A 144,179-nucleotide genomic window follows, 5' to 3' on the forward strand; every position below is an offset into this window, starting at 1 on the left:
CCATTACAGAGCCTGTGTGTGTATAGTTTAAGATAAAAGGCTCCTCCTATCTGTGGGCAGAGGGTGTGTACTCCAGATCAGCACGCACGCCATCGTCAAGTGGATATTTACCCTCTGGCACGGTTCCCTAGCGTTTTTCTCACAATGGCATGTGACGTGGTTTCTGTGCCTTCGTGCTTGCTGAGCATGTCCCAACAGTGGCCGGTGCCACACTTTGATCCGTGCTCAAGCAAATTTTCACATTCGTATATGCCATTTTTCCTCTCGGTTTCAGACACTGACCAGAGCTGTGTCTAATATTGTCATACAGAAAAGCTGATACAGTGACAGGTTTGATATTTTATGAAGCCAAGTGTAATAGTATTGCTGGCAGTAGCCACTGTGACATTATAATTTAGGTAACACCCTCATTATAGCTTAATGGAGCTGTAAGAGTGACATAATACTACAGAGACCCTAAACTTCACTGGAAAATCCCCCTGACGCAGTCTTTCTTTGACCCAGAGTTGAGTTTCTTCGTCCTCGGCACCTGCTGATTGCCTTCGCTGGCTTTCTCCTGGACTTCACATCTTCACATCCTCACTCTTTCACTCCAAATATCCCTGTCTGCTTTCACATACTTTTGCCGCTTGTCACTATGTAGTTAGTGGATTGTTTTACTACCCAGACTTAGCAGTCCAATCTTAAATTGCACTTTAAGAAAAAGAAACAAATTCAACAGCTGAACATTTCTATGAAGGTGCAACCTAACCCGACTGCTACATCTTTTTGCATAGCTGTCAGTTACAGCAGCTTGGCTCGGGGAACCGGCACTACAGCAACACCAACCATGATGATGATGCCGGTGAAGACGACATGACGGTAGTAGATAATGGCAGGAGTCATGGAATACTACTCTATGGCATGTAGCGGCTGCTTACGCTCTTATGAGAATGAGTCACAGGGAGGGGAGGGTCCTTCCTCCCTCTGCAGCTTTGTGGTTTGGTATTTAAGTAGTGAGGAGAAAAAAAACTGGTTTGACAGACGGTTACACAATCAGGATTCTTCTGTTATGGAACGAGGGAAAGTAATTGTTGATGTGCTGGTGAGAGGCAACCGTGCACATGCCTGTGCTGTAAATGCGAGGACAAACAAGGCGACGTGCAAGTATTGTTTAAAGGAGAAAAATAAAAAGACAAAAAAGTCAGTGTGGTATTTGAAACAGATCACATTTTTTATTACATCCTCCGTCCTCCACTTTACCTTAAGGGAGCCAAACTGGAACCTAAAAATGACTTTGGTGGGAACATTTAGGACAAATATGTCTTGGCATAATGTAACCTGCATGTGTGAGCAACTAAATACATTTCGGTGTCACTGTATATGCAGAGTAGTTTGGTGTAAGAAAATAGTGAAGTCTGCAACTTGATGTTTAGAGTAAACATCTTGGGGTAAATCTTTACTGCTTGCTTTTATTTTTTCAAACAATTCGAACCCTAGACTTTGTTTAAAATCACCATTGTCAAAAGCATTGTCTGTCTTGACCCATAATGCTTCTTTTAAGCAGTGCTACTGGCAAGGATTGGTCATTTGAAGGAGGCTGCCTATTCCCAGATTGGAGCAAATAACTTGATATGTATAATTCGATTATTACTTTGGATGGTTCTGAGCCCAAGCTATGTTTAAAATCCTTTGGGGGAGTACTGAAGCCTCTGACTGGTCTGTTTGCCTGCATAGAGTAGCAGCACACACCCTTTGAATCAGGTTGCATGTGCCAGCTTTCATTGACAATTGGGTTAAAATTGCATGTAGTGCATGGACTGTGCATGTAGACTCCACTTTATTTACAATTTGTCAGCTTAGATAACATTAAACAACAACACAAGGCTTGCAGATGGATTCTTTTCCCCAATTTTTCATAATAAAATGTGAGGGTCACACTTTAAGTTATGGGATTTGCCTAAGAAAAAAAGGCAAAAATACTGGAGAAACCATGGACGGACAGGAGTGTTGGCAGGTATAACACAAATGAAGTGAAGACCTCTTTGACATGCAGTACCATTCGGGAGACAATGTTATTCATTAAACAACTCTATTACAATACTCTAAAAACTAGAACGCAGCAGAGGCTTCAATTTCAGCGCCTCCATTAAGAGCAGAAGAGTCGTGGCAGATGCTGATTGGCTGCGTCTAACTGAAAACCTCTCCCTTGAAGCAGCCATTCCTCTTATGCAACCCTATTCACCCCCTATGGACACATTATGAAGGGGAAAATAGGGGAAAAGCCAAAGCGTTTTTTATACCAGGATGTAAACATCCATTTTAATGTTGTAAAGCTAGACATTTTAATATAGGAGTCTTTTTTGGGCTAGCTTACTTTTCTAGCCAGCCTCAGGTGGCCACTAGAGAAACTTTCCAACTTTTTTTGGTGCTGTATTGGCTTCTTTTTTAACTCCCCAGAGTCTGATGCTTGAGTGAAACCACATATCGCATATAAATGTGGATTTAGCCTTAATGATACACAGTGGATGACTGGCCCTGCCTAAGGTTCTGTCAGGGGGGTTTTCCTGTTGAAATGGGATTTTCCTTCCCTCTGTCACTACGTGCTTGCTCATAGGGCATTGCATAATTGTTGGGGTCTCTTTAATTTAAAGAAATACCTTCAAAAAGTAAGAAATTAGCTATTTATACAACCTATCCAAATCCGTTTTGGAGGGCCTTTCCCCAGCAATCTCTTCCAGCACATTTGAGGGTGCACTGAGGAATTCCCAAGCCAGCAAGAGGTATAATCTCTCCATCATGTCCCAGGTCTGACTCTGGACCTCCTCCCAGTAGGACATGCCAGAAGTATCTTAGCTGCTTCTATTCAATGTGGAGGAAAAGTGGCTCCCTGTATCTGTGACCTCGATCTTTTGGTCACTACCCAGAGCTCATGGTCATATGTGATTGTGAATATGTTAATACAATAATACCTTTAATTAACAAATAGATTGTAACCAAAATACATCTCAAAATCTGTATACCTGCATATGAAATGCTGACTCACATCATTGCGTAACATTTTTCTCAGATGAAGTTCTGCCCACTTGTCACCTGACCTGTGTAAACTTTTTGACCCCCTAAAAAATGTTTCACTTCAACAGCTACTGAAAGTCAAACACAGCCAGAGGGACTGAATGGTGACTGCTGTGTTTACTGCTGTGTTTCCTACACAGGATTCACTTTTGCCAGTTATATTTAAGCTATTTTTAAAGTTTATTTGTAATTTATCTTTATCAAGAGCATCCATGACCAATGAACAGACTCTGAACATCTGTCTCTTGGTCACTCTGTTATTATATTAGAAGACATGGACACTCCACATGGAGTGTCCATGTCTTGACATGGAGCTCCATGGAGCTCCACCACAACCAGAACCTCCAGTGTGAGCTCTGAGGTCACAGATGCCTCAGAGTGGGATGAGATGCTCGCCAGTCATGCAGCTACCCCAGGGACCACACCTCTGCCACAGTGATACTCCACCAATCCAAGTCTAGTGTGTCAACTTGAGATCAGACTCCCAGGACCTCTGCCCCTGAGTGCCAACTGGTCTACAAAGCACCGAACGCCTACAGTCCTTTCAGTGAGGGAGTCACTGGAAGGGCGGGCCCATTTAGCGCTTTCAGGCCATGCCTGAACTGGAACGATGGGCTAAGGACCCAGCCACGGGCTGGTCTCCTGCAAGCACCCCCCTCTGCCCTATCCTGGGCATTGTCCCTTGGTTTTCTTAAGCAATTAGACACTGAAACCAACAGTTTTATTTATATTAGGCTGTAAAAATGTTTATATCTGCTATACAGTTGGCATTTTAACATGGGAGTCTATAGGGATTGATCCACTTTTGGAGCCAGCCTGAGCTGGCCAACCAATGAACATTTAGCTTTTGGCACATGGACCTTGGCTTCATTTTTCAGCCCTGGAGGTTGCCACTTCACCGAAACTGATGGTGTAATCATTTTAAGTCCATACAGTTGTCTTCTTTAAGGATTGTTTTCAGACACACACAACCACATGTAGAAACAGAAAATGAGGATAGTCATAGCTCCTGGCTAACTCTGAGCATAAGAACACCACCGTTTAGTCTCAGTGACCTCTCCGTCACAACAGGTACACAAACTGCTGATTGTTCCTGTCTTCACGTCATTCTGCAGACTGTGGAGCCAGCTCATGCACTTATTTGCTCTAGTCAGGAAGGAGTCCCTAACCTATTTAATAGGAAAATACACAGGTGCACTTTAAATAGCAGCATGACTTTCGTGCAGTATGTGAATGTGGCGAAACAGGTGCTGAAGCCTCCAAGGCAAACAAAAGTTGTATTTTTCCTAAAGCACACAGAGTCGAGGTGTGTGAAAGTGTGTGAAGGAATATGCTTACATGGCGTTTGCATGCTCACGTCATACTGGCTTTTTGTTAAGTTCCTTAATGTTGACAGCACAGACCCTGCATCAATTTTTCCCTGCTACAGATGTAACTAGCTCATGTCTGCCATGTATGTGAGCAGGCATACATACTGTATCTTGGCATAATGGAATAAGTCCACACGCTCTCACACCATCAACAAGCTGGAGAGCTTCCACTCTGACTGTAAGGGCTATAAACCAGTGCAGGGGCAACAAGGTCACGTAGCTTGAAAAAACCACAGAGTGAGTCTCCCAGTCCTCTTAAAGAGGTCGGTGACTGTATTGTTGGAAAAGCATTTAAGGTAAATTGTGCTAAAGTACTAAAGAACTAAATATGTTCAAGGAAAGACATCTGAACTGTAATACATATGCACTGTATACAGTAGCTGAAAAATATGTTTGAAAAATGACAACTGATTATCTGCCTTCCATTTGTGCTCAAAGCAGACCAAGAAAGAAAACTGGCTTAAAGCACAGTAAATAAATAATACCATTAAGTGTAAGTTGTTTTGCTGTAGTGAAATCTCTTTAGCTCTTTCTCAGTGTGCACCCCTAACAGTGTTCTTGTACGAGCAGCTGACGCTAATGGGATCAGTGCTTTATCTTATAAGTTCCATCAGTTCCAGTGGTTTAATGAGTGCTTTTTGCAGTGTTTCCTATACAGTAATGAACACTGATGTGGATTTTTTTTTCTAATCCATCTTTCTTATTAAACATCAATAAAATCTGTGCGCAAAAAATACTGTTCAGAGTGACAAAATGGCCAAACTTTAATGAGTGCCATGCTTTTGTCATCTTTATGGCCATTTATGTGGAAGGTTCTGCCAGGGAAACCCTAATTTAATTCTTAAGGACGTCTCAGTGTTTTTTCTTCTTCTATTTGCTCACAGTGCCATATAGTCTCCATGCTGTGTCATAAATGTCATTAGCAGCTGGTGAATTTACTTTAATGCCTTCTAAGTGCACAATTGATCGCAGTTGGTATAAAATCACAAAGCCTCTGATGTCTTTTCAAAAATGTCTGCAAATGAAAGTGCTTTGCTAATGTGGCAAATTTCCCATTTTGGTTCTAAAGAAATTCATGTGAACCTACTAATTTAGTGCACTTCTAACATCCAGTTTTCTCTTCAGACTCATTAAATCCATGTGTCTAATGAACAGCCTATGCAATAGTTCTCTCTCTTCCTCTCTAACAGTGCATGCACATGTATACTTTTACTTTGGGCTCAAAGAAGAACTTTGACAGTTTGACATTTGGAGAAATGCACTTATTTTCTGTTGTGCTGAAAAGACTGACACCACCCCTGAGACTGTCTAACAAATAGACAGCGGAAACCAGAGGAACCAGTTAGCTTAGCAAAACAGAATGAAATCATGAGAAAAGAGTTAGCCTCAGTGCAGATGCATAAAGTACAGTGCAAAAATCTGGAGCCACCCCACATTTTGTTATATATTTATATTTTCTTTTATAAAGTGGTGTTCTCCAGGCTCCCCTAAGGTTTTCCAATTGTTTCTATAGACACTGGCTGTGTTTTTGTTCATTTCTAATCCAGTCCTTGTACCTGACCATTTTCAGAGAAAAGGCACCTAATATGAGGAATGAACCAGTCTACACATGACAGTCACCTTAGCAAGGAACCAGTTTTAAATTGTGTCTTTAGGCACTTTGTTACCATCAGCCTGTTGCACAACATCACATATTTGCACTTCCTTGGTTGAATCTACAAAAAATGTCAAAAATAATATAGTTTGGCAGGCATGCAACAGAATTTAAACACCAACGAGGTTATTCCAAAAGAGCTACTAGGCAACCTGGCATATCTCGGTATGCTGTGCAGTGTATCATTAAAAAACTGGACAAGTGGAGAACAAAAGAAGAAGTGGGAGGCCTAAAACTATCTACAGCATATAAAAAAATTACAGAAAGTCATAATCTTAAGGAATTGGGGGGGGGGGGAGTCCAGCAAAGACCTGACGCAGGACCTGAGAGGTTCATCTGGCTCTTCAGTTGATCCATCTACTGTTCCTTTAAGAGTGGCTTCTTGACAGCCAACCTTCCACTTATGCCAGTTCTGACGAGGCTTTGGCAAACAAGGAGAAAACACTGATGCACATAAATTACTGCAAAATAACAACTGGACTGTGTTATGGAGTGATGAATCCAAATTTAGAATTTCTGGTTCAAATCCAATCTCAGCATGACAATGATCCCAGACACACTGTCAATGCAGTAAAAACATACCTGGATAGAAAAATACAGAGTTGAACACCATCAGTCATGGATTGGCCTCCCCAGAACTTAGACATTATCAAAGCAGTTCAGGATTGTCTTCACAGAGAAGGAAAAAAAAGGCACCAATCCAAAATAGAGATTTAAATGTCTTTTAAGAAACCTGAAGAACTATTCCTGCAGAATACTAAATTATTTTAAGAAGGTTTGCTTCACCTAGTTACCATTTTCCTAGTGAAATATAAAGAAATTAGGGGTAGCTCGAGAATTTTCAACAGTACATCCCCCCAAGTTTGTTGTGAGACATCAAGGGGACCATCTACATGTATACTGGAAAAACAAATGCACTGTAATAATGCATTAAGAGCTGGTCTTTATATAATGTTCCCAGACTTTCAAAAAAATAATACAGTGCTTTCTGATAGACTGCAATCTCCTGAACACACCCTCCGAGCAAACTTGAAAGTAGCAGGCTAAGAGCGAGCTACATGTTTATGGTTCCCTCAGTAGTCTGTTTGTGTGTCCACCACTAAAGTTAACACATTAACATATTATACCTGGTTTATCCTACAACCAGGTCAGCATATAGCCATAAATTAGTCATAACATCATATTTAGAGATGCTGGTACATTTATTTCACAGAGCCAGGCTAGATGATTCTTGGCTTTTCCAATTTAGAGAGTTAAGCTAAGCTAATGGCTATAGGAGCTATAGCTCCAGCTATATTTACCATATGGTTATGTGATTGGTATCTAACTGTTGGCAAGAAAACAAAATGTCAGACTATTCCCTCAAGGGGATTCATTAGTCTATCCTGGCTGTTCCAACAAGAAAATCTGATGTAAAATCAGAGGATTTTAAGATGAAAAGACAGTACTTTCGCCATTTACCCTGCCATAGCGTCTTTATGATAAATGGCATAGTATCAAATTCCTACAATCAGTACAAATAGGTCAGTTTTACGACATTTTATTTCATAGTTAAGTATTTCATTGAGCCAGAGTAGCCCTGTAAGTGTAAGAGAAAGAGAAAGCCAGCGAGAGAGAGTAGAGTTGGGGAGGGGGGCTTTAAGTTCATGAGCTGGTGGCCCATCTGGTTTGAGTTACAGAAACCCCCCTTCTCAATTAGAGGCAGCATGATGTCAATAAAACGTCAGACTGGAGAAGCCATCACTTAAATTGTGCCTGTCAAGTTTTGTTCTTTCTTCAGCATTCCAGCCGGGCCGATGGGTCTGAAATGATTTGTAGTTTGATTAAGGTTACCACAATGTGCCATTTCTGATTTGATTTGGGTGCTTGCCTCACAAAAGTTGCCACAAAAGTTGTTTGCCTGTTACTGGAGATGCATGCACAGAGCAAAGTGAGGAAGGAAGGTGGCTTCCCCAGTCAACGTGCTTTTTGAGCAAGAAATCAGCTTTTGCTTTTAACTTTTAATTAGTTTTCCAACTCTAATTTTTCCATGTCTCTGCTCTTCACAACAGTTGTCTTTTTTCCAACTGTTACAGAGTTCTGCCCTGCACCTCTTAGATTTATGCTTGAATATTAAACCATGGGGAGGTTTGGAGACGCAGTCGTGACATTTATGTTTCTCCTCTCTTATTGCACATAAAATTTATTAGGAGTTCCCTGGTTTTTCAATGGGGCTTTCCCACCAAGACAGTTTTCTCTCTTCTACAAACCATGGATCATCCAGCAGTATGTACGTGCTGATATTTTGGATTATTAGTGTCATTTTAATTCTCAGAACGTTACTCACTTGCAGGTATGTTTCCAGCACGACAATCTGAAAAACCTGAAAAACAGCAATACACAAAAGGGGTCAAACATTCCCAACCACTCCCAGTGGGAAAACTTGGTGCACAAGGAACCCAGGAGCCTGCTACCCTCAAATCTGAAAACAATTATCATATGAATTTCAGGACTTTATAACACTAGAGAGTAAACCTGTAGCCAAAGGTGTTCATCCAGTCTGGAGATCATCAGGATGTGATGTGTTGGCAGTTTAGCAGTTTTACATGTAAAGCTTGTGCATTCAAATATTTAGCCCTCAACCACTCTTGAATTTAATCCACATCATAAAAGCTTTAAAATTCCAAGTGCAATAGCATGCAAGCTCTAAGCCGTGTAAATCACAAACTTTTGGCCCCATTTCTATGTCGCTGAACCGCTGAGCGTCTATCACATTGCATCTTAGATTCCTGTAAGCCTCACAAACATAAAGATTTAATCAAGCGATGTAAAAATATGACAGGTCTGGTTTAACAGCACTGCATCAAGAGGATCGACGACCTGTTAGCTGCCTTTGAGTCAATGCCAGTGTTCTTCTTAAGCATTTGAAAAGTGCTTGTGATTGGCATATTAGCTGCGCAGGGTCTGATGCACTCATACAGTGAAACAGAAAACTTTAATACTCATATGGAACCTCTCTAACATTGTAAAGATCCTGGTTTACTCACTGAACTGTACACTTAGCTTTTATGGTACAAGCATGACTGAAATTCCTCGTGTTAAATTAGACTGTTTTGTATAGCTCATGTTCCCCTGGCCTGTACTTTAAAAATCATAGTTACAGGTTGGACAAAATAAAGAGAACCTTTTCAGAAAGATGCATGGCTACAGATGTGTACAGATGTGTGTTTCTGGTTATGAAACAATGCATCAATGTCTTTGTAAACATGCTATAGTTTGTGCTCTATAGTTTGTGCTCGTGCACTGAAGACTTGGCCACTCTGGCTTGGTTAACTAACTGCATCCTGTTGTCTACATGCTGTGGACAATGTGTGTGCCTAGCCACAAACAGTGTGTGTGTGTCTGCCTATTTTTTTTTTTATAGACTTTGCCTTGTTTATGCAGACAACTCAACCCAAGAGTGACCCTCAGCAATGCAAAATGACCATCATGTGACTATTTAACAATTTTTTGACTATTCTATTAATCCTAAACCATATACGCACGATTTAACTTGATGCCATTTCAAAAATCATAGTGACACTAACAGTATTAAAAACATTGTATTTAAGTCTGATATTAAATGGATTCAAGGAACCTACAGCACTGTGCAGAACTTTTGAGTCACCCTTCATTTCTTTAGATTTTGCTTCCAAGGAGCCAGACTTTTTAAAGTGCTCTTGAGCAATAGTTGTCCAGGCTTTCTGAAAGCCTTTCAAAGTTTTTCTTTGAACACTGGCTGCTCTCTCACTCATCTTCATTCCACTCCATGTCGTCTGGCAATTTTCAGAGGAATGGGTTTTTTATTTGTTTGTTTGTTTGTTGAACCACTTAAAACCGACCGGTCTAACAGAAGGGATGAACCAGTGTATTTTAGGCACTTTGTTGTTCTAAAAACTCACAGTTGAATGTGTGATAACACATTTTGACAGAAATAAAATTGTGTTTTTCCACCAAAAAGGTGATTCCCAAAGAGCCAGTGGCTGAAAACCTTGCATATCTGAGCATGGCGTCCAGTACGTCCATATAAAAAAAAAAAAAAAAGAGGAACATGTACAAGTGAAGGAAAAAAGAAAAAGTGGCAGGCCTAGAATTTTTAAAAAGGACCCAAGAGATGCATCTGGCCCAGTTGATCCAGCTACTGTTCAGTGAAGCCTCATCAAAAATGGTCTTGATCGGTGCTCGAAAAGAAGACATTCTTAAGGAAGGGGAAAAAAAACCTTAAGAGAATCCAAAATTGGACAAAAACTGCCCTGAAAGTCAGTAGCAACAGGTCTCATGAAAAATATAAAATTTTTGGTTCAAATCAACATTGGAGTGTATGGAGGAAGTCAGGAGTACAGAGAGGTTCAACAGTGAGTGTTCACAGCCATCTGTGAAACAGAATGGAGGCTCTGCCAAGGTTTGGATCTGCATTTCAGCCAGTGGTGGTGGGGAGCTTGTCAAAACTGATGGAGTTATAAACACAGAAAAGTACCACTATCAGATTTTAATGTGAAAAGTATCAGATTAGAAACAGCTTCATTTTTTTTATGCATGACAGTGATGTTGATGACAATGCAGTAAGCATACCTGGATGGAAAAACACACGTTGGAACACTATAAGTCATGGATTAACCTCCCCACAGCCTGAACATCAACATTACAACATCCAACAGTATGGGATTGTCGTGACAAAGAATGTAACAAAAGGTCAAAGGAGCTTGCAAAGAAAAGCGTCTGGACTTCTTTAAGTTGCTTGAAGACGTTTCACCTCTCATCCGAGAAGCTTCTTCAGTTCTAAGGTCAAATGGTGGAGAGTCCCAGATATAAACCTAGTGGGAGTGACCCCCCACAGAGGGACAAAAGGACCCCCTGATGATCCTCTAATCACCTGAGCCAAGGTGGGAAACTGCGTGGGTCCCAATCAACCAGAGTTTCGGGTGAGTTCATTGTGAAACCTGGCCCTACCTTATCATGCGAATTCCTGAGGTCAGATGACCCAGGATGTGAGTGGGCGTTAAGGCGTCTGGGAAGGGATCTCAAAGCTGGATTATAGATGGCAGAGAGTTGGTGTCGTAAACCCCCGCCTCTATTCAAAGATGGTCGCTCACAGTGGACATAGATGGCTTCTTTCACTCCTCTTTCAAACCATCTGTCCTCTCTGTCCAAAATGTGATCATTGGCATCCTCGAAAGAGTGTCAAGCAACTTAAAGAAGTCCAGACGCTTTTCTTTGCAAGCTCCTTTGACTACGATGACCTGGATGACTGAGAACCTTCACAGACAATGTAACAAAAGGCAGCCAGCAGCCAAAATAGAGCTGTGAATGTCCTTCAGGAAGCCCGGAAAACTATTCCCTACGTCTATTTAAAGAAATGACAAGAAGGCTTGTCTGAGAGGTGAGGCTATTCTGAAGAATAAAGGTGGTCACACCAAATATTGACTTTTCCCATTTTCCGAGCAAAAACTGAAGAAATTAAGCGTCTCTTGACTTTGTGCAGTACTGTACTTCCAAACAAAATGCCTTCATTTGCACTTTATATAATTACAGTACTCAAGGATGTCATTCATTTCTAAACGAAAATCCCTATTTTCCTGCCATTCACAAAGTTTATTGGAAGCTATGCAAACACCTTTAGGGGCTTTAAACTTTAAACAGAGTCAAATGTACACAGATTGGCCAGATCATTGAGTCACTAAGCAAACCTAAGATAACTGGCTTAAAAACAAGAAAGAAAGCCAAGCAAGCATGGGCAGATATTTGAGTTAGTCCTCATGCTCAACTGATGTTAATCCCAAACAAGCTAAATCGTTGTTATAGTTGGAAAATGTTCCCACTTGAAAGGACCTGCTTGAAGGACACTCCCATTAACGATCGGAAGCAAAAAGTGATGTCTAAACTGAAACTATGTGGGTGCTCAACAGAAAGGTTCACAGTAAAACCCTGTATTGGCCTACATTTCATGCTGGACAAATATTAAACTGTATTATATCGAGTGACTGGAAAATTAAAAACCAAACATAAGGCCCAGGGGCCAGAATCGGCCTGGCAAAGACTCAAATCCGGCCCACTGGGTGGCCTTGGAAAATGTGAAGGAGAACATCAATTTTGGACTTTTAACTGTATTTTCATAATTTTCCAGCTTTTCCTGAGATAAAGATCTCCCCTCATGGTCATTCATTTTAGGTCAAAGTAATTAATATATAGATTTCTGTAATTTCACGCATTTAATTCTTACAATTTAAGCCTAGACAATTTTCTTTCCAGCCCACATAATATCCAAGTGGGTTGTATATGCCTGCAACGTAAAATTAGTTTTAAGCAGAAACCCAAAGATCACCTACAGGTCACATGACCAATCTTGTCAGTGTTTGAAAGAAAGCCTTATGAGTCTGTCTTTTACTGGCTCACTAACTCACAAATATCCTGCAGTCAACCTGACTACAATCTAGACTCAGGTAGTTTCTGGCTGGTCACAGTTACAGCAGTCCCATTTATGTCTCACTGGCCATACTTGATCAGGGAAGCTGTTTTTAAATCTCAAAGAATGAGCAGATAAGAGAACAGATGTGTGCAGGGAGGGAAGTGAACTTAAGTGTGTGTTTCCTACATGGGAAATGTTCACCACAGGCAAAATGTTTGTAACATCATGCCACTAATTATATGTATTTACATTAAATTAAGGCAGACATATTTTATATTATCATCTAATTAACTGAGCCCCATTTGGATGAGACACAATATAAATCTGACAAACATCACCGGCTGTAATGTGAGGTTGGTAATGATTTCAGATTCCAGATTGAGACTCGAAGCGGTCCAAGTTCTCCATATGTCAACAAGGTGAGCTCATGGTAAGTCCCTGATTCTCCCATGTCAAACACAGAAACACATTCTCTCCAGCTCTGGCAGCCCAGTCCCAGGCCTTTTCTTTTTAGAGGCTTCTAATCCTGGTGGGTCCCTGGCCTGACGTCACACGGCCCTCTCCCCACCCCTCTGTCTGCTGATGTGCTGTACCCACGCTCTCATTTCCTTTGCAGCTCACGAACACCAATCACTGCCCCGGTCCTTTTGACTTCTTACGTCTGAGCATCTGATTAAAACAGACTGCCTCATCCGACGCCTCATTTGGCCAGCTGAGGCGTTTAAACCTTACAGAAAGGAGGCGCTGAGCGCTGATTCTGTGGGCTGGTGTGAGTACAAAGTAGCCAACCAGGCTCCCTCTCCTTCCCTCACTCGCCCTTCCCCACTCCTGTTGCATGTTCAGCTTCTTAGGCTTGATCACGTGACCAGGAAGTGTGGCTCTCTTCCATTTCCCCTCCTGAAGGAAAGAAAATATTTAAAAGGGGGCTGGCGCTAGGCTCTGTTACGTGGGCCTGGTTAAAAATAACTTAGATATTTAAGGCTGGAATCCCAGGGCAGGCAAAGGCTGGACAGCTTGCCGCCCGACAGGAGCTCTCGCCTCCCTCTCACTCTGTTTCTTGCTAACTTCTTCCTAACAGTGCTCCGTCGTCTGAAGCCATTTCGCCTTACCCACGATCAACACCCTGCACCTCAGAAACATTTTCCTACAACCAGTGGATGCTCAGGTCTACATTATTAAATGTTATGAAAATTCAGTTGGTGCTTCTCAGCCCAGCCGCAACTTTGTTTGGCTACTGAGGTTTGGCCGGAAACGTCCAAACAAAGCAGCCGGACAAACCCAGACTTCATCCATTTGCATACCATGACAGAACTGTAAACCAACAACTATCCATCAACTATCAAAAATTTTCACCACTGCAGTGATTTACATACAAGGCCACAGCACCACATGTGATATACTGTTGATCTAAAATAAGTACTGAACTGGACACCAAATCTAAATCCTTCAATAATTTGATTTAGCTTTAGATGATTAGAAAATGAATGCAACTCATCAGATCTGCCCCTAACCTAAGGTTATTTGAAAGAAGCACATCCAGTGAAAAGATGCTATATTGCATATTATTATAATATTTTAAACTGTAAACATATATTTTAATTTGGGAACAACTATTTGAAACAATGTTAACACCCATAAACTAATATATTAAGTACATTACATAATAATAATATTACTCACATAATATTTCAGTCAAATAACTAATAACAATTAGCCAGCTAGCAGAATAGCAATGCCTCAATTCCTTTTTCAGCTACAACTGCATAAAATTAACTGAAAATGTTTACGGTAATTTATTATTGTCCTTTCTTTCAGGTCTTTTCCACATTTGGGTTTTGGGCTGTAGGTCAGCAATTTAAATATAATCATTAGTGACATTTTTCTGTAAACCTGAAATGCTCAAAGAGCAGTTTGGGATTTTTGAACAGATGCTGTTGTCAAATAGTGCGCTGTAAGGGTAAGTTTAGCTGCGAATGTTACAAACATTTGCTGCTTTTGTGCCGCTTTTTTTCTTTTGTGCAGCACCAGTGAAGGAATTGAGACTCGTAGCTGTCTGAGTGCTACAAACCACAGCGATAGGGGAAATAATTTGATTACAGCCACAGTCAGTACCTCGTTGCTCGTGCTGTTCGAAAGCAAATAATCAGAAAGTCATCTGAACTTGAGTTCCTCTCTGGCTTTGCACTGGCTTTGCAAAACAAAAAGTTCCTACATATATAATTGTATTAAACCTAATGCGAGGTGGAGTAGTGGGGAAAGTACAGCGCTGAGATTCAACAAAGCTTGACTCAGCTTTCAAGAATTAGGGAAAGAATGAAAGCTATTTTTTAATTACTGAACAGCATCTGGAAGAGAGTACAGCAAACCTCAATATCTGGAGTTATGATCCGCTGATACTCATATGCACTTGGGCGCTTTCCAGGAGGGGGAACTTGACTGAGGGACACCAGTGGAAACAATGCCAGAAAAGCTCAAATTCTCCAGTGATAGGCAGTTAAGCGTTTTGTTATTCAGTGTTCACAAGTGTGTTGTTAGACTATAAAATACGTTTTTTTTATTTGAATAGCCACAGATTATGTCAGCAAACATTTTAGAAACAAAACCAAAAAAAAACCCCTCTCAGCACAGCCAACAACAACACCCCCGTTCTTCTTCAGGTAGGCATCATAGCACTCACACTTTATCCATGTTGATAAGCAGAAACAATACCAGGACACTTGTTGAAGTTAATCAGAGGGAAATATTACACCGTACAGATACTAAACAGTTATGCTTGCTCATACAAAAACATTACCTCAGTCTCACCACCTCCGATTCTTATGTCATCAATGCCTTGCAAAAAAAAAAAGTCTAAAACTGGGTATTGCAGATTTGTCTTTCATATTCTCAGCCGATACTGTGAGTGTTACATTAACATGTTCTATACAAGCGTCTGGTGTGAGTTACTAAATCACCACGACTTCATTGTGTCAGAAAAAGAACACAGCCTACAGTGGTGTCACCTTCTCCTCCTTTATCTCTTTCCTCTGTTCCTCCTCTGCCTGTCATTATTGCAAAAGCAACTCAGTTGTCAAAGCCAGGCCTTTGTTTTCAGGATCACTTTCACCACCATTATCTTCCATCATAAAGAATATGGCTATATTCACACAGGTTCCTTTATCTTCCTACCTGCTGTAGGAAGCAGGTCTTGAAGAACAAAAGATGTAGTGCAAACGTTGTTGGTGTGAAGCCATCACTTCCCACCGCACATTTACAGGCGTTAAAAGACAACGCAGGTTCGGATTTTAAGTCTCATAGTATTAGTATATCAAATTATTGCAGTGAGCTAACCAACAGGATACACTTGCTATTTACCAAAGAATATTTACATTTTAGTCTGCAATTTTCCCACGAGACTTGTTTGCCAGCCCAAGCGCTGTGCATTTGTGCAATTTCAAACGGTGAATGAAGATATTCACTGAGATGTGTCCTGTTGAAATGACGGCACATTTGTTGACATGCCTAACAGACAAGATCCTGATGCAGCAGGATCAGCAGCGAGCGCTTTGTTTGCTCTTGCATTGAACTCTTGATTCAATGTGTCTAATTATGCTGGATAGAGAGGTCTGTGTTAGTTCTCCTGTTCTGTGCAAACACTGCTGAGCCCAGTTCAAACGCAGCTCAAATGAGAAGTGTACTTTAATGCTTGCAGGAAAGGTTAAGTTTACAGTGCTGTTTATAGTTTTTCATGTGTTTTTTTTTATGGGTTAAAAGTGACAGCAAGATAATTATTATGTGTCGTTTCTTGAAGAAACGTAGTAAAATGTTAAAAGGGATTTAATTCTAGTTGCCTATATTTCAAGCACACCACATAGCATTTGTTTCAGAATGATAACATATTTTGTATATTGAAGGCCCATTTAAGGATAAGCATTGCACGTTACCTTTGGCTTTGGTGTGTAGCATGGCTAGCTCTCAGAATTTTGGCCATGCATAAACTGCAGTGTGTTTGCAATACAGTGTAAACATTCTAAATAATTATTAAAAATATTGTCCTAACATAATCATATTATTTTATAAATAATAAAATGATACATTTTGCAGAGCAGTGGGAACATTTGTTGCATGAAGGCTGGCCATAGACTGTATATAAAAGACAGGCATAGTCACCGTGGTCTCATTGATTTGTGGAGTGCCATTTTTTAAGTTTTTTTTGTTTGGTTCTTTGATGTAAACCAGACGTCATAATTTAGAAAGGGAACTGAACATACCAGATGCTCATATAGTAGTGATCTGTCAGTGTCAGCCACGCCCTAAGGCAGGTCACATGTACGTCACAGTTCACACTGATTCACGTCAGGCTTCAGTGCTCTCTCTTCGCAATCATTTTGAGTTGGGCAGTGTCACGTGGATCTATTTCTTTGTTCTTCATGAATAAAAAACAGAACAAAACGTACTTTTATATAGTGCTTAGACAGTCATTAGCCACCCAGTCAAATCAGTTTAATCAAATGCTCCAGCCAATGAAATCATGAAAAATATTCCTGAGAGAGTGAGATGGTTGCAGGTCAGAATGAAATTTAAAAGAAGATGGCTGTTACTTAGCTTTTTATATACAGTGTCGTGTGTAACATGTTACAAAGTAACGTCTTACATGTTTCAGTAACACAGTAGTGTAACGTGTCACTGTAGTAATTCAGTAACTACACTACATTTAATACTATGTCGTTACTTGTGTTGCAAGTGTTCTTTAGACATCTGTGTGCTGGGCGAAAAAAAACACATCCTGCACAATCCTGCTAGAAGATTATAGCTATAGGTTTATATTACTGGTGATAATATGACAGAGCATTTCTGGTCATTTGATCTCTTAATAAATTAGTAATGCAAGAAGTAGTGCAACAAATTACTTTCTCAATTTAGAAATCAAGTAATATATTTCATTACTTAATACATTATCTTTTCTTGAGTAACAACTCAGATGCTGGTTATGTATGAAAAAGCTTTGTAACAGCTAGATGGTCTCATGGTAACTGCTAATTAAAGATATGTTAACTTGATTTGTGAGTGATTGATGGTTGGTGCTCCAAAAATTCCTCTTGAAGACACGTCGATAAGTAACAGGAGTATATCCTACCCATGGCATACTGTCTTTTCATCTATTTTAACTTAGACTAATTTATCTTAAACTATAATTTACAAATAATTTACAAAAATGAAACCTGAGTTGGATTAAATACGATGTTTCACTAAGGATTAAGACCATGCACTGAATAAGAAGGTGTCTACTGAGATTATAAATCAGGTGAGCAAGATAAAATCTGACATATTTTTTAAAAACAGAAGAGTCGCCTGCAGGACTTTGGAAAGACAGCAGGGTGCAACATTGGATTTACTTGCTTCCAGCATTTCCGTCATTTATATACAGGCTGTGTGAAGCAACTCAGTACTCAGTATGTCCAGGACTAGATAGTGTTTTCACTGCCTTACAGGTCTGTCCGAAAGCAAAGTATTCAACCCTCAGTATTGTCTGTGATTTATTTTTTGTGTTCAATAAAGCACTTTTTAATTATGTTTTTAAAGTGCTATACAAATGAAGGTTTGCATTATTAATTATTATTATTTCACAAACTATAAAGCCATCATGCATTATTCTGAAGATGAAAAAAACGACCACAAAGTTGATTAATTTGGAAGAAAAGCACTCAGCATAATATTTGCTTTAATTGCGTGACACAAATTAGATATTTAATGGGGGATATGAAACGACTCCCTATGCGGTCCTTTACACAGAGCTCCCTATTTCACAGTGAGTGGGGAGTAGTGAGTGGCCGAATGATTTCCAACACAGGGTCCTTGTCCCGGCTCGTGATGTAACATAGATAAACATAATGTTTACCCACAATAATTTGCATATTTACCTGTCATGGGATAGGCCACCGCTTTTGGCACTACTCTGTGCCACTAAATAACAAATCCACAATTACGACGGGAAACAAACGCAGCAATGACAAACACAAATAGAGTTGTTGTTATTGGATAAATACGCCAAAAGCAGAGGTACCTGGTGTTTTTACAACTCAGGGTTAGCTAATGAAACTAGGCCCTAATATCACCTGCTCACGTCAGGTGACTCTCCAGTCGTTATTAACGAAAGTCTCAGGTATTCCCATGTCAGCCGTGTGCAGAATTTAGAACAACGCGGTTCTTCAACCACATTTCGCACGACTAACAAAAAGTAAGGAGAGTCACGGTTGCTATGAATACAAACAAACTTCTCTCTCCAATCTTTCGCTCTGCTTGCCTCTCCCTCCAGTCCCCTCCCCTCCTCCCCCTTCCGCTAATGTTTTGTTGCCGGGGCGACAGAGGCGGTTCCCTTCGCTCCAGTGATTTAAGACGAATACCTCTCACGCGCTTCCCTCAGTTCAGACTGCCGGTCCCTGCATGGCAACAGGAGCAAGGGATTCCCCCCCTGCCCCGTCGCCCCAGTCTATCTTCCCGTTTAGCATCGTTTCAGCTTTAAAAATGCAGCAGCCCGGCAGCTTTTAACCCGTTCGCGGTGGCATGTCCTGGAACCAAAGTGTAATGCGCGACGCGGAGCAGAAACTTTAAAATCCGGGGGATATTCAAAGCAGTGCAGCCGCATCCTCAGAAGAATCTTTTCAAACGGGACTCCGCATATATATACATTTATATATATGTGTGTATATATAAACTCTAAGCGATGAGGTGTGGACCTGACAAACTTTTAATGACAACATCTGACTGACTAACATCTCCTTGTTGGACTACAACAGCCTGCGCTCGCCCCAGGGATCAGCCCGCGAGGATTTACGTTATTTTTCTGTTTAAATTTCAGGCAGCCTCCAAATGACGTCGAGATGGCATTAGGTGGAACCCTTCTGCCCTCCATATCCACCTTTGCCAGCGGCCCCACTATCAAGAGTAAATCTATAGGAAACGCCAATTTAGTGAGTATCCTGTGGTCACTTCATATTATGCGCGCATGCCAAAAAAATAGCACTGTGTGGGGTAAAAAACAAAAATAAAAAAAGCATCAAAGAATTGGGTGCAGTGTATTTCTAGCGTGTTTGTTTTTCCAATGTGTCTCTCCCATGTTGTTACACTACAGCCAGGGCTTGACACCACGCTCCAATGGGGCGTGCACCAGTTTACACAGGCTGCTTTAGCGTGGAGACAGTGAGACATGCACGGGAAGCGCACATGGGCTACTGTATTGCTCCGTGGAGAGCATCCAGCTCGATTAGCTTTCCAATTAAATGCAGTTCAAATTCAAAATATTGAAAGGAAGATTATTCTGAGTCTGATCATTAAAAAAAGGGCCCACTCTTTATTCACCAGATATACCTGTGCCTCTTCTCGTGCTTTCAGCTACAAATCAGTATTCTTGGGAAGTGCTTACAGCCAAGGACACTTTCTGCACCACACTCAGCTCTGTAGCTAAGCTGTCATAATAATCAGTCTCCATACTGCAGATCCAGGTTCCCTTCACTCTAAATTACCCTGTTTTAGGGCTGTTTTCAAGCAGGACAGACAGGATAAAACCCTAGTGTGATTTTCTCGACTCTGTGCCTGTAAAAACAGCAACATGACACAAATGATCAAATTGTGCCAGCACACTCATAATTGCCTCTATAACTTTCCCGTAGAGATGGAAGGAGGAGTTGTCCCATCTTAAGAGATCCAGCGTGCCAGACGAAAGCAGCTGCCCCGACCCAGACCATCCCACTGCCACCAGCATGTCCAAGAAAGACACAGAGCTGGACCTGGACTTAGACTATGACTTTATTTTGTCCAACTCTATTCTGCAGCAGCAACAACTGCAGCAGCAACAGCAGGAGGATGCCATGGCATGCACCTCTGCCCAGGGACTGTCTCCTTCCCCTGGGTCTTTCACCTCATCTTACCCTCTCCCTTCCCCTCAGGGAACTGCCAGCGAGCTGCTCTACACCATTCCAGACATCAACGATGTTTCGCCCTCTGGAGGCTTCGTGGCCGAGCTCATGAGACCCGAGCTGGATCCGGCTTACCTCCAACCCACAAGCCTCCATGGGAAGTTTGTAGTCAAGACAACAATGGACATGGGAGATTACAACCAAAGCATGAATGTTAGCAAGGCCTGTGTTAACGCTGTGTCAGACCCGACTCCCTCACGTGCCTCGACGACCTTCGCGTGCCACAGGATAAAGCAGGAAAACCCCAGTAATTGCACCATCTCACAACCCATGGACCTACACCTGGCTGGAGTAAACTCCCATGGACGAGGAAGCCAGCAGCAGCAGCGTCCCAGCCACTTGGATCTTGGGTTCCATGGCAGAGGGCGCTCCATGACAAACAGCAGGTTATCCTCATCCTCTTCCCTCTCCCCGGACCACCCCTTGAGCCGGGAACACCAGGTGTTGGGCCATTCCCACTCTCAGATCCCTCTTCCTCCCCAGGGATACCACCATAGTTCGCCACCGGGATACACGTCCTACGCCCAGACATCATCCATGCAGTACCAAGGTTAGAGAGCATTTATTATAATAGAGAGTTCTTAAAACTGTGTTTTCTTAAAATCTGTCTAAGAACACAACTTATACAGAGTCAATGGTTTTAAACGAGCCATTGGTTCAAAGTATTGCACTTAAAAGGATCTTGTCCTCGTAAAACTCTTTAAAAGTCTAGCCCGCATACAGAATTTGAATTTCTATAGAATCTGTGTTGTTTGTTACTTTAAAACATTAAAACGAACCACTTCTCTGTTGTGGTGGGTTTTTTTTAATTAATTGTGGCACTGTGCAGTGTTTTGCAGAGAAGTATTAAAGCTTTTAGAATAGCAGCTTTATTTTGCACAAGCCTTTTATATGATTTAAGAGAGGCTGATGTTTTCTGAGTCCCTTCAAAGTTCGAGACAGAAGATACATTCTTTTTAAACAAATATTGAATTTTTATGCCTCTGTTATATCGGCTATAAGCCTACCCCACTGTTCAGTGACCTCTGATATAGTTATAAGTTTTCTCTGCTCATGTGGAGTATGATTAGGGACCATGATAACAGTTATTGTCACCTCTGTTTTTTGACTCCACAGAACCCCTCATGATATCTACTGGTGACTGCATGCCGGAGGAGCCAAAGCCTAAACGTGGTCGACGGTCCTGGCCGAGGAAGAGAGTGGCGACACACACGTGTGACTTTGTCGGCTGCGGGAAGACATACACAAAGAGCTCGCACCTTAAAGCGCACCATCGTACACACACAGGTATGCAGATGGGTGTTTGACGCTTCTGGCGTCCGCTTACACTAGTGTTAGCTTTTAGCCTTAGCACGCTCTCATTAAGCTTATTCTCTTATTTTCGTGATAGTTTCCTTGTTGAACATCACTTGCTCATTATGGACAAACATGTTTGAATAGGGGCTGGAAGGGTGGGGGCTGGGAGGGGGACTTGTTTAGCAGGTGCAGTAAAACAGGTTGATACTGATCCCTTTTCAAATACAAACCCCAGGCCGGATGGTTTGGCCTTTACACACTAGCTGCAGGACAGGATGGACCTCTTTTTCTCCTGAATGTGGGGAAGGCTGGGCCATTTTTAACCTCAGGGCCAGTGCTAACCGCTCTGTATGTATTGTGTTTCCATCAAAGGGGAGAAGCCTTACCACTGCGACTGGGAGGGCTGTGGCTGGAAGTTTGCGCGTTCGGATGAGCTCACCCGCCACTACAGGAAACACACAGGCCACCGGCCGTTCCAGTGCCAGAAATGCGACCGGGCGTTTTCAAGGTCAGATCACCTAGCTCTCCACATGAAGAGACACTTATGAGACTTGGATGGTCGGTGGATGAAGGCTCCAGTGGGCGGGGAAGGGGACATATATGTACGTTAGCAGAACCCTGAACAAACCTGTGACCTACAGTTTTTTTTTTCTTTTAAACCACGATTTGCCTTCAAACTGGCGTCAAGCAACAAGACAAGCTGTGGTGTTCATGGCAAGAAACAAAGATGAAAGAGCGCTGGATCTTTAAGAGCCAAGAATTTCTCTCAAGACTGATCCCGTGCTCGCACGTTGTGCAGGTGACTCGACAAGACCTCTCAGCCAGGGTTGTAAACTTTTTTATGAAAGGGACCAAACTGGAATTTGTGTTATTTAACCGACAAAACTTGGAGGACCAGGTGCCAACTGTTTTTTTGGGGGGTTTTTCGAACTGGAAGTGTATTTTTGTCAGGGAAACCAGGAGCAACAGAAAAAACATCTCCAGAGGCCTTTACCAGCAACATGTCTTCATAGGCCCTGTAAACGACACACTGTACAATTAAATACATATATATTTATATACACATTTCACCTGCAATGCCATTGATTTCAGGTACAATGTTAATTTATACAGAATGGTGCTCAGTGACTCTGAAGGGTTTTTTTGTAATAAAAGGTACCAAAGATTATACAAAAAGGGTGAAATGAAAAAGTGCCATATGGTTTTTGTGTTTCTTGGAAACCTCTCTTCCGCAATCTGACTTAAATCAGGTAAACACTTCATTTTTTTTAAAGGTGATGGCAATCTTCAATGCACTGCAGCTGCAAAGTGCAATAATTTATATGAGACGCTTGTATTTTTGTATTGAATGAATAACTCTGAACAAATATTTGTTTGTTTATAGCCAAAATATGTAATATAATCTTGAACTTTGTACATTTGTAAATAATAATTCTTTGTTATTGTTTTGTATTTTACATTATAATAAAATGTATTTGGTATAAGAAGAAAAATCTTTATGACCTTTATGCCATTTCATTGACAACCTTTGATATCTAAAGACATGAACAGTTGGCAGGATGAAAGACATTAGTCCTATAAAAAAAAGTTTTACAGTAGGTTGAAGATTACTGCACTGACCTCTGTGGTAATGGTGAGATCACTCCAGGCGACCTAACACAATGTTGCCGTTAAAAAAGGTTTTCCAAAGAAAATTCACTCCTACAATGTCGCACTTCCATGGAGTTCTCTTTCCACCAGTCAGGCGGATGAATTGGGAGGACAACTGAGTTGGTGGCTGACGTTCAAGGGTGACACCAAATCTGACACCGATGTGCACAATAGGAGTACAAGCACTCAGATATGCTGCGGTGAGATAGATGACCTGAGACTTACAGCACTGAAAAGAGCTCAGTAGAAAGGTGATGTTGCTGAGCCGTTAAGGCTCTATACCTATACTGTGCAGGCCTCACAGTGTGACCTCGTAGAGATTTGGACTATAATAACCGTACTTATTTTTATGTATGTCAAATAAGTTTAAAATACAGATGGTGATCATTTTTAGATATTTAAATAGCCCTTCATTTTGACAGGGGATGTCAAAATGTAATAAATCTACCACTGTATCTAACACTGGGTTTGCAACAGCTGTGTTATTTATCACTAAGTATTTGGATTTGTAGCGTGATGACATTATAGCACCTTGCAAAGAATTTTATTAAATTTATCAAGAAAGAAAAAAGTAATTTACATCCTGATAAGAAAGAAAAGGGTAAAAACATAAGAACCCATGTATGAGTATTTACTTGTGTATTTAGATGTTGACACATTTGCTGTATAGTTACATTTATTAAAGTGGCACTTGGCAGGTGGGTGAAGCCTGACATCAGATGTTGTGGTGAAGCAACGATAATAACAAAAACCCATAGAGACTCACCTTAAATTAAATCCTGAGTGAATTTATACTGTGGCCTCCATTGGATTTGTTTTCTTTGAGGATTACGTGATCGCCTGAGTGGTGCTGCTGTGTCTCTGAGGTTTACTGCTCTTTGAGAGTGTACAGCCTTTGAATAATACAAAATTTTTATTATAATTTTTTAACAATATGAATTTATAAGATGATTCAAAACATCACATACTGATTACAGGGAAAAAGCATCCTATAGTTAGGACATTACAGCATTCTTTAGAGACTTAAGTACCACAGCACAGGGATGACAAGGGGAAAAGAAGGATGTGGACCATGCAGGTAGCATTGCTTTCCATTTGTTGTGAGTAGTAGCCCCCAGTCACACATCTTCAGGCTTGGAAGTTGGAAATATATTGTGGTCTATGTTGCCCCCTATAGGTTTATTTGGTTCAAGCACAGCACGATCCCTTCAGAATCTCCCTTTTAATTAAGAATTACACTTCTTAAACCAGACGGCTATAATTGCAGGTGTCATTTGTAGTGCTTGTTGCTACAGAAAGAATATGCTAATTTTCAATGTCTTTTAATTCAGCATTTTAATGACTAAAGTGTCAGACGGATTGTGGATTTCTTGTGTATGTGTGTTTATTTATTTTTTTACATATAGGTGTAAAAGTGAGTATACACATTTATTAACAGCAAAAAAAAAAAAAAAAAAAAAAAAAAGCACTGTATTACTTCTCCCAAAGCCTTGACCCTCTTTATACAGTGCTCTGAAAAATCATCTCCTCCAAATGTGGTACAACTGGTTTTCAGGCGTTTTCCTACACCAGGCCTGGCAAGTTTGGGAACATTAACATTTTCACATTAATAAATGAAAAACTGGATTTTGTATTTATTCAAGTTACCTCTAATATTACATTTGTTTGATTATTTGAAAATAAAAAAAATAAATCAGGAAGAAGGCTAATACTTCTCCATAGCACCACACATGTTAAAATGCATGCATATCTATCCATCTATGCGTATTGCAGATTCACCAGTTTAGTGTACCCTACTGGGACAGGCTCCAGATCCACCTCCGAAACACAACACTAACTCAGATAAGCAGTTAATCGTGGTGTTTTTTCATGCTGAAAAACAAAGATGAATAAAAAAAATAAATACAAACAAAACTCCACGTTGCTTGTGTTGAACACTTTAATTTTTCAAATCTCCATTTTAAGTCAACTCCAAAAATCAAATAAGAGTGCATGAATACTGTCAGAACCTTTCAGATGAACCCAGAACTCATCTCACATAACAGAAAAAAAACTTAACATAAAACATACTGGTCTTAAGTATAACAAATAATAAACAGATTATTTCTGATGCAAAATTATTGTAATTTAATTTTTACTTCATTTTTAACCAATAACAAACAAAATCCTCCCCTCGTACAGCAGCCACCAGCTGATAAAGATCCAGTGTTACAAAGAAAGTAGAACGTGGAAGTGGTGAATAAAATAGTTTTTTTGGAAACTAAAAGGCTTATTGTGCACATTTATCAAAAAAAAATCTGCAATCAAAACATAGAGAAAGTGGTATGAAGATGACTTGTTTAATCCTCATCAAAGTTCTGTTGTAAAAGGAAGTTGGCAGCCAAGTTCTCATTCTTCTCACAAGCAAAGTAGGCTTGTATAACAAGTCCCTCTGGAAATCCTAAGGCTTTTAGCTGGAATCAGAGAGTCATAGCTTAAAGTTAGTCAATCAATACGTTAATACATACTCCCCAGTCAGTAATATCCCTTCATTTGACATTTTGTTGAGTAAATGTTGCACAAATGTGACATGTAAGGGAAACTGGTTCACATAGATAGTCCACCATGTTTGGTAAAGGAGCCTTGAGCTTTGCAATTATGGAAAATGTGTCATGTGTCATCCATGTGTCGTTCTCCTCACCCTCTCAATGGCCTCCTTCTCCTGTGGTGTGACCTGGATATAGTTCATTTGATTTCCGCCGCCGCCGCCACCTCCACCTCCTCCTCCTCCTCCTCCTCCTGCTCCACTGCTGCCACCTCCTGGCACTGGCTCTGGGACGGGTTCATTTAACATCTGAATGAACTGCTCTTGGTGGCTGCTGATCTCCTAGTGTGGTAGATAAAAAGAAGACTCCATAGCAATGGAAACTCTCTACTGCAGAAATAAATAATACATTAAAAATAAAGACTACAAACGATAATTTTATAATTAGAAAAAAATAGGTGATTAGGTATAGTAGTTTCCTAGAGTCACAAGACTCGCAAACACCAAGGGTCTAAAGGTTTATTTGCACAAAGCAGCTGGAATCTCATGAATTTGCTGTGCAGTCACACAACTCAACACAACATGAAGCCAGAAAGTTTCACTTCTAAAATAAACAAATTAAAAAAAAATACATATTTTCTGACTTAAAGTCAATTTGTCTGCGCTCCCCTTATAAGTAGTCTCCTCATGGCAGCACTCCACTACTTCCAGCGCTTTTGCTACTACAGCCCGTGTCACAGTTTAGGTGGTTTGAGTTTAATGTTCTTCCTCAGACACCCCTTTATGCTACAGGCTACAGCAGAGCTGTATGTTTATAGTTTATAGTTAGAGACAAATTCATGCCGTAAACTCTTTGTTGCATTCTTAACTCGATGAACTGACTCAGACCTTGGTCATCCATGGTGAAGTGGTGCAAGTAATCAGATTTGGAGTCCTAGGACGCGTACTAAAAACAGAAACTACTCTGGAAACGGTCCAGAGGTGCCTAAGGAGACAACCTGGAAGGGGAGACAATCACTCTACAATTTGCTCTCAATGTAGAGCAATTTTGATATAATTTTTTTTCTAATCTTATGGTTAAACTTGTTAATATGCCAAGTTAGGAATGAACTGATCTGATATATGGACAGTATATCAGACTATTCCCCACTTGAAAAGCCAGATTAGATATGCTCACAACAGGCTGAAGCAATTCTTCATTTCTGTGTTCCTTGCCAACTGTGAGTCAGCAGCAGTGTAACAGTTGCTGGCAGGAGTGATACTGGCAGCACCGGAAACGTGCTCGTCATCTCCGAGCATGATGTGAGGAGAGCCTTCAAGAGAGTGAACACCAGGAAAGCAGCAGGACCAGACCCCCAGGTCGTATCCTCAGAGACTGCGCATACCAGCTAGCTCCTGTGTTCACTGAGATATTCAACATCTCTTTATCTCAGTGGGTGATCCCCACATGCTTCAAAGAGTCCATCATTGTTCCTGGCCCAAAGAAACCCCACCCTGCTTCTCTCAATGACTATCGCCCTGTAGCCCTCACCTCAGTAGTGATGAAGTGCTTTGAACGCCTGGTCAGAGACTTCATCATTTCTTCACTACCAGACACACTGGACCCACTACAGTTCGCTTACCGTCCAAATCGTTCCACAGACGATGCCATCTCTCATCTCCTCCACACATCACTCACTCACTTGGACACTAGAAGGGGGAATTATGTTAAAATGCTCTTCATAGACTACAGCTCTGCATTTAATACCATAATTCCCTCCACACTCACCACCAAGCTGGAGCATCTGGGACTCAGGTCATTTATGTGTCAGTGGATCTCCAACTTCCTAACTGGTAGACCACAGGCAGTAAGGATGGGCGGACATGTCTCAGCCTCCACCACTCTCAGCACTGGAGCCCCCCAGGGGTGTGTTCTGAGCCCCCCAGGGGTGTGTTCTGAGCCCCCTGCTGTACTCTCTGTACACATATGACTGTGTGGCCACTACCAGCTCCACCACCATCATCAAGTTTGCTTACGACACCGTCGTGGTGGGCCTGATCTCTGATAACAACGAGACGGCCTACGTGAAGGAGATTAGGAATCTGGAGAACTGGTGCCAGAGGAACAACCTCCTAAACGTCAGTAAGACAAAGGAGCTGATAGTGGACTTCAGCACTAAGCAGGAGAGGAACTACCAGACCCCCGTCATCAACGAGTGCCCAGTGGAGAGAGTGGACAGCTTCAAATACCTCGGAGTTCACATCACGCAGGACCTGTCATGGTCCTGTCACATCAACACCATGGTGAAAAAGGCCCGTCAGCGTCTCTACCACCTCAGACGCTTGAGAGACTTCCAACTGCCCTCCAAGGTGCTCAGGAACTTTTACTCCTGCACCATAGAGAGCATCCTGACGGGAAACATCTTAACCTGGTTCGGGAACAGCACCATGCAGGACAGACGAGCTCTACAGAGGGTTGTGCGGTCAGCTGAGCGCACCATCCGCTCCGAGCTCCCTGACCTGCACTCAATCTACAGCAGGCAGTGCTGGACCAAGGCCAGGAAGATCGTGAAGGACCTCAGCCATCCCAACAACAGACTGTTCTCTCTGTTGAGGTTAGGAAAGCGATTCCGCTCCCTGAAGACCAACACAGAGAGACTGAGGAGGAGCTTCTTCCCGCAGGCGATACGGTCTCTCAATCACACCACCACACAGTACTGACCCACACATATGGTTCTTACACACACACTGAACATTCTGGACATTGTTTTCACTTCATCACTTAAAGCATATTTGCACTGCACAAGACATAATGTGGAGTGCACAACTCTGGTCACTATATTCTTCATTTCCAGTTAATACTTGTACAGCTGCTGTTATTGTGTGTGTGTGTGTGTGTGTATGTATGTATGTATTTTTTTATTTTTTTATATTACTTCATACATTCTTATATAGTTCTATACTGTGTATTTTGTTGTACAGTTGTTTCATTTTTAACCTTAATTTATATTTTATTCTTTCCTAGTTAAATTTACCCTTTTTAATTTTTCATATTTATTTCCTATCTTATTCATAGCCTTTTCCTTTTTTTTTTTTTTTCCCCCCTTTAGGTCACGAGCAGTTGTCTAAGCATTTCACTGCATATCGTACTGTGTATGACTGTGTACGTGACAAATAAAATTTGAATTTTGAATTTGAGTGCTAACAGCATAGCAGAAGCTAACAGCAAAGTGTGAGCAGTTTGAGCAGAGGTATTTCACATCTGCCATAACTGAAAATCTCCAGTCATGGTGCTTTTCAAATTCCCATTATGTAAGCTTGAGGACTCATCTTCTTCAACTTATACGATTTCGGTTTCACGGTAAAGATGTGCACTTGTGATAGTGATTCCCAACTAGCTAAAAGAAAGCAATGCAAATACATACATTTGAACTGAGCAACGCAAAAAAAAATGTTAAAAATACCACTTCACTAAATTAGAATTATTTCATTAAATTATTTGTTGTAACGCTTAAATTCAGTCTGATGCTTCCTCAAATATAAAAGAGTGATTCTCTGAGCCCCTCCTTCAGAGTAAGGGATATAGCTTATCAACTTAACACTGATATCAGGCCTTCCAAAGGGAAGGTATATTCTATCCAAACTGGAAAAACAGTTAATCTTGCATTGAGTAAGTAGAAGTATGAACTGGTCAAGTGACCTGTTAAGTGAAATGTGACTTTTTAACCCCTTAATTATATTAAATAAGAATTATGTTAAAAGCCTTTACTACATCCATGTTTCCAACAACATTTTTATTTTTTGACACATAAGGCTCTGTCCTGTCACCTGCAGCAGCTCTGGATTTTCCCTGCCGATCTCTTGCAGCAGGGCGGGAAGAAGGGCTGCGTTCTGCTGGATCAGCTGTCGCATCACCTGGAATTGGGGCTGATTTCTTAGGAAGTTCAGTGGATTGCCTACAAGTATGAGTCACACAGCGCAGGCAAAAAATTGAAAGAAAAAAGACACAAAGACAAGGGGGGAAAAAAAAAAAAAAAAAAAAAAAAAAAAAAGAGCCACAGGAAGAAGAACAAAGAAAAACATTTTTTCATTGAAGCTGCAGAACAATATAAGGCCATTTACCTCCCCCAGCACTTGGTGAAGACCTAGTATTGGCAGGAGCACTAGCATTGCCTGCAGGTACAGCTGGAGCTCCACTCGCTGGAGGCGCCGCTGCATCACGACCTGATGCATTACCCTGATTTCTGCTTGGGATACCCTGTGGGGAAAATTGATGACATACACCTGTTTGTTTGCTATGACACAGTTACTGAATATACAATACTCTGTTAAAAATTTCACTGCTCTTACTGTGAGGAGGTATTCCATAGCTCTGTCGGGGTTGTTAAAGCTTGCTCTCAGAGCAGCCACCACCTGCTCCCTCTCGTAACCCATGAGCATCATCTCATTCACCATGGCATCATATGAAGAGCCTGTCACTGTACGGATACAAACACAAAGACGGAATATTTCGTTATTACAAACTGAAAGTCAAGTTTTGCTTTCCGACATTTAGTACGTCATCAGCCACTTCTAGAAGAATGTAGTAAACTTAGGAACTTCTGCTCAATGGTGCAACATTGTAATGACCCAATATCTGCATATATGTTCGGTTTCAACAGGGACATGGGCTGTGCGATATAGAGATGGACCGATCCGATATTACGTATCGGTATCGGTCCGATACTGACCTAAATTACTGGATCGGATATCGGAGAAAAATAAAAAATGTAATCCGATCCATTAAATATCACGAAAGCACCTCACAAAACTTGCAACACGCTGTAACTCGCGTCAGAACGTTAGCACGTCGGAGCAGTATGCATCACGTGATAGAGCGGCTGTGGCATGCGGGACCTGTCGGTGGTCTGGATAGCATTTGGAGCTTCGCTAGCAACCCGGCATTTCATCTCCGACAAAGTTATCCCGAGAGAAGTAAAGCAAGTTTGTAAGTCCATCTCTGAATGTTTGCAAAGCATTCCTGCGTTAAGCTTAACAAGCGACTGCCTCTTCTTGCTGCTACTTCAATCATGAAACTGCTTAATGATCAGCTGATCGGCTTTTCTGTCGCGAGTCCGTGTCTCTAGTTTGCTTTTGGCCCACTTTGCACCAGAAAGAGGAAACCAGCGGCTGAGCAACAGCAGCACGTTTAAGCTTGATAAGCTGTTGTTAGAATTTATTTAATATTACTTTCTACACCAGGATCTTTTTCTACGTAGCTGACGCTGGTAACTGTGCAGGGGCGGATCTAGCAAAGTTTAGCCAGGGGGGCCGATAGGGCATTAACAGGGAAAAGGGGGCACAAAGACATACTTTTCTTTCTTATTCTCATTTAAAATGTCTAGCTTTTAATAAATAATTATCTGACACCCAAAGTTTTAATTTGATGCAAAATGTATAGAAGTCCATTATTGTATATAGTAACTGTTAAGTCTAATATACCCTAGTAAGGTATAGTACTTTTTCCTTTGGGAAGGTACCATCTGTGCAGTCTGCAATTTTGTTGAAGAAAGATGTTGAATCTATTTAATATTTCTTGAAAAATAATTGATTTCTGTGCATTTTTTTTCACACTGCATCAAATTAAGGTTGATTACGTCGATTAAGCATCATGAGGTGGAGCGTGAGGGGTGGTTCCCTATTTTTTATTTATTTATTTTTGTTGTTGCTGGGAGTTGGAACCCTATTAGTTAGGTTGCTTAATATTTATGCTAAGTACTCTTTAAAATACCAGAATAGGGAGGATGGTGTAGGTTTAAGTTTATTAGATTGATCAGTATTGCTGAACTATGAAATATTTTTTTTTGCATACAGGTATAACAGAATAGCTTTAGTGTAGTTGTTGTTTTAAACTTGAGTATGAACTTATACAAAATGCAGCAAGATATTTAAAAAACAGTTTTGTTGATTAAAAAACATTATATCGGATTCATATCGGTATCGGCAGATATCCAAATTTATGATATCGGTATCGGACATAAAAAAGTGGTATCGTGCCATCTCTAGTGCGATATGACCAAAATCTCATATCCTGATATAAGACATCTATCGATAACGATATTAAAAAATAAAAAATAAAAAAAAAATAAAAAATTAACATTTTAAATTCTGTGAATCTCGGGCAGCTCGACTTGCGTGAAGTGTTTCCAGCTGCGCGTCATGTAGCTGGAGTCGAGTGTTTTAACAGATGCATGAAACGATACATTTTTAGACATAAGTTGTAACAGCCGCTATTTTCTTTGTGAATATTTATTGCACGGCGTGCTGCGGGGAAAAGCCCGTTCCAACGTTTGAGTCTAGGGTTTATTTTTTAGCACCTGGCGGCTCTTTTTTGCTTCTCATCCGTAAACACTGCATACTCTTTCATGTGAATTAGTTTATTTTGAAAAGTCTCAACAGTATCTTGAACTTTATTGTGAAAGCTTTATGTGGAAAATAAAAAAGCGGACACGCGATGGTTTTACCGTTGTTGTTGCTAACGACAACGCATAAAAACAGGCGCTTGTCCGTCCGTAGTGTGGTTATATTAAATATAAGAGAAAGAGAAAACTTTAAGAAATTAATATAGCCACTACAGTGACCATCAAAACGATGAAAAATTATTGCCGTAAATGGTTTATTTTGTGACACCACGAAACAAACGATAGCGTAAAAGGAAATGATAGACGTTTTTATACAGTCATCCGATATATATTGTTATATCAAACAGCCCTACTTTAGCCATTATAAAATCTTTCCCCTCAAATACAACAACAAGAAAAAATAGAAATCCAACAACAATAGAACGCAATAGAATACTAAACCTCACAAAAACAAGCTTACCTAGATTTGAAACTGCTTCACTGATTAAGTTTGTTGAATCTCCAGAGCGTCTGTAACAGAAGGAGACCTTGGATTAGGTCTAAAAGTCGTTTCTCAAAGCCACACACTGAACAGTTAAAGAGAAGCATCAGCCCGTCTTTACCCGACAGAAGTGGAAGATGCTTCAGTTGTTGAAGGCTGGCTCTCCTCTGGTTTGTCGTCTGTAGAAGATTGCTCTGCTGGTTTGTCTGAAGTGGATGATGAATCAGACTGTGCAGCTGGAGCTGTAGTGCTGGGAGCAGGCACTGCTGTTGAACGCTGTGAGGCAGCGGGGGCTTTTTTAGGCTGCAAAACAAATTTGTAGTTTTTTTTTTTCCTCTTTTAGTTGTAATCAAAATGGTAAATTTGGGCTGTATTTTACTTAAGGCTGCTCTCTGCTGGATCAGCTGTCGCATCACATGGAATTTGGGACTGATTCCTTAGGAAGCTCAGTGGGCTGCTATGGGTCAGACAGTGTGAGCAACAAAAAGACAGCCTCAGGAAATATCCAGCCAAAGACAAGGATTTGCTCACTGAACAATTGCTTGGATATAAAAAGTTCTAAGGTTGTAGCCGATTATGTGACTATGTGAATCCTTAGAAGGCCCAAAACTTCACTATTGATGTAGGTATTTGGGACAGCCCTCATTTTTTAATACCATAAACCTATAGCTTCTAGATACATAAGCAACAATTTTGGCACTGCAGTCGCTCCTCTCTCATAATCAGCATTTTACCTCATGGATCTTAAACTTGGAACTACACCATTCTCCAAAGTATAAAACTGTAAAAGCACCTGCTCATACCCAAAACAACAACATGTTTTAAATACACAAAGACATTGCCTTCATTTTCTGTGGCTTACAACTCCGCCTCAAACATGAATCAGAGCCCAAGTAATTGTGCTACTTTTACATTACTCATCATTAGGAGAAACTGATTTTCATTACCTTTGTTGGGCCTACTTTTGCTCTGGACTGTGCAATCTATTTCAGTTGTGGCGGCTGTATTCCTCAGGACTCCAGTGTGAAGTTTGTGAAGTGATGTAGAAGAGGGGGTTCTGATATTTTGGGCAATATTTGGCTTCTTATTATCAGTATTTTTTCTAGACTACTCTGCACTGCTGAGCAAATAAGATTAGAGGCCTACAGACACACAGTGTAAACTGCACATTCTCTGCGAAACAGGGAGCACAGGAGTGGAGAGAGAAAGAGTACAGTAGCTCACATGAAAGTGCAGATAAAAGACCCAATTAACAAATTAAAACTTTTTGTTTTTGTTTTATGTTTTTCTGCACTTTATTTTTTAATCTATTTTAAGTTTGGTTGGAGAGTTTACAAACTTATTGAAGGCTACAATCAGCCTATTTCTTATAGACACATTTTCACAGGCAGGGGACCATTGTGTAGCACAATAGAGTTAAAAAACAAACAAACAAAAAACACCCCCCCCCCCAAAAAAGAAAATAAAATAAAATTTTAAAAAATTTAAAAAAAAAAAAAATCGTAAAAAGTAATTCTTGTACGTTTTGAGGATAATCCCTGCTTGGAACAACTAATTTTCCATGCAGTGGAATAGACAGCAGAGCTAAACAGTGACCTTCTATCCATACTGTACTGATCATGCTGTGAGCACTCGTTCCTGTGCAGAAGAGGATATTTAATAGCAGACAAGTGGTTGGAAATGCCGAATCATAGTCGAGTATGAGCTTGTACTCATAATATGCAAGGACATGGCGTTCTACAGAAACATCACAAGATGTGCTTGACAAAGAACACCTGCAATTTACTAAAACTATTCCTAATTCCCAAACCTTTGTCACCATGACGACCACAAAGTTCTTCTCGTCGATTTTGTATTCTTTGAGCGGTGAGTCATCACTGAGGATTTTTCCTGTAACACAAAAAAAAAAAGTCAAAACTTCAGGGCATTCCCTCCCTTAACCTCAACAACAGATAATATCAAACTATGTCAGTAAACAGATGAATCATCTGAATTTATCACCACAACTTGTTCTTCATGATATGATTTGCTACACGGCTTTTGTTTTGTACTTTATGTATGTCGGAGAATTTTTTAGCAGGTCAAGCAAAACCCTGAGGTCTAAATGGCAATACAGTATTGTTATATAGACAAAGCTTCTAAAGTACAATGAGCCCCCGATGGTTTTCAAAAACACAAAAGCTCAGCTGTGTCACTTAAGTTTGAGGGAGACAAAAATCTATATTTTTAATGCAGCTTTTCCCTCTATTGCACTTTTTGAAATATAGACACTAGCAAAAATTATTTAAACAAAGGAAAATTAGCATTTGTGGTGACTTCAATTGCAACAGGTTCCCTGAATATACTTGATTAAGGACTGAGTCACATAGCCCTAGAGCCTAGTCAGCCCAACAAAGGGTTGGCCAGTAACCCTGGAAACCCTTTGAAGGCTAGGAAAAAAATATGTATTCATTCACTGGTTGACGAGCGGTTGTTGGAGGTTGCTGACTGCACCCTCATTATTCTTTTGTTTGCTAGCCGACTATCATGGTCGCCAAAAGCTCACATGGAAGATACCAAGTTGTCCGCAAACACTCGATTGTGCAACGCAAGTTAGAAACAGAACATTCACCTTCAAAGTAAAAGCAGTGCTTTATTGCAACTCCAACGTGTTTCAAAAGACACAACCTTTAGTTTGAAGATGAATGTTTTGTTTACAGTTCGCACAGCTTCTTTAACACACAGCTTGTACATCAAGTGTATTTGCAGACAAGTTGTTGTCTTCCATATTAACTACAAGCAAACGCAGCAGTCTGCTAAGACATGACTGATGTAAAGACCAGGTTACAGATGTGTTCACGCACACTGGAGATGTGTGAGTTAATCCTATTATAGTATTTACAAGCCCATTTGAAGGTTGTCTAGAGGACTTGATTTCACATGAGTAGTTGCCTGGGGGTCTACGTATAGCGGAAGTACAGGCCCTCTACGACTCAATTCAAAATGCCAACATTGATGCTAAGGGCAATTTCCCTCCACGAGTTGTTGCACGTGTGACCGTCTTTGCATTATTTCAAAGGGGAATTGTACAGATGTGGGTACCATGGATGGATAAATTGGTTCTTAACAAAATGGATAAATTTAGTGTTCATTCTGCCCTGGTCGCCTTGCGATGCTGTGATTGCCCAACTGTTTTTGACGATTTGCTAATCACCAGACACAGTCAGGCATGTAGACATCCGCACAGACCCTCAACTCTCACTCACAGTGTGACAATGAAACGTCATGAGGACCTGAGCGAACCCTGAGACTATAATCAACGCTTTAGTGTCTAAAGTTCAAAGGTTTTCAGGGCAGCACTGAATACCTTTTTGTGACCAATTCCATATAGCCACTACTAGTAACTTCCTGCAACCACTTGACAGCTGGTCAGGGAATGCACATTTTCCCTAGCAACAGGGGATAACCAGTGGGTCGCTGACAGCAGGTTGCTAACTGGTCATTAGGGCTGTGTGACTACAGCCAATAATACCAATAATGGTTTAAAAGCATACATACAAAAAGCAACAAAAATTGGGACAACTTCAGTCAGTTCAATGGCTCTGCAATGGTCGTCTTTCATTGAACTGTAAACCTAAAAAAAGCCCTAGCCTACAACTCAAAAATACAAATAAAAAAATCAGCTCCTGCATATATAGCAACACTACTGAGACCTTATAACAGCTGTCAACCTCTTCGATAATCTGATCAGGGTCTTTTAACAGTTCCCCGCCCTCATTTTAAATCTCAAGGTGATCATACTTTTGAGGCTGTAGCTCCTAAATTCTGGACCAGTGTAGTTTAAACGACTGTTAGTGTTTTCTTAAATGTTCACTCATGTTTCATTATGCGTTTATTGGAGTTGTGTGTATGTAGGACTGAATGTAAGCCAATGTTGGCATGTTTGACGCTTTTCTTTAATGTGTGATTTTATCCAAACTTTGAAGCACTTTGTAACTGTGTGCTTAAAAAGGGCTAAAAGAATAAAGTAATTTTTAAAAAAATTAATATTTCCTTGAAGAAAGAAAGAAGTTAAGAAGATACAAGAGCATATAACATACCAGCATAAATCAGTTTCTGTCCGGCAACTGAAAAGATTTCCTTCCCCTTTTCCTGCTCAATCCTCTCTTTCAATGTCCTCACCTGTGAAATAAACATATGCATTTTTACTTCATATTTTCATCCCTTACCAACAAAACCATTAAGATGTTTTACTGGCACCATTTTGTCCAGCCCTGCAACGCTAACAGGAGTAAAAGTCCAAAGTGTGACCCAACTGTGTCAGCTGTGTCATCGGTGATTATGCAAAACCATACATTTAAAAGCAGTGCAACTATAATCTGGCGACTAATATGCATACAAGCACGTCGAAAGTAAAAGTAAAGTGTCTGCACTAAAGTTAATCATATTAGAATGAGATGTAATGAGATGTGCTGTAGCCAGCCGGCCTTCAGTAGCCGACGGTTAAAGCTAACGCTAGCTCAAAGATTTATATCTTTGCCCAAAGACAAAAGGGAGTTTATACAAGCTTAATAACAAGTACAACATGTTTTAATTACTTTAAATAACACTACTTTCTCTAAATGGCACCAATGTTTTCTTGTTTTACCTTAACCCAAATGTTCCAATTACAATAAGTTTTACAAGCTAACATAAAAAGACTGAGAAACACTAAAATGGTAAGGTTCAAGCTAACCTGTCAACCCCACCCCGCCCCCCGTAACACTCACATTTGGAGCCTTAAGTGGGCTACGGCTAAATGCTGAAAACAAAAACAATTTCCTGATTGGTTTTTAAAAATAATGCGCATCTGCATTAAGCCGAACTTCTAATGCACGTCAGACGCATCCAAAAAGAATCTTACGTTATAACCCAGACTTGCCTATAAAACGCCAAAACTGGAAATGGTCAAAACAAATCATGTCGATTTCAGGACATACTCAACTCCCATTCCACTCCCCTGTCACAAAATGCATGATTATTAACTCTCACCGTCTCCTCTTCATCGATGTCGATTTTGAAAGTCTGCTGCTGTAAGGTCTTCAAAGTTATTAGCATTTTGTCGGTGGAGTTTTATTATTCCTGCGTCCGGTTTAAACGCTTTAAATCCAACTTGCACGAGTCTTTACTGTTTTCGTTAAATCATCGTAAACTGTCAGCCGCCATGACGTATCGCTTTTCTTCTTCTATGCTAAATACTTGACGGACAGCGCTCCTGCTGGATTGCTTCGGTACTGCAGTAAATTGAGCATTGGTCACAATGCTCAGGTGTGCTCGTTGATGAGTTTTCCAACACGCTTGATTCCAATGAAGTATTACAATGCAGAAACACTGCGAGCTGATTAACTGAAGGCACACAAGTATAATCGGCAAAATGACGCAGAAAAACTTAAGTAAGCCAAGAGTCTTGTGGATTATAATTTCAATAACATGCAAAAACATATTTTATAAGCTGATGTTTCATGGCTATTTATAATACCTGCAAATCCAGCATTAACTGGAGATGAATGTGAATTAACAGAAAACAGAAATTCTCCAGTACAGTTAAGCACATTACTTAAGAACATTTTTACTGCTCATCATTCATTTTGTTTCATGTGATGCATAAGGGCATACACATAAAAAGCCACTCCCCCAGCTACTAGTCCCCAGGTGAGCTTGCAAACTTTCCTTTCTTTTCTACTCATTTATTTGTAATACAGTACAGGGTAAGGTACTGCGCAAAAGTCCAGAGTCACCTGTCATTAGTTTATATTTTGCTTCGAAAGAGCCAGACTTTCTTGTACTTTTTCAAAGTGGTCTTGAGCAGGTCTTGGCTTTCTGAAGGTCATTTAAAGTTTTTCTTTGGACAATGGCTGCTTTTTCACTCATGTTCAGTCCTTTTACGTGACCATTTTCAGGGAAATGTTTGCTTGTTTGTTTCTTGAACCACTTAACTTACGTATGACTCACTAACCACAATAAAACACTTAACTCGAGCGATGAACACAATGTCTTTCTACACATAACAGACATCTTGGCAAATTGTATTAAATTGTATCTTTAGGCACTTTATTACTAGCAGCCTGTCACAAAAGCACATCATTTGTTCCCATTTCTTTAGTTGAATCTACAAAAAATGCCAAAGATAACACAGTTTGAAAGGCATGAAATAATATTTCTGTACCAATGAGATGAGTCCCAAAGATCTATGAGCTGAAAACTTGGCATATCTCAGCATGCTGTGCACTGTGTCCTTAAAGATTTTGATGAAACTAGACAAGTGGAGGAAGAAAAAACAAACATACCCCCCCCCACACACACACACATCAGCAGATGAACAGTATCTGAAAGTCATGTTCCTAAGAAATAGGAAGTAAAAATCATAGGTCTGACACAGGTCTGATAGCTGTTGATCCATCTACTGCTCACTGAAGCCTCATCAGGAAAGAGGGAGAAAAGACTGGACCGAACTGAAAATCAGCTGCAACAGAATATAGGAGAGAGTATCTACAACCATCTGTCAAAATTGATGAATTGAATGTGAACACAGATAAGCACCACCAGATTTTGATCCACTGTGCAATACCATCTGGAAAGCATTCATTCAGCAGGCTTCATTTTTCAGCATGACTATGATCAAAGAAGAGCTTTGAGTGTCCTTCAAGAAGCCGGGAGAGCGATTCCTGAAGGCTACTTCAAGAAAGCCTGCCTAAGTTCTGGCTTTGTTGAAGAAAGAGGCAGTCATACCAAATATTGACTTTCAAGGTTTTATTTTACAAACTCAGTTTTCGTCTCATATACTTTACTGCTGGTTATGTCTGCATATGTTTCAATAAATTGCTGCATTTATTTCCCATTTTCCTTGTAAAATATGAATATAAATGAGGGATAGTTCAATAGACACAAAAACAATTTTCAGTGCAATAGTGTTAACAGCTCTTTTTTCATGGTATGCATTTTGCCTTGTCAACACAGGACAAACACATGAAATTAAAATAGTAACAAACTAAGTAACCAAGTAAGCCATTATAACAAGTCAAAAAGGCCTATATCTTCAATTTAATCCTTCAAAGGTCATTGTAGCCTGTTGCATACACTCGTATTCTACAGTACTAACCTCTTCAAATTAGATGCAAATTGTTTTCAAAGCAGGGACAGCATCATCTGAGCAGATGCGAAGGCTTGCAGTATGTAACCACTGACATGCAATGCATTACTTGAATGTTTTTGCTGCTTGTTCATTACATTTGTCTCAAGACTGACGTTTTAGGAAAAACTCTCTCTCCTTAGTAAACATGAGCTGGCAGTTTATTCCGTTATCAACCTTTCAACAATCCCAGGTCCTTCTGGCATGCATAGAGGAATTTCAATATCACCCATCCAGCACTCAGCATTCAGAGGTTTTATTGGCTTCTATCGTCCAGCTGCCCAGCCCTGACTTTAAACAGGACTGTTGAGTGCAAAGATGATATGCTGGAGGCCGATGGGGTCTCTTCCCCAGGTCATTTCGCCCTTATTCTTATATCGCTCCCTCTTACCTGCAATGACTGTTTGTATGACTCTGTCTGTCCTTATCTACCACTCCTCTCAACTGCCTTTGTCCTTCTGCCTTCCTTGTATCCTGCCTTCCCCTCCTCTTTCTCTCCACTCAATCCTCTCCCTCTATCATCCAGTTATTACGACGGGGGCAGTGCCCTCGCCTGCCTTGGCCCGAGCGCTCATCAGGCATTCCTTATGTTGCTCCACTCAGCAGCGGCCGCACGAGAAACAATAGTGTCCTCCTTTCCCCTCTCCCACTGTGGCTGTGACTCTTGCTCCTGTCTCCAGGGGTCGTCAGTCTGCCGTCAGCCCCCCTCTGAAGTGAAGAGCCACAGAGATTACAGTCTGATCCCTGGTGACTTCAAGATATTTTTAAGAGATGATGTTAGACATGTGAAATCAAGACGTTGCAGGCAGGAGAGGAAATGCGGCAAAATAAAGGCTTTCTAGAGGAAGACAGCGATAATGGAGTAGTCAGAGTGGTGCCTCTTGGTCCAGCGTAATGGTGAGAAAATGAGGAGCTCGTGGAACATGAAAGCGTAGCTAAATGTACCTTTGGTGTCGGTGACTTGTGACATCCAGAGCTGCAGCATTTCATGCATGTGCAATAAACAGACACAAGGACTCACACAAGTACACAACAGACACAACTGGTATTTGCAGGAATCTGTGGTTTTGGTCAGCGGAGCTGTTGGAGGGTGTGGAGTGGTGTAGAGAGAGAGAGAGAGCGAGAGAGCGAGAGCGAGAGCGAGAGAGAGAGAGAGAGAGAGAAGGGTGGAACACAGACTGAAGGCCACTGAGATGCCTTCTCAGCCCAAAGCTATTTCCTGTGAAAAAGGTGTAGGCACTGTTATTGGCTGGTACTGGGGAGATGTGTTACACTGGAAATCCAAAACATTGCTGAGTACATTGCTCTAAAGTTAAGTGCCAACCATTAAAGTTTTACAAAGTACAGAATATAACTGGAATCATAATTCACCAGATGTGTGAACAAAGAATCCAAACACAGTCTTCCATCTGAGCAAGTGAAATGTCTACTGCTGGTGGTTTCCGGATCTGGGTGGTGGCTGGTACCGTCAGATAAAGCCAACACGCAGTGTAAGCTAAAATGCACACAGTGATGATGCTGACATAGCCACTGCATTTTTTAAACAATCTTCACTATTTCAGTGCAGCATGTACTGTAGTTGTGCCAAGTTTTGCTAATTATCCCTAAGCACACAGCCGGGGCTGATGGCAGCATGCAGCCTATTACAATAAATCCTGTGCAAAAAATAAAATAAGGAGGAAAAGAATGCTCTGACTAGATCAGCAACACCAAAAAGGGCTGGAAAAGCACAGGAGACAAGTGAAGTGGGATGATCGCAGAATTCTTTCTTTGGTTAACTAAAAAGACTTCATGAAACCAAGATGGACATGCCCTTGAATGATGGGAAGAGGAAAAGTATGGAGGAAGAGTGAAATGCTTATGATCCAAAGCATATTACATTATCTGTCAAACATGTTGGAGGCAATATTGTGGCATAGGCACTCTGGCAGCCAACAAAAGTGGGTCACTCGTGTTTACTAATGATGTGAAAGCTGATAGAAACAGCAAGATGAACTCTGAAGTGTACAGGGCTAGGCTCTGCTAGGTTCAAATGAATGCTGCAAAACTGATCAGACAACACTTCACAGTGTAAGTGAAGGATGACCCAAGGCAAGCTGCAAAAGCAACCCGAGAGTTTCCCAAGGCAAAGAAATGGGATATTCTTCAATGGCTGAGTCAGTCACCTGATCTCAACCCAACAGAGCAGCTTTTTAGTTTCTGGAGACAACGATTGCAGGATGTCCCACATACAAGCAGCAACTTCAGGGATTTTGGTGTCCATAGGTTCTAGAATTCAGGCAGGTTGAGAATCCTTAGACTGCAAAGGATTCTCAACCAAGTAATAAATATTCAGATTGTTTTTGGAGCTTTTTGTTTTTTCCAATTACTTTTGAGCATCTGAAAATGGGGGACTGTATAAATGATAATAACAGTTAATGAAAAACCTTCGTAAAACCTTCCCATGAATTAAAGCTGAAGGTCTGCACTTCAGTCACTTTAACACCTTTAAATCAAAATAGTTGAAGGAGACTGTATTAGGGAAACAAAATTTTCTTTGTAGTTCCTTTGGATTCACTTAATCCCTATTGTCCATTTGCATACTTACTTTAAACTTTAATAAAGAAAGCACAATTCTCTGATTTAAATAGCTCCAAAAAACATCAAACATATCAAGTCAAATGTACAAAACTAATAAAGTTGTTTTTAGTTCAAGTTCCACAGCTCTGTATTTTAACTAAACCTTTGTGCTAAGCAAGGAAAATTGGAAAAAATAGAAAAAACCCAACAATTAACTGTTATCTGATAACTTTATTATCAAGTTAAAAAAAGACAATGAATTACAATATTTACAGAATATCCAGAGATAAATGGAATAAAATTGTAAACAATCATTCTAGGCAACATCACAACCCACCATCAGGTAATCAGATTTATATGGGGAAAGGCAAGAAGGAGAGATTCTAGTGTCAAACTATGGAGACAACAGTCTGAAAGGAGAAATGCATTGGAAACAAACTAAACATATATACAAGTATCCAGTGTGTTGTCAGCAGGGGCGTAACTTTGGGTAAACTGGGAACATTACAGTCTAGAGACTGCACACAGTGAGGGATTCATAGTCCTTCTCTATTAAAATGATCACAGAACAACAAACAATTTTGGGTCGACAGCTTCATCACCCACATTGTCCCAGATTATCATCTGGTTTAACCCTGGGATTTCAAGCTGGGTAACAAGCTGCCTTACAAAGCTTATTTCTACAACAACTATTTTCAAAGAGTTTTGCTTTCAAGAAAAAAAGGATACAAGCTGGTTCAGTAAAACAGAAAAAAAAGGGCTTTGAGATTCAGCACCAACTCAACTGGTTTGAGGGTATTAGAAGGACCGGGGAGTCCGACTCTCAGAGTGCCACCTATGGTACTGTTGAGTGGGTAGGTGCTGGAAGGGTACACTTGGAGAACATGAGCTGGTGCCCCTACTTGCCATGGACAGAAGATAACGGTGTGTCAGATTTGGGCTTGGACAAGAATAAGTTAATCTTAGAGCAGGTCAAGAGGCTCACTAGGAACTGGAATCCAGATGTTGATGATGGTCAAGCCCAGAAATAGAACAGTTTAGGTAAATGCTCCCAAAGCAAACTATTCTTTACTTGTCTCTTCCTCAACAGTAAAAGCCCTGGCCATCAATCAGTAGAGAATTGCATTAATTTCCTTTATGTTTACTATTGTACAACCACACTGTGCTTCCTATCTGCTCATTCCCATTACGATACAAAATAGGGATGCATTTCCATTGGAACCAGACATTGCACAACAGGATAATAATGTTCGATTGGGGACTCAAAGCCCCCCAAGGGTTAGCTATGATCTTTAGATTTATTTTTTTCCCTTTAAAAAAAAAAAAAAAAAAAAAAAAAAGAGTCAACATTAAAGAAAAAAAAGGGTTAAGTTATCCTTTCTGAAACACCACAGTTCAAAACACTTAACGAGTAGTTTTGTTGTCTATACATGGCTGCAAACATGTACTTCGTCCAAGTTCAACCCATAGAACAAGTCTATGGTTCAAACCCAGATTTGCCATTTCCATCAACAGTTCAATGCTTATGAAAGCCGATTCCAGCAGCAAACACATCAGGCGTGGTAAATATTTTGGTACCAAGAACACATTGCTTTATTACGTGTTCCTCTTAACATTGGAGTTATTAGCCATTCTTTTTTCCCCTCTCCAGACTGTTTAATTGTTCTTGCTGGTCTTATTGGAGTTGGATGCAAATTTGACTTCATTGCTATTCACTTCTCATAAGGCTTATGGGCATTCAAGCAGCAGCTTCCAACAAATACAATCTCTGCCTTTTGTCAATATTAACAATTATATAACAGCTTTGTCTAACAAGAAGCACACAAATGCAGACTATGACAGGTGCGTCAAAACAGAAAAAAAAAATTCCAGAGGTCTTTAAGATCAGGGAATTTGAGACCTTTAAAAACAGTGAATCTTTAACATTGTCTCATATTTTTCCTATAGATTTTTCCTATACACGTAGAAACAAATGTTTTCAGAGCTTCCTGCTCAGGTTACACTTGTCTTTTCATTGTATTTTTTTAAAACTGGGCCGGAGACTATAGCAAAACAGGGCCATTCCCTTAGCCTCAGCCATGTGTTTCTGAAGAGACATTTCAAAGCCTATGTTTGAATGCTCAACGCAAGCACATACAAATACAGTAGAGCAACCTTTCCATAATCTAATCAACAGAGGTGACAGTGAAAGGTCCAGACATTTTTCAAAGAAACAAAGAAGGCTGCAAACATACTCAGTTTAGCCCGGGATATCATTTGTGGTGCGAAAACATGAAACAAACACTCAAAAATAATCAAAAGCAGCTTTTCCTTCTATATACACACCATCCTCCTTATCGAACTCTCAATAATGTGAGCATAACTAATTAAATCCCATGTGCTTACAGTGGATCGGGGAGGTCAAAAGAAATAAAATGCACTATATAGTTGAGTGACTAAAACTATATCTGGCGGATTAGATTAGAATAGGTTTTTTTTGGTAATCTGGTTACGCTAAAAGTCTCAATATCTTTGCGCTACATGATAAATCACATTTTACTTTTCTGGTACTTGCTCTGTGCAATTACAATAAAGATAAATTTAACTCGATCTGATCTGATCTTAATTATTGCCAATAAGGCACACATTGGAATAGATTCATATAGAGCAAATTCTTGCGGAAAAACACACAACTTTAACTTGAAATTTTAGAGGGACGTTTGGTGTTTTCCTTATTACTGTTAAAGCAATCAAAAGCCATATAGCGGCCGTAAGGGGAGCTGCATTTTAAGGCACTTGTGCACTGGTTTTGAAACACAGCTGTGGTGGGTTGACACTTGGCGTGGTCCGATCCCCCGTGCACAGTGTAATCCAGTGAACCAGACCACTCCAATACGGTTAGAACCTCCTGATCTCGGCGGAGGCGTGGACTCTTACTCCTCCGCAGAGGACGAGGAGAGAGCGGGATTTCAGGCACACTTGATTACACATTTTGCATTGAAAAGACAAGTGTAATCTTTGTCTCTCAGAAAAGTTGCCATTGATCGTAAAACTGGTAGTTGCAATCCAGGCTAATCCTTAACGGACACAGGTAAGGTCATGACACATTAAACAAATCACTAGGTCAATCCATGTTAAAGTCACTTCCACCTCACAATCAGCCTTTTTTGGTATAATAACTTCAGTATATTCAATGAAGCAATGCAAAATCGTGGTGAATGACAAATGGAGTGGTACTTATACATTGCTTTTCTTTTTTACCTTCATGCTATGGAAATCAATTTAAGTAATAATGATAACTTTATTCTTCTGTAAAGATCCTTCTGTCCCTTACAGGTTATGGGGGTTCAAAAAGGCTAGAATATGAAATAGAAAGTGGCAATAGCAACCATCGTGTACTTGGGGAGGCTGTAACTCGGAAGAATTTCAAAGTATGAAGGTAAAATGTTCCACGGTTTCATTTAATATTCTAAAATTATTGGACCAAAAAAACAATAAATCAGCTGGCTGTGGAGAGGCGTTGTGGGATCTGCTGAGGGCAAAGGAAAACCCGGACTACACTCAACATAATATCTTACAGGAGATTAAAGCCGATCCCATTATTTCTATGATTTTCACAGTGAATTTCTGGACAATAAAAAAAAACCCCCAAAAAAACAAAAGGAGTAGAAGTAAAATGCAAAGGGTGCCACAGGCCAAAGATTTATACATAGTATAATACTAAAGGGACCAAAAATTATAGCAATTCCGATCAAACGTTGGGGCAATTTGCAGAGGGAGAGAACAAGATTTGTGATTTTACTCAAATACATAAGGTGCCACTATTTCTCCAAAAATACTTCCACACACTTCACTAAAAAAAAAAAAAAAAACAAACCTCTGAAATTTTGATAAAATATAAGAAAAGCTTGGTCTACAGTGGGTCACAGCTGTAAATGCTTTCACGCCTTTTTGTTTTAGGTAAAATTTCAGTACCACTGTGTTGAATCAGCAGGGGAGGAGTGTGAAAGGTGCTTCAAATAATAAAATGCTAAAATTTAGTTTCTCGTTTTGGACAACATTCTCTATAAATAGTGGAGTTTATCTAGGTGGGAACTTTTACTGTGGATTTGACCAGAATGTCAGCAATAAAGAGTTCTGTTCACTATTGGTTACCAATATATTAAAATCTGTCCTAGGGGACCGCCCATTTAAAGAGCTTAGCCGTTTTATGCAGCACAACCTAATACTTATATATGTAACATCTAAAATCTAATAATGCACCAACTCATAAAAACTCTTTTTTTTTGTTTCGACCTTTTGTTTCCTTTGACATCTTATTTACTGATCCCACTACTCGGCGCTGATCCTACCCAATCTTATCACTTCCTAGCACAGCATCTCAAGAGGCCACAATCGCTTCAGCTGAACTGTTGATCCTTTTTGGTGTCAAGCTTTTCTTTGTCTTCCACATACTGGCTTTGACTTGCCAAAGATAGATCAGTGGGGTTCCCGTCCTCTTTTCTGTTGCTGGACAGGTCCAGTCTTGTGTCTGCAAACACAGAGGAGCTGGTGGAAGATGAAGCTGAGGCCTCTATTGCTGAAGTGGTGCTGGTGTCCAGTCGACTGTTGTTAACCATCCTAAAGCCAGAGGAACAATGCACAGAAAAACATCAATGAGTGTGTGAGTTTGCAAAAAATACAGCAATTAAACAAAGTGGTGTGCACCGACAATGACACTAGCAGCAAAAGTGGTAACATATCTCAGTTACACTACAGTCATATTATGGAAAACAGTAGTTTGAGACTGTGGCACAACCAAAATTATTGCGACTGTTTGCAAGGAACTTTGAAATGACTCAAAAGACAAGGCCCCCGTTTGTGACCACTTGCAGTCAGTTGTTGTATTTATAACAATTTTAGTGCATCTAGGTGGTGGTAAACATTCAGACTCCAGCCAGAACACCATAGATTTGACAGATTTGATAATAGAAAATTCAGAGATTCCTCTGCAAATGAGTCTTGATTCCAGTAAGGAAATCCTAGGAAGTTGATTCTGTTCATCTGGAGCCAGAGATTGGTTTTTGATCAGTTATTATACAAATTGTCATGACCATTGAACAATGACCATGTGTCTGATTCACAGAGAGTTGGGGAACGGTCATGAAACTGATCTTGTGGCTCAGTGTTAAGCAGTGGTGCTGGTTTCAGTCGTTATGCAAAAGTACTGTTTGTAAGTTTGGAGAAACTTGCAGTCAACTGAGACTGAAGATGTCACTTGGATAAGTAATGAAAATTTTCTCCCACTGAAAACACTCTATATGAACAGAATTGGCTTCTTGCATTTAGTTACATTCAGACTTTAGCCAGATCCTCAGATTTAATTCAGATATAGCTTCACAAATAGTGACATAGTTGCTGCAAGAAAGCAATTTAACTGCAGACTGAAATAGGTACTAAGCAACGTTTGTCATACAGTATATGAATATTGGCAAACAGTTCATGAGTTGAATTCTGTGCAGATGAACTCAGATTGATTGCAATTTGTAGGCAATATTTCTGCATTCATAAGTTAGATGGCAATTATTTGCAAACAAGACAGGTTGCCTCCCATCCCATCGGTGCAACTGCCTTGAAATCGAAAGTCAGTCTCCACAAACGCATGCAACTGCTCTCCAAGAACAAAAACAATTCAAAGCAATTGCTGGGCAGCTACAGATGTAAGATGAAGAGCTCCAGCAGAACACAGGGAGAGGCAGCCATTTGCTGAGACAGGTTTGGGTTGACCTTAAGTAACATTAACGCTTGAATGCAAACATCTTTGAAAAGGATGCACCTGGTGCTTTACCAAAGTCACGTTTCTCCACAGCTGCACACCAAAGACAAAATATGGAAAAACCTCATTTTCATCAATTCATGTCAACCATGTCAACAAACATCTTAACTCTCGAATGATTTGTCAACTTTTTCCTTAGGTTTTGTATCAGCACAACCTTTCATCAGTTGAACTGAATGCAGATTTTTTTTGTACATAAATGACAGCAGAGAAATGGCTAAAAAGGGCCACAGAGGGCATTTAAAAGTAGGCTGGAAGAGCTGACTGGGTAGGGAAAGTATGCAGGCTCACACACAAAGAGACAGTTACGAAGAAGAGAGAGAGGAAAAAAAAAAATAGACTTACATGCCATGTCGAAGGACATGTCGTTCCCATTCGAGGCTGTTTGTGAAGCAGCGGCCGCAGAACTCGCATGGAATACGCTTCTCTGCACTGCTTGGCCCAGAGCTGTTGCTGCTGCTGTTGCTGATGGGAGATGCAAGGACTTCTGGGAAATAGAGTTTCAGAATACAGCAAATTCACACATGTTTAAAAACAAGCCTCCACATCCCCATACCTACAGATTGATCAGATTTTTTTCCATACTTAATGTACTTTTTGCAGACATACCAATATAGTTAAGTACAGCAAAATAGAAGCTAAAATGATAAAATAAGAAAATCAGCTCAGAATGACAATCTGGTTTCTGAAAGCTGGACTACAAATAAAGAACATAAACATGAATAATTGACAAAGAGATAAATGTTATGGAATTGAGATAAATCATACTTCCAGAATATTGTTGCATGTCCTACTTATGGGCATATTTACTGAGATCAAAGAGCGACACCGGAGATAATGTATAGCACAAACATAGGTCAGCTATACTTCACATAATCCCTTGCACTGTGGTCCCCAGTAATCTTCGTCAAAGAGTCTATTCCGCTTTTATAGTCTAGTTTGTTTGTTTTTTAAAGTCATAATATAGAGTTTTGGATTTGACAGGCCAGTCGTAAAATAACAGTTTTTTGGATATGACGTTACCTTGAGGGGCAGGCTTCCCTTCCCCCACTTCCTGGACTTCCTCTTCGTCCTCCTCATCCTCCACTTCTTCTACTTCTTCCACCTCATCGTCTTCGTCTTTGACGTTTTCCTCCATCTCTTCATCGTCCATCTCTGTCTGGCCCTCCACCATGTTCTCAATGATTTCCATTCCCACATCATTATCGTCATTCTCCTCCTCCGCTTCCTCCTCTTCCTCCTCCAGAGCCACTTTTCCATCTGACACCATCTCCATAGTTTCTCTCTCCTCCTCCTCCTCCTCAGCACTGCTGCCTTGATCCTTTATCATGTCCAGCTGGTCCAGGTTGACCCGGCCCATCAGTTCAAAGTTGCGGATTACCTAATCGGACACAGGAGATGTGTGTTTTTCAGGTTAGTGTGGTGTTCGTCAGCCAGGGTTTATTTCAAGGAGCTCCCCCTGCTTGCTCCCCAAAATCAGAGTTGAAACTTTCCAGGCTTTGACAACATCAGAATGTGCATGTTTGGCCTTCTTTGTTTGTTTGATTTTAAGCAGGAAAATGAAAACCTGTTAGAAATTCCAGATCTGGGTTGAGACCACAAAGCTAACTGTTTCTGCTTGGATTTGGTTTTTGATGCAATTTTTCCTCCAGCAGCTATGTTTCTCTGACCTATATTCATTCACTGTAACACAAGTCCACATCCTGCCTGTATGGGATACGACAGTCATGGTGAAAGCGGTATATTTTTAGCACAAGCACAGAAATTCCTGGTATCAGTCAAAGTGAGTTTTGGTGGTTATTTATAGACCAAAGTGCTCAAACAACTGAAATGTCTGGTTTTTGTAAGACCTTAGCAGGTGAACGCCTGTCTTTTTTTAAACAGTCGTAGCTTTTGCTGAACGCTCTACTTCTCAGTCAAAGTCCCGTCTGATTCGCAAGAATTATGCAAGGAGATTTTTGTATCTCTAGTTGACAAACTCAGATAATCTAAAATAGAACATTTAACAAAGGAAGGAAACTTGTTCCAATATCTCATTCATCTTGTCATCTATTATCTCACACTTTCTGAGTAATTTCCTCCTCCCATACTCCCTGAAGACACGGAACAGCAACCCTCCAAACCTCAACTCACATCATCCTTTAGCATGAATAAGCTTTAGCCTGCTGCCTCACCCAGGAAGAAACCTGATCTGTCATGCTTCCTTCTAACAGTCTGAAAGTTTTTCAGAACAACCATTAATCTGAAACAGGAAAAAACAAAACAAAGATGATCTGAAATAGCTCTGAATTCATATAAATTCATAGAAAAACTCAAAACTGACTTTTTATATATAGGTTAAACACACAACAACCAGTGAAGAGGCAGGGGAAAAAAGGTCGTACTGACCTCTTCCATTGTAAATAAAACTATCGCAAACGTCAACCCCAAAAAAGTATTTATAGGCGTCTGATAAAAAGAGCATCGCACGGTTTAATCAAAGAGATATGATTATAAATTATATGTGAAAATCATGGCTCTGAAGCAAGCAAATTGTTTTTCAACTAAAAGCTGGGTTTGACTTTATCCCAACAAGCACTGGGTGAAATCTCAGGTAAAGGTTGAAAAAGAACTTAAGAGGGTGCCCTTTAAAGCTCTTTCCACCTACCATCGCACATCATCTCATCATCTTATCCCTATTAAGAGAGAGTAACAGATGAACTCTTTTTCCTCTCCTGGGCTGATTTGTAAGAATATATTGAAACTGTAGCAATATGACACCTACACAATGTATCAATGCACTGCCCTTCTTTAGTTTTGTTACACCTTGATAGATAAAGGGAGACTTTGAAATGGAGCCTATTGATAATATGAGAGCATCTACATATTTTTATTCGAATTGCAGACACTCCAATCCTCTAGTTTATGACCAACTAAGGTTTCATGTAAAAATAAATGAATAAAATCGCAGGCGTAACAAATGTCAGCAGAATCACTGAGGCAGTTTTTTTCTACCTTAAAATGAGCAGATTTTAATGTCAAACCCAGAGCAGCCTCTTTACAAATTTTACCCCATGCTGAGCTACTATTTGGAAAAATGTGGCTCTTTTGATCTGAAGGTCAACTTGCTAACAACGTGTCAACAATGCTATATAGAGCTATTTAAACCTGTGTGCAAATATAGGCATAAAGGTAAAGATCTATGGGGATTCTAAATATGACGTAACCTTGACCTCTGACCTCTTCTCGAGGTCAAACTTTCATAAAATGCATTTTTTATTTTTAAAATTGTGCTTATTGCCTTTACTTGTATTGGCAACATTACAAACAAAGGCAATGTATTGGCAATGACACTGGCATTTCATTTTACATTTCCGCCTTTCTTTCAATATGACCCTAAAATACGGTACATATATAGATACCATTTTTAGAAAGAGAAGGAGCTGCCTAGTTGGTTAGAAATATATACTGTAGCATAATATTATGTAATAAGCTCAATTTATTCATGCCCAGTTATTTACAAATCAATACTTATTACCATTACCTACTCCTACACGTGTTTGTGTAATCAAAGTAAACGTCTGTCAAGTTGCCCTTTTCTGATTTTTACTGCACTACAAACGTCTTAACGTACATTTAAAAAGAACAAAGAAAACAGAATGAGTATATAAAAAATACAACAGTACTCCCTTAAAAGTAAATACTGCCTTGAGCGAGCTGCCTTGGTGGTAGTTTGTGCTCTCGAGAGTGCTTCTTGTTACTTAAAAGTACGTTTGTAAATGTTTTACAAATTACTCGTGCTTTGAAAAAAGAAAAAGACAAAGCAATGCAGTATTTTGCTCATTTCCTCCCTTTAGGAGGTACAGTACTTTTATGCAACACTGCCTGGGGTCCAGAAAACTGCCAACTGTACAGTGTTCCCCTGATCTGTTGCTTTATTGTACTGTAAGTACCATTTCCACTGGATTTTGGTGCGTTAACGTGAAACTCCTTTTCTTGCCAAATAACAATCTGTATTTTAAATGCTTAATGTGTTTTTTAAATGCTTAATTTCTTTAAATGTAATGCTAATATTTAAAAAAATGAATGTGTGTTTGTGTGTAATGTTTTTATAATACTAGATTTTCCGTCTTTACACATTGAGAGCGAGTAAGACTATTCAGTGTTTCAGTGATGAACATCTCACGTTACACCAAGTGAGAAGAGCAATAATTAAATACAAACATGTTTATTAAGACACTCTTACAGTGAAAAGCAAGACTCTCTCGTCTGCCAAACGACACCACGATTCAGAACTACTAGTTTGAATTTACTTGAACACCACACCATTATACGTGAACTCCAACCGACCTTGTGCTCAAGGCGTAGATGGTCCTCTAGCTGGATCCGTCTATTGGTGTCATAATAGCAGAGCTGGCACTGGTAGGGCTTGATCTCAGCGTGCTTTTGCAGGTGCAGCTGCAGGGCCTGGTCACTGGAGCATGTGAAGGTGCATTTGTGACAACGGAAAACCAGGCCCTGAAGGTGACGCGACAGCTTGGAGCGGCTGACCTCCAATGGAGCCACGCGCTCCTCTGGTGGAGTGAGAGGAGAGAGTGACGGGGAGAAAGTAAGGAGGAAATACAGGTAGTGGATGGTAAAAGCTTTCTATCATAAAAAGTACCCGAACACTATAAATGCAGTCGCACTTTCTTTGCTTGCTTTTGTTATCTGTCACTTTAAACGCTTTCATTTACAGAAAGTGATGCTTTAACTATTGAAAAACAAGAAAAACGCTCCACATAACATGTAAAGACCGTTGGTATCGCTTGTGTTACCGTTACTTTTACTGGTGTGTCTTTATTCCTCGTGATAAAAATACATGAAAAACATTCTTGTCAGGAGAAATTTAAATGTTTGCCTTGTCCATCAAGCCGAGCTCAGCTGCAGTTCCGGCAGATCAGCTGACCACAGTGCTAGCCCACATCAGCTGACGGCTCAGATGAGAAACCTCTATGTATCAGATTGGCAAATCTGACATGGGGCGTGTTTATTTAAGCCGCTTTAGCCTGCCTACAATTCGCTGTGGCTGCAACCCACCTCCACACCAGCTCCTTTCATGTTGGGTCTCTCATCAGTGTCATATCTACAGACGCTAACGCCTGCTCTCCCCTGCACGGGGGATCTGTGCTGTCCTACTCCACAGCCGAGGCATACCGCCAAGTATAAATTACAGCAGATGGAAATAACAATCTTCCTTTGACTGTAGTAGTCCTGACTCAAATATCATTTAACCGTCTCCCTCATGTTGAACACTGCAAATGCCAGCACAGGCAGTATGACGCCGACTTTGAATCTAATGGCGTTTGCTGTAAAAGGAATGTTTTGACATTTTAGAAAATGCACTGTTTTTCGGTCTTGCCGGCAGTTATATAAGATGATTGATATCTCTGATGGCTCATGTCTGTTTACTGCACAGAAAGAACAAGAGCTAAAGAACAACTCAAGAGCTAGCAAACATTCGCCAAACTGGCCGCAGCGCCGACACCAAAGGTCTTCAGATCTCACCACAACACACGCCTTTCCTTTTGTAGCTGGTTTCACTCCTAAATGGTAAGTGCTAGAAAAAAAACCAATATTCACGCGGACTGACCCTTTGACCCTGAGGTTAATTCTACCACCTGAGCCACAGCATTGAAAACCAGTCTCCCACAGCATGACCCACCAATAAAGTTGACTTGTAAAAAAACAGAAAAACATGCTATGTGGCCGGTTCCATTTTGAAGGCAGCGTACCTCTGTGCAGAACAATGTGGTCGATCATGTTGCTCTTGCGTTTGGTGTGGTAGAGGCAGAGAGGGCAGCGCAGGTCTTTAGCGAGGTCCTCTGGCATGTTGTTGTAGTGACCCGCCTCTACGTGCATGGTGAAGGTATTCCTGAGGCAGATTAAAAGACAGACAGACCCTGTAAGGTTTTCATATTTGATCCGAGAGTTTTTGTGAATTAAGACGAAAGTGAGATTTTTGTTTTCCTGAAAAAGCTGAATACATTGTAGAATATGTTTTTAAGCAGTAAACTGCACAAAAGCACCAACTGTGGCAAAAAATGATGGAAATTAAAACTCATATATGCAAATATTTAATTTCTTTAAAAAAAAAAATAGTCAGAAACTTCAGTAAACACTCCAGTTTCCAAAAAAAAGTGAATTTTCAGGCAATTATTTGACGGTTCAGACTTCATGAAGTTAAATGAGCACCTGCAAATGTGCCAATACTAAGTGCAATGTGTGCACATCTTTCTACGTTTCTCTGTTAAATTTTGTTTTTCACTTACTTGTAGCAGGTGAAAAAGGAACAGTCTTTGCACTTGAAGAGCTTCTTGCCACCGTGACGGTCCCTGTAGTGACGCCGTAGACTCTGCATGTATCCGGAGCTGAACTCACAGAACTCGCACGTGAGGATATTCTCAGGACGATTGTCGGCCACCGTTGAGCCACCAGGTGTCGAGCTGGAAGACATTTGACTGCGGGAGGCCAGCTGGTAATGACTGAGCTGCTGACGAACATCCACTGGCTCCAGGTATGACGGATCTGAGGGAGAGGCGGAGGCGTTTAGACAACCTCAGGGTTTAATAAAAGGTGATGCAGTGTATGCGGACATGGGGAAAATGTAACGTCTGGCAAGTAAGATCGCTTTTTACACTGACGTTTTATCTTTAGATGTTCTATGTTTTACCATAGGACAGGATTTGTATACAAGGTGGCAGGACTTGATTATTTTCTTCCCTCACCAAGTAACCCCTCCAACCACAACTCATCATCATCATCATCATCATCATCAGTCACCGACTGACTCCAGCGCACGGTGAAGTTGTCGAGCTGATGAATTTTTTTGCACAGCAGGGTGGAGTTTAACCTACTTTATCTACTTGGATCAATTGATCTCCCAGTTTTGTTCAGTTTATGTAAGAAGTCTGATTACATTTCATTAACATTTAATTTTTTTTAGAGTAAACATTACACCAGGGAATTTATTATGAGCGCCATAACTAACACTGGGAAAAGCTTCGATTTGCTCTCGACAGACCCTCAGTTATTTGCAGCACAGATTCCACAAATGCTGGAAACTTTCCTTTGAGATTCTCCTCCACGCCGACATGATTGCTTCGCATAATTTCCGCAGATTTGTCAGCTGCATGCTATGAACCACACTTTATGCCACATCCCAAAGGTGTTAGACTCGGATCTGGTGACTGGGGGGGTGTCACCGAGGAGCACGGTTGTGTCATTTTAATGAAACCAGTGTGCAATCTTTTACTTACTTACTTACTTACTATGCTTAAATGTCGCTATTAGAGGGTTAACTGTATCATAAAGGGATGTGTGAGGTCAGCGACGGTCCTCCGATAGGCTGTAGCATTCAAACAATATCCGACTGCCATCGAGGTGCTCAGTAGTGAACTCTAAGAGACTGTGTAAAAATCTCATGAGATCAGCAGCTTCGAAAACACAGCCCGTCTGGAACTGACAATTATGCCACTAACACAAGCTTCTAACGTGTATCAGCAAGATTGTGCTACTACACTGCTGGAAAATAAGTGTCTGTTTAGATACACATACGAAAAGGTACGTGGTCCTAATAAAGTCTTCAGTAAGTGGATAGAAAGAATACATAACGTTGAATAAAAGGGCCATATATGATTCATGCCTCTGTAAAGAAGAGGTGTTCAGATGTGCTTACACCAAATGTCCCTCACACCCCCACCGAAGTGTAAATGTGACTGTTGTCATTTTGTACCCTGCCTCTTTCCCTCCTCTATAATATCATCGAGCCGGCTCATATTCTCGTCCTAGTTTGAGCCTCCAACACATCAATAAATAAACTACAGTGACACTAACAGAGTATCTCTCCGTGCGAAAAATACCTCATTCAGCACTAAGAGTAGGCGAAAGCAAGCAGGGAATGGGGAAAAAAAAAAAAAACTCAACAACTTTTCTTTGAAACTTTGCTGTTACAAAATTCTTGAGATCCATTTTTTGACTTAGGCAGAGGAGACGGAAGAGCTCTATTAAATTAAACAGCGCCACGCTTGATTAATTCCTGTAATATCTTCTCCGCGATGTGGAGGAGGTATGGAGATGAGACGGAAGATGAAGAGCAGATTCTGTAGTTAGGTGGGGACGTCGCTTCTTAAATTGTTCATTAAGGGCTAAAACTATTTATTGTACTGCATTAGAGATGGAATACCTGTGTGGGAAAGTTAAGGGAAAGGAGGAGAAAACTTTACGATAGCGGCTGTCTACACTAACTGCCAAGCTGTCGGCCTCAAATTGGAAAAACTAACACGGAAGTCATAAAGGAGTTACCTGCAAGCTAACACACATTGTAAGTACAGCTGAAACCTTTAGAAACTCACTCACTTTGCAGGTATTTGGTCATAAACTAAAGCACAGGAAAAATTTAACCTAATCCTTTGCTTTATAGAGTTCCTAAAGCTATTAATTATACATCCTGCGGGGATGATGAGCGTGTATAGCAGTTTAGTAGTCACCGAGATATGGTGTGGATCAAACTAATACGCCTGCTCTGCCATTTTGCTAAAAGCGATGATGAGGCTGGATTTCAAAGACCTTTTGGTTTTATTTTCATAATTCTGCCAGGTACAACTGTTAAGAGGAATTTTCCAAGAAATTCAAGTAAACATTGCCGCTAATAACGGGCGATCAAATGGAAATCTTTTTCAAGACACCCTGCCAACAAGACAAACTCCCTCTGTTTGAATTTCAGACATTCAGCTGAAGGTAGCTAGTTTGGCTCAGTAAAGAGACATTCAATATGTCAGCCCTGCTCTCTCAATGCTTCATTTGTCTTGGTGGGGCACAGCTGACAGTGGTGGATGGTGCATTGAGGAATGCTGCCCCGCTTCAGCTCCAGGGAAGATTCCACAGCTCCAGCAGCAAGGTGACAGCTGCTGCCAAGAACAGTCTGCAAGCTAAAGCAGCCGCTGCAAAGCCACTATAACACCTCAAACATGGGATTACATCAAGGGGTTTACTTCTACACCAGCCTAGAGTCACGGCGCGTCCCCGTCTGAACATATTCTGTGGAAAAACAGTGTCTTACGTAGTCAAATCTAAACAGCCACAGTACTACATTAAAGCATTTCTCCAACATGAATGCATGACTCACGAATACCAGACTCACTTCTACAGATGGCTATGCTTGTTAGGCATCCCCGCTTAATTTTATTAACACTATTCCCCCTCAATGTGACGGCACTTTCCTGCCTGCATATCCAAGCATACATTGAGAATGTCTGATACTTCGGGGATGGGAGGATCGTGACATTCAAGTGACTGAAATGTGTGTTTCGACAGACGTGATTGGGTGTGAGAGGTTGTTTCCCAATGATACCCCATATAGACACCTGAGATTACCCTGGCAACCAGTTATACAGTTAAATGCATACACCCTCAGTGACAGCTACTTCATGCTGACTCCTATTTGACTATAAAAAAAAAAAAAACATTACACATGAGCTCCTGCAGTTTTCTATATAACTTCTTTGCAGTGAATTTCATTAAATGTAAGATTCAAAGCTGGAAAATGCTGTAGTCGACTGTGGTGAGCCAGGAGCATGCTGCTTACCAGCACCTATAAATCTCACTAGATAAAATATTATAATTTGTTCCTTTTACCCAGAGACAAACCGAAGAAAACAATGCTTAATGAAGATTACGCATGATCTCATACCATCAGGTGCTATGGGAGTCTGTTCTGGATTACTGGCCGGTCGGGGGGGCCTGAGGGTGGCATGCGCAGCCTGGTTGGCTGCTCGGAGTTTGGGAAGGGTCAAGACTTCACCGTGGTCTCTCAGAGAGTGCTCCTTCAGCTGGCTGATGGTCATAGAAGTGAAGGGGCAGGACAAGCACTTGTATGTGTGCTGCTCACCTGGAAGAATATTGAGGATCATGAGGCGTTGGACTTGATTTTTACATCAACACAGAAGTATTATACATACCAGGCTTGCAAAGACCTGCACATGGTTCTAGATAGCTAATTAGGGAGCATTTGTTAATGAAAGCGGTGATGATAAACACATCCCCGACCACAAACAAAGCCCTTTGAGGAAATCTGGAGCAAATGTAATAACCTATTGGCAACAGGGCTCCTCCTGCGTTACAGCGTTTATTAAAGCTTCTTAAACTTCAAGCAAAAATGCTGAAGCTGGTCCCATATTTTAGACTTAGAAGAAATTTGATTTGATTGCTATTTGAAAGTTTGAATTTGCACCTGAACGAAGAGCTCATAAAAACTGTAATCCTTGGTTCATTAAAAAGCGTTCAGCGCAGGTTAGTGAGCCAACAAAAAGAGTACTTCATAAAATACAAAAGGTTACAATGAGGTTATCACAGCTTATCTCTCATTTACAAATTGAAGCCCAATACAGTGACCCATTTTATTATTTTATGCTCTATTATAGCATCTAACTGCACACTGGTGCACGCTTTACTTTATAATTTTTGGTTTTGATGTTCTGAATGTTCCCATGGGGATTTCCAGCCTTGTATTTCCTGCTTCTGTTAAATGTATTTGCTTAACATCTTAAAAGGAAGCAGCATCCTGATCCAAATCTAACTCTAACACTGGCTTGCCACACAGCACTGAACTATTTCTAGTAAGAATATCTTCAATATAAATTCCTGGTAGCTTCAATACAAAAGCAGTGTGAATGGAAACATTCAATGCTGATTGTTTTCACAATTCCACTTATTGAATGTAACTAAACATTGGTTTGCCTCAAAGATCTAGAGCGGGGAAGTCAGACTTTGATCTTAACCAGTGAACCTGCTCTTTCTGTCAGTGTAAAGAGGTTTAACTACACTTGCAGCCATAACAAATTAAAGGAATCTTTGGGCTTAAACTGTAAGAAATAAATTGTAAACTATGGACCCACTGTAAAATTTCTGACCTTTACAGATCAGATTGACTTATTACAAACTGAAAAAAAGTTAAATCAGTATACATCCATCCATTCGCGTCCGCTGGAGCCTATCCCAGCTGTCATAGGGCGAGAGGCGGTGTACACCCTGGACAGGTCGCCAGTCTGTCGCAGGGCTAACACACAGAGACAGACAACCATTCGCACTCACATTCACACCTATGGGCAATTTGGATTAACCAATTAACCTATCCCCACTAAGTGCATGTCTTTGGACTGTGGGAGGAAGCCGGAGTACCCGGAGAGAACCCACGCAAACACGGGGAGAACATGCAAACTCCACACAGAAAGACCCCGGCCTGATGGTGGAATCGGTATACATTTTTTGATTATTTTGGTGTAGTGTGAATGCATGTGGTGGAGGTCTTTATCATTAGGAAAACCTATAAAAGATATGAAAATACATTTCACATTTTCCAGAGCCTCACAGGATTGGAGTCTTTGCTGGACAGATTCTGGCCCCCGAGCCTTATATTTGACATCCCGGATATAGCACATCTTAGCGATTTTTCTTCAAAGTATTATTCAAATCCTCCGTAGGACTAGCTTATCTGCCTCACCAGTTTCAAGGTTGCTTCATTTTGCTTGTGTTTTGATAGCTCAGGTGGAGATTTTCCACATTTGCATTAACATGAATTCAAATTGCTGTCTGCTGTCTGGCTCCTTCGACAACAAAAATAATCTCATTATGCCACAACGGCCAGTAAACCTTCACTTTTGTAGCATGCTAGGTTCCCCAATGAAGAAAATGTTAATAATAGAATTAAATTAATACATAATATTAAAAATACAAATGCTCACTTGGCCTTTAAGTGTTAAAATAGGAATTCAAACTAAATCCCTGGATTTAGTGAATGGTTAAAATGCTGCTAAGGCTAACCCACTAGTTGAGTTGTGCTCGATAATCACACAGAACATCTTTTTGGAGAAGATAAACAGGAAGTTGGTAGGTATATGGGTCTAGGAATAGCTTGTTAGTCAGAGATACAGCTGTATGTGACAATGTTCTGTGTCTGCTTGTGTTATTTTTTATTTACCTGTGTGTGCCTTATGCAGGTGGCTCTTCAAGCGGCTCACGTAGGCAGATTTAAAGGGGCAGAGCTTACACCTGAAGGGCTTGTGGTGCCCGTGGTGAGACTGCACATGTCGGTCCAGACTGGCAATGAAACAAAATTTTAAAAAAGAAGTTAAAAACAACAACAACAGCAAAACACAGAAGGGAGGATATGAGATAAGAGGATAAAATGAGAAAAATGGATGAAATGAGGACAAGAGAGAGAGACGGTGACAAGACGGGAGTACGAGAAAGAAAGAGAAAGCAGCTCTACAGCATCCACTTTGATGATTTCAACAGCGGGGTTTTTTCCCTTCTTCTTTTCAGCGGCGTCTAAAGCGCTCGATTCTGTTTACCTCGCAAACAACAGCCACACATTTCCAATGACTACAGAACAAGGAGCCGTGGGGTGAACTCATCTACCCACAATCCCCTGGTGGGAATGAGTGTGTGAGTGCCTGTGGGGACGGTAGCTGTGTTTTTAATGCCAGCCTCCTAGGTGGCATGGGAATGCGGCTTCTTTCTGGGTCAGGGCACATACAGTACAGAGGGATTACACCTGGGAGCTCAGAGGAGATGAGGACTCTCTCTTTCCCCTCTCGCTCTGTGTCTCTGTGATGGATAAAACAAATCACGCTACCAAAAAAAATAAAAAAAAATGTCTGCCTCGCTTGTAATGCTTGTCTTTCTCTCCTAGGAGGCAGGAAATCTTGGAGAAGATTGAAGATTCAAAGGGATTGTGATAGGGTAAACAGAATAAGGTGTAAAACTGTGCTCTGTACAAAATGACTTTAACATCTAGTTGATCTAAAGAGCAGCTGGTGTGAAGGCTGGTGAGGCGTTTAGCTTAAATATACACCGCTTACTGGGGCTGCAAAGGGTTCAAACCACTCATCCGTTTTTAACTGTAATTTTTAATAGATTAATGTCTGACTCACTGCCTCCTGCCAAGTGACTGCTAACGCAAACTAAACATTTCCAAGTAATGCTGCTTCACAGTCAGAGCATTCAAATACCACAGGGTGCACAATGTGTATCGCTGAGGTTAACACTGATCGCACTTCCTCAAGGCTGCATCTGCTAATCCAGCCACTTAGCCAAACAGCACTAGCAATAGCCAAATAACAGGAAGAAGCTTCTCAGCAAGAAGTAGCTGCATGTAAGAGCTCCCCATAAAGCTGGACTGACATCTTAAAGAAAATGGTCTTTGCATTCATCCTGCATGCATGGCGATCGTTATGAAACTTCCCCTGCTTAAGGGCTAACATTAAGGCAATTTTTCTAACGACAAGTGGCCATTATCTGTCTAAATACGTGACAATTTGCTTTTCCAGAACCTAATTCTGAACATCGGACACAGGCTTCGTTTTGGTGGCATGCAAGAGACCGTATTTCTTCTTTTACAGAGGGATTGTGGCATGTTTTTAAAATCGATTCACAGATGTGAAAAACTGATCAAAAGCCAGAAAATTCTAATTTTACACATATTTTGAGATTGTAAATGTTTGATAGTCACATACTCCTCTACAAAAAAAGAAAAGAAAAAGAAAACACTAAAATTGGAAAGTTTGGTGTATCCAAGTCACACTAAAGCACTGATTCCTGGATATAATTTTAATTAATTTTATTTATCTAATATCACTCTAATTCATTTTTTCTTCCTGTCCCTTGTGTTGCAGTAACAAGTAAATTCCCCCACTTAAATAAAGTCTCTGTCTTAAAAAATCTGCACCTATGTGTATATAAATGCGCATTTGGATTTTCTTTGCACTATTCTAAAAGGAGACAGAAGCAAAACAGCCACTAAATCTTAAAACTTCATCTTAATGAAAAGCAAAAAATCTAAAGAACTGGAAAGTGAGGAAAGATAAAATGTTCAAAGGAGGGTCAACAGATAACACAGCAATATGGTGACTATGTGCTTGCCTCAGCCAAAGTGTCAATTTACTGCGCCCTACTCTTTAAAAACAGTACCACAGTACACACAAGGGACAGCACTGTGGAAGCAGTGTTAAAGGTGTCAGTCACAAACCCCGATCCTCCCCACTTACTTGTGTCTGAAGGGCGAGACAAACTGGCAGTACTGGCAGCTGTATTTGTCTTCTTTGCTGAACAGTGCCATGGCTGAGTGGCTCCTCTCATGGGACCTCAGGCCCTGCATGGACATGAAGACTCGATCGCACTGGGCGCACGGGTGACCCCCTGCTGCCAGCCGCTGCTTCAGCTGGCCCTCTGACACTACGGCCCTGGCTGCGGCCACCAAGGCCGCTGCCCTTCCTTCACCAGCGTCTGTCTCAGGATCCAGGTTCTCCACGGTAACAGCGGCATCATCAGAATCTTTGGGCGTGGCTCCGGGTCTCTCCAGGCCGTCGACTTCGGCAGCTTCATCCCCCTCCATGTTGCCATTAGTTAGGCTCTCGGAAGGTAGGATCAGGGGGACCTCGCTGACTTCCTGCTGCAATGCAAAAAGAGGAAAGGTCTCAGATGTTCAGCAACCTCTCAGTTCATGCTGATTTTTATCTGCCAACACCTTTTTTCATGTGGTTGCTGAATGCTGAAATGAAGAGATCGCTTTAATATAAATATCGCTTCAAGTCTAGCACCTACAGTTATTTTTTACTACATTATCTGCATACAGGCGACAGTTAAGCAGCTGCCTAACACTTCTGCTTCCATCCATGCAGTCACTGTCAGTTAGGCCTCAGTTACAGTTTCTCACACTCTGCCTTTGACCCCCCCTGTTTTTCTTTCCATCTCTCTGTGTTATCTGAAGATCAGCACTTTGGTTAACTTTAACTCAGACATAAAACTCTTCAGTGTGTTGGTTGAGAGAAACCGCACTTGGCTTATATTTAGCAGAATATGACAGAAAAATTCCAGCCCATCCCCTCGCCTCATGCATCAAGTGTGATAACTGTAACCAACCATAAGCATTTATTCGGGGTGACTAATCGAGACAAATTTTTCTAAAAACAAAGATCTTGCAACCGTGCAGTTCTACCAACAATTACTGAAAGGAACTGGAAAAACATTTCTTTCCCCCCCTCCCTTCATCTGCCAGAGTGCAGGCTGCTTGCAGCAGTCATCGTGAGCAGGCAGACGATCGCCATGACTTTTTTATTGCCTCAAGGAAACTCATTCTTTCTGTGGAAGGACCTGACCCTGCACTTTGTGAATCCATAAATAAGATGTGGCATCCACAGCCCCAGCCTTACCATCCAGTCCCTGAATGCACCGTCAGTCTGCTCTTCACGCTCCCCTCTGAGAAACCAGCGCTGTTCTCGAATTTAACTCCCATCTTTGAACACTATGACCTCGTTACCAAAACGAATACAGTGCTTTTTCACTGGATCACTCTCGTTGGTGGAAAACATGGCGTCTTAGACACATAAAGAGAGACCGAGTGTCTGATGGAAGATCCAGGCCTCCATTTGGGTGAGGCATTGGGTCCTTAGGCCTGTTCCCCTCACTGGCAGCCTCACTGGAATACTAATGTTCGAATGGTTACCCGCCACTGCCCTAAAAGTTATGGCTCACCACTCCAACCCCCCTGCTTCTCTACAGCAATGGGACAGCACTGCTTGTTTTCTCTCGGGGTAGCTGACAGACTGTCTACCCAGAAGCCTCTGTCAGTAATAAACAAAATGGGAAACAGAACCCCAGTCCAGTAAAACAGATCACTGCAGTGCTAGGAGGATGAGAGATGGAAAATAATACAGAAGCACAGGGGACCGGAAAAAAAATGTGCCTTTGAAATATAGTTAGGAGGATATTACACTGATATCACATTAGCACAGTGGAATAAATTACATGTACTGTATATGTGGTCACGATTTATAAAAGGAAAGGTTTAAAAGAGTCATAACATCACAATAAATATGATGCTGCAGATATTTGATGTTTGGCTCATCATCTCTAACCCCTAAAGCACACTAATGCCCTGCTGCCCAATATGAGAACAATAAGAAGAAGGCAAGATATTCTTATAAGAATATATTCTATATTCTTAATAGTAAAATAACTTGTTTAATATATTTGACAAACGACTTACTTCTACTGTTGCCACACATTTTAAATAACGACTTATTTTATATAGGATATGGATAGTGAATATACACTATAGTATTTATTTGACGCAAGAAATATAACTATATATTATAAGCACACAAACCACCTGCAACTCAACACCTCAAAGACTAAGGAACTGGTTGTGGACTTCGGGAGGTCTAGAGCAGGTCCACTGCCGGTTCAGATAGAGGGGGAGGAGGTGGAGGTGGTCAACAAGTACAAGTACCTCGGGCTGTGGGTGGACAATAAACTGGACTGGTCATGCAACACAGAGCACCTGTATAAAAAAGCCCAAAGCCGACTGTACTTCCTCAGGAGGCTGAGGTCTTTTAACATCTGCAGGAAGCTCCTGAGGATGTTTTACCAGTCGGTGGTTGCTGGAGTACTTTTCTATGCTGTGGTGTGCTGGGGGAGCAGCACAGCAAAGAAGGACTCATCCAGGCTGGAGAAACTGATCAGGAGGGCTAGCTCTGTGGTCGGCATGAAGCTGGACACTCTGGTGACAGTGGCAGAGAAAAGGACATTAAAGAAACTGATGGACATTATGGACAATGCCAGGCATCCTCTGCACACGGCCATTAACAACCAGAAGAGTCTGTTCAGTGACAGGTTGCTTCTCCCAAAGACAAGAACTAACAGACTTAAAAACTCCTTTGTCCCACACGCCATCAGACTGTTTAACTCCTCTCTGGAGGGGAGAGGGAGGGGAAACAGGAGGACAAAGGAGGGGGGAACAACTAAGCTGTAGTGCCTCTTCACCTCACTGTGCAATACCTTTTGTGCAATACCTTTTGTAAATAGTCAACGGTGCAATAGACTCAATACTTGAAATGTGCAATTCACTTGTATTTTTATTTTTATTCCTATTTATTCTATTTATCCCCTTCGTATATTTTATTTATATTGTCTCTGTATATATATATATATATATATATATATATATATATATATATATATATATATATATATATATGTGTGTGTGTGTGTGTGTGTGTGTGTGTATTATATATATATATATATATATATATATATATATATATATATATATATAATATTCTGTAACTCTGTAACTTCTGTCGGTGCTGTGCTTTTTTGGAAATCGAATTTCCCAGAGGAACCCACCCGAGGGATTAATAAAGTTCTATCTAATCTAATCTAATCTTTAAGAAGCTTTAAAAGCAGCTTCTCTTACCTTGACATGCCCCTCTTTGACCTCACCATACTGGACATGCTTCCTAAGGTGGTTGCAGATGGCTCGGAGGGTTGGGTGTATCTCTACACAGAAGTTACACCTGAATCCGATGGGAGTTTTATTTACAGGACTCTCCTGTGCACAGAAAAGGAAAGATTTTCTTTTTTAAATGTCCTATTTAATAATATATAACAAAAATACACGCCATTAAAGCACCATAACTACCTAATTTAACATGAGTTGTGTGAATGGTTTCCACAAGCCAACATATCTGCCACAGTCAGACGACGGCATTATTTTAGTCTTGGTTTACAATTTTCACAAGAAAAACTACAGAATATTACCGTTCTATAATTTAACATGAAGTTAATATGAAACTAATTGGCAGATCATCAAATCACCCCATCATGCACAGTTAGCAGCTTGCAAATTGGCTCAATGAGCGAAAGATCTCTGGTTCAATCCTGGAAGGAGACACAAAATAGCATCTTCTAAAGGTAGCTTCTTCTACCATTACTTTTACCGTTTACTGCCAAAGTGCAGGGGCAAAGCCACCCATTAGCTTTAGCACAATGCCACAAATGGTTGTTTAAAAAAAAAAAAAAAAAAAAAAACAGGAGGAAGCTTCCATCTTACAAGAAGATGAAGAACACAGGTAGAGCATTGGTATGTGACTCTCATGTAAATCACAGTATGCCATCACACACATTAATGGTAGGTAGAGAATTCTATTACGCCTTAATTCTTTCTTTGATGAGATTTCGGGACGACTATGTTTGCTCACCTTCTCCTGTTTGCTCTCAGGCAGCTCTGTGGCTTTCTGCTTGCTGAGGAGCTGCCTCCTTCTCTCGTGCCTCATCGCCTTTTTCTGAAACTCCTCATTGTGCTTCAGGAGATGTTTAGCAAGAGCGGGGAGATATAGGAACTTAAGCTCACAGTGAGAACACCGATATAAATCGGGATCCTCGTCCCAGAGACCAGGAGATACCACAAAGTCCCGCTTCAAGTCGTTGCAGTGGTGGTTGTTGTAGTGCATAGAGAGCAGCTCGCCGGTGCTAAAAGACAACCTGAAGCATTTCAGACACTTGAATGGCAGCCAGTCCACATCTCCATCCTGCTCAGGTTCGAGCGGGACCTCTATCACTTCCTTATCGTCCTCTGCTGATGCACTTGCGGCAGTCTTTTCGGGTTCTTTGGCATAAATGACAGTGAAGTAGCGGCCGAGTTTGCTCGAATGCTGCTTCTTAGGGAAGACACCCGGGTGGCGTTTAATGTAGTGTGAGACAATGCTCTTCCTGCTGAAGGCCTGGAAGGGGCAAAGAGAGCACCTCCGTCTCTCCACAGCTAATCGCAAATCTTCACTCATTTCTGAATTGTCCCCTTCAGTCGGCGGGGGTGCCATCACTTTGTTCACCTTTTCATTCATAGTCTTCGAAGCAGCCAGACAGTGGGTGTAATAGGCATCGATATCATGCCGCTTCTGGTAGTGTGCTGCCAGGCCTTTGCGTATGGGGTTTGTGTATGAGCACAGAGCACATTTGAAGACGTTATTTTTACCCTCCGGCTGAGCACGGACGTTGTTGTGCTTGATACGGTAGTGGCGAGCGATGCCCTTCCTGGTCGAGCAGAAGTATTTGCAGAGCTGACACTTGAACACAGCGTGTTTTTCTGTCTTATTGATGGGTAACTGAGAGAGGGCAAGGTCCAACTCACTGACCTCCTGGACTTTTGCTGCACTTGATATATGACTTGCGCTGCACTCACCTGCTAGCTCTGTTTCTTTACCAGAAGAAAAATGAGTCAGAGAAGGAGAGAACATGTCGGAAGCAGACTGATTGTGATATTTCTCATAATGGATTTTGAGTTTCTCCAGAGTCCCATGTGTATACGGGCACATTTTGCATCTGTACGCGCCGTAGCCCTGCCTTTGAGTTTTGAACTTGTCGTCCCCTTCGTGCAACTCTGTGATTTGCTCTATGTCGTCTGCAAAGTCTTCCGCTGTGACTTTGACCAACGGGTGTCTTTTCTGATAGTGGGTGAGGACTCCGTGGATCCGGGAGTTCACATACGGACAGTGGCGACATTTATACACAGAACTGGGGTTGAGGTCTGCCTCCTGTGCAAAATCTGCAGCTTTCACTTTCATGCCAGGGTGCTTCTTTCCATAGTGGGTGAGGAGGCCATGCAGACTGTTGTACTCTGACAGACATACAGTACACTGATAAGGATTGTTAGAGATGGAAAGGCGTGGGTGGTGAGGCTGGGAATTGCTTTCTTGAGGTGGGGTGGCAATAACCAACGGGCCGTCATCTTCAACAGTCTGGCAATTCAGAGGCGTCTGCTCTTTGGAAACCTGCTGTTGGGCTTTTTCAGTTGAGCCGTTTCCTTTGATTATATCCAAAAGCACGGATTCGTCCCCTTTGATAGCCCAGGGGTGGACCGCCTGATAGTGATTGGTGATGTCCCATATTGTGCAAGCCTCAAAGGCACAGTCCCTACACTTGTAATGTTTTGTCTCTGCATTGCCTCCCTGTTGGGTTGTCTCAGGCCCAGCCCACAGCTTGCTGGCCATGTATGTGTAATCAACATTATGCTCAGGGTGGCGTCTTTGGTAATGGAGCAACAGACCCTGGGGTTCAGCATGGGAGTAAATGCACCACTCGCAGTGGTAGCCAGCCTCCAAGATACCATCTTGATAAGCCCAGTGTAAAATTGTCATGGCTGTGGCTTTCACAGTAGGGTGCTCTTTCTTTAGGTGCTTCTTCAGAGCATAGACGTAGGGAGATGTGTAGGAACAGTGCCTGCACTTCAGGGAACGCAGAGGTGTAGTGTTTTCAGGGTCTGGAGGAGCTGGGACAGCGGCAGACGAGGCGACACTGGACTGAACCATCTGCGCTCGCTCACGTTGACTCCGGACGACTGCAGTGTGGCGGCGCACAAGGTCAGCGTTGGCCTTGGTCTCCCTGTGCTTTTTCTGATAGTGAATAAGCACGCCTTTTACAGTGCGGTTGCCGTAATCACAGTGCTGGCAAAAGAACAGCTCATCCTCGCCTTTCTCACCACTTCCGGGTTTGGGGCTCGAGTTATTAGATCCGTCGTGACCGTTATTTTGAAACTGCTTCATAAACTGCTTGGGTGCTGCAATCTGTAGCTCATCCATGAGCTTCATCAATCCAGGGGTAGGAGCGCCATGTTTGATGTATTTCGCTGTCACTTTCACCTCCGGGTGTCTTTTCTGATAATGGACCAAAACACCAACAACAGATCTATTGCTGTACACGCAGTGCTTGCAGTAATACATTTCTTCATCTGATCCATAAACTGCTGCACTTGATTGTTTTGGAGTCGAAGACATGCTGGTGTTAAACGAAGAGTTGGCTACAGGCTGTGACTGATCCACTGAGATGACCTTCATGGTTTTCTGTATACGGAAATAAGACGCCTTTTGCTCTGGGTGTTTCTTCTGGTAGTGGACCAGAACAGAGTGCATATTGGGGCTTGCAAAGGAGCACACGTCACAATCGTAGACGACAACATTGCTGCCTTCTTTGAGAGGTTCTGGGTCAGCGCTAGCTTCAGGGGATTTGGAAACCGCTTTCTGCACCGGGCTTGAGGTGGACCTGGACATCGAAGTGGGAGAGTTAAAATTTTTCGGTCCCGAATTGAGTATTTCCCTCAGAGTCTGTGATTCACTGCTTTTGTGGGACTGCTCTACAATATAGCTGGAAAAGATCATGGCGTTGTTGATTTTCACGGTGGGGTGCATTCTTTGGTAATGGGGCATTAGGCTCCTCACGTTAGGGCTCGTGTACGAACAAAACCGGCACATGTATAAGAGATGGGGCTGGTTGAAGTTGAGCACATTGCTTGCTTCAGGGTGGTGGTCCATGTAGTGTTGGTGCAGATCGTTGTAATTTGTGTATTCGATGTAGCACTCTAAGCAGCGGAAGACTGCACTCTGGTCTTCAGGGTCCAGGATGTACTTAAAACTAAACTTGATGTAAGGGTGCATCCTCTGGTAATGGGTGCTGACGCTACGAGCCGACTTGTTGTGGTAATCACAGTGTTTGCAGTAGAAGCGTGTAATTCCAGGATCCTCTGAATATTCCATGTTCTCTTGGATAGCACTGTCACTGGCATCAGCGGAGATATTTTCACTATCGTCCGAGAGAGTCAGTGATATGGGGATGTTTCTAGGCTTGGACCTAGGGTTGCTTTTTCTTTTCCCTATTCTGCTGCCCTCATTAGAGCTGGCAGAGTCTCTTGCATAAAGCTGCTGTGTGTTGTAAGCAAAGACAGAGTTGTTTTCATTGTTTCTCCCCTCATCAGCGCTGGCATGATTTTCTCCCGCGTCTTCATCATCCATGTCATCCAGATTAATGACGGTGTCCTGCTGGCTTTGGCTTATCTTGCTTTGAAGGTTACTGGCAATTTCATCAATTCTGGTTCTCTTTTTGACTGAGGACAAATCCAAAGGCAAGTCATTAATGGACTTCCTGGCTCTTTTCCCTGTTACTAAGGGCTTTTTGGTGGCAAGCCCTAAAATGGGGGTCTGGGTTTTTTGTAGGAAGATTGGAGAAGCATCTACTTCAGAGTCTGGCTGGTCAGACAGCTGGGCTTCAAAGACAGTGGAGTCGAGGTCATCACAGTAGGAATGCTTATGCTGCTGGTGGACCCTCAGACCTTTCAGGGTGGTGGTGGAGAAGCTGCAGAGGGTGCAGCGGTGAGGGTTCTGCTGGTCATTTGGTGTGCTGGTTGTCTTTTTCCCATTGACTTTAGAACTCACGTTACCCTCATTAACTGGCTCTGCTGCGCTGTCATTCTGAGGTCCTGGGCTATCACCTGTCAGGTCCAAGGTTTCTAAATCTGAAAAATTGTGGCTCTGTTTGTGTGTGCCTAGTTTCAGAGGGCTGGTGCAAATAAATGGGCACTCATCGCATTTGTACACCGTGGCTTTTCCAGAGAGGTGAATATTTTCAATGTGGCGGGAGATGCTCCGCCTGTGCATGGTGAGGAAGGAGCAGAATGGGCACTGAAATCGGTTCATGTACTTTCTGAAGGGAATTCCTTTAGTTTCCAATAATTTATTATCTTCATCTGTTAATAGCTGCTTTGCATCTGCGGACAGGGTTCCAGTGTAGCTGGGATCGTCCATATCACCCAGCTCTTCGTCGTCGTCATCGTCCTCTAAGCTGCTCCTCGAGTCTTCCTCATTGAGTAGGTTGGTGTCCATAGCTATCGCACTGTTGGGGACATCGGATGATGCAAACCTCTTGGATAGGATAGAAGAACCTGTGCTGTTGGGTGTAACTGCACTTATCTGTGCATATTGAAAGGATGAGATCTCTGAGGTGGACTTCTCCCCTGTGTTTTCTGGTGTTTTTGCTACAGACTCCTCCTTTCCGCTAACATTAGCACGGGAAGAGGAGGGAGAATCCGGTTTGGGGGAGCTTGCACTTGCTTGCTCTTCCACCTCCGCAATGCAGGAAACTATCTTGACCTTGTCACTGTGCTCCTTCACCACATGATTGGTCCAGCTGTCCTTCTGGTTGGTCTGATAGTCACACCACTCGCAGGCAAACGTTCCCTTCATGAGCTCAGTAGCAGAGTCCGATTTCTCACCGCTTTCATTGCACTCCGGGGGATCTCCAGCACTATCCGAAGGAACTTTGTTGTGATACATTAGTTGGTGTTTCATTATCCGTGCTTTCCTTGGGGACTTATATGTGCAATACTGACAGGAATACACTTTTGAATGGTCACTGTGCATTATGACAGTGTAGCTGGGCTGCTTTGCAGTCTTTGAGGAGACACTTGCATCCGAATCTGGCTCTATGACATTATGCACCTTTTTGGTGTGGTTTCTTAAGAAAGACTTTGATCTGAAGTAACGGACACAGAACTTGCACTGATAAAACTGCAGATGAGTTTCAGCTGTTGGCTTTTGTGATGTTTGGTTGGGACTGTCAGTAGAGTTGGGGCCTAAAAAGAAAGAAAAAGAAAGAAAAGAGAAAGATTATTAGACACATGCTGGAAAACAGTAAATTATTTTGTTGTAATTTCTTTCCCTTTCTGTTGTTTCTGCTGATAAAGTCCATCCACAACTCTTTACATTACCCAACTTTGTAAAATGTATGATCACCTTACTTTGTAGACTTCTTTATAACAGACACAGACATGATCCTAATCCTCAACAAAACAACAGCAACATCTAAATGAATGTGGTAGGCATACTCATTCCAGATTTAGGAGGCGTATAATCCTTGTCATCTTTATCATCATAGTCCTCTTCTTCTTCCTCGTCTTCATCTTCATCTTTCAGGGAATCAGACTCATCTGCATCTGCAGGCTGCAGAAAAACAGTGTGCACTTCCTGTATGTGAGTCTTCAAGTCGTCGTATGACTCGGCTCGGAAGTCACAGCCATCACATTGCAACACCTCCATTATTAAAACTGGGGAGAACTCCCTGGAAAATCAGGGAAACCTGCAAAACACAAAGAGAGAAAATCATGAGGACACAGAACCTTTTTTAAGAAAAGCCAAAGTAATATAAAACAATTGAGCTGACACTTTCACACGTGAGGTCAGGGCCCGAATTTTGTCAGACAGAAAGTATATACAGAGAGAGTCCAGTCCTAGACTTCAGGGCTGTCATCACCCTGTTCACTGCATTAAACATGCTGTTCCATAAAAAATGAGCTCAGTGATGATCTGATATGATTATCAGTGATGATTACTGCTCCTTGAGCAAAGAATAATCAGGTGCAGGAAGGTACACACACCTTCACCAAAAAACAACACTACGAAAGAAAAAAAAAAAAGAGAGAGAGAGAACAGACGCTTATGTGTATCAGCTCAAAAGATATGCTCCAAATGCAAACCCTAATTTCATAGCTTAAAGGACTCAGCCTAATAGAACCTCCTTTCCATTTTCACCTGTTACACTGTGAGGGGATATGTATTGGATAAAGTGCCACCTTTGAATGCACCTTTCAGGACTGCTTTGAAATGACACAATTAAAAGGACCAAAATCAATGGAAATGCCACCGAATTATTATTTTTTAAAAAGCAAAAAAACTGCAATAAAACAAGTACAGATAACAAAAAACAAACCCCAAAAAAGACCCCCCCCCCACCCCCCAAAAAACAACCCAAAACCCCACAAGAAGCAAAGAAATAAAAAATTAATCTGTTCTCCTTTTGATAAAAACCCGCACGGATCAAGCGCCATAAATTCACATACAAATATTATCTATCGCTAAAATGACAGGAGATGACACAAAGCAAACAAAACATGACACAGAGGCAAATCAGCAGTCGCCGATGTTATTCTGAATACTAAGAAGGTTCCTTTTTTTTTTTTTTTTTGCATAGCATCATTCCAAGAACAATGGAGGGACTGAGGAGGGATTATGGGCTGATTTGTCCCATTTTTATTACCTTGGGATAAGCAACAGCTGGAGAGCAGCTCCACAGCTCAGTATTTAGAGCAGACTATTCCATCAGATTGTATCAACTGCTCTGAAATAAGATTGAATGAATCAACTAAGAAATGATGGCTTTATGTCTTTGGGCTTCTCTGTAGTTTGGACATAGCCAGTAAAATGAAAGCTGACGGCGTGGCCGTTATTTCAAATCTCTGTCATTGTGGCTCTCTGATCACCAGCAGTGATTTTTCCCCCCCTCAAAACTACAAAAAACATGTAGCTGGCATTGGTTTTTGAAGAGCTGGTTAAAAGGGCAAAGTTTACAGCCTTTACTCTAGAATTAAAACACATTCAATCTGATTTTTTCTCCTGAACGCAGCAAATTAAATGACAGCAAAGTTTTTCTCTAACATGTTACATTTTTTAGGATGAGCTTCAAAGTGGGTTCATCTTTTCAGTAAATGTAACTAATATGTGAGCTATATGGTGTTATGGTCCACATAACCCCAGAAAATCTGAGATTCTTTTTTAATATACAAGTATGGTTCATTTCATAAATGCCTGAATACTGTGGGCAGATAAGGTTAAAACTGAGGTTTACTACCAGAATAAGTATGCTTGGTGTTTGAAAAGGCAGCAATTGATTTAACAAAGAAAAGGCTGTGTGTCAGCACACGTAGACGGGAAAAACGGAAGAATTCGTCCATGAACTACTTCTGCTTTCATAAAACACAAGCTGAAGCTTTTGTCCTTTAACATGACTGCAAAATCTGTGGAGCAGATCTTAACATGAAACATCTCAGAACCTGAAATGAAAAAGAAAGGATTTCTAAAATTAAAAGACAGAAAACTTGTGACAAAACTGAGAAACTGAGATAAACAGACCGTTTATCTCAGTTTCTCACTTATTAAAAAATAACTAGTTTTAATAAGTGAGCAAATAAAAGCAAACTATGCCACAAATCGACGGTTAAGAGATTACATTACTTTGGTACTAAATCAGCACCTCTGTGGCCTGATTTCAACAGGAACTGTATAATTTGAATTTACCTAAGCTGACATCTTTGGCAAGTTTCCCAACCAAACTGCTTGTGTCCAAGGACAGGGCACACAAAAAACACACAACCAACAAATGTCTAACAAGTATGGATGAGTAAGGTTGTGGTGTGGGAGTCTTTAGGTTTGTTCAACACAACCGGCATGGAGCCGTTTCACAGAACAAGACACACCCTGCTGTGCAAACAGCAGCTCCTCATGCTGTTTCTATATTTCAGGATGATTACACCTTCAAACCAAAAAGAGTTTCATGAAAAGTACCTGGAACATTTCAGGATGGATTAAAGCACCTCTGAAAGCACAGGTGGCCCTTCCTCACTGCCTGCTTGATGAAGTGCGATGAGTTCCCTTTGTTTTTCTACAGCACTGCATGTCCGCAGGATGGATAAAAAAAAAATAATTAAAAAAAAGACTAAAACAACAATGAAAAAAAAAAAAGAGAAAAAAAACCACACACACGGGAAGTTGTGCACACAAGTGGTATGTACACAAATGAACACCAAACACAAACACACTTTACGTACACTGCACGCCACTTCTGCTCGAATCTGTTAAAAGTGGAAGAGATGAGAAGCCCCAGACTATAACAAAAGTGCTCTTTTGCACAATTTATAAATTTTTTTCCTGTCTTTATTGTACAACTTTGCAGTTTAATAATGACGAATGACAAGTGACGTTCCCCACACTACTCCCTGGCTCGATTCACAAATGGACGTCAGGGTTACAATGGACTGTATGCCCGTGTCTGACATCCCAGGAAGACTACTTTGGTATGCACTGAGTTAAATGTAACCCTTTTGGTCTTACCAACGGAAAAACATTTTCAAGCTGAAAATCAAGCCTCTTTTCCAAGACCCACTTCTTTGCAATGACTATTCATTTGTTTTCTATTAGGCGACGGCCAAAGTGTTTTGAATATATTCAAAGAAGATTAATGATTCACACTTCCAGTGTGACCCTTGTCGATCCCTTGTTGTTTTAATAAAATAAATAAATAAAAGAAAATAGTCTACACTGCACTGTTCTTGGATGTCTGGAATATGACTAAATCCTATCTTACTGCTGTACTTTTTGTCATTGAAAGAAATAAAAATATATGACTGGCACAAAATAAATAGTATCCCATAAACCTAAAGCCTTGAATCTAAAATTTTTTAAAGCAAAAAAATATATATAAAAACAAATAGACTAGTAAAATATTAATCTGCTTAGGCCTGTTCATTTGAATGCTGCAGTGCATTAAATGTCTACAACACGACTAAATTAGACCAAGAACACCACAGTTGAAATTTGTGGGCATGGGTCTGGAACAGATGACTAAACACCGAAATCAGGTCATGTCAACTAGCGATGTACTTTGGAAAAAAACCAAGACAAGTACTGTTAACCAAGTATTTAGAACAACGTGAATTTAAAAAATAAAGCACAGTCGAATCGTGCCTTCACCAGATGGAAAAACCATTCATGGACACTTCATCTGAAAGTAGATATCAGCAGCCAGAGATAAGACATCCGAAGCAACATTAGTAGCCTACAAATGATCACTAAACGCTCCACGATGTGAAACCATAGAAAGTCAAAAAACTGACCTGTCTTTCAGGTCTTAAATGTTACGGCAAAGCAGAAGCGCCTTAAACCTGCTTTATTAACAGCCACTAGGGGGCGATACACATGGTTACAAAAAGACATCCAGTTCTATGTCTGACTGTAAACCTGCTCTTACAGACTTTATAGACTCAGTCTCTCATTTCAAGTCATACAGATTTTGTTTTTCTTACAAAAAGTTCATATTATATTAAGATTTATCAAAGCCTTCATTGCACAGGCATTATTGCATGCAACTACCTGACAAGTACCAGTTGCGAGAAAAAGTAGCACTCACGAAGGCCAACAGACTGGTCAGTGACCCTCTGGTAACCTGGATACTAGGGACCAATGGGCACAATTAGTGGTCAGTGGTTGCTGGCAGTGGTAATATTAAGTTGGTTCACAAAGAGGTATACGAAACCACACCACAAACCTCTACACAATTGCTTTGGTAGCAGGTTGCACCAGTTGCCTGTGTGGAAGATGCAGATTTTGTTGCCAGCCAGTTGCAAAGGTCGCGCCAAGTGGAAACGTGAAGAGTACAATGCAAATCAGAAATGGAAGCTGTACGCTATTAAAGTAAAAGTTGCGCCTTTGGAAATGTTTTAGCAGTAAGGTACAGCTTTTACCTTGAAGGTGAATTTTCTGTGAAACTTATAAGCAAGTGTTTGCAGACAAGTCTGCATCTTCCATACAAACTACCTGCAATCACAGCACTGGTTACCATCTCTATGGTTTAGGACGTTAGCCAACAAAGAAGCAGTTTTACACTCAGGCCTGCCCGCTACATCCATCTTGCATACAGTGTGTGTATGGAACTGAGAGGGAAATAAAAAGCAATACACAATCACCCTATATTAACCTGTGTTAAGTGGAGAATTACACTTATTTTAGGAAAGGTCCAAAAAACCATTTGTTGCTATTGGTTTTTTCACACACCCCCCACCACCCATTCATGAGTTCAATTCTGAAACAACAACAATTGAAAAAAGACAAAAAAAGAAAAGAAAACTAGTATAAAGTATTTTAAGTGAAGAAAAAAAAAATACTTCCAGTGTAACTGAACTACTAGAAGAAAAAAAAGAATTATACTTATTCTACTTATATTTATTATGTCAGGTTTAAGTTGGATAGCTATCTGTGAAATGTAGTTTCAGTAACACTATCGTTTTCAGTCCCCCCACTCTCACTCCCACTGCAATTCAAATGAGATCCAGCCAGAGACAGTTGGGAATCCTACCGTGCTTCCCACACCCAACTGACCAGCCAGTGGAGTGCTCCACGAGAGCCAGCCAAACTGCCAGCATGTCCCTGAGCAACCAGGGGAGCCATTGTTGTTCAGGGTCAGGTTACAACTTCACCACGTGGCCCCACCCTGCTCTCTTGGCAGTTCACTGCTGTTTTGAACAAAGTTGTCTCCTAATGAAGGGTTCCTTGACATGGATATCAAGAGAATCCCGTTGGAGAAGGAGGGGAGAGAGATGGCCAGGGAGGAGAGTGGGAGAGAAATAAAAACAACCCTTGTACACAACCAGAATTTGCCTCAGAGTTCACTGTGTCTTTTCAGGCAGTCAGTCCCTGCACCACACCAAGTTAATGGGTGAGATTGTGTAACTGCTTTCATCTAGTCAGCTGGGGCTCTAACAGACAGCGACTGAGCTGCTCAGATCCTCCTCTGAGCCGAGCTTCAAGGGCAGCCATTTTAGGAGCTGACTATGTGCGCTTAGGTGTTCAGCCAGCACACAACATGGACCCACAGATCTGATCCTCTTCCTCAAAGGCAGGCAGCCTGTCGCTGGAGAGCTGCTGACAGAAATCTATCTGCCAGATGTACAGTACTATACCCGAGCTCTCTGCCCACACGGCTCAGCAGAAAACATCTCACGCTCTTGCCAGCCTGACTTTGTGCAGTCTTTTCATTTCTCGGCGACATTATCTCTCACATCAAGAGATTCTCGGAGAAATGCTGGATGTCCCTCTCTAAAAGGAAGAAAGCGGAGGTCAGAGCAAGCGGCATCCACCGCCACTCTGCGGAGCAAAATACGGCAAAAGCATTTTGCGGAAGCCGCCAGCAACGTTCCACAAGGGGGTCTAAAAATGTGAGGCATGTCTGAACTTCTTTATCTCAGAGCGCTCTGCAACCCTGAGCCCTGAGGAGACAGGGGCACACAGAAGCAAAAAGGGAAGAGCAGATCTGAGAGGGAAAGGACGAGAAGGGAAGGGAAGGGTGGGAGGCGGTGAAAGTGCATGACGGAGCCACCTGGAAGACCTTCAGTGCAAGCAAAAGAGGACAAAGCCATCAGACTGGGCTCCCCAGATTCCAAAGTCTACTGACATTTGTTAATCACCAACCGGTCTCACTGCATTGGCAAGCTCTGCCAGCAGTCACACCCTCTACTCAAACTGGCTGACAGCAGCTGCTCTGTCTGAAAGAGGGCCTTTGAATAAGCCAGCATTAAGCTGATTAGGAGTACAGAGGTTTGTCCTTAACTGTTGGTTAGCGCAACCATCTCATGCTGTCTGGGAGAGAGAAGTCCACAGATGTGTTAAATTATTATATGGCATGCATCCTGGCGACAGAGAAGTCATCTGGCAAGCAAGGCAGGATGTGCATCTCGTCAACCTGCACATCCTCAATAATTAATGACCCAGTGAATGAAAACGACAGCCTGATTTTTTAAAGGGGAAAAAAAATGATAGTGGCAATAACAGCAGGTAGCCAGAATCATGGAAATGTATTTATTCGTGTTTTCTGCAGAGTTTAGATGACCACAACAGAGAAATATATCAATATGTTTAATTTTAGAAAATTTTAAAAGCAGAGAGACAGAAATGTGTAGGAAACCACACAATACTCCAAATCCTGATCTCTTTAGCCCGCAGTGCTTCACCAGGGTTTACCCAGAAGAAAAAGGAAAAGCCGGAGAAAGATCTCATTGTGTCTCGCAGAGGAGAAAACGTTGCGTCATGATACCAGTGAGAATTTGGCCTCTTGCACAAACAAGAGAAAGAGAGATCTGGAGATCAAGATGTCTACTCCCATCCTCTGATGTCAGCGGACCCGGAGAACTCAAGACACCGGATCAGAGTGTGTGCTTTAAGAGTTTCTCAAACACAAATAGCACGCAACATCTAACACAGCTATGAGTAACTCATAAAATAAACAAGTTACTGCCCGTCACAGGTTTGAGGGAAAACAAAGCAAGACGCTGAAATATAAACAATAAAATAAACATGGATTCAACTGTCGAGCTTCTCTATACAGATGTTTGTTTGCTACATGGGGCAAAGATTACAGAGATTATCGAGGCGTATTATGTCATCTAAATCTAATTTACCATTAAAATATAGTTTTTTCCTGGTATTTATTATGAGACACAGTAAATGTAAAGTTTGATTTTCCCATTCGCACTCCAGTTGTGGAGGTAATGGACCGTGATTGCTGCTTACAAACCACCAGAAAAATCAAGAAGAAGAGCAAAATGTTAGCAAAGGTAATATTCACCAGAGCACACTCAGCAAATGAGTGAAAAACAGTGAATTTGTCAAACTCAAGCACGTTAATAGTAGTTAAGTAATGGTCAAACACAGCAGCAGCAGGAGCAGACCATTCACAGCCATGTCTTAGTTTTCAGGATTACAATAGTTGCTTTGAAAGTTTGGAACTAGCTTAAGAACCTGACATAAATCTTCTTCACAGCAGTGATACTTCAGTTCGTCTCATTATTGCTACCTTAGTGACTCTGTCACAACACCCAGCCAGTTTTAACAGCCTTTAGTAACTTTTTCTAAAAATGCACCAAGCGTCATATGTAATGTTTCCATCGTGTAATGGTTAGCACATTTGCCTCCTTGCCAGGAACCACACCCAGCCTAAGGGTTCACAAGGTACACCTAGCCACAAATCTAGTCCAGATAAATGGGACGTTAGAGGAAAAGGAAATAAAATTCAATAAAATCTGCGCCTTTCCATCCCTGCTTCATGAGCAGTCTTTCTACCCTGCCAGAAGTCACCTCTGAGAAGTAGACCTTTTTCTTACTCATTCAGCATGCTGCAGCACCCAACACCGGTACAACAACATCACCAACGGAGCTTTAAATATTCACAGTTAGCTACCACTTTAGCAAGCAGTAGTATATCGAAAATAATGGAAGAGACAGTGTACAAAATGTACCTGCAGTTGCAAGATTATATGCATTGAGCAGAAAACCATGCTGAGCTGTCGCTGCTTAACAGCAACTTGCCAAGACTGTTAAGTTTACACCTAAAACATCAAAAACCTTGCATCAACTTGGACATATCGGGCGTACAGCAGACTGCAGTGACTCTCACTAATAGAAGATTAGTTCACCCAAGTGAAATCTTTGCTTTATTTTATGGGGTTTTTTTTCCACAAGGAGTCAAATTTTGCAGCTCTTTGCTATGATTGTTTTATCATAAAGCCACAGAGCCACAAGAGACAAGACATCTGCTGCACACCACTACAAAACAAGCAGGTTCATAACCAGCAGCGTCTGCATGCTGGCACACTGACTCTGTGAAAATAACTCATATTTATATCCAATGATAGGTTTTCACAAGGATGACAAAAAGACTGCCTTTACAAAAAAAAAAAAAAAAGAAAGAAAAAAATCAGTAATCTCTTCTTCAACATTTTCCTCTCAGTAGTCTATACACACCTGTCTTTTGAACATTATTCATGAAATATGGCAGGTTGCGGCAGAGTGCTGCTGCAATAGAAAGATTTAATCAAGAGTATTAAACAATATGATATTCAGCCAAAAAGAATGAATCTGACAATGAGAACTTAAATTCCAACGTTTATCTCACAAGTTTGCCGTCAATCTTGATATATGCTTGCTTTTTTCTTTAAAGAGTTGGTCATACCAGATTTTGACTTTTAAGTTTGTTAGAATTACACAACTTGGGGTTTTTTTCTGAAATATTTCATTTTCATTTATATGTGCACATTTCAATAAGTCACTGGCAGAAGATAAAGAAATGAGGGGAGGCTCGAGGGTTCTGCACAGTACTATATAAATCACTGTAACTAGAACCTGAGTTGAATTGAAACAAAGTGAAGCTGCAAGCACATCATGCACACCGACATACAGCTGAAATAAACCTTTTTATTAGTTTATCTGTTTACTGATTGTTTGAACTGTGAAATCCAAGGAGAGCATGACCATCAAAATCTCTCTATGAATTTTAACACACTTTTCCCTGCATATCATGTCAGGTTCTGTGATATGTTTATGCCTTCTTGCACACACAGCATGTTTAAGATGTCTACCCAGAGACTTTGAATGTTCTTCAATTCAGGGGACTATGAAGGCCACTCCAAAGCTTCAGCCTGAGTTTCTTTAAGTAGGTCATGCTAGATTTTAAAGGTATGCTTTGGAAACTCGTCTCGATGTGGGAACCTGTCTCTTTTCAGTTTCACATTTATTTTTATTTTTTTTGAATGACTGCATGACTGACGCATCCAGACTGTTCTATATTTAAGTGCAATCCAATCGTCCTCATATCTGTGCAGTGTTGTCTGTTGCAATGGGTTACAGACAATGCTAAAGCAGAATATTTCTTCTCCCAAGCTAAACAATTGGCAAGCTATACGCAATTTAATCTTCATGCGTCCACCGTTTTCCAAAATAACGTGCTTTTGCAGGTGTTTTGCATGCTTCCCATGTCGATTTTTGTGAGGTTTCCTGCTGACTCTTCCGTGTAGACCCTGTTTTTGCAAGCAGCTCTATACAGAGGAATGGTGCCCCGATCTCATGTGGGAAGGTTCAGCTGACACATTCAATACAGATTTTGCTTTTTGCATTTTTCTAAGTCCCGACTTCCTCTGTTAAGAGAAACTACTCACCGGGCTTTTTTTTCAGATCCTCAATTATTAATTCAAATGACGATTCTTGAGCCATCTTACAAGTCTTGACAAGTCAATGACTGTCTAGTTATTCCCTAAAGCCTTTGGTAGTTGTGTTTGGGGGTTTTTCCACATGAAGAAAGTTTAAAAATGTAGTCAAATTTAGTCAAACACAACTGCAGCACTGTGAGGCCAAATGAACAAATGGATCAGACACTTGGGAGAATTATGACTGGCATATAATATGTAAGAAAATTTTAACTGCAGCTGTAACTTTTCATCTTGGTTTTAATTCAGGCAATACTTTTTAAACGATACCACCATTGTGTCCTCAGGCTTTCAAGCTTGTCTGATGAATTTAACTGTTAATCCTATCAGCTCTAAAAGATGTTGCTGACAGGCACCGTTTAAATAACAATAATGGGCTACAAATAACAGGATTTGATATTTAACAGAATTCTAAGTAGTGGATGAGTATGGGTCAGTTCATCATTTATTATCGAATTATGCCTTAAGCATTTTTCCCCCCTGCTCCTTTGCATGCTTTCCCGCTCATCTTTAATGGAACATATTTTAAGTTTAGTAAACATTGAACTACAACATTTGTTTCTGAATGGGGCACTTCTACTTACATGTCTAAATCGACACAGATAAAATATAAAAATCAAGCATGTATGTATACAGACTGCTTCTGCAAACATTAGTGAAAGAATGGGTCACTCTCAGGAGTGAATTCCACCTTGGTACCATGAAAGGATGCCACCTGTGTAACAAGCCCAGTCGTGAAAGTGAAAGCAACTGGGAAATGACAGCAAGTCAGACATGAAGTGATAGGCCGTGTAAAAGCACAGAGAGGGATCAGGGGATGTTGAGTGTGCAGAGGTTGCTGACTTCCTGCAGAGTCGGTTGCCACAGACCTCCAAACTTCATGTGGCCTTGAGATCATCTCCATGTGTAGAAAGCTTCATGGAATGAATTTCCATGGCTGAGCAGCTGCATCCAAGCCTTACGTCACCAAGTGCAATGCAAAGCGTTGGATGCAGTGGTGTAAAGCACTGCATCCGCCACTGGACTCTAGAGCAGTGGAGATGTGCTCTCTGGAGTGACGAATCACTCTTCTCCATCTGGCAACCAAATGGAAGAGTCTGGGTTTGGCAGTTGCCATGAGAACGCGACTTGTCTGACTGCACTTTGCCAAGTGTAGAGTTTGGTGGAGGGGAGCAGGGGGGTTAACGGTGTGGGGTTGTTTTTCAGAAGTTGGGCTCGTCCCTTTAGTTCCAATGAAAGAAACTCTTCATGCTTCAGCACACCAAGACATTTTAGACAATGTCATGCCTCCAACATTGTAGGAACAGTTTGGGAAGCATCAGCGCACCAAACGCAGCATCCATAAAATCATGGATGAGTTTGGTGTAGAAGAACTTGACTGGCCTGAGTCCTGATCTCAACCCATGGAACACCTCTGGGATGACTCAAGTTTATACAGGAATGAGGGCATTGTGAATGAATGTATGGTTCATGATTTTGCTTGGAAAAAGAAAAAGGATTTTGTCTCCATTTTCATCTCAGTACATACACATTAAATTTTTTTTTTTTTTAGAAGACCTCTTTCCTGCCTAACAGTTCCTTAACATTGCAAGTCAGTCTTTATAAGTGGAGGCTCAAATTATCTTCGTGAAATCAACTGATGCAAGTGTGGGTCAAGTCAAGCAGCAGCAGGAAATATTTATTTTGGCACCAAACTGTTAAACCTTTTCTTTACCTGATACTGTGAGACTTTGAAACCAGAAAACCAACAATGTAAGGCCTCAGATTCATTTTTTGTGGTCATATTACACCTGTTCACGCACTGTAATCATTAGACGGAGTATTAGATCCCGTTGGTCTTTTATTGTTAAATTATTTACCAGCTGTTTTGACACAAACAGGAAAACCAGCTCGGCTGATGTAAAGCAGTAGTGACTTAATGAAGCTTGGCAGTTTGATGATGATGAACCATATTTAAACGGACAAACTTGATTTGGTGCCTAATGTGGTGGAGAACAGTTAAATAAAAAAAATAAAAAAAACATCTGAAGCTCCTATTTAAATTAGACTGAAACTTCCTGAAAGCAAATATTTGATGCTTAATTAAATAATTCAAGCAAAAATGCCAGTGTATATACCGTGACGATTTGCTGACTTGCTCGATCATATTTGAGATTATATTGCCTGAAAACAATGCAACCAATCTAAAAAATGTCACAATTTGCTTTTAAGAAACTGGAAAAGGTCCTTCTCACTTTTTTCTAACAACCTTGTAGACTAGAGATCGCCTAAAAGTGAAACAAATAATGGTTGTTATCTTTCAGCAATGTGCACACAAAAGTAGGGGGTATATTAATATATTAAGAGCTCATGTTACCTGGCATATGTATGTTGAAAAGAGCAAAACTGAAATGGACAGCTTTAATGAACCGAACATCCGAGAACTTTTTTTTTTTTTTTTTAAATCTCTACAGACTTGTCAGGAGCACCTTTAAACAAACAGCCTTGTTGCTTACCAATCGGACATGGTACATACAGATGGACAATGGGATAAATCATGAATCAGTACCATGGTGTTGGAAGACTTGTTACAGCAAGTCTGATTTGCTTCAGCTGCTCCTTACAACTTAAAGGATTTAAAGGATCTGCTAAAGGATCACGCCGCCATCTTCCTCATGCCAAAATACAAACAAAGGCTGAAACAGGAAGTTCCGGTTCAGAGGAAGGTCGCGCGCTGGACGGATCAATCGGTGGCCGCGTTACAGGACGCACTCGATGACGCAGACTGGGGCATGTTCAGAAACAGCTCCGACGATGACGTCAACGTGTTTACGGAAGCGGTTGTGGGATTCATCGGGAAACTAGCGGATGATACCGTGGAGACAAAGACTATCACAACGTTTCCCAACCAGAAGCCGTGGGTGGATAAAACCATCCGCGACGCTCTGAGATCCCGCACCGCTGCCTACAACACGGGACTCATGACGGGGGACATGGACCCGTACAAAGCCGCGTCATATAACGTGCGGAGGGCGGTGAAAGAGGCGAAGCAGCGCTACGGGAGGAAACTAGAGTCACAACTCCAACAGAGTGACTCTAGGAGCCTATGGCGGGGACTAAGGACAATAACGGACTATAAAGCACCAACAACCGGTATGACGAACGCGGCCGTGACTCTGGCAGACGAGCTGAACACTTTCTATGCTCGCTTCGAGGCTGCAGCTAAGGTCTCCAACAATGCTAGTGTTAGCGGCGCTAACGGCTGCAGACAGGAAGATACTGCCAGCACCGGAAACGTGCTCGTCATCTCCGAGCATGATGTGAGGAGAGCCTTCAAGAGAGTGAACACCAGGAAAGCAGCAGGACCAGACGGCATCCCAGGTCGTATCCTAAGAGACTGCGCATACCAGCTAGCTCCTGTGTTCACTGAGATATTCAACATCTCTTTATCTCAGTGGGTGATCCCCACATGCTTCAAAGAGTCCATCATTGTTCCTGTCCCGAAGAAACCCCACCCTGCTTCTCTCAATGACTATCGCCCTGTAGCCCTCACCTCAGTAGTGATGAAGTGCTTTGAACGCCTGGTCAGAGACTTCATCATTTCTTCACTACCAGACACACTGGACCCACTACAGTTCGCTTACCGTCCAAATCGTTCCACAGACGATGCCATCTCTCATCTCCTCCACACATCACTCACTCACTTGGACACTAGAAGGGGGAATTATGTTAAAATGCTTTTCATAGACTACAGCTCTGCATTTAACACCATAATTCCCTCCACACTCACCACCAAGCTGGAGCATCTGGGACTCAGCTCATCTATGTGTCAGTGGATCTCCAACTTCCTAACTGGCAGACCACAGGCAGTAAGGATGGGCGGACATGTCTCAGCCTCCACCACTCTCAGCACTGGAGCCCCCCAGGGGTGTGTTCTGAGCCCCCTGCTGTACTCTTTGTACACATATGACTGTGTGGCCACTACCAGCTCCACCACCATCATCAAGTTTGCTGACGACACCGTCGTGGTGGGCCTGATCTCTGATAACAACGAGACGGCCTACCTGAAGGAGATTAGGAATCTGGAGAACTGGTGCCAGAGGAACAACCTCCTTCTAAACGTCAGTAAGACAAAGGAGCTGATAGTGGACTTCAGCACTAAGCAGGAGAGGAACTACCAGACCCCCGTCATCAACGAGTGCCCAGTGGAGAGAGTGGACAGCTTCAAATACCTCGGAGTTCACATCACGCAGGACCTGTCATGGTCCTGTCACATCAACACCGTGGTGAAAAAGGCCCGTCAGCGTCTCTACCACCTCAGACGCTTGAGAGACTTCCAACTGCCCTCCAAGGTGCTCAGGAACTTTTACTCGTGCACCATAGAGAGCATCCTGACGGGAAACATCTTAACCTGGTTCGGGAACAGCACCATGCAGGACAGACGAGCTCTACAGAGGGTTGTGCGGTCAGCTGAGCGCACCATCCGCTCCGAGCTCCCTGACCTGCACTCAATCTACAGCAGGCGGTGCTGGACCAAGGCCAGGAAGATCGTGAAGGACCTCAGCCATCCCAACAACAGACTGTTCTCTCTGTTGAGGTTAGGAAAGCGATTCCGCTCCCTGAAGACCAACACAGAGAGACTGAGGAGGAGCTTCTTCCCGCAGGCGATACGGTCTCTCAATCACACCACCACACAGTAGTGACCCACACATACAGTTCTTACACACACACTGGACTTTCTGGACTTTGGTTTTGCACAACACTGGTCACTATATTCTTCATTTCCGGTTAATACTTGTACAGCTGCTGTTATTGTGTATATATTTATTTATATTTAGATTTCTTCATACATTCTTATATAGTTCTATATTGTGTATTGTGTATTTTGTTGTACAGTTATTTTATTTTCAACTTTAATTTATATATTTATCTTTATCTTATTCTTCCCAGTTAAATTTACCCTTCATTCTAATTTGTGTTGTACAGTTATTTCATTTTTAACCTTAATTTATATTTTATTCCTTCCTAGTTAAATTTACCCTTTTTAATTTTTCATATTTATTTCCTATCTTATTCATAGCCTTTTCCTTTTTTGTTCTCTTTAGGTCACGAGCAGTTGTCCAAGCATTTCACTACATATCGTACTGTGTATGACTGTGTACGTGACAAATAAAATTTGAATTTGAATTTAATTTCTCACTGTCAGATACAACAGGGCACCTTAAATGCCTTATAGAGTCCATGTGGGTTTGATTAGATTATGGCAGCACTTAATAGACCAACATCATACTAGGCAGAGGTGATTAGAAGCTACTAAACTATAGACAACATTGACTAGTTCCCCTTTTATTAAAAAAATTGAGTTAATTGTTTAATGGGAAGCACTTTACAGACAGCATTTAAGCTTTTTAAATTATGACAGTTCCACTTAAACTTGCATGCGTTTGAACGTAAAGGCAAAATAACAAAGCGCAAACAACAACCCAGTTTTTGGAAAAACACAAAGCTCCCACTAGCACTGAGACTGCTCAGTTGCATATAGAGCCACCACAGACACTGACTAGATGGTCAGGACAACTGACTCACTCCTTCCACATCTGTGGGAAATCTTAACATACTATTTTTATATTTTTGTTAGGGCTTTAGCAAATCCCATTAAAACGTATCCGTTAAAAAAGGCCTGTTCTGTGATGACTACCTTTTCCGCCTTAACACAGCTCCCTACTCAACTATTAACAACCATTGCTGCTTTTACCATGTGTGCGCTCATGGCGTCAGAGCGAAAAAAATGGTCCTTGAGCGACCTATTGTAGCAAGAACCAACACAAGAGCTAAAAGAGAGCAATCATTGGATTTCAGAATTTTCACATGGCTCAAAATAAATTGATTTGTTGTATAACGGGTGCATTTAGAAAAAAGTTACTCTTTAAGATAAAACACTTTATTGTGAGGCCCAATAAATATGGAGCTGATATATCGTACGATATTAGCTTTTAGACGATATTTCAATTTTGGCTTTTATAATGGGCGATAAATGAAAATTTTGAAAGTACATAAAAGACGAGAGAAACACCCTTCAACCATGCTATAAGTGTTGATATTAACACCACAAACGACAACCAGCGGCCCGTATACTGGATTTTCTTAATAATCAAATATCGTTATCGGTTTTAAAAATCCTGCATTTTGGGGGGTTTCGTTTATTTTTTCCAAATTTTTTAAATTAATGCATTGCAGTAGCGAAAACTGATTTGCTAAACGTTCATCGTAATGACTCAAAAAGGTGATATGTCACTGATATGTTGACAGCGTATCATAATAGCAGGTAAAATGTTATTTTAAAGAAAGGTTAACAGTGTTAACAGTGTGATAAAGCCACACATTTATCAGTTAATTTAATTTGTTAGGGTCAGCAAACACAGGATGCTACAGGCCCTGAGACAGCAGCCAAAGGGCAGCCAGGAAGCATAATTAACATTTGTACTGTCAGCTTACATGCACCCATATGCGTCTAAATTTACTGCACTGCACACACACACACACAACAATCACAAAGATTACACAGCATAACATCCTAAAATACAATGTGCAGAGTTCCAGCAGCAACTTGTCTCAGACTTTTCGTGGTGTAGCTTCACCTGAAGGTCTCAACAAACAATAAAACCATGGGGTGTGAATATGCCACAGCGCATTAATCCCCTGAAAAGGATCAAGAATTACTTTGCATGAGCGTTGAAAGTTGCCTTGGTTCATTTTGGAAGGGTGCCCTCAAATACAACCTAGAAATATAAGTCGGGCTTGAAGAACGAAAAAAATTTGCATGCAGCTTAGAGTTTTGTTGCTGCACAGTTGAAGTTTTATCTGTTGGCAGTGTAGCAGATAACAACACTGGCTCAAAACAGAAAGGCTTGTCCAACCTGACTGACCTTCTCAGTCCAATCACAGAAGATTTAACATACTGAAAGACAGAAAAAACACTGTATAGTAGTTTCCTTTTGCATAGTAAAACTCTAATGTAGAGATCCTGCATGTAGGGGCTGTGCATCGCTAATGTGGGATTGATTACTGATTGCTTGCACCTAAAGTTGCGATGTGCTTGTTGGTTCAACACTTAATCTAATGTGTTTCAACAACCACATGATTGTTTCTATTAAATCTGTTGCCATCATTGATGGTGCACATTGGAGGACTCTTGGCAACTTATCATGCAGAGTGATTGCATTTGTTTTTAGTCAAATGTCTCACCTACTGTTTTGGTATTTAATGCAATTTCTATTTCTCACTTCAGTAATCAGTTCAAACCTGGCATGACTTTTAACATGAAACAGTCCTTATTTTAGCACGGGACACTGTCATTGTATTTAGCTAAAAGTAACTGTGTGAAAGTGCAACCTCAGAGCTAACTCTTTCCCACCAATGTAGTCAGTGTTCAAACAATGTGATGATTTCCACCAAAAAAACAAAAAGAAAAAACTGGTGCCCAAAATCTGTCACCAGTGTGGCACCACAAAAAAGTGTTGAGTCCAAAGGTGGAATAATTCATCATTAACTATGGAAGGGTTTTTTTTCCTACATTCAGCACCAGTTTAAATGACTGGATAGACCCAATAAGTGGGTGTGTTCAAATGTTTGACAGGTACCAACAAGCATGCAACTGGTTTTAGAAACTGATGAAGTGAAAGCTGGTTCTGAAAGACACCAAACGCTCCGCACTTGCACAGCTGCACCAATCCAAAGTTGGAAGAGATGTAATAGATGAAGTAATCTCTTTTGTAACATATTTGTTACTAGTTTAGAGCTTTGGGCACAAAAAAGGCACTAATAAATAACACAAAAGTGCTTCCAAATAATATTAGCACCAAATCATTATGGTGGATGACCACTGTTTGCTTTTGAAACAGTACCAGTGCTTAAGCATACTTTCTTTCTGGTTTGTAGAATGCCCTGAGCAACTTCAGGAACTTCAGCAGTCTTCCTGTGAATTTAGACTGCTTCAGCCTCTTCATGTAATCCCAGGCTTACTCAATGTTGTTGAGGTCTGGACTCTGGAGTGAGGTGGGGGTGGGGTGGAATGAGGTAAGTGTGCACTACCGTCTGTTGCAGAACTCCTTGTTCTTCTTGTTGCAGAAGATAGCTCGTTTATGCTCTGGCTGTATATTTGGGGAGCTGCAGGATATATTTGGGACTTGCTCAGATATCCCGACTGATTTCACAGTCTGGAGTTCTTGAATAGAAATACCAAAACAGAAAGTAGCAACCCCATATATTATACTCAAATTGGTGCTCCTGCTACTTTGGCAGTGTTGATAATTAAAACAATGACATTGATAGGTTTAAGCAACCTGAATCTGACAGATATTTATCTGGCCACTATATTACTGATGAGCATATCTGTCTCGTTACAACAGCTTGTGCGATAAGAACAGTTAGTTGGACACTGACCTCATTCTTCTGTGCCTGTGATCAGAGCACAGAGCTTCCTTAAATGACGTGATCACATGATCCTACTCATTTGAGGAAGTCTGAATGTGCCGAGATGAAACATCGATCCCACCTGGCCGATCAATGAACCAGGCCTTTTCAGAGAAGATGTGAGGAATCAATAATGTTCAGTATGAACATTTTGTCATAACATTCATCAGACATCTGCTGGAATTGAATGAAAGGGATGGGGAAGGGTATGAAAGGCAACAGAAAAAGGGCTGAAAATACATCAGCAATGCCACCACGCAATGCTCTGCCTGTCGAGCATTAGCATATATTTGAACTTAAATATTCTCTGTCACATTTCTGTTCAGTTTTAGTTTTGGTTCTAAGAAGACAGTGTTTTTTTTAAATAACAGCGCGGTTTGACCAGCATTATTACTCAGTTTAGGAAAAACCAAAAAAAGAAAAAAAATACCATAATAGTCATGGCATTTATATCATGTTTCAAATGAATCAGCCAACTCTGCAGAGTCTAAAAGTCACAAACATCTTCCAGAACACCAGAAATCCACCACATTGTCATGAGATATGATCAGCTATCTGACTAATAACTAATGGAGAAGTCACAAAGTCAATGTGTTTTCAGACCACACCCATCTTTAAACACGGCTATAATACTGACCTCAGCTACCCACCTGTACATGGTGCCATCATGCTGACAAAATCTGTCGTCAGGCACACAGACCTATAAACACATGCCAAAGTACCCAGGAGTGGCCTTTCTACTAGTTCTGGCTCTTTTGGGCTACATTTTGCAACGGAGCCCTAAACACCAAAGCCTGAAAACAACACCATAATCACCATTGTGGCTGATAAAAATGCTGGGCGTAAAATCTGAGAAGAGATCTGTTTCAGGAGGTATATGGCAGTCAAAAAAAAAAAAAAAAAAAAAAAATAATAATATTATATATATATATATATATATATATATATATATATATATATATATCAACCATATCCAGCTAAACAGCATCTCTCTGACCAAAGACATTCTTCAGCCTTACTTGGTTTGATTTGACCGGCAGCTGATAATGACTAATATCACGTAATGTCCGCCAACATAAGACTGAGATTCTCCTGCCTTCCTAAAGTCAGTTTTTTCCAAAGACCCCAGGAATATTTTCAGTCAGAGTCATGATAAATATTTCTATTTACATTTTCTCTCAAAATCTTCTGAATTTATTCTCTCTTCCATCTACACAACAGCTGTATAAAGGTTTTGACCTGCACTCTGAAACGTACCACTCCTCCATATTTGGCGAGTAAGATCAAAACATTCAACCTTGATTTCATCGGACCACAAGTTCCATTTCCTGTCATGGGAATTAACCACATGCTTGCAACATTAAAATGTGCCTTTTGGAGAAGAGAAATCTTCATGCCGCTGCCCCGCAGAGAGTTCAGAAGTGTGCAGAACACATGAATCTCTTGCTAACTGCATGTTGTGGACAGACTCTGCTATATAGTCCTTCAGATATTTTTAGCTTGCTGCTGGCCTCTTGGTAGTTTTTCCTTTTGAGCTTCCTCTTTATAAGTGTCCATCATAGGAAGATGACCTGATCTACATGTGGTCCTCATGGTTCTATAATTCCTTCCATGACATCCATCTATGCTGTGTTTCAGAGAAAACCTTCATCTAATTTTTTACCTTTTTTCCCCCCATCTGAAACGTTACTTTTTTAGCATGCAGGCTTTTTATGCTTATTAACTGCACTATTTTGACGTTGGAAAAATCAGCTTTTTCTAATCAGAATGAACACAAGCAACACTGGACCGTACATCAGCACAAGTCTCAAAAACAGCAGACAAAGCAGAAGTAGCCCATTTTTGCATAGACAAACAGCAGTCATTTGTGTCTAAACTTTAACTGCAATTGAGCAGAATGAATGAAAAGCAGTGAAGATTTTTGTGAACATCCAGCTCAGTAATCCTGGTTTGTGTCAGAGAGACTGCTAAATGCAGGTGCAGAGCCTTTCAGACGCTGCAATCCAGCAAGCTTTGCTGATCTGCCGCAGCCTGACCTTCACGAGTGTCACATTCAAAGGGCGTAAAAGAGAAACAACTCATCGCAGCAGGATCAGGCAACCCTTAAGGATTCTGGGTAACTGAGAAGATCATGTAGGCTAACCGCCATACCGTTAAGATGACTAAAGGGAAACCAAATGAAACACAAAGATATGTTTTTCTAGTGTCAGTTGATAAAGGTTTAGAAAATCGTTACTGCTCTTCAAACTGATTGCTATTGCAATACACTGCACGCAGTTACAATAGTATCACAATACAGCATGATATCTGTGTAACTAAAGAAGAGCAAACAACGTTAAAAAACTGCAAAAGCCCGAATTGTGATGTTATTCAGTGGCTTCTTCACATTTTCCCTCTGTGAGTTTTACTTCTAAACCGCAAGTTAGTTAACTTTTTTGCAAGCGGCACCGTATCAGTTATAATGCACCAACTCTGAACAATAAAACTGGAGGAACAAGTTTTTTTTATACAATTATTAATACTGGCCTGCACATTTATATTGAAATCGTGCTGAAAGAGGAAGCTCAAGAATACAACATCTGGTCCCAACTCGCCACACGGTCAAGACATTAAACAAAAGGAAGACACGCCACCTTTGTAATAAATGTCAGCAACGCCCCCCCAGTCCAGAGATTTTGATCTCTGGACCTCAAAGTATTTGAGTGACTGAAGCCTTCAAGCAAATCCTCACATCAAAAAGAGGAAAGTTGGAATTCTTTTAGCACGGCACCTAGTTGGAATGCTATGATGAGCCCAGAATAACTTTCTCTTTCAAAAAAACTAGAAGGAAAAAAAATTAAACAAACACATGCACATTTATAGCAAAAAGCTTGACCAAGAACAAGTAAACATAAACTGAACCACGAAAACAGTTTCAAATGCAGACCTCAATAAGAAGAATAAAAGAAAATATCAAGCATACTTTTTCTTCTTCCTGTTTTTACTTTCTAGTTTATGTCAGTCATGTATAATACAAGGTCAGACAGCGCCTGGATCAGCCTGTCTCTCTGACACGTTACCTGACATCACCCATCACCAGTCACTTGGCCTTTTCCATTTAACATCAGTGTACTTGCTGACCTCTATATAGACTTACTTTGCAAAGCAAGACATTCCCTTTGTCAATCAAAAGACATCCAACTTGCCAAATCCATGTCTCTCTAAAGCTGCATTTGAACAAAAAAAAAAAAAAAAAAAAAAAAAGCAAAAGAAGAAGAAGAAGAAGAAGAAGAAGAAGCAGCTGGCCATCATGGTACAAGTAACCTTGCACCAAGGGTAGCCTTTGTGCTTAGCAAAGGGCTCAGATTGTTCCTTCTGAACAGGAGGACGACTGCAGAGCACTCAGTAGTAACATTTGGTCCTTTTTTTTGCACAGATGATAATGACCGAGCAGATTAGGAAGGGACAAGCATTAATGGTTATCTGCTGTGAGGCTGCCGTCTTCAGGTTGTCATGGTGAAAACTAACCAATAAGAAAAAAAAAATACAAGTCCACTTAATATGCAGCGCTGACACTCTTTTAAATCTCGTGAATTTGCGTTTTAATCACGAGCCTGAGAGATATTTATGTGACCTTCAAGGCTGAAAGCAGCAAAACAAGGGTCTGGTAAATCCCTCAGCTTGAGCCTGCTGGGTGTGAAGGTTAGATACCGAGATACCGAACACTCTTACACAGACACTTTCTTCATTCCTACAAACGAAGCCAAAACATAAATCCCAACTGATTCCTTCCTAACCTGTTACAGGTCTGTTTAAAGCTAAAAAGCACCAAAATATATATTTTTAAATAGCTATTAATAGAAATCAGAACCCGGGAGATCAAGTAGGACAGCAGATTAGAAGATAAGAAACAGAAGCAAGCAGACACAAACATGGCTCGAGTCCTCTGCCTTCTTTTAGTATAGTCACCTCACTTGGCTGCTCTCTCGTCTCTCTCTCTCGAGGCTGACAGAATTATCTTCTGCATCAGAGCTGAGGCTGGGCCAACGCTCAGCACAGAGGACTCCATTTCACACAGCCAGCCCCACAGTGGCCAAGGAGACACGCAGCCAATCATGCTGGAGAATCAGTGGTATGGCCATCCACCATTTTGTGCTCCTCAAGGTCTTTGACTGTCCTGCTCAGCTGAGTGGAGCTGCCTCTGCTTGCTCTGCTATCTTGTTACACAGATGGAAGTGTTTAACTTTAAGAGCGCAGACCTGAGCAAGCTGCTTCCCCTCCTGTCGGTTCCTCTGCACGCTGTCATTGCAGTCAGCGAGAAAAGCAGAAGTGAAAAGCGTGGTTTTGTGAACTGCAAAGATGGCCTCCTGCGAACCTGCCTTTTGCTGTTCTTCCGAGGGTGAAGACAAGAGCCCAGATCTGATTGTCGTGCATCTAAAACGTGGCTCCTTCGACCGCCCGGTCGAATACACTTTAGAGGCGATGTCGCGTCCTGAACCTTCTGCGAGCGACATCATACTTATATGGGCGACCTAACGTGGTCTAATCAAGATTTCCATGAAAGAGGTTAGAGCTTCTTTTCTACACTGAAAAGCATAAGAGAGGAAAACTTGGGGCAACCCTCAGCAACACGATTAAATATTCCATCCAAAAATGATTAAGTGCACAATTTAATTAATAGCCTCAGGCGTGATTATTTTTACAATTTTATATGGGAATAAGTAGATATTTTTGGTTTTCTCGAGAGGTTTCTTCCCTTGAGCTTAAAAGAGAAAAAAAAAATCCTGACAAAAGATGTGGTGTACACAAGTAGGCTAGAGCAAAAAAAAAAGAAGTTGTTCTGCACACAACACATAAGTCAGACACATGAGCCTGAAGACATGCTTGAGTCAGATCTCTCCAAAGTGAAACATAAGGGTTCATGGGCTAAACAAACAAGAGTGGGGCAAGTGAAGGACAGATCTTGGAGAGAAACCAGGAAGTGTTTTTCCACAAGGACAATTAGGTCCAGGAAACCTTGCATTCCGTGCAGCCTTGAAGCCCATCTCTCCTAGGAAACCATTTCCTGACGTAAATCAATCCACTGCTGTCTCAGATAAATCGGCATCATCTCACAAAAATTGTCCATAAATGACCCCGAAGTTTTGCTCTTGAGGTACCAAACTTTACAATCGAGGGAAATGTTTAGTATAACTGAAATGCCTACTTACTGTTAGGAAAATTACCCTCAGCTGGAGGCTGAGGCTGGAGGCAACAGGAATTTTACTCCTGTTTTTCCATTTTACACATCAAAATGCCTTTTGGTTGTATTCTATTCGCCCAATTCACAAAAAAAGTAAGGAAAGGGGGGGAAAGGATTACATGAAAGGACTGCAAGATGCACTGAAGGGTTTCTTGTAAGTAGTGCTCAGTGGACAAATGCCAGAAAAGCTTGCAATGCTGACTTCCTTGTAAGCCTGACATGGCAGTTACTACAGTTACAAGGACTGGGTGAGGTTACAAGCTAGCCAGGATGGAGTGTTTCACAGTGACCATGAGAGGACACAGGAAGAAGCTGAAAAAAAAAAAGGGGGGGGGGGGGGGGGTGTCAGAAAAATTCAAAAGCCAGCTGCAGGAAACACTGCAAACAAACTCTGTGAAGGTTCAAAGTTTTTTAAGAAGAAAAGAAGGTAGGTTCCTCTCCAGACCTGCTAAACCAACCTCTTGAGTCAACTCAACAAGTTTGAGAAGGGAAAGATGAGACCCATCAATATTAACTTACCACTGAGACCTCCTTTCCAAGCTCTTAAATATTTAATCGTCCTTGGACAGTTCTGTTGCTTCGGAGGCTGAGCCACTGTGGATCCCATCTACAAGACCACTCCTGTTTCTGCTCAATGAAGGCCTTGTCTGGTGGCACCACACTGCCCAAGGAACGGGCGTCTCCAAAGAATTTTTTTCTCCTTTTTTTTTTCCTCCCCACCACAGGCAGCTCGAGACTGACAGAGCTGGTTCACTGTGTCTTAGCAGAGAACAGCACAAATCCTGAATTTAGGCTGGAAACCTGAGGACGCCGTGTAGACTGCTTAATTTATCCCACCAGACGAGCTGTCTCTTCAGCACGGCCACTTTAGACCTTGAATTTCAACAAAACGAGTCCCTCACACGCCTAAAATATGCACCCTGAAAAGATCAGCAGATCTAGATAAAGGTAGGGCACAACTGCAAGCTTCACTGAGCTACACAAGCATTTTTTTCTCTTCCTCGGGACACAGTTGAATTGTTGATGTTCTGATGGAAAGCAGAGAGGAGGAACCAGTTTTGCAGCAGTATAACGTCGCAACTGACAACAGAAACTGGAATGACACCTCTAAGAAGCTACTTCCTTGTTCCACTTAAACCCTGACATGATATTGCCTTTTAGTTCTTCAAATATACCCGCTACAGTTAAACAGCATTAAATTATTCAGATGGGCAGAGCAGGTTTGGGCATATTGTAAGAGCATGCATGTGTTTGGTGGCTACTTATGAAGGCAGGAAGGTCAGGAGAAAATAGTGAGGGGTTTTTTCCCCCCTTGCAGCTGTGCTGTGATGACTGTGGTGTTTTGGATCTACACTTGCAGCCTGGCCCTGCTGCTACACTTGCATCTTGTGAGCCATGCATCACGTCAAGAAAGCACTCACTGGAGCATTTCAATTTGCTTTTGTGCGTCTCCTTAGCCTTCTTCAGTGCCCCAGGTAGAGAAGAATGGAGACGTGCATCACCCAGTGTGAGTGAGTGAGTGAGAGATGGAGGGAGGGGAGGGAAGGACAGAGAGAGAGAGCAGCTGTATGCATGTATGTGTGTTTGTGTGTGTAGAGGGGGGTGATGAGCTTCATGACCACTTCCTCCGAGCGTTCAAACCATCACAGAAGTCTCTCTTGTTTGATCCTCCGTCCTCTCTGTCAAGCTTTTCTAACATAATCCTGAAATACCTTGCAAACAAATCCAGTTATGTAATTCCTCCCCCCGCCACCTTAAAGCTGAGCTATGGTAACACTGAGTATTAAAATTTTCTTTCTATGCCGCGCTAAAATTCAAACAGTTTAATACGAGCGTGCGCTACATGCAAATATTCAGTCAGACAGAAAGTGGTCCATCAAAAAAATTAAATAAAATCCAAAACACTACTGTCTGCTGCACCACATCACAAGTGAGAGGGGGACCCGATCAGAGATGATCTTGATCTGCTTTTCAGACCATTTATTACTAAACAAACAACAGCACTGCCCAACTGCCATTCTCCACTTCAAACTTAATGCAAATTAAGGCAACATTCGCTGGAATTACTACAGGTCCTGGAGGTGTAGTCTCTTTAGAACAAACAGTAATCGAGCAGTGGAGGTCACAGTGTCACGGCGTTTGGTCGGGACTTTCAGAATAAAACAGGAAGAGTGAGACAACAGGAAGAAGGGAATGCGCATTGGGACATTCAGCGATAGCCTTTCAGTCCAACATGATGGTGCACATCTGCTCGTGTCATCACATGACTTCAGTTAAATCTTAGAAGATCATTCAGAAACATGCAGCTCAAAGACCCAACACATGTGCTCCCACACAGCCCTGCCCCAAGGTTTTCTGTACGTCACTGGTGATGATTACACCAGCAGAGAAATGCTTTTGTAGACACGAAGCGAGCAGAAGAGTGAAACACTAAACAGAGCAGCAGAAAAGTCCAAGATCAAATTTGAGTAGAGCATTCTGGCTCTGTGAAATTCTTAGTTTAGTCTCAGAAATACAAGCAGGAAAGGGGCACAAGATGTTTCCTCTTATTTACAGTCTAAATTCCAAGCCTATTTTGTTTACCAGCACACTAGTTTCCACTTACAAAATACATATTTCCCAAGGAAAGATTGATTTTCTTATGGGCGTTACAGATAGTTGCCTTCCAGGCTATGTAAAAATACAGGAGCCACTTTAAGGACCCTGCGTTGTTCAGTTTTTAATTCATATGTGTGGCACATATATATGTTACTGCCACACATGAGTGTCATTTGCCGAATTATAACAAAGAAATTCCTACAGGGAACTTCAGGGGCCCTCACGCAGTCCAGGGGGCTTTGGTATATGACTATAGGTCACCCGCCAGCGTAGTACGAATAGGCCACGAATGTGCTGGAGACTTGTGAAAGTTATTACAGGAACTGCAAGTGCAAAGAGAAGCACACTCTGAGCGGGAACAAAACACTGCGATCACGGGGGCTTGTTTCTGCAGAACATCCACCATCCACCTGACTGCATCCATTGCATTGCAGCGATGCAAATGTGTCGCCGCAGCAGATTCCTGCCCGTCTCTGTCCTCTATTGGCTCCTCCTCGAGAACCTGTTTGCCCTGCCACGCCGGGGAGAAGGAGCCTCGCCACCATTTTGATTGCTCCTCTCAGCCCCGGCATTGTCGCAGCACAGTGTGTCAAGCTCACAGTCTCCTTGTCAGCAAGATTTCACACAGTGGCCAGGGGAACTGCAGAGCGTAGCACAACCTCACACACTCCCTCTCTCTCCTTCTCTGTCACACACACACACAGAACGTCTACCCACACACAGACAAACACACTACAGCTTTCAAGCCCCCCACCCCCACACTCTCCTGCCAGGCTGGTCAACAGACACCTTTTGGATATAATGTGTGAAAAGTCACCCAAGGCTTGCAGAGCGAACGCGGAGCGCATTGCAACCGAGAGGCTGTTAATAAATGACCAACAACCTCAATCGCAAGTCTAAAATAAGTTTTCCAAAAGGACCCAGAATCTCAAATAAGTCCCAAATAAGTCTGTAGAGCCTTACAGTAACGTGCACAGTGGAGGCTCCTGCTTCCTTTGCAAATTATGGGGAAGCCATAAGGGAGCAAAATTTAAAGCACATTCATGACAGTATCTGAACCCTCGTCTGACCAGAGCACGGAGTAAAAAAAGAAGAAGAAAAAAAAGAATCATCTTGAGAACTTCCTTTAAGAAACTGTTTGCGACAGTCATTACTTCACCCTCACACACTCAACCAGAAGAGAGAGAAGAGAGCGAGAGAGCATGTGTGAGTGTGTGTGTTGACTCCACTTTTTGTTGAACATTAACTACTTGCATGGTCAAAACACTGCATTATTGAGCCTTAGGATTCCTGTCTCATCCATGTGCTCCCCCCCAGCCAATCACAAGCGCACACTTTCCAGAAGCCTCAGCAGTACATCTCTAGCAAAAATAAAGAAATATTTGAAAAGCAAGTTTTTCAAATCAAGATGACTTAAACAAGCAAGCCAGGGGTTAAAAATGAAGAAGTTAACCTCGAAAGGCCCCCCACACACACAAACACACACACTGGAGGATCTAACCTCACTTTTTAGAGTTCTTCTGCTTCCTCTTAGACTAAAACTTCCGAGCTGAAAACGAAGCAGAAGAGGAGGAAGAAGAGGATGTGGCCGAGCTTTTCTTTTTTTAACCCCCCCTTCTCTCTCTTTCTTTCTTTCTTTCTTTTTCTAAACACAACCTTTGTTCTGGCGTGAGGTGGGGGGGAGGTGGGGGGAGATCCTGCCTATCTGACTCCAGGGCTCTCCTTGGATACTCATCTGCCTTCCTCCATTTTATGGTGAAGCCCTCACTAGTGTGACATACCTGACTTGAGACCAGTGACAGCAAATAGACATCCAAAACAGTGCAAGGGCACATGCGGGTTAAGAGTGTAGCAAGAAGCACCCAAGAAGAAAAGCAAAAGGAGGACCAAAAAAACCCGTTTGAATTAAAAAAAAAACATCTAAAAAGAAAGAGCAGAAGAAGAAGCCACACTGCGCTTTTAAATTGATTTCACGACCAGCAAGACGTGTAGTAGCTCCAGCACTGTGGACTCAAAAATCGCCACCACGTTAAGGTTTCCTTTTTAAAAATTGAGAGAAGCAAGGGGAGGTGGAGAGCGCATATAGCCTCCACACAGTGGACATGGCTTTTCATGGTGTGTGTGTGTGTGTGTGTGAGAGACTGGACCAGCGGCTATGCCAGCTCCACTGTGTCGCTAATGGAGGCTGGTTGGTAAAGGAGAGCAATCCGTGCAATGGCTTCTCCATGAAGCTAACGCGCAACAACACGCACGGCCGAAGAGAGGGGGGGGGGTGCACAGCCGGGGCCAATAATTCCCCTGACCAGACATGTCAGAATAACAAAACACTGGCGCTCCGGTGCTGCCGAAACACGCAGGCGAGCCTCTTTACACCGCCGCGTCCATTTCCTTGTGTCACTTTGACAACAAACCGAAAGGCGACATAGCGAGGAAGCGCTAGGCTGGTTAGGATATTAACTGGGAAGCGAGAAGACCCACTTGACTTTGGCTGCACGGGTGCCAGCAAGAGCGACCACCCGATTAAAAAAGAGAGAGAGAGGAGAAAATCTCGCCCCGACTTCCTTCTCAGTGGTAGCATGGACCTCGACTACAAAAAAAAGGGGGAGAAACGAGGGGAGATCAGCTCTTTCCAGGTCATTCACGAGGCGCTCTCCAAATTATATCCCATGATCTACCATACCGACGTTCTCGCAGACCTTGAAAGCTCAGCCGAAATCTTGACGAAACTGGAAATATAGAGCAAGAGCACACACAAAAAAACTCACTGGTACAATCTTCTCCTCAAGCGATCCTCCCAAAAGTTGTCCTCCGTATTTCATGCGTGCGCTCGGTCGGTCTAGTGGATGATCGCCATCTTTCCTGCTTCTCCTTTGCTGCAGCTGCAGATGACCTGAGATCCGTCTGTCTCTGAATAATGAGCAACCACACAGACAAGGAAGACAATCTGCAAAGCAGGCTACACAAAGAAGTTTGGGAGACTAGCAAGCACCAGAGGGTGCACAAGAGTTTACGATGAGACGAGGGAGCATCAGCAGGATGGACAACGTCTGTGCCTGAGAAGCTCATCCTTCATCTAGACTGAAGTCAGATAGTCTGCAAAGCCTTATCAAGCGACGCAGACCACCACCAGATACATGCGGCCACCGTCAATTTTATATAGGGTTGCATACCATGTCTGCAACGTCATGAGGTTATCTGCAGTTCACTTTGGTGGTGATGCTGCTTCCCAAGTCAACCAAACACACAGATAGACACATAGATACACAGATTCACTATACACACCCCGATATTAAAAGATAGATATAATTTAAACTGTATATTTTTACACATCCCAATATATATAAAATATAGAATATAAAAAAAATCTCCCAGTGACTGACAAACAAAAGGTTTATTGTTTTCATCCAAATAATAAAAAATCAAGAATTCAAAGTATTCTATTTCAATTAAATTAAACAATTAATTATATATAATTCTATATATGTATATTAGATTTAATATTTTTTAATATATATTTTATGCTTGATTGATAGTCAGAAAAAAAAAGGTAAATGGCTGATGAGATGCAGTTTTCTGTCACTTCCCTGTTACTGTAGACATGCGGCATGCAGGCTGCTGCTGCTGCTGCTGTGTCCACCAGCCACTAACAAAGGAGGGAGCCCAAGACAAAAGGTGCTGGGTCCTGCTCAGATGTATGTCAGTGTAAACGGTGGGTGGGTGGGTGAGTGGGTGGGGGTTTGAGCGGCAGGAAGGGCACGCATGGGTGGGTGGGTGGTGAGAAGAAGAGTCTACCTTGAGTGGTTGAGTAACTACAATGTGAGCGGGGAAATGTGTCTCCCTCCATGACTTTTTGTTGGGAAGAAGTGTGTATTTTTACCTGTTATGTATGGGCTTTCTTTTAAATCGATGCTGTTTACATTATATCTCTGCACAATATTTCTGATATGGCAACAGCTTATTGTCACACACTGCATGTCTGAATATTTAAAAGCTTTGTATGATGTCAGGCACTTTGATTTTTCACATAAATGCAGTTGCAGCTGCAGAATTGGGCTGAAGTTGCAAGTATTTGCTTTAAAGCAAGCGTCTTTTGTCATTGGTAGTTTTTACTTATCAGTTAACCTAAAATGAAATGAAATCATTTTTTAAAAACTTTATTAAAAATGGAGATCTGTGTTTGGTTCGGCAGCAGTTAGGTGGCTCTGTGTATCTTGGAGACCTTGTTGTGGTTCTTCAGTGGATTTAGGCTGTCTCGTTTGCTTCTGTTTTTTCATGTAATCCCAGTCTGATTCCATGTTGTTGATATCAGGGCCCTGGGGGGGGGGGGGGGGCAGGGTAGGGGGTAATACCATCTGTTTCTGGACTCTTTGTTCTTCTTGTTGTTGAAGATCTTTGGTGCAAGCACTGTGTGTAAGCCATGCATTATACAAACCACCCAATAAAACTCAATTTCCTTTCATTGCATCTACTTGACTACACTTGTATATGTGTAAATGGTGGTAAAACATGCTTATTAATACTGTACAGTATATGTAATAGTTGCACTATGTTCATCTAAAGGCCGATGTGATTACTCTTTAATACTCACGCAGAGTAATTACTTCACTCTACATGATGTGCACAAGGAGATTGGTTGTTTGTTGTTTTGTCTTTTCAAGACAGAAGACAGAAAAGCCCATCTGCTCTGCCCTGATTGTTCAAACAAAGATCTGAGATGTTCTGTGTGCTTCAAGGTTTTATTCATTAAGCAAAAAAAAGGGGGGGGGGGGGGGGGGGGAGTAGTTTGGATTCCAGAAACTTTTCCTTTCCTGTGACATTCAAACCCACAAAAAACCTCAGCCACAAATCTTGCGAGCATGCTCACTGGTGATTGTTGCCTGATTTACAGGCAGAGACACAGAGAGGAATTAAATTTGTGTAAGATACAGACGTAGTTAATCATGTTTGACAAGTGTTGATGTTGCCTCTTGCGAGGTTCGGTTATGAATTATGGATTGTGGAATGCATTTTTTTTTTTGTCTTGAATTTAATAGAAAGCTTGGGTTAGCAAATTATATTCAGTCACTCTTTCTATCACCATCGCCGCTGCTCGTGTCAGCAGAGCTAATGCTCGAGTAGATTCTCCGCAACACTACTAAGCAGTGTGATACAAGTGGTGTCTAAAATGTGACACCTTGTGAGCTGAGTCATGTGCAAATATGAAATGTATACAGTGCTTATAAGCATAAGGTGACAGATGGAAACAGGACTCGGCCTTTGTTAATGCACTTCCATTGTGCCAGTTCTTCTGTCGCCGTGACGTACATAGCCCCATGTATTTCCCAAACACTGTGGCAAATGATCATTTGGCCCAAAAGTGACTTCCCCCTCCTTCAGGGTTATTGCTCATAACCTGTGTTATATATTTTCTTTTTAAGTCAGAGCATCTCAAAGAAAAAGAAACACACACACAAACAGAAAAGGCCTAAGATATTCATGCCAAGCATTTTTGATGTCTCAACAGATCTTTGAAGGAATGTCTCTGGAGTAAAAGACTTGTGAAATATACACACCTGCGCAGATGAACACACACTCTGTTGACAGTGAGTCCTTTGGGTGCCAGGTAGCAGCCGGGGTTTATCACGCTGCTTGGACATATGGCTGCTGCGGCAAATCTGATTAATATGGGATGGCCAGGAGACCAGCGTGCAGCGTGGGACAGACTGCGCCAGGACATCCCCACTGGTCCGGCCTCCCCCTCACACCGTGCCAGGCCTCCACCCGGCGCAGCTAAAAACAGACCCGTCGTCAGGGATTCAGATGGTCTGAGCAGTGGGAGAGCGGGAGCAGAGGAGGTGTTGTACAGATTTAGAAGGTGACCGATGACTTTTTGGATACGCTTACATCAGCGTGCCACCATTTCAGTGTAAATATTTACTGCTAATTAAAAACGAGGGTCTTCAGTTAATTCAGTCAATTATTTCTTAAGAGTTTTGCAAATAAAAAGAATCAGTTTAACAGATATTTTGTGTTGTATATGTTCTTAAATGCTTTTAGGAGTCTTTTGGAACTCAAAAACACTTAAATTGAGTCCTACAGCATTTGGGTCAGCAAAAGTTGCTAGATATGTGACCACACATAGACGGAGGTGATACAAGCGGATAAAGTGATTGCTGCTGTTACGGGACTTTTCATGGACATCTACCTTCAGCTACAGGTCTAAACATGCTGCCTGTGTCCTCTTAAATTCTCATTTTTCCCCTTTCACAGCATAACAGCACACGTACGTTCACAATGAGCACAACAAAGTGCACACGAACTGTTTGTGCCGGTTCTGTCGTGACGTAATTTTCTTGTAATCAAGCAGGCAATGAAATAATTATTTCAGTTGTCGGACAGATTTTTAAATATGTGCTCCGTTTAAATGTACGAGATTATGATGAAAGAAAAAGAAACTCATACAGTTTCTTTCTGTATGTATTTCCCAGAATAACTTCTTTTAAACTGTCATTGCATTTTTGATATATCTCTTAAATTACAAAACACACCATTACAATGTGTATAAAGTGGAAATAAATCCACTAACTGCTGCCTGCAAGGACCTTTAGACAGAGATGTTACATTCAGCAAATTACCACGGCTTAGGCCTAAATGGATAAATGATCCTGAATTATTAATGCTTGAACTACTATTTTATATAGTTAAGCCCTTTAACTGTCTTTATATGTCTTTTAAGGATTACCAGAAACTGTTGCACTCCTCCACTTTTTTGCGAATGTTTAACTTTCTTCCAGAAGCCTGAACATCTTTCTGGCAGTGTTTATTTTAAAGGAATATTATTATATTTTGTATACAATCTTTACGTAGGAGTAATGAATAATAGGTATTGATTTGTAAATAACTGGCCATGAACAACTTGGACTTATTACATAATATTATGCTACGGTATATTTTTTACTAACTGGGCAGCTCAATCTCTTTCTGTTGCTGTGACACATGAAAGAAAGATGAACATGAAAGGTAAAAGTGAGGTCAGAAGTTAAGTGTGACATGATACTTGGATGCAAAGTATAATCCGATATTTAGAATCCCCATATAAGAAGGTCAGTTTTGAAATGTTGCTAATACAAACAGAAAGTAATTTCAAAGATAGGTTTTTTTTTATGACGGTTTGACCATATTTGACCTTGAAGAAGAGGTCAGAGGTCCAAAGTAATGTCATATTTAGAATCCCCATATATCATTGCCTTTGCCTATATGTTGTTAATACAAGTGTGATGGCTGCATGCAACCACACAGTTGAGATACTTAGGCAATATTCATTTGGTCTTTTGTCTTATGTTTACGTTATGCTCTAAAGCTTCTGTGAGCATAAGTTAACTAATTTGATATTTTGAGTTTACCTGTAATGCATGACAGCACTAAGCTATAGCCCAAATGGTGGCATAGACTTTGCTTTGCATTGTTTGTTATTTTATATAGGTATGTCAAATTCAAATTCAAATTCAAATTTTATTTGTCACGTACACAGTCATACACAGTACGATATGTAGTGAAATGCTTGGACAACTGCTCGTGACCTAAAGAAAACAAAAAAAGGAAAGGCTATGAATAAGATAGGAAATAAATATGAAAAATTAAAAAGGGTAAATTTAACTAGGAAGGAATAAAATATAAATTAAGGTTAAAAATGAAATAACTGTACAACACAAATTAGAATGAAGGGTAAATTTAACTGGGAAGAATAAGATAAAATATATAAATTAAAGTTGAAAATAAAATAACTGTACAACAAAATACACAATATAGAACTATATAAGAATGTATGAAGAAATCTAAATATAAATAAATATATACACAATAACAGCAGCTGTACAAGTATTAACTGGAAATGAAGAATATAGTGACCAGTGTTGTGCAAAAACAATGTCCAGAATGTCCAGTGTGTGTGTAAGAACCATATGTGTGGGTCAGTACTGTGTGATGGTGTGATTGAGAGACCGTATCGCCTGCGGGAAGAAGCTCCTCCTCAGTCTCTCTGTGTTGGTCTTCAGGGAGCGGAATCGCTTTCCTGACCTCAGCAGAGAGAACAGTCTGTTGTTGGGATGGCTGAGGTCCTTCACGATCTTCCTGGCCTTGGTCCAGCACCGCCTGCTGTAGATTGAGTGCAGGTCAGGGAGCTCAGAGCGGATGGTGCGCTCAGCTGACCGCACAACCCTCTGTAGAGCTCGTCTGTCCTGCATGGTGCTGTTCCCGAACCAGGTTAAGATGTTTCCCGCCAGGATGCTCTCTATGGTGCACGAGTAAAAGTTCCTGAGCACCTTGGAGGGCAGTTGGAAGTCTCTCAAGCGTCTGAGGTGGTAGAGACGCTGTCGGGCCTTTTTCACCACGGTGTTGATGTGACAGGACCATGACAGGTCCTGCGTGATGTGAACTCCGAGGTATTTGAAGCTGTCCACTCTCTCCACTGGGCACTCGTTGATGACGGGGGTCTGGTAGTTCCTCTCCTGCTTAGTGCTGAAGTCCACTATCAGCTCCTTTGTCTTACTGACGTTTAGAAGGAGGTTGTTCCTCTGGCACCAGTTCTCCAGATTCCTAATCTCCTTCACGTAGGCCGTCTCGTTGTTATCAGAGATCAGGCCCACCACGACGGTGTCGTCAGCAAACTTGATGATGGTGGTGGAGCTGGTAGTGGCCACACAGTCATATGTGTACAAAGAGTACAGCAGGGGGCTCAGAACACACCCCTGGGGGGCTCCAGTGCTGAGAGTGGTGGAGGCTGAGACATGTCCGCCCATCCTTACTGCCTGTGGTCTGCCAGTTAGGAAGTTGGAGATCCACTGACACATAGATGAGCTGAGTCCCAGATGCTCCAGCTTGGTGGTGAGTGTGGAGGGAATTATGGTGTTAAATGCAGAGCTGTAGTCTATGAAGAGCATTTTAACATAATTCCCCCTTCTAGTGTCCAAGTGAGTGAGTGATGTGTGGAGGAGATGAGAGATGGCATCGTCTGTGGAACGATTTGGATGGTAAGCGAACTGTAGTGGGTCCAGTGTGTCTGGTAGTGAAGAAATGATGAAGTCTCTGACCAGGCGTTCAAAGCACTTCATCACTACTGAGGTGAGGGCTACAGGGCGATAGTCATTGAGAGAAGCAGGATGGGGTTTCTTCGGGACAGGAACAATGATGGACTCTTTGAAGCATGTGGGGATCACCGACTGAGATAAAGAGATGTTGAATATCTCAGTGAACACAGGAGCTAGCTGGTATGCGCAGTCTCTTAGGATACGACCTGGGATGCCGTCTGGTCCTGCTGCTTTCCTGGTGTTCACTCTCTTGAAGGCTCTCCTTACTTCATGCTCGGAGATGACGAGCACGTTTCCGGTGCTGGCAGTATCTTCCTGTCTGCAGCCGTTAGCGCCGCTAACACTAGCATTGTTGGAGACCTTAGCTGCAGCCTCGAAGCGAGCATAGAAAGTGTTCAGCTCGTCTGCCAAAGTCACGGCCGCGTTCGTCATACCGGTTGTTGGTGTTTTATAGTCCGTTATTGTCCTTAGTCCCCGCCACAGGCTCCTAGAGTCACTCTGTTGGAGTTGTGACTCTAGTTTCCTCCCGTAGCGCTGCTTCGCCTCTTTCACCGCCCTCTGCACGTTATATGACGCGGCTTTGTACGGGTCCATGTCCCCCGTCATGAGTCCCGTGTTGTAGGCAGCAGTGCGGGATCTCAGAGCGTCGCGGATGGTTTTATCCACCCACGGCTTCTGGTTGGGAAACGTTGTGATAGTCTTTGTCTCCACGGTATCATCCGCTAGTTTCCCGATGAATCCCACAACCGCTTCCGTAAACACGTTGACGTCATCGTCGGAGCTGTTTCTGAACATGCCCCAGTCTGCGTCATCGAGTGCGTCCTGTAACGCGGCCACTGATTGATCCGTCCAGCGCGCGACCTTCCTCTGAACCGGAACTTCCTGTTTCAGCCTTTGTTTGTATTTTGGCATGAGGAAGATGGCGGCGTGATCAGATTTGCCAAACGGGGGGCGGGATTGTGCCTTGTAGCCGTCCTTGACCGTAGTGTAGCAGTGGTCCAGTGTCCTTTCACCCCTGGTGGGGCAGGTGATGTGTTGATAAAAGTTCGGCGCTGCGCGTTTGAGGTTGGCGCTATTAAAGTCCCCCGTCACAATAAGCGCAGCGTCCCGGTGTTGTGTCTGGTGCTGTGTGAGTGCCTCATGCAGCTCGCATAAGGCGGTGACCGTGTCCGCTTGTGGTGGAATATAAACGGCACTTACAATGACCGATGTAAATTCCCGAGGTAGATAAAAAGGACGACACATGATGGACAGTAGTTCCAGATTTGGTGTGCAGGAGCGTGTGAGAGGAACAACATTCGCACTGTTGCACCAGTTGTTGTTCACCATTAAACACACGCCGCCTCCCCTTGACTTCCCCGAGTCCCGTGTCCTGTCCATGCGGTGAACCGAGAAGAACTCAGCCGGCTGGATGGCGTGGTCCGGCACCGCTGGGTTCAGCCATGTCTCGGTGAAGCAGAGGAGATTGCAGTCCCGAATGTCTCTCTGGAACTTTATCCTGGCCCTGAGGTCGTCAAGCTTGTTCTCCAGTGACTGGACGTTGGCGAGCAGGATGCTAGGCAGAGGTGTGCGGTGTGCACGAGCTCTCAGCCTGTTCCTGACGCCGGCTCGCTTCCCTCTAGGCCGCCGCCGCTTCCCTTTGTTCTCCCTCGAGATCTCACTCGGCCAGCTCGGATCCGGAGTTAAAAACTTCGAATTGTGAGTACATTGTATACCAATAGAAACAAGAGTGTCACTGTCATACCTAATGTACCCAATGGTGATGATTTTGCCGATTTAGAAACGCTGAAAACTAACTTAAAAAACAAAGACAAAGAAAAAGTTGTTAAGGGGTTCCGAAAGAGACTCAGGCGCAGGCCAGGGTTTTCCTTTAAGCGAAGGACAGTGCGTTTATTTACAGTGAACACATACACCAAGTGGCTATATACAACGTGCAGGGGAAACGGGTCCGGGTCGCCAGGGTCCGTGGGAAACAGGGTTGGGAGAAGGGTGTTCCACACTTTCTGTACAAAAAGTTCCCCCTTCAATCACTCCTCTCCGCATCGGGTTCCAAAAACGATCTACACAAAAAACGTCGGGTTAGCAGGATAATAATAAGAAATTCTCAAGGTGAAGGTTAGCCGAAACACAAGTCTAACTGACACTGATAGCTCAACGATCCAGCGAAGACTAGTGCAGACTCGCCATCTAAGTAGTGCAGTAATCAGCTGGGATCAGCGGCCGGTGTGGTGATGAGCAGGTGTGTGGGCCAGCAGCGGGAGCCCGCAGTGAGCATCGCCGTGGCGAGAGAGAGAGAGAGAGAGTGAGAGAGAGAGGGCGAGAGAGCAAACAAACCACAAACATATTGCCCAATAGAGGATTGACCAGCGGGGCACAGGGACCATGACAAAAGTGGTCGGAGCAGTCGTGACGGCAGCCGACCTCACCGGCGCCATCTTACTCACTATGTTATATTGATTATATTTCTGCTCTTTCTGAGTTACCTGACCTCCGCTCCAGTCCTTCCTGGTTTGGCTGAGGGTGGAGCTGGTTTAAATGCAGAAGCCAATAAAGTGGACTGGACCATCTATTGTGATCATGCAGGGGGAATGGGGTTCTTCTTGAATGATGGTTAGCTGTAATCTCTTTAGTTTTCACCTTTGGTGTATATAATGGTTTATTCATTTGCTATATAACTGGAGCTGTTTCTCATTTGGGCAGGTCAGTTTGTTGAGTTATGGTTTTGTTAAGTGGCGTTTGAGTAGTGTTCTGTTAGTTAACCTCTTTTATGGGCCCACTTGGTTCTTAAAAACTTTATTTTTGTTATTTTGAATTTTTGTAATCATCTTGTCCTTTTTGGGGGTGTAATAAAACCCATTTTTGAAGATTACATTTGTGCCTGTGTGTTCCTGGCTGCTTGGATCATGACAACAAGTAATGGGAGTAAGAAACATTTTTAAATATCTCTGTATAGCCTTATTATCACTTTAGATCAATCTATTAAGAGATCAGAGGTCAAATGTACCATGATATTTCTAATCTTTATGTGACACTTTTTATATGTTGACATTACAGGTGTGTAGAAATCATAATTTCTATGTTATAAGGCTTTTTTTTTCTTCTTCAAATTTTTAACCAATAACAGTATTGTGGCATGGTGGTTATGCCAGTACTCTTACTCTTGCCGCACAGCACGAAGGTCCTCAGTTCAATTCCACCATCAGGCCGGGGTCTTTCTGCGTGGAGTTTGCATGTTCTCCCCGTGTTTGCGTGGGTTCTTCCTGGGTACTCTGCCTTACTCCCACAGTCCAATGACATATAGGTTAATTGATCAATCTAAATTGCCCATAGGTGTGAATGTGAGTGCAACTGGTTGTTTGTCTCTGTGTGTTAGCCCCCTGACAGACTGGGGACCTGTCCAGAGTGTACCCTGCCTCTCGCCCTATGACAGCTGGGATGGGCTCCAGCGCCCCTGAAAAAATGATAAGCGAATGGATGGATAACCAATAGCTTATTACAGTTTTTGCTCGTTGCTTGAACACTATAAACCCATGCTTAGACTAAAGTAACACAACTTGAAGCTTTTGTTACCATACCTCAAACACATGTACCCCTACCTTAAACAAAAGCGCTGCTTTGCACCCTAGTTGCAATTATGCAACACACATGGTACTGCATGCTACACTCTATTTCATACATAAGACACTTCGTTCAAAAATGAAATTTCAGGGTGCCATTTGGAAAACACATGTATCCAAAATACAAAACACATCGGGTAATTGCAACCACTCAAATACACACCTGAAGGCACTTACTTGCAAAACTGAACACCAATTAGCCAACCACAAAAAGCCCTCAGTTTAGCCAATTCAAGAACTTTGCAAGCATGGATGGAGGGAGAGCAAGAGGAAGAGGAGGAGGAGGTCAAAGAGGCCATGCACGGACCCATATTTCTGATGAAATAAGAGCAACTTTGGTGGACCATGTCATCAACCACGGCCTGACTATGAGGGAAGCTGGGCAGAGAGTCCACCCACATCTAAGCCGCTTCACAGTGGCATCTGTAATAAGAAAATTCCGACTAGAAAACAGGTCTGTCTTCATCTCACTGCCTTCTACTCTACTCAGATGGTTTTCATAGTACTGTTCTACAGTTACCATATCAAGTGTACAGGGTATTGCAGGGTGCTAATGCTCCTTTTGCAGCCAAAGTGGTAGTTTCTGTGAAACATAGCATGATTACTTATATTGAAGTACAGTGGATGACACAGTACATACAGTGAAGTACTGTAAGAAAAATAAGCAAACCGATGACAATATGTGGTTGTATTTCTCTAGAATGACTCGAAGACCTTCTGGGGGAGGACGCCAACGCCTGTTCACACAACGGCAGGAACTTGCTGTTGTGGACCTAGTGAGGGCAGACAATGCCATCCGTCTCCACCAGCTACGAAAGCAAATACTTGCAGACAGGCAAGTGTTCAGCAACATAGACCATGTGAGCATCACCACCATCAGACGCATCTTGGGTAAACACAGCATCACCATGAAGCAGCTCTACAGAGTCCCATTCGAGAGGAACAGTGACAGGGTCAAAGGACTTCGAGCTGAATATGTACGGGTAAGTGTAACTGTCCTTTACATGTACAATACAGTATTGGTGAAATCCAGTAGCAGCTGAATATGTACCATATCAGTACCACATGGATCCATTCTGAGAGCTACACAGGTACCTGTGTGATGGGGTTCTGTATGTGTAGCACTGTAGTACAGTGATATGTTCCCCTTTTTTTCAGAGAATCTTGGCCATGGATGGAGCTGCACAGCCTCATGAATTCATTTTCATTGATGAAGCTGGATTCGACCTGAGCAAAACAAGACGACGGGGTCGTAATGTAATTGGCCAAAGGGCAATTGTGCACGTCCCAGGGCAGCGCGGGGGAAACATCACATTATGTGCCGCCATAAGCCTTCGAGGACTTCTGCATCATCATGCAAAACTAGGTCCATACAATAGCCAACACATACTCACATTTCTAGATGCTCTCCATGATATAGTTGTACAGAACAGACCAGATCAGCCCAGGTTTGTGGTGATATGGGATAATGTCAGTTTCCATCGGGCTGCTCTGGTCCAGGCCTGGTTCTCCAACCAAAGTCAACTTGAAGTGGTATGCTTGCCCCCTTACTCACCATTTTTAAACCCTATAGAGGAATTTTTTTCGGCTTGGAGATGGCGTGTATATGACCGCCAACCACATGCCCGCATGCCTCTTCTGCAGGCAATGGAACAGGCCTGCGGCGACATTCAGGTGACAGCAATCCATGGATGGTTTTGACATGGAAGAGGATATTTTCCCCGGTGCCCAGCGGGAGAGGACATTGCTTGCGATGTTGATGAGGTCCTGTGGCCAGACCCCAACAGACGGCGGGATCCATGAGCCCACGTATGCACAATTGTCATGATTTTTTGTTTACAGTATAGTGTTTTTTCTATTACTGTATTATGGTTTTTTTGTTTTGGTTTTTTTTGCTTTATCTGAATTCATGGTACTGCAATGTACAATATTGAGTAGGTCTATTTGCTTTTTTGGTTGTTTGCAAATGTGTCTCCTGAAAAAATGCCTTCTGAATGAACAATGGAAATCAAAGACTGCAGTGCTTTATATAAAGTAGACTAGTGTGTTCCTCCTGCTCTGTAAGTGTTTGCATATGATGCAAGTATGTGTCATTTTGTCAACAGAGTTACATTTTGACAAAGGAATGTTAGGTTTTGATAGCAGAGTTTAGGTTTTGAGAGTAGAGTTTCAATTTGGTGCAGATGTGAATGGTATATTTCCCAGTGTTGTGTCATGTTTACTTGTGTTTAGGGTTTTGGCACAATGAGCAAAGTTTTGCAAAATGTGTTCAGGCAACGGGCAAAAACTGTAAGTAGACCTTGGTGGATGTAAGCCAAGTTTTAATAAATTGTCAACACGACCCAACTCTGCACCCCTACAAAGTGTAATCCGAATTCTCCAAAACATTTTGCCTTATTGTATTTTCAGACAGAATGATTCTCACGTAAGCGCGCAGGTAAACACTATCAAAAACATATCATCCGTGGTGGCAGTAATCAGGAAGGGGGCAAATACTTTTTCGCAGCACTGCATCTTCATTAGTATTTGCATTAGTTTCCCCCTCCTTGTCTTTGTGATTCTTTGTCTCATTCTTGTTAAGTGTTAGCATTTACGCTCATGGTATACTGAGTTCATGGTCAGTTCCTTAACTGCAAGGTGATCCCTCTCCCACCATGCTTGTGAATTTTGGCCAAACATCTCCACGTTGGTCTGTCCAAAGGTTTTGTGGTTTAATTCCTCATCTGTGTGTCATGGGGCTCTTTGTGCCTAAATCGTCCTGTCTTCTCCTCTGTTTTTGAGTATCTATTATACTCCCCAGCTGTGCCCCAATCCCCCGCTCCTTGTTTCTGTGAGAATTTGGTTTTTGCATTTAATATTTGGTGTATTTTGATCAGCCTCAATAAATGACTGACTTTTTGTTAAGTTTGAATCCCATATTTGGATCAAAACTCTGAATCTCATGTCTTTGGGACAAAGAGCATTTTAAATTTTGTGCTTCCTAGCAATTTCTGACAAAATAATGGACTGATGCAAACATTTCATTAAAGATATGAAAGGTATAACATGCTAAAGGTAAGAGGAACTAGACAAATAGTATGCAATGTGTTTACTTCAATTAGCATTTAATACATATAAAGCAATTTATTTTGGTACACATCTAAGTAGATTGAAGTTTTTTCATGTTGACCTACGTACATTGTTTGAAGAAGACATTTATTTGTCATCTGAACATGACAGAACCACCTTGGCATTAGACTGTCAGAAAACTGCTGCCCAGTGATTTTCATAACCTTTCCATAACTCATTTGGCTATGATCTCCTAATCTGTTGATGTTATCAGTGAATATATTACCTTTCCAAGGGCTGAAGGATTGCTCCGCCATTCTTGCTTATGCTTCACATTCCTCATGGTTGACTGACTGACCCGCTGATGGCACTGAAGTAAGAACAATCTGTGTATTAGGACTGGATGCAGTACACATGGGTAGATCCTGTGCGATTTCTCAAATGATTAGCAAGTAGGCAAGTCATCGGTTAAAGCACAAAAAACATCCCAAATGCTTGCTCATAAATGGTATTTCAAAAACACGATTCAGTCTCTATCAGCCACCTGACTCAGCTGGTCAGCTAATAGTAGCACTTGCCAATTTTAATCTAATGTCTTTTTTGTGTTCACTTTTGCACAAATGAAAATGTTTTGTTTGATATTGTTTAAAACCTGATTAGATGGGTTGTTATATATTTTTGAACAATAGAAATATCATTATGGGTGTGAGTGGGTGATGGTGGTTAATTTCTCTTTGTGATGAATTTTATTGCTTTCAAGATCTCATTCTCTGACCTCACTGAAGTGATTGTATCTGATAATGCCATTAACCACTGCCCTGCAATTCTCCAGAGAACAATCAGGCCACTAGAATAGAAAATACTTTGATTTCTGAAAGAGGTGTGGATTTTTCTCAGTCCTGATTTATCAAAGGAGAAGATTGACTGCACTATATTTGCCTCTAAGTAACTAAATCATGCATTGATCTGTCCACACCTGCTAAGCCTTTCATTAGTATGCCAATGGCTGATGGAAAGAACGAGAGTAAAATTAATTGGTAATAATAAAAGACTCACTGATGTTTCATAAGCCCTTTTGTCATACGCCATTTGTTGTTGTAAACAGCAATAGAGCAGGGCATAAAACTATTCCTTTGATATTTAGCCATTATACAACACTGTGAAATCGTCTTTAGCCACCCCTCATTTCTTTAGATTTTGATGGGAAATGGGTTATCTACTGAAACATGCAAACATGAATGGAAACAGACTATATAGGGTGACTGCAGAGTTCTGAAAAATACAGTTCTACAATTCTAAAAAGCCTGAAAGTCAATTTGTCACCTTTACTGTTCAATGCAGCCCGAACTCTTAGAGCCATGCTTTCTTGTCATTTGTTAAGTAGTCTTCAGGAATCATTCTCCCGGGTTCTTGTAGGACATTTAAAGCTCATCTTTGGATGTTGGCTGCTTTTTGTTCTGTTCTCTGTCACAGTGATCCCACTCTTGCATCAATAGCGCTAAGGTCTGGGCTGTGGGAAGGCCAGTCCATGACTGCTAGTGTTCCACTGTGTTTTTCTATCCAGGTGTGCTTTTACTCTACTGGCAGTGTGTTTGGGATGATTGTCATGATGAAAAAATGAAACTGAATAGTATTGCATATTGGATAAAAATCAGAAACTGCTTTTCTGCATTTATAATACCATCAATTTTGACAAGATCCACAACACCACTGGCTGAAATGCAGCCTCAAACCTTTACTGATTTACTTTACAGATGGTCATAGACACTATTGTACCTCACTGTACTCCTGACCTTCTACTATGCACTGGCAACATGGATCAACAGAAGGGCCAGATGCATCTCTTAGGGTCTGTGTCAGGTCTCTGCAGGATTTCTTTCCTATGTCTTAAGGACATGACTTTCACATACTGTTCTACATGCCATGCAGATATATGCAAAGTTTGCTAAGCAAAGTAATAATCTGAACATAGTAATGTAGCAAATATTACACCTGCTAAACATCAGTATGTTCATCACATGCTGCTATGCTGATGTTAAAGCTAGCATTTTTACTCAGTGTTCTTTAGTCTGTGACTCTTTGTAGCTTCATTTAAATCATTTTGAGGTACATCTTAAGCGCGAGAGGTGTTACACAAATACCTTCCACTGTTGTTAGTATTATATTATTATGTTGTCCTTGTCTCATAGGCCATCTCAATTACACATACAACTTTTGGCAGAAATTGATGTTGACAGTACATAGATGATGCAAAGGCAGAAAGTAAAGACATTTTGTGCAGCCAATATAAAATCTACGCATACTACTTCACCCAAATCTGCTTGCATCTTCTTTCTCTGTCGCTCCCTCGTACTTTTATCTATGTTTCTGTCTGCTGGCACAGTCCAAGGTGCCCAGTCTTTATCCCCATCTATGCAACAATAAATCTGCTCTGCCACAGGAACTTTAAAGTCCCCAGGTGAGAGCTGCGAAAGGAAGGCCCTCCTATCAGAGAACAGCCAAGCATATAGTGGACAGTGTCATCTCTGGGATTAAAAACTGCTGCATCCACTGTTCCCCTGGCCCATTGACTGATGGATAAAGCCTTGGACTTCACCTTATTGAAAGAAGGAGAGAGCGCCCGGGGAGCCATGAAATCCATAGACCCTTCTTTAAATGGGTTTGTAAGAGGCTTCCGCCTAGCAAACCACGGCTGAAAGAGCCCATTAAATAAAGCCCAGCTCCTCGCCGAGGAGCTGGGGCAGATTCATCAGAGAGAAGAAGGCAAAGATAATGATTGCTCATGGCCAGATGTGAGACGTTGGCTCCACTCACATGCCACGTGGGACAAAGTCAGTAACAGCAACAGACACACAAACAGTCTTTTCGAACTCATCTCTAGCTGAGAATTGTGTTTGCAGAAGCAGCTACATGCAGACAGACATATGGACACACAATATACCCACAGATCTGAGATATACAGAAGAGAATGGGGTTGGATATTTTTTTCTTAAGCAGTCTGAAAGTGTTTTATTAACCACCTTCAGCTGATTTAATCAGTGACCTTAGGTTAGTAACATGGAAATGAGTCTGCAAAGCACAAACCATAGCATAAGTCAATTTCATATATCCAACTGTTGAGTCAAAGTGGGGAACTTTTTTCCTCTCTCTTTGGTTTGGTTTGGTGAGACCTTCACGATGAGAGGAGATGGAACGCAGCCGGGGCAGATTTGAATATCAATGCGGTCAGATAGGATGGAAAGGTGCTGGAAGGAGGGAGGAAACAGCCAAAGAGGGCCTCTGGCAGGACAGTGGGAGAGATGGCGAGAGAGAGATTTGTCATTTGCTCTCCGTTCCACCTGCTCCCTTGTCATGCATCCTGCCGGGGGGGAAATACGCCCTGATGTCTGAGGGAGACATGAGGGGAAAAGGGTGAGTGAGGTGGGGGGATGGGGTGGAGAAGAAAAGAAGCAAATAGATGAGGAGAAAAGATGGACGGGGCTGAGAAGGAGACAAAGGAGGGTGAAATAGAAGAAGAAATGGACAGAGCTGTTGAAAAAAGGAAGAAAATCCATGCATACCCAAGCGTATCTAAGGTGCCAAGTCCTGAAATGCAGGAGCTAACTACAAGGGCTGGCAGGTATGCAAATAGAAGGATGTACCAGTGCGCCACCAGATTACTTTTCCTGCATTTGCTATTCATATATTTGCAAGGTGACTCACTTCAGACAAAGCAGGTGATCAAGAGCTCTTTCCTTTTCCCTCCAGCTCTCCTCTTTCTCTCTTCCTCCACATCTGAATAGCAAGGAGAAGAGGAGAGCAGGCAAGTAGTGATGGATCCACACCCTCAGCAGGAGTCATAAGCCTTGCAAAACCCGCAGCCAACAATTGCATGCCCTCAGATTTGATATGTATTCCGTCAGCAAACCCCATTTAATCCATTTTCCTGTCAGCCCTCCTTAAAAGCATCTCAGCTACTACAAGGAGAGTTCAGAGTGTAGGAGAGAGACAAACAAGGCACCAACATCCACGGCTAACAATCAAACCCCAATCACTGAGAAATGTTTTATGTTTTCAACTTCACACTCATCACTTTTGCTTTTGATGAATGATTCTTTTCACATTTTTATCTTTATCTTTTGGAGAGTCAAGAGTGTACATAAAGGGATGGCCTTCCTTAGAGCACCAAAGCATCCAACATATCTATTTTCTAATAAAAGAGGATTCAAATTGACTGAAATTCTTTTGGCACAAAGAAGCTCAGTCTGAACTGTTTTCTGTTGTTCATTTAGTGAACATGTAGTGCCTCTGCATAAAAATATATCAATATATTAACAATACAATATTCATAGTGTAAATTACATATTCACTACCATCAGTGGGAGCTTTCATCATCCTCTCTAGTTCTCATCTTAGCTCCTTTTCTTCCTTTAGCCTCTCATTTTCTTTCTCTTTGGTGTTACTAGGTGGTTCGCTTACACGTGCTTCTCCTTTCTCCATTACTGTGCTCGCTGCTTGGCCACTGCTTATTTATCTTGCCAGATACAAAAATCTCACGGGATCCAAGCTACGCTACTTTCAACAATTTGTGGTCTGCAAGGGTTATGCTGGGTTATATAAGTCTGAGTCGGATGCGTGTCACGCAAGGTGTTGCACACCACTAAAGAAGATTCACTGGCTGTGCTTGACTCAGAGACTGGCTGGTCTACTGAATTTCATTTTTTAAGTTAAATGTGACTATAAGATATTAATAAAAGCATTTCAATGTAAAGAGGACCTCAAAGAAATTCAGTTTCGAACCAAGGAAGAGCTCCTACTCAAATGCTGCTGTCACAGACATCTATTTTTCACTGCAGCACACTTGCAACACGAGATACGTAATAGTTTTCCACCTTTTTGAAGCTGCAAGATGTGAAGGTGGCTGCATAACTGGGTGTGAAATAAGACATGAAAGTCACTTTGTATGGATTATCAGTTGCCAAAATACTGCATAGCACTTTATAATCCTCAACATTTTTATCTTTTTTTTTATCTTCTATTAAATTATTTGACCATGGACAATGTTGCACCTTGGCAGATGGCATAGAAGTCGAGCAAATTCAAAGTATTTTTGAAGTTTTGTGGAGTTCATTTCGTTTTAAACTTACTATATTAACTGACATTCTCTATTCCAATGAATCAGAAGACTTTGTTTGAATGGCTGCTTGGTAATTTGTTAGCAGGAGTAATCAAAAGGATTTACATTTAAAAAAAAATTATGATATTTTGCTGCTTTAGCTGTCGGACAGATGGCTTTGTATCTGACAAGAATACGCTGGTATACATAGAAGTTTGTGAACAACTCAGTGATTGCAAGGTGCCTGGGTCCTGTGGTTGTCATGAACCTTTAACATTTAACATGCTAACTGAGGCCTGCAGAGTCTAAGATGCAGCTCTTGAGTGTTTTCCTGAGCTTTGCATGATTTGACCTTGGGGTGAATTTTTAGTGATGTCCACTCCTGGGAAAACTGAAACTGCCTTGAATGTTTTCCACTTGTGAATAATCTTTCTCGCTGTAGAATGATGGACTTTAAATTGCTTGGAAATGGCTTTTTATAACCCTTTACAGATTGATGGGGAGCAACAACTGTTTCTCTAAGACATAATCGCTGTTGTATTTCCTGCTTGCCTTTGTGTTAACACATGCCTGAATACTCCAGAACAGCAAACTCCTTCCGCTTTTATAGAGGTTCTCACACTTGGTGGTGATCATTTAATCCAGTGCTTTTGATTAGCAGCAGCTGACTGCTTCCTACCCTCTTGATTCCGTAAGACTGCACATAGTTTTTCACCCAGCTTCTGCATTTTTCCTTAATCTTTACTAAGTAAATAACAATAATAAATGATAACATGATTTAATAGGTCATGTGTTATTGTTTATCTGAGGCTATATTTACCTATATTTAAGACCTAGTAAAGATTAGAAAAAAAATGATTTCATGAAAGGTAAAAACTTTGTACTTGTACCTGAAATGCTTGTTCTCATGGGACCTTTGGCCACATTGCGGTAATGACCCCACACACATTACGTGGCACTCAGTTGTGATGGAAAACAACCAAAATTAGAATTAAAATGAGTAGAGCTGAGTCGTGTCAAACTGAGCTGAGTAGGTACTAGTGAAGGAGAGGCTTTTGTTTTTCACATTTATTTGTTCCATCCTACTTACCATCTATTTTCTAATTGGTTCTAAACACAAAGTGAAGGGCTTTTGCAGCTGATTATATTAAAAAAGGTTAAACCAGTACATTATCATTTACAGTGTGTCAAATATTGCCTTTTTGTCAAAGCTACGAGCATCTCAGAGACACCAAATGATAAATATCTGCAGAAATTCTGCCAACCAATAAATTTGTACACAACAGCAGGACTTAAATGTTACAGGAACATTTAAGTCATTATTACCTCTGAATAATTAAGGTTGGTGACTGTAAGAAAATAACAACATTAGACTGGAAAATAAAAACTTCGATCTTCTGGTGGCACTCTGAAGAGTCAGAGGATTATTGAAGTCATTTAAAGTCATGCATAGCAGTACCAGATGTTTCAATATGCCAGCACTGTCATCCATGGAGACACAGTTGTAGTGTGACTAAACTGCACAAATGTTGCTATAAGATGCCTGCCTACAGCCTAACCAGAGAAACTCACATGAATCAAGCATACTGAGCAGACTGACTGAATAACTGTGTCTATACCCCACCTCAAGCCTCAGAGGGCCTCTGCCTGTTAAGATTTAAGATTTCATTCCAACAATTCTATATTATTACATAATGTAAGCTGTCAGTAAAAAGAGAGGAAAGCGCGGTGAGAATAACGTTGTACATTAAAGCCATGAATTTGTAAGTGCCATCATATGAGGGGATACAGCACATAAAGAGCAAATCTGTGATGCACTCACGGTGCTTACAAAATACCACTGTCTCTCCAAGGTCACATCTTTCCACCAAGGATGTCATGCAATCAAGAGAAATAAATGGAAATCTCGCACCATCCCGAGGGGGGGAAAACCACAACAAACACTGGGCTTAGGAGGAACTAAATGCTGCATACATACATACATTTTATAAAAATAACCACTTTTACATGTTTTTTAATCATTACTATTTTTGTGTTTTAATTTCAGGACAGAAAACTGGCAGTGATGCTTGAAAATGTCCATGTCAGTTTGAGACGGGAGACCCCACATTTGTGAATTTCATATTGGGGTGAATTTTTCCTTCAGGCCAGATCTTGTGAATCAGATCCATGGCTCCAGGCTGCATGGTGACCCATATTTCTTGTTTGACCAGTTCCCTCCACTGACTTGTTGCTGTTATTGTTCAACCAATTGTGGGCAATGCACCATTTTCTGATCCTTAATAGAGTCACAACAAGTCTTTATCTAAAAAAATATGCTAGATTTGTTATAGTTGTTTTACTGTAGCCATGTGCTCATCACTCAAACAGGGTTAAAGCAATAATATAACAGCAGAAAGAAAAATGTAATGTTTTAAAAGTGTTTGAAAAGTGTTTTGCTATAAATTTTATACAAATACATAAAACAATTTTTTTTGTAACCCATGTAATTTAAAAAAATTGCAATTCACAACAGTTAACTTGATCCCGTAGTGCACTGTCTAATGAATGATTTTTCTCCAAAATACAAAATAATGGATATTTAAACATTCATGAAATATTTGACACAAATCAAAAGGTTCTTCATGATGCAAAAACAAGCCGAGACTCGTGGTCATAATCCGTAAAGGAATACTATTCACAGATGTCGTCCTTTGTCTTGATTCCTTAAACCTGATCCTCAAAAGGTCTGATGTCAATAAAAGTATATGGAAGCGGCTATGAAATATTAAAGCCTGGTTGTAACTCCAGGAAGCACAGAAGAAGTTGTCGGCATTTAATTTCACTTCTTTGTTAAGATTTCTTCCTGAGACAGTTGGCGGCGTCAGCAGATTCTCGTATGGCACGAAATTCATGGGACAAGTGTCCATGTCAGCACTTTCTCCCCCCTCAGCCGGTGTGTAAAAGGACATCACACTTGTCAGCCGCAGTGAGCCCAAATTCTAAGGACAAATAAAATGGTGTGTTTGTGGCCAGGCTTTTTCAAAGGGGATGGGTGAATGATATGGTAACTTCTATAGCGTTCTCGCATGGGCTGACAGCTCCCCTGCATGTATGTATATATAAATATAAACATATAGCAAATGTATATGCAAATAGATGCATATATGCATGCATGTGTGTCAAAGCTGGAGAGCAAAGGTATCTATGTGGGTATGCTGGTGTGCATGCTTGCTTGTCTGCACCGGTTCATGCTAGCATTGTCCAGGCATGCTAGTGCCATCTCTGCAGATGAAAAAAAGACAAACCCATTTTATACTATAAAGGGAATTTGCAATCATTCATTTTGAATTAATGATGTCAACATGAATATGAATAACCTGTATCAACTGAAAGCCATGCTTTGGACCGTTTTTTCTATTTTTTCTCTGTATGATGTCACGATAATAATGTCATTTCAGGCAAAGAAATATATTTTTCAGAGCTGATGAACTGAGGGTCTGCCTCAAGGCCCAGAATAAGGCAAATAAGGATTTCTTTGAAATGTGACTCATGCATAGCTACTCTAGTAGACTCCAAGAGCTGGTAACGAGCACAGTAGGTCCCCTATAAAGGTCAACTTAGATTCTTCTTCTTTACGGTAGCTGACCTAAATATTCAGGTCAAAACACCAAGAATTTACAGTATATACTGACATCTTATCATGAATTTTAATTTCTACTGAACTTTAGTATAGAGAGACTGTGCCAGCATACTCTTACTCAATACTAGCTTGCTGGTTTACAAGCAAATAGGAGGTGAGTCAGGAATTAGCAGCTGCTAGTTGTGGATTAAGGTTTCCACTCATTAGACGGAGGAAGCAGAGCTATAATCCAGATCCTTCACAGGCTGTTGACGCATTTGCAGGCCTCCATACAGTACACATTTAGCAGCAAACACACTGCTATGTCCATTCAGAACTTTATAATCATCAATTTTGCATGACCAAGTGGCAGGGGCCTCTCTTTTAGGTTTAACACCTAGAGCTGCTGATGTAACTGGGTGAAAATGACAGAGGAGCTGCTGCAGGTAAGTGTAGGATGAGATTTTATCAGAGAAAACTGTGAGAAATGGCTGCAATGTTGCAGTACCTGAATCTGGATTATGACTGCAGTCTTTGCCTGTGGCTTCTCAATCAGTTAGATGGAGCTGAAGAAGCTGTCTTCAGAAGTCTAATCCTCTCCCATTTCTATCAAAATCCTCACAGGGCATCATTATGGAGGTATTGATTTGATGACTGGCTGTGCTGAATGTCACAGCAAAGATAGTGATAATTTTCTTAGCATTGGAAGGCACCGAAATTGAACGCACTTTTTTTTTTTCAGATTTGTAAAAAAAGAAAAATGATCCAGGAGGCAGACAGCACATTATAATTATGGGAACTGACATTACAGAGAACGTGACCTTTGTTTAGAGTGGACATTATAAAGGAATAAGCTGGTGTACAAATCCATTAACAGGCAACACATTAGAGTTATAATGGTTTAATGTTTTCTAATTACTTCTTCATTTATTTTGACTCCTGGGTTTTAATTTGGGTTATTTTACATTTCAGCTTAGTTTGTATTATTTTTAAAAAATGTTTTTGTTTTTGCTTTTATTAGTTTCTGTGTTAGTTTTGGTCTTTTTGAGTATTATTGTATGAATGCCATATACCATTTATATGAAGCCAAAGAGTTTTTTATTTTTTATTTTTTAAGGGTACCTAAATTCAGGATATGTCCAATATCTTTTGTCTGTTTGTGTTTCAAACATACACAAAAATAGTTTCGGTTAGCTAATTTTTCTTTTTATGCTAATGAACTAAAATGAGTTAGTGTTCTCTCCCTCCTCTAACTCGCAGAGGTTGCAAAAGATGGATTTCCCTCTCTTAGCGTGTTTCTGCTGGAGGTTTCTTCCTGTTAAAAGGGAGGTTTTCCTTCATACTGTTGTCTGCTCACATGACTGTTGAGGGTTTTCTCTTGTAGGATCATCACAATATAAAGTGCATCTAGGTGACTGCTGTCATGACTGGACAGTATATAAATAATAATAAATTCTGACAGATTGCTTAAAACCTTCTTACTTTCTTCTTGAATTACCCACTTATTGAGAATTCAGTAATATTCTATTGAAACTTAACTTCACATATGGAGATAGTTTATAATGGTACTGTCAGAATTAAGATTGGAAGGGAAGTATAATAAAATAATTCACTCACCAGCCCCTTTATTGGGTTCTCTAGACCACCTGATGTGATCTTTTTCTACTCTAACCCATCAGCTTCAAGGTTTGACATGTTGTGCATTCAGGGATGTTCTTCTTTATACCCAGGTTGTAACAAGTGGTTATTTGAGTTACTGTTGTCTTCCTATCAGCTTGAAGCAGTCTGGCCTTTCTCCTCTGATCTCTGACATCAAAAAGGCATTTTTGCCCAGAGAACTGCTGCTCAGTGGATATTTTCTATTATTTTATTTATTTATTTTTTATCTGTTGCTCTGTTGCATGACTACTTGTTTTTCTAGTGGTGAATCTAAACATCTAAACCACCTTTTTTGAACACAACTTTTTCGTTTTGCTTTTATTTTGCTGTTGTTTTTTATGCTGATATAACAGCAATGAGTCATTTTTACAGAGCATCAGGCTCTTTAGTTTTAATTTAATGCACCAATACTCCAAAAGCTATGCACTATGTAGTCAGAGGATTATATTTAGAGTGAAAAACAAATCAAAACTCAGTAGCACATTACGACAAAGTAAAAACACGTTTTCAGATTTTTTATTTTTCACATTTCTTTAAAAGTAAAACTTGGATTAACTTATTTACAAATCCTTCAGACACTCTATTCATTACCTCGTAGAAGCTCCTTGAGGCACACATTATGGCAGAGGTGAGCAATCAGTTATTCCAAGAGTCCACATGAAAGCCTGGGACTGTTGTGGAGGGCAGTGGACAGGTGATCATCACTGACAGACCATCTGTATTTCTTAAACTTCATCACTGAGAATGTTTTCTCACATATGAAGAACAAAGAGAAGCAACATCTTCTGAGCCTTCTAATGTGTGGAAAGCTCTCCTCTTTGAAAAAAGAATAAAAATACAGGAGTGATCCTGGCTAGAAGTGTTCTGCAACAAGTGAATCAGGTCAGTGAGTTCAAGCTCAACATCACTGGATGCATTATCCACACTGCAAGTGAAAGGATATTGAGTCATGTGCATTTCACTCTTAACTGTTTTGAAGTCTTCAAATTGCTTTGCAAACCCATCGTGCAGGGCTGTAATGGCTCCTGCCATCAATGTTTGCATGTGATTGAGAATGTTGTTCTATGAGCTGAACTGAATTGAAAGAAGCTGCAGGTTTCTCATTGAAGCTTTTACTATTTTGCAAATAGGCCGTTGCCTTGCAATTTGGTATTTACTCAAGTCATTAGTACAGTCACATCAATAGCAAATACAAGATCTGCCTTTTACTCTACAACATGAGCCCTCTGGAATGTCCTTTAAAACTCTTGAATTTCTGCAGGTCCTGAGTCCTTTTAGCACTTTGCCCAGGCTAAGCTACCTGACAGCTGTGTGGTAGCCTATGTCACCATTTCCTGTTTCATGCTCTTCCAAAAGTCCAAAAAGACTGACTCTGATTCATAAGTGTTTTAGTTATTGTAGAACATCAATAACACAGCTAATATTAGCACTGACTTTCACAAGCCCACCCGATGTATAATGTAATTCAAAAGTATCAATATCAGTTCTGGATTTATTTCAGTGGTTTTATTTATATTTATACTTTATATCCACAGATCCAAAATTTTCCCTGCCAGTTTGTCCCATTCTGGCTTCAGATGTGATCCTGGGGGCACAAAGTGCCCAAGTCAGTGTCAGCAAGACAAATCAGTAGATGATGATGTCATGACCTCATCAGCCAGTTACTTAGTTGATAGGGTAAGTGGTTGTGGTAACCATTTAGAAGTTTTTGAGGCTACTCTTCTCCACAATCTTATCATGTAGGACTACAACGCAGACGTGAGGCTTGGTTTTTATCTTGACATGCACTGCTAAATGTGGGTTCTTATATGCAAAGATTTGTGTCTTTCAAAACATTTTATTCTGTTTACCGCAGTTAAAGGTAGGCAGATAAACACAGCAACAGGATGGACCTGACCAAAATGTTAAGTGGCACAGCCTCAGGCACATTTTATGAATTCGGTTTTAAGTAATTTGCAAATATTTCTAAAAACATGTTTTCACTGAGTAATCACATTATTATTGACATTACTGAGTGTATATTAATGGGGATGCCTAAACACCCTTCTCTTTTTGTGTAATTAATGAATAAAAGTCTTAGTTTAAAATAATATTGCAACAAACAACATTGTACACATGAACCAGTTGTTAACAGGCAACACTTTATGAAAAATGATCAGCAACCAGTGAATTCCACGTGTTTAACTTTTAGTTGGTTGAAAAGGGAAAAGAGTAAAGAAAAAGGGAACATGGTGCACTGCCACAGTAAACAGTGAACAGTCTGTTCTTTCAAACTGTCATGCACTGTGCACAAATCTTCCTCATTTCTTTATATCTTGCTTCAAGGAATCAGACTTTCTTGTGTTTTTAGTTTTTTTTCTACAGTATCCCAAAGTCATGTCAAGAAACAGGAAGAAAATCAAGCAAAGACCAGACACAGGACCTGAGAGATGCATCTGACCTTTCAGTAGATCTTCAAAGTTCATCAGAAAGTATTTCAGTGGAAGAGTGGTTGTCAAGTAGCCATTCTTAAGGAAAGGAAATGGGGAGGAAAGGCTGAGGAATGCCAAATCAGTGCCAATAGGTCTTATGAAGTGATGAATACATTTTTTAAAATATTGGTTCAATTAATCAATAACATGAATAATATGAATTATTCTAAAGGAGGTCAGGAGAGCGGTACAACAGTGAGTGTTTCAGTGAGTGGTTTGAGGCTGCATTTCAGCCATGGTGTTGGTGATCTTGAATGATCCCAACTCACTGCCAATGCCCCCCCCCCCCCCCCCCCCTTTTTGCACGCTGCTTTAAATGTATGATTATATATGCTGCCGAGCTTAAATGCCAGTGATTTTGAAGGGTCACATGGAAATACGTTTTGGCTCTTCTTCACCAACCATTTTGTTAAAATAGGTGCAGTAAAACATGCTTTAGATGCCCAACTGTTAATATTCTACTGACAGTGCACCTTTTTCCACGGCTACTTTATTTATTGAAAATGTTGAAAGGATGCCATTAGGTATTTCAAGCACACAGAAATGTGCTTTTTGCTGAGTAGATTGACATTTGGGTGTCCCTAATAATGGAACAGTGAGGAAAACAACACCTTAATGATCCAGTGAGTTTTTGAACTAATGAGTGTAAATCAACAACGACAGCTCCAAGTAGCTGTTGGGAACAGTGTGGCTTTTGAGCTGTGAGATAATATATCTGCTTTAAATAAGTAATCTTAGCCGTGTAGGTGGGCTCACACTCCTCAGTGGGAAGTCTCCTGTATGTGTTTGCATTTGTCAACATTCATTTTGTAGTGATGGAAACATTTTTTTTTCCAGATTGAGACTGCCGTGCTACAGAAGAACTTTTACCAGTTACCTAAGATGCTTTTGATCTGGGCAGAGTGAAGGGGACATTCATTTCAAATGATTTGCTTGTTTCAGTGAATGCTTTTTGCATGTGTTTCTGTGCGTACTTTTCTTCCCTCCACATGTAATCGCATGAGATGGCAACCTAGCTCTGGAAAAAAAAAAAAAGCGGCACCTTTGTGAAATACAAAAAAGAAAAAGAAAGGGGAAAAAAAATCTGATCTGCCTCTGAAGAAACACCACCTTATCTCAGAAACACTGGAGGCAGCTTGTCAAGCTTCTGATGTTTTATATTCAGGGGTAATATCTGGATTCAGATGAACAGAGGAACCCAGGTGTATCTGGCCACTGTCTGTGCAGGATTCAATCAAAGCCAAGTCAGATTTGTTCTGTTTTTCCTTTTCCTTTGCTCCCTTGCTATTTCTCTTAATTTCACTTCAATTCACTGTGCTCTATTGGCATGAATGATAGATGAGCCGTGCTGCTGCAGCATCTAACAATAAACAGTTTTTGACCATTTGTATGATTGTGTGTGTTGATATATGTGTATCTGTGCGTGTGCTATATATATATATATATATATATATATATATATATATATATATATATATATATATATATAGATTTTCTTTTTGTTTTCCACCAGGCAGATGTCTTTGTTGTAGCTTCATTTCCATATTTACCTTTTGTCTGCCTTCTCCTGTGAGACATGAAATCGCATCTAAAACAAATCATCACGACTTAAACCAGCTTTGCTGTGTAGTTCTTCTGAAGCATGGTTTTGCTTTGTTTTTCATCAGTTTAAAGAAATTTGTATTTACAGTCTTCAGTGGCATTCCTCTTTTTCCGAAAAACATGTTTCCATATGAAATAATTAGGAAGAATAATTTCTGCAGAGATACATGTGTGTAATAAAATAATTCACACTTTCACTCGTTTCTCGTGGCCATGTTTCTAGCTTTCGAAGTTAAATAACTAATTAAAATTAATAATTAATAATTTTTTCATAAGAGGTAGCTGTAGTTTAGAGGAAGAGCAGGTCCTCTACTGTCATGGAAGGTTGGACGTTCAATCCCTGGCTGCTCCAGATCCATGGTAATCTTGCAATGGTGAACCTTTTTCCAAAGATCCTCTCATAATCCTAACTCCAGTTCAATTTATCTCAACTTGGAGTTACCTCACAATAGCTCAGTGCTTGTTGGCTAATGACCCAATAACAGCAAGAGTCTGTTGCACTCTGATGAAGATGAAGAAAAGATGGACTGCTTGTTTAAAAAAACAAACAAACAGGCGTAACTGGTGCATAGGTTCATTTTTTAATGATACAACATGATTTTATCATCCATCCATCCATCCATCTTCATCCGCTTTATCCAAGGCCGGGTCGCGGGGGCAGCAGCCTAAGCAAAGAGGCCCAGACCTCCCTCTCCCCGGCCACCTCCTCCAGCTTATCCGGGGGGATACCAAGGCGTTCCCAGGCCAGCCGAGAGATATAATCTCTCCAGCGTGTCCTGGGTCTGCCCCGGGGCCTCCTCCCGGTGGGACATGCCTGGAACACCTCACCCAGGAGGTGCCCAGGGGGCATCCTTGTCAGAGGCCCGAACCACCTCAGCTGGCTCCTTTCGACGTGGAGCAGCAGCTGCTCTACTCTGAGCCCCTCCCGGATGGCCGAACTTCTCACCCTATCTCTAAGGGAGAGGCCAGCCACCCTTCGGAGGAAGCTCATTTCTGCCGCTTGTATCCGCGATCTCGTTCTTTCGGTCACTACTCACAGCTCGTGGCCATAGGTGAGGGTAGGGACGTAGATCGACCGGTAAATTGAGAGCTTCATTTAGAGCAAAATTTTGCAAACCTCCTTTTACGAACCACTGATTTAAGTCACAGTTTCAAGCTGATTAAGGCACAATTTTTCACTTATCTAGGAGCCAGACATTCCTGTAATCTCTGTTGTTGTTTTTTAACTAGCCTTGATAAATCTGAAGATCTTTCAAAGTTTTTCATTTTCAATTCAGGACATTTTCAGAGGATTTTTTTTGTTTGTAATTAAGCCATGAACACTAACCTAGATTTTTTGTGTCTACACATAACAGAACCTTTAGCAAGGAATTTAAACAGTATTTTTGGCAGCCCATTTTAAAAATGCATTTTTCCCATTTCTTTTTTTAGAATTTCCAAAAATAACACAGTTTGAAAGTTATGGGATCCTTTTTCACTAACAAGGTGAAAAGGGGCAACAAAGCTGTTTGAGTCCCAAAGAGCTATTAGTCAAAACACTTGGGTTTTGGAATATCTTGGAATAGTGTGCAGTGTGTTGTCAAAAAATATGAAGAAACTGGACAAGTTTACTCAGATTAAGAAAAAATCCAGCAGTTGACTCCTGACATCGAACCTGAGAGGTATGCCAAATTACAATAGAATAGATACAATGATACACACACATACTTCCAATGCAGTCAAAGCAAATCTGGATTGAAAAACAAACAATTAAATCACTATCGGCCATGGATTGGCCTCCCCAGAGCCTGGACCTCCACACTATTGTAGCAGTGTGCCATTATCTCAAAAGAGAGCGCAACAAAAGGCAGCCACCATCCAAAGAAAAGCTTTGAATGTCCTCCAAGAAGCCAGGAGAGCTATTCCTGAAGACTACTTAAGGAAATTACAAAACAGCTTGCCTAAGAGAGTTCAGACTAGGCTGAAGAATAAAGGTGGTCATACCAAATATTGACTTTTTTACTTCAATGCATGCTTGTACATGTTGCAATAAATTCCCACAACTATTCCCGTTTTTTTCCCAGGAAAATATGAGGAATTGAGGGCTTTGCAAAGCACAATTTCTCAAGCAGGCCTTTTTTATACAAGTAGAGCTTCTTGCACTGCTTCTTTTCTACTTTTACTTTTACTCTGAAACATTTTCCCATTGCTGACTAGAGGTAGTCAGTGACTGTATTATTATTATTTTTTAGTGATTTGGGTTAACCACTCCTTAAAATACCAAACATTGCTGGCCTAAATGAGAGGAAGTTCTTCATCCAGCCATGCTTTGTGGTGCACATTTGCTTCTCTCTGTGCCTGTGATCACACTTTGTTGGGAGGGGATTGGATTTTCTCTCTCCATTTGGGCCACCAGTGATTAGATGAGTCTATGTCTGAGAGTTTAATCCTTGTTGGAAGGAGCACCAAGTTGCATGTGGCTTGCTCACGTGCACACACATTCACACACACACTCACAGTTTGAGATCCAGATGTATCTTCTTCTTTTTTTTTAAGTTCTGCATCTGCAGGGAGGCATGTGGCCTTCATGGCACAGGGCCAAGCAGCTTATTGATGGGCAGATTTAGTCCCCATTCATTTCACTCAGACATTTCTTTTGTCAGGCCCCCCTCACCCTCTCTTTTTCACTCACACAGCACACACGCACACACACGAACACACACATCATGTGTCAGATGAAGCCAGCAGGGGTTGGAAGCTTTGTGCAACAGGCCAGAGAGAAATAATAATGTCTTTTAAAGCACGCTGCAACATAATCCTGACTTTGCGTTTCTCATGTCTTCTTCTGCAGCTTCAGATTCTTCTCTTCCTCTCACATATTTTCAAAGTAACAGCTGATGGACTAAATTGACAAAGTGTGCAGCACATCAAGGAATTTTTGATTTGTGAATCTACCCCAGACAGAAGGACAGAGTGGTTTTAGCATAATAATGCAGCTCTCTACTGTACATTAATATTCATATTCGCAGACTCAGTTGCTGCTCTGACAACGTGCACCTGCCAGACATCTGTGTTGGAGAAACAGCCAGAGAGTGTTGTTGCATGTTTGCACAGTCATTCACAAATAATCTGGCTCATTTTATGCTTTTACCTGTGACAAGAGCGCACTATAGAGCTGCTGCTACTTCAGCTCTACTGAAGGGGTTAAAAATAAAAGAGGTAAAATCAGGTAAATACACTTCACAGTGGGGCTGTGCTTCTTGTTTCCTTCCATTGATTTACCCCTCCTCTTTCAATCCTTATAACTTTAGCTCCTTCTGTTGCCTAGGCAGTTTTAATTTCTTACTGCTTTATCTAAAACAGATCTAAAGTACTTAAGATGCAGCGAGGTAAGAAATGCTTATTGGCGTCTAAATTTGCTCATAAACACAAACCGTCAAACACATTCACCAAAAATATAACTTAATGATTTAAGAGAAAATAGAGTGCTGTATAGAGTGCTTTTCTTATTAAGTTAGTTTATTTAAAAGGGACAAAGCACAATACAAACAAATCAGGTGAAAAAGAAAGCACACCCTCTTTCAGTTATCAGGAAAAACAAAAATCTGATCTCAGTAGGTCTTAAAATTACTTAAACACATTGTTATTACTTATGGAAGGCAACATGCAGAATCAGTGTGTGTGAAACTAAGCACACCGCATAATTCAGTAGCTTGCAGAACCACCTTCAGCAGATATAACTTAAGTAATCATGTTCTGTGTGACTTTATCAGTCTGTCATATCACTGTAGAGGAATTTTGGCTCACTCTTTGCAATGTTGCTTCATTTCATTGAAGCATCGATTCGTTTATTCACAGCTCTCTTAAGGTTCCACCGCTGCATTTCACTCCTCTGGGTCGGGACTTTGACTGGGCCATTCCACTATTTCTACCACTCTGTTGTAGATTCGCTGCTGTGCTTGGGGTCATTGTGCTGTTGCATGACCTAATTTGGACTGAGCTTCAGCTGTTGGACAGATGGCCTCACGTTTGACTCCAGAATATTTTGGTATACAGAGCAGTTCATGGTCAACTCAATGACTGCAACGTGCACAGGCCCAAGGCTGCCCTCCACTACTGTTCCTCAGAACATCTGCTTTTATTTATGTGCTCACACTTTCTGATGATCAGTTAATCAATTATTTTTGATTATCTGCTACCTGGCCTCTTGATTCCTGTGGAAGCATTAAGGGTGTACTTAATTTTTTACACACTGCTTTTTCCATCTGAGCTTGGATTTTGCCAAATAAGTGCAATGTGTTGCTGTTCATTTGAGGTTGTAATGACCTAATGTAAATTTAAATGTATTTTAATTTACATTGTCTTAATGTCCTGATATTTAAAACGTCACGATAAACAGAATGTTCTTTTTATTCATGTACCTGATTTGGCTAAAAGCTCATTTTCATCTTCGATTTAAAAATCCAAAACCAAACCAACATAAACAGAAATATTTCAGATTTTAAAATAAAGCAACTCAACTATTTTGCAAATCTGACGGAGGTCAGGTTTTATTCTCTGTGTTTGCTTACACGGGCTATGCAGCGACACAGTGTTTGTCTGAGCTCAGGCTGTGATACAGTATGAATGAGAAGTGTGAAACTAGCGCTGAGGGCAGCTACAGTTTTGCTGCATTTGTACACATTTGACTTCTCAGAAATCTGCTGATAAACTTACCTGACAGAGCTCATGATAGATCTTTGCACTTCTAAAAGAAATTACAGCCACATTCGGACTCAGCACAAACTTAAACTGAACCACTAACAACTACAGAAACTGGTGCAAAGCAGGCATTTAATGTTATATTTTATTGACTCGTGCTCAGCGACCCGCTAGAACAAATGTGGCAGGCAAAACAGGGCTGGTTTGCTCAAGATGTTCTGATAACATACTCAGTTTCTTTGCTTGTTAATATCCAACCCTTTGTTTGCCTTTTTTATTGGTTAGAAAGGAGTTCATTTAACTGCCTGAACAGTTTGCTGTGCTCCTGCATTGTATTGCATTATATTATAGTGCATTTGTTAAATGCATTTTATGACCTCTTTGTTAACCATCTCAGTTGTTTAAGTTGTTTTGATATTTTAAAAAAATCACTGCACAGCCAATGTCCTTACAGAATTGTCTGTTTCACGGCCAGGGTTTTACATGTGGAGGTTTCCTTGTGCAGCTGTCTTCTAGTGCGACTCATGCATCCTCTGGCTCCACCATCCTACTCATAGCATCCTAAACCACACACACACACACACACACACACACACACACACACACACACACACACACACACACACACACACACACACACACACTCGAACACACACAGCATCTTACTCATTTTATCCCAAATACAAGGCCTGCTCAGGTCACATCTCATCACACACTCCACAGAAAAAAGAAAAAGCAACAGTACAGGGTTACTGAAGTTCTTCACTGCTTATTTACATTTTCTTTGAGTCTCTCTTTCTCCTGGAGATATTTTCTCGATATTTAATGAAAAGGTCTGTAGCGCTGTGAGACTGCAGTGAAAAGCAAAGGTGATTGTTGTAGCATTAGAACCAGGAAAGGGAAGAAATGACAGTAGGGACTCAGGATATCATCAGAGGCCAACAAAAGGTGGCTTTAGAGGGTTTGCAGACGAAGAAAGGCTGTGTTTGTGTTACCGTGTAGACTTCTTTTTTGTCCCCGAACAATCACATTCTGCCCGTGTTTTAATCTACACTCCACAGATGATGACAGATCTTTGCTATTTTTGCAGCCTGTCTAAGATGACACTTTTTATTGCGACAGAGACAATGAAAAATAGTTGGCTCCTTGCGCGGATGTCTAGCTCGCTCTCAGAGGTGAGCATCACACACAATTAGTATGCAACCAAGACACCTCAATGTGGCTGCAATTTGAATGGAGAAAATGAAAGTTGTGGAAAATATGATGTGTTTTCAGAGTCCCGGGAGAAAAGAGCTAATATGCATGTCAGTCAAGCCCGCTGGCAGCAGATAAAACCGAGCAGCCATTTTATGCCTGAGAGTGAGTAAAATATTGGTGTGAACTAACTGACCAGATGCTGTTTTCAGAGTCAGTGACCTTCAAACAGAGATTTATGCAGAGCAGGGGAGTGCGAGAGAAGGAAACTGTGATTCTCATTTGTCCTGGATGTCATTCACATTGGGAATGGAGTGACACTTCAATTAACTCCCCGTCCTCAACAAAGTTTACCTTGGTCTTCAGAAAGGCGCAGCCTTTCAGCTCATCCTGCAGGATTAGCCAATCATATTTCCAATCTCAGACCTGTCACTGTGGTGTCGCTACGCGGCAGGTGGTAGTCATAATGACAATCTATTCTTCAAAAAGTGAAGAGCTGTTTTCCCCTCAGATTTCCAAAATTTGACACGGTAGTTTTTACTCTTTCACAGCTACTGCTTATATTTATTCACATGGAATATTTTTGTGTGTGTGTCTTTGTCTTTCCTTCATAAAGATGACATTTAACGACCTCCCCCGTACCCTTGATGATGAGTATCTATCACTAAAGATGTGGTTTGATGACCATTAGAATAGTTTCCAGATTTTTCCCAAGGGTAGCTGCACAGGCAGAGATCACTAACTTTTGATGCACACCCATTCATTTTGCTTTTCAAGCCAGGCTGAAATATGACAGAAACCACTTAGTTCAGAAAAAAAGCTTACCGTAGACCGAAGGGTTACGCTGAGTGGGCTTTAAAGAGATAAAGAGCTAACCTACACTGGTTTAATGCATATCAGTTATCTGGTGCATATCTGTTAATATGTTTGAACAATCTTCCAGTTTCTTAGTTAGAAATCTTTTTTTTTCTTTTTAAGTTTGATGGCATTTGCATTTGTGATTTTTTTTTTCCACATGAAAATGTTGACCCTGGTGACTCAGAAGCTGAAATATTCCAGATGTGAGATGATAAACCAAAACTTGTGTCCCTGAGACTCCTCCACAGCCCAGAGAAGGAATTCTTCACTTAAATAGATCTCAGTCCAACCTCTTTCACTCTCACAGGAATTGAAAAAAATGAAGAAAGCTCATTTGAGGAAATTCACTGGGGAATCTTGGGATTTCAGCGAAGGAGCAAATATGGACCAGTGGAAACTCGCAGTGTTCCAGATGTTGCTGCAAGACTGATTTGGCCCGCATCTTCTCGCTCTGCTTCTTGGATAGAGCAACAAGACATCTGAGGAAGTCAAGCAGATATTTAGCATCGCTGCATGTAGGCGCAGTTTGGCTCTGAGCTGTCCCATGATGGACGCTACGATTGTTGACAAAGACTGTTGCTGCCTCTGCTGCAGCTGAATCCACAATGATGCAGTGTGCTGTCTGCTGCTTGAAAAATACTGTTTGTCTGGATCAGAAAAGCAATGTTAGCACAACACAAATTAGGATATATTGGCAATCATGCAGCCAGAAAAAGATGCTTACTTTTGGCTCCTTGTTTTCTTTACTAATCTTATCGTGGCTTTCTTAATCACTGGCACGCATCAGTACATCCTTGACAGCAGGGTACAACCACTGTATGAGTAAGAAATGGTGATAGATCTACTTTCTAAAGGCTTCTACAGCGGCGTTCCCCTTGTGTCTGCTGTAGGTTAGTCTATAGTGAAGAGCAATGGTGTATTTTAGCAGAAATCGTTGTGGACAGTTTACTCGGGCTTTTTCTTGAAGCAAGTGGATGGCAGTTATATTCACGTAATTATATATCTAAAAACACTGTATTGCCAGGAGTATTTGCTCATCTGCCTTCACAAGCATGTGAAGTAAAGTGACATCCCATTTTTCTAGGGTTTAGTATGACGTCAGCCCATCCTTTGCACCTCTAACAGCTTCAACTCTTCTGTGAAGGCTTTCGACAAGGTTTAAGAGTGTGTTTATGGGAATTACTGACCGTAGATGTGCGAGGTTAGACCCCAGTTTTGGTTGAGATGTCCTGGCTCACAGTCTCTGCTCTAATTCATCCCAAAGGTGTTCTAATTGGTTGATGTCAGGACTGTGTGCAGCCCAGTCAAATTCTTCCCCAACAAATTCTTCATCCATTTCTTCATGGAGCTTGCTTTGTGCACTGGTGCGCAGTCATGTTGGAACAGAAAAGATAAAAAGTGACCTTGGTAAATATTTCATCATCCCACAAAGTTGGGAGCATGAAAGCAGCTGCTCGGCCATTGCATCAAGTTCACTACATACTGTTCTTGAGCTAATCTGAAGCCCACATGAAGTTTGGAGGTCTGCAGCGATTGACTGATCCTGCTCTGTGATTTTACGGCTTACCATTGAGTTGCTAATACCATAAACAGTGACATTATAACACCTGTGGCCATGGAAGTGATTGGAACACCTGAATTCAATGACTAATGTTTTTTAACCCTGGGGACATAATGTTCCACTGAAATGACCTTTTCTTGAGTGAAATTACTGAAGGTGAGCTAGCTAGATTTTGTTCTATTTTTTCATGTAACCAGTAATAGCAAATGGGCAAAAGATGTAATATTTCAGATGCAAGATCTGAGGAGTCATTCGAGCAGAGAATCACTTGCACTCTCTGATTTACTTGCTGGCTGTCATAAACAGGACAATCACAACGCCACACTTGAAGTCTTATTTACTTCCTCTTCTCACATCTCTTCCCTTCTCGTTCTCTCCCCTCTTTTCTGTTTGCTGGTATCACTATCAAACACTAACAAGCAGCCCCAGTTAAACCCGCACATAACATGACGTTTACACAAGAGCACTGATCAGTTTAAGATCCTAAAACAAACTTCTTCCTCACCTTATTTATCTAATATTTATTACTGCACAGCAAAGAACTCTCCTACGTTAGACTTGCGTCACATGAGAGGCTAGATGATCAAAAACCACTGAGTCACACAGATCCAATATAGTTCTCTTTTTTTTTTCTCCTCCATCTGATTCAAGGTGTCATTCTGTGCGTGCAACACAGTCTCATTCCAGGTGATGCAAACACAACAAATATTATTCCCTCTGCAGCCTTCCCGTGGTAGGACATGACTCCTCCATCATTACACACCTTCAAATGTGCATCCGTGGTCATGAATATAAATTTGGAGCTCCATAAAGAAATGAGTCTCAACAACAGCATCTAATAAGATTATTTATACTTTATATCAACCAAGACATGCATGAATAAATATAATTGAAAGACATGGAGCAAAGGTAAAAGAGAGGAAATGACAGACAGGAGAAGTATTGTAAAGAGATGGCGAGATGGAGGCAGCGCGGGCTGTGAGCTGAATACTGAGCTTCAAGACGAAAATAAAACAGTTGCTTCTTGTTGCAGTAGATGAGTCTGAGATTTTTTTAGCTTTAGTTTTTTCAGCACCCTTTTATTTATTCAAGTGCTTTTCAATCACCATCACAGAAATACAGTAACGATAAGAGGAAATGAGGTTTGTCAAAACGTGAGTCTTAAAACCTCTCATGAACGACAAATCATTGGGTTTAGCGAACAACAATTAAGTCAAAATGCAGAATGAGTGCAACTCATGATACAACAGATTTTAAAACCACCTTTTCTGTATGATTTGATCTCTTTCTCCCAGCATCGTGGAGCAATTTTGGCTCACTTTTCTTAAAAAAAACGTTGCTTCAGCTTATTGAGCTTTGCAGGCATTTATTCATGCACAGCTCTCTTAAGGTCAGATTACGATCTGGATTTTGATTGGGCTACTGTAACACCTCAGTTCTTTGAGTTGAGTCAGATATTCTGTTGTAGATATGCTGGTTTGGCCAAGTCTTAGCTGTCCGACAGATGGCCTCACATTTCACTCTAGAATACACAATAATAAAGATTCGTGTTTGACTCAGTGACTGCAAGTTGCCCAGCTCCTCTGGCTGCAAAACAAGTCCATATATCACCTCTCCACCACCATGAGGTGTCCGTGCTAATATGCTGTGTTGGGTTTATACCAAACACGCTGCTGTGCTTTATAGCCAAACATCTTTACTTTGGTCTTGTCTGTCCAAAAGACATTGTTCCAGAAGTGTTGTGGTTTCTTCAGACGCAACTTCGCAAACCTAAGTCACGCTCCCATGCTCTTTTTAGAGAGAAGAAGCTTTCTTCTGACAACTCTACCAAACAATACTTTTCAATCTTTGTCTAATTGTACTGTCATCAAAGACTGGCTGCTATCATGTGGATCAATAAGAGTGTACTTAGTTTCAACACATTGCTTCTACATTTAGCTTACTTTTAGTTGACACGATGTAATATGTAGTTGATCTGAGTTTGTATTTACCTATTAAAGACCAAATTACTTTTAATTATGTCCTGATACATAAAACCTCAGAAATTTAAGAGGGTAGACTTTATTTTTTTTACCATGACTCTAGCTGGGCAATTTTAGTAGCAAATGTAATCTACTACTAATTTAAGCAGTAATTATTATATTACAGATTACTCAACATATTAGTTTACGGAGCCCAGCTGTTACATTCACATCTCACATATTTAAATACAAAATGGGTCATTATGATTTAGCATGCTGCTCGTCTACTATTTACTTAAACGTATTTATTGACTAGCAGCAGACAACAAATAGACCCATTTGTGACCTTGGATTAGTGATGCTGTGTGCAGTGACTGTGACTAATGTTTAGATAACCCCTTTTGTTTTAAACACTGGTTTTACCCATAGCAAACATTTTATCTCCTTTTCCCTTAAGAGTTACATACAGAGTACTCTGAGAGAGGTCATGGCAAAATACCAAGCATGAGGAGTCACTGGTGAAAAAAACACACACGGTGGACAAGACAATATAAAGAGAAGCCTAGACAGTATATAGAAGGCCCCACTGGGTAACGTCCTCATCATTATGCTGGTTTTTGAAACCCTATTTTGATTTTGTGATTTCAGTTGTGGCTTTCCTTGACATAGTTTTGCATTTAAGGCACACACACACACACACACACACACACACACACACACACACACACACACACACACACACACACACACACACCTGCCTAACTAACTTTCATTTTGCACATGCACAGGTCATGCAGTCAAGCTCATGTCATTTGAGCTGCGGTGATCTAAAGGAAACAGAAATTAGAACAACTAAACTGAGGCTGTACAGAAGTCAACTAAATATGTGTGTGAGAGTTACAAACAGGAAGTTATGTACTGCAACCGTATAAATTTAACAGAAGCCTCTTGACTTTCATGTTTTCTGATGTACAACAACATAAAGCCCCAAGTTCGGCAGCGAGTTCAGTTTTAGCCCCCGCGTAACATTCCTGTCCTCACTGTGCGGTTACACTCTCTGCTGATACCTAATGTTAGCAAGCCAGGTGACAATATACTAACTATAACCAACTTCTAGCTAACCAGAGGTTTCTCTTCTATGGCCTGTGTGATAGTGGATACTAAGCTAACCTGACACTGATCTCGTGTTGAGACAGCAAACATAATTGCATTAGAGAACATTATACATCACTAATGTAATATCACTGACATTAGCAGTCTAACCTGTTCTGAAAGAATAACATCTTCTGGCACACCTTGCTGCAACAAGTAGCGACAATACCACAAACCTCGAAATAAAGTGGCTTACAAGCAGTCTAAGGAATCATAAATACTTCCACCTTGGATGATGGTTAAAACCAAATGAATAAATGTAAACTTTGATGATTTACTTTCCCTTTTGTTTTTGCTCAAAATATTATATATATATATATATATTCTATAATCGCTTCTCACATGCTCTCTGCTCCTCCATGCTCTCTGATGTCTGAGTAGCTGAAATACTTAACTTACAATGTGACATACTTTCTGTTTCTCATACACTCATACATGTTTACAGGCTCAGATGAATTTACACCCTCTAACGCAACTGCTGTCTTTTTCACACATTGGCCACATTTCCTCACTAGTAGATCACCTGAAACAACATGCAGCCGCAGTTGCATTTCCTGAAAGGGTTACAAGGTCAGAATTTCTTCTAGACGTCTAAAAACTCCAGCAAATTCATTCAAACTTATGAACCATATTTAGATGCATATAACAAACTTGTAGATCGATAACAACTCCTTTATGCTACTATCAAAACCAGGGAAAACAGACAATATAACGCTGCACATAGAAGAATTTTTAGACGGGCCATACGTATGCAGGTTTCTTTTTTAAACCACAGGTTTCCCACCTTGTTTTAAAAATAGGAATGAGAGGTGAGTTTGATTTAGAAATTGAGGGACACTGCACTTGTGACTTACAACAAAGCCCATCATTCTTCATCCTCCTTTTCACTGTAATTGTCATAATAATATAAAAACTGATATTGTATTCCTAAACACTTAAATCAGCTGACTGAGACCCTAAACCCATCGGGCAAGCATTGAGATCATAGAGCAGAGGGTCATTTTCCGGTAGACTTCTACACAATCTGACTTTTTATATAAATCAGTTCAGTTTAATTTCATTTATATATAGTGCTATTTATATAACACCAAATCACACAACAGTTGCCTCAAGATGCTTTATACTATAAGGTAAACAGCATAAATTAATAAGCAAATTCACCCTCTGATGGCCATTTGAAATAATCCAGGTTTATGGCACTACTGCCTCAAAAATTCAATATTTCTAATGCATGATGCAACTTTCATGTTCCGCCACATCCTAAAGGCGCCCTATTGGATTGGGATCTGGTGACTATAGAGGTCATTTGAGTACAGTGAACACTTGTTAAAGAAACCAGTTAATGTGTGATCCTGCTGGAAGCAGCCATCAGAGAATGGGTGCACTGTTATCATAAAGGGATTGACATGTTCAGCAACAATACTCAGATGGGCTGTGGTGTTGCAGTGAGTGGTTATTTGAGTTACTATGGCTTCACTAGCAGCTGGAAGCATTCTGGCCATTCTCCTTTAACATCTGGCATCAACTAAACATTTTCATCCAGAGAACTTCCCTGCGGTTGTCGGGGTAAAATCCCAGTAGATGAGCCCATCTGGCACCAAAAACCATGCCACGTTCAGTCACCTAAATCACCTTTCCAATGTTCAATCTTAACTTCCTTATCTATATAAATGCACTGAGGTGCTGCCATGTGATTGACACCTGTTTCATAGATGGCTGCTTTTTCTTCCTACACAGCTCATCCCAGCCCTTCTCAACTAGGCTTAGGTCAGGTGACTGTGGAGTCTCCTGTAATCTGATGCAGCAAACCATCAGTCTCTTTCTTGGTGAAATAGGCCTTTCGGAGCTTGAGGGTCTGTTCTGAGCCATTGTCCTGTGCAAAGACAAATGGTGACAATATGCAGGTGAGAATGTGTGTCGCTGCAGAATATTATGGCAGCCATGCTGTTTAAGCATCATCTCGAATTTAAAATAAAATCTGCCAACAGTGCTGCTAGCAAAGCCCCCAGACACTCACAGCTCCTCCTACACACTTCATGGTGGGACAAACACATGTAGAAACCATCCGTTCGGAGCTGTGCGTTTGTTGTGTGTCATAGTTTTCACAAAGACAACAGAGTGAGAAAAGGCAGGGTTTCAGCCAGACAAAAAAATGTGGTTAATCTCAGTTAGTTTACGATCTGACAAGTTGGAGCAATAGCTTTTAACACCAGGCCATGTAGCTTTTTCCCCTTAATATATAATGATCGGTGAGAGAGGACTTCCTTCGGCAGTTAAAAGACCATTGAGGAAGTTTTTGTAGTTTCAGTTGTGCTCTGTTTTGCCACAAGTGCACAAAGTGGTCATCTGAAGCAACTAGTAAAGAACCAGAATCCATTTCTTTGCACCGTCTGTCAACTGCAGCACAGCACTGTGCCAATCCTGCATAAAGTTGAGCTGGACCTGATTCACGGCACTTAATGTTTAAACGCTAGCTGTTTCCTCGAACCAATTCGACCATGAAGGCCAGGTTTGTGCTGTCTCATCAGAGAAGTTAATGATCACATCTCCAATTTGAACTCTGCGGCAGTTCTTAGGAGGGCAACTTCAACTATGGTGCATAAAAGTGAAAAAGATGGTGTACCTAATATCACAGTGGTGATGTAGTTCTTACAACATCACGTTACTGTTGCTCTGGGACCATTAGCGCACTTGGCCCATGTTGTTGTTGTGATGTTGCAGCACTGTGACTCTGGGAATGGGGACTTTTTGTTTTCAAGATTACTGGTAATGATTTGGTAAGAACTACATGGTAACCCTGCATGTTAAGCAGTTGGTTAAGCAGTTTCTGCCACTGTGTAGCAGCACTTTTATCGTGCTCTTTGCTCTCTAGCACCAATGTAACATCTGCACAATATAATATATGTGAACACCCGTTGCTTAAAAAACACTGTCAGGTAAAATACTGAATGAGCCATTATCAAGGAAGCTATCAAACAGGTGGTGCTTTGTTTACATTTTTATCTTAGAAGATAACTCCAGTCAGGCTGGTTTCTTGTTTCCAGTACTGTTATTATACACACAGAAAACAAGTGCAAAAACCTCTTGAATGAACATCTGTCTGTGGACTTTTATATAATTAAACACATACATTCTCCTACTTATCAGTTATTCAGTGCTGGAAATTACATTATAAAGACTCATAGGTGCCATTATGGTGTTTAGGGCCTGAATGCCAAACAGATAAGGTTTAAACAAAGAATTACCTTTGTGTGTTTTTTGCGTGTGTTATTGCCATTACTAAAACTACTTCAGGTGGGAACTAAGACATTTCACCTCTTTTTTGCTGGGCATTAGTCTTCATCACACTTAGGTGTATCAGCTTAACACCACTGACCTTCTCCTAGTTAATGACCCTTGTTATCACAGCGGCGTCACATCAGAACTTTACACAAGGGTGACAGTACAAACAGCAGCTCCGGTTGACCGGCCCTCAATCACCGCCCCATAATGGCGGTTACCTTGGTACGGTGATATCTGTCATCATCACCCGGCGTTAATTTGTCATAAGGGATAAAGAGTTAGAAGCTTTAGGGGGACGAAAGAGAGCGCAGCAGTGACAGGGGCTCCCTCTGTTGTGATGACAAAAACACAGGGAGCTCCGTGCTGTGGTGGACAAAATAATGTGCATGCCACAGATGTAAAGGATTACATCCGGAGAAACTGAAGAGTGCTTCAAAAAGATGACTGAAAGTAATGAGAGACTTTGTCGGCGTGGCCATAAATGTGTTGGCACTTGGAGAGATATTTCTGTTTGTTTTTCTTTCTGTCTTCACATGTATCTCTGTAGTTTCAGGTTTCTGAGGAACACATCTGCTCAGCAGGAGTGGTGCAAAAGCTGTGCAGAATATTAAAAAAAAAAAAAAAAAAAAGCAATCTGGATTGTATCTACAAATGAAGACACTATAGTCAGGGCCTCAGTATTTCAGGACACGTTTCGGAGTATAAAGTAAAGTACTGTTAGAACAACAACAAAAAAACAATAGCCATGTTGACTAGAGTTAATCATATTTAGGTTTATAAGCAGCAGCAGATGGATTGGCATCTGAGCTGGATTTCCTCAGTTAATCTAATAAAAAAAAGTTTTAAAAAGCAACTAACTAAAGAACATTTAGACTTTTCATTTGATGAGGCGTGTTTGATGGTGGTGGTGGGCGATACACAAACCCCCCTCGCTTTTCGGCACAGTTAGTGAAGCCGTGTTGCAGCCATGGATTTCTGGAATCTCCAATGTGAAGAAAAAGTCCAACTGAATAGGACAAAATCCAAATAAACCAAAACTTTGAACGCACTGCCGAAGCTTTTCACTGTAGCATTTGGAAAACAGGCTTCAGTTTGCAGTAAGTAGCGTGTTAACAGTTACACAAGTGGGTTTGCAGACAGTTACAGAGGGGGGTGGGGGGTGGCTGTGAAGAGGAGGCTCTGTCTCTCACAGGAAGAGTTTCAGAGCAGATGGTTGCCTGGGTGTGCAGGCTCTGTGGTGATGTCTCCTGCCCTTTTTTGTCACCCTGGCATCATGCAGCTCCTTCGTGGAGGGCAGCTGACAGCCATTCACCCACTCATCAGTGCACACATCATGTAGGAGCTTGTCCTTGGTGTGGGAGGGAGATTAGAACCAGATTGTGGTGGAGGATTTGAGGATGTTTTCAGTCCCTGATTTACAAAAAAAAAAATGGAACAGGACTGTTCAGGGATAATGTTGGACTTTCACTCGTGCGCTGTGATACTTATTTGTTTTTTACATTTCTTTTCACTT

The 144,179-nt window shown here is 41.2% G+C and overlaps 4 protein-coding genes and 1 long non-coding RNA gene across 7 annotated transcripts; 3 read left to right on the top strand and 2 right to left on the bottom strand.

Moving 5' to 3' along the window:
- Nucleotides 1-18,896: 18,896 nt before the first annotated feature.
- klf4 (Kruppel like factor 4) lies at nucleotides 18,897-23,182 on the top strand. Its single transcript, XM_026173638.1, has 5 exons — nucleotides 18,897-19,210; nucleotides 19,341-19,452; nucleotides 20,152-21,007; nucleotides 21,574-21,744; nucleotides 22,126-23,182. Exons 1-5 carry the CDS (start codon nucleotides 19,206-19,208, stop codon nucleotides 22,299-22,301), a joined length of 1,320 nt encoding a protein of 439 aa, XP_026029423.1. The 5' UTR covers nucleotides 18,897-19,205; the 3' UTR covers nucleotides 22,302-23,182.
- A 2,142-nt stretch (nucleotides 23,183-25,324) lies between these two features.
- rad23b (RAD23 homolog B, nucleotide excision repair protein) lies at nucleotides 25,325-38,044 on the bottom strand. Its single transcript, XM_026173639.1, has 10 exons — nucleotides 37,799-38,044; nucleotides 36,868-36,949; nucleotides 34,599-34,678; nucleotides 32,910-33,091; nucleotides 32,768-32,817; nucleotides 30,257-30,384; nucleotides 30,029-30,164; nucleotides 29,735-29,862; nucleotides 26,084-26,269; nucleotides 25,325-25,856 (listed from the first exon to the last, which is right to left on the bottom strand). The coding sequence occupies exons 1-10, from the start codon at nucleotides 37,862-37,864 to the stop codon at nucleotides 25,743-25,745; spliced, it is 1,152 nt and encodes a 383-aa protein (XP_026029424.1). The 5' UTR covers nucleotides 37,865-38,044; the 3' UTR covers nucleotides 25,325-25,742.
- Nucleotides 38,045-45,913: 7,869 nt separating this feature from the next.
- On the bottom strand, nucleotides 45,914-101,172 carry znf462 (zinc finger protein 462). Of its 3 annotated transcripts, none has more exons than XM_026173641.1 (13): nucleotides 100,586-101,172; nucleotides 71,795-72,045; nucleotides 66,345-71,542; nucleotides 65,561-65,695; nucleotides 62,352-62,755; nucleotides 60,284-60,402; nucleotides 57,998-58,195; nucleotides 54,579-54,834; nucleotides 54,042-54,181; nucleotides 52,618-52,841; nucleotides 49,312-49,669; nucleotides 48,634-48,775; nucleotides 45,914-47,093 (listed from the first exon to the last, which is right to left on the bottom strand). In XM_026173641.1, exons 2-13 carry the CDS (start codon nucleotides 72,003-72,005, stop codon nucleotides 46,874-46,876), a joined length of 7,605 nt encoding a protein of 2,534 aa, XP_026029426.1. In that variant the 5' UTR covers nucleotides 72,006-72,045; nucleotides 100,586-101,172; the 3' UTR covers nucleotides 45,914-46,873. The 3 variants fall into 3 exon arrangements, with proteins under 3 accessions (XP_026029426.1, XP_026029427.1, XP_026029428.1); XM_026173642.1 differs by having other exon boundaries at nucleotides 99,602-101,172; XM_026173643.1 differs by lacking the exon at nucleotides 100,586-101,172 and adding an exon at nucleotides 95,742-96,776.
- Nucleotides 101,173-111,147: 9,975 nt separating this feature from the next.
- LOC113027334 (uncharacterized) lies at nucleotides 111,148-112,203 on the top strand. Its single transcript, XM_026176953.1, has 3 exons — nucleotides 111,148-111,485; nucleotides 111,661-112,035; nucleotides 112,147-112,203. The coding sequence occupies exons 1-3, from the start codon at nucleotides 111,183-111,185 to the stop codon at nucleotides 112,201-112,203; spliced, it is 735 nt and encodes a 244-aa protein (XP_026032738.1). The 5' UTR covers nucleotides 111,148-111,182.
- A 10,323-nt stretch (nucleotides 112,204-122,526) lies between these two features.
- LOC113027297 (uncharacterized) lies at nucleotides 122,527-127,397 on the top strand. The gene is made up of 3 exons (XR_003273019.1): nucleotides 122,527-122,692; nucleotides 125,441-125,582; nucleotides 127,214-127,397. It is a non-coding gene; the product is annotated as an uncharacterized LOC113027297 (long non-coding RNA).
- The last annotated feature ends 16,782 nt before the right edge of the window (nucleotides 127,398-144,179 follow it).

Source organism: Astatotilapia calliptera, chromosome 7, assembly GCF_900246225.1.
Source record: "Astatotilapia calliptera chromosome 7, fAstCal1.2, whole genome shotgun sequence".
NCBI lineage: Eukaryota > Metazoa > Chordata > Actinopteri > Cichliformes > Cichlidae > Astatotilapia > Astatotilapia calliptera.

Bases quoted from the DNA above. Each gene is read 5' to 3' on its own strand.
- klf4 (XM_026173638.1), top strand. The intron at 21,008-21,573 runs GTTAGAGAGCAT...TTGACTCCACAG, and splicing joins ATCATCCATGCAGTACCAAG to AACCCCTCATGATATCTACT. The intron at 21,745-22,125 runs GTATGCAGATGG...TTTCCATCAAAG, and splicing joins GCACCATCGTACACACACAG to GGGAGAAGCCTTACCACTGC.
- rad23b (XM_026173639.1), bottom strand. From the start codon at position 37,864: ATGCTAATAACTTTGAAGACCTTACAGCAGCAGACTTTCAAAATCGAC. The intron at 34,679-36,867 runs GTATGTTATATG...TTTGTGTTACAG, and splicing joins ACAGAAACTGATTTATGCTG to GAAAAATCCTCAGTGATGAC. The intron at 29,863-30,028 runs GTAAATGGCCTT...TCATACTTGTAG, and splicing joins TTCACCAAGTGCTGGGGGAG to GCAATCCACTGAACTTCCTA.
- LOC113027334 (XM_026176953.1), top strand. From the start codon at position 111,183: ATGTGGTTGTATTTCTCTAGAATGACTCGAAGACCTTCTGGGGGAGGA. The intron at 111,486-111,660 runs GTAAGTGTAACT...CCTTTTTTTCAG, and splicing joins TTCGAGCTGAATATGTACGG to AGAATCTTGGCCATGGATGG. The intron at 112,036-112,146 runs GTATGCTTGCCC...CCTCTTCTGCAG, and splicing joins ACCAAAGTCAACTTGAAGTG to GCAATGGAACAGGCCTGCGG.
- znf462 (XM_026173641.1), bottom strand. From the start codon at position 72,005: ATGGAGGTGTTGCAATGTGATGGCTGTGACTTCCGAGCCGAGTCATAC. The intron at 62,756-65,560 runs GTAAGAGAAGCT...TTTGCATTGCAG, and splicing joins TCAAAGAGGGGCATGTCAAG to CAGGAAGTCAGCGAGGTCCC. The intron at 58,196-60,283 runs GTAAATAAAAAA...ATATTCTTCCAG, and splicing joins CCTGCATAAGGCACACACAG to GTGAGCAGCACACATACAAG.